This window comes from Erigeron canadensis, chromosome 3 (genome assembly GCF_010389155.1).
Source record: "Erigeron canadensis isolate Cc75 chromosome 3, C_canadensis_v1, whole genome shotgun sequence".
Taxonomy (NCBI): domain Eukaryota; kingdom Viridiplantae; phylum Streptophyta; class Magnoliopsida; order Asterales; family Asteraceae; genus Erigeron; species Erigeron canadensis.
Genome location: NC_057763.1, coordinates 20168826 through 20275577, shown reverse-complemented (window position 1 = coordinate 20275577; position 106752 = coordinate 20168826). Strand labels below are relative to the sequence as shown.

At 35.4% G+C, this 106752-nt stretch overlaps 4 protein-coding genes and 1 pseudogene across 5 annotated transcripts; 1 reads left to right on the top strand and 4 right to left on the bottom strand.

The window, feature by feature from the left end:
• The first annotated feature begins 1813 nt into the window (after positions 1–1813).
• Positions 1814–10420, top strand: LOC122593020. The gene is made up of 11 exons (XM_043765357.1): positions 1814–2190; positions 3023–3182; positions 4040–4107; positions 4650–4720; positions 6250–6489; positions 7275–7438; positions 7525–7580; positions 8007–8059; positions 9773–9941; positions 10026–10123; positions 10222–10420. The coding sequence occupies exons 1-11, from the start codon at positions 1995–1997 to the stop codon at positions 10336–10338; spliced, it is 1392 nt and encodes a 463-aa protein (XP_043621292.1). The 5' UTR covers positions 1814–1994; the 3' UTR covers positions 10339–10420.
• A 12767-nt stretch (positions 10421–23187) lies between these two features.
• LOC122591645 lies at positions 23188–28283 on the bottom strand (annotated as a pseudogene).
• A 13053-nt stretch (positions 28284–41336) lies between these two features.
• On the bottom strand, positions 41337–44660 carry LOC122591644 (glutamate receptor 1.2-like). Its single transcript, XM_043763903.1, has 5 exons — positions 44372–44660; positions 43039–44270; positions 42648–42948; positions 42185–42561; positions 41337–41784 (listed from the first exon to the last, which is right to left on the bottom strand). Exons 1-5 carry the CDS (start codon positions 44658–44660, stop codon positions 41446–41448), a joined length of 2538 nt encoding a protein of 845 aa, XP_043619838.1. The 3' UTR covers positions 41337–41445.
• A 1154-nt stretch (positions 44661–45814) lies between these two features.
• On the bottom strand, positions 45815–61647 carry LOC122591643 (glutamate receptor 1.3-like). The gene is made up of 9 exons (XM_043763902.1): positions 61608–61647; positions 61285–61507; positions 60415–60515; positions 49048–49245; positions 47708–48939; positions 47352–47608; positions 46909–46949; positions 46433–46809; positions 45815–46270 (listed from the first exon to the last, which is right to left on the bottom strand). Exons 1-9 carry the CDS (start codon positions 61645–61647, stop codon positions 46001–46003), a joined length of 2739 nt encoding a protein of 912 aa, XP_043619837.1. The 3' UTR covers positions 45815–46000.
• A 21977-nt stretch (positions 61648–83624) lies between these two features.
• Positions 83625–88985, bottom strand: LOC122592600 (glycine oxidase). 2 transcript variants are annotated; one of them, XM_043764872.1, is made up of 10 exons: positions 88536–88985; positions 87874–88023; positions 87320–87534; positions 87085–87155; positions 86741–86900; positions 85426–85597; positions 85150–85308; positions 84642–84730; positions 84296–84388; positions 83625–84083 (listed from the first exon to the last, which is right to left on the bottom strand). In XM_043764872.1, exons 1-10 carry the CDS (start codon positions 88849–88851, stop codon positions 84075–84077), a joined length of 1434 nt encoding a protein of 477 aa, XP_043620807.1. In that variant the 5' UTR covers positions 88852–88985; the 3' UTR covers positions 83625–84074. The 2 variants fall into 2 exon arrangements, with proteins under 2 accessions (XP_043620807.1, XP_043620808.1); XM_043764873.1 differs by having other exon boundaries at positions 87874–88018; positions 88536–88695.
• Positions 88986–106752: the final 17767 nt, after the last annotated feature.

Genomic DNA, 106752 nt, shown 5'->3' with positions numbered 1-106752 from the left:
CTAGGGTTGATAGTGGGCGGCTAAGGCTGCTGAATCGGCTCTCTCTTAGGGTTTTGAGGGTTAGTTCAGCTTAAATAGTGATTTAAGTCGGTTTCAGACCTGGGCCGCCCAGCGGCGCTGGTTCTGGGCTTCATAGGGCCAACGGCGTTGGGTCTTCAGGAGCGGCGCTGGTTGCTGCTATTTGTTCTCGTACCTCTTCGTTCGGCTCCAGAATCACCTCCTTGTGTCTTGTAACTTCATAAGCTTCCTTCTTGAGTTACTTGATGTCATTTACCCTTTCTCGCATCTTCCGTGAACCTGCATAAACATACGATTCCATTAAGTACCAATAGTTCCGGAATATTAACTCATTTAGACATAGAAATGAAGCCTTTCAATAGGGGTTTTTATCACAAAATGGACATTCATCATTCTCCCGGGTATAAATGCTTGTTGTATATATGTTTTAATTAAGCTACCATTACAATTGATATACAACTATATAATCCATCATAATATCTCAGGCATTTTTCGAGAGTCCTGAGTTCATCTCAGACATGCGTGTAATTTAAAAGTAGAAATAGATTAGAATGTTGTTTCAAAAAAAAAAAAAAAACAAACTATATAATCCATCATAATATATTTTATTAATTTTTATTTTGTTGATAACAATTTTAAGAATTGTCAGAATAAATTACTTTGATGCATTAAAATTTATAAATTTTAATGATGATTTTTTTTATGTATAAAGTATTAGTTCTTAGTATGCAATAAGCTACTATAACAACTTTTACGCCTTTCATTTGTTTTTTACTAGAATGTATTTTTTTTATAAATAAATCATAAAGATTGAATAAGTAGTTAACACCATTGTCTATTGAGATAGAGGTCAATGGTTCTATCCTTATGTCTTAGAAGGCTGGAGATATTTTTCTATAACCTGAAAGCAACCTCTCTACTACACCAACTTCTCCCATATACGTCATTGAGCTTTAGCTCAATGGTTAAAACAGGAGAAGGCGATCGAAGCCCGGTGAACGACGGTCGTAACTATAACGGTCCTAAGGTTGGAAATTCCTTGTCGGGTAAGTTCCGACCCGCACGAAAGGCGTAACATTCTGGGCACTGTCTCGGAGAGAGGCTCGGTGAAATACACATGTCTGTGAAGATGCGGACTACCTGCACCTATGAAGCTTTACTGTTCCCTGGGATTGGCTTTTGGGTCTTTCCTGTGCAGCTTAGGTGGAAAGAGAAGAAGGCCTCCTTCTGGGGGGGGGGGGGGGGGGGGGGGTTTCTGGGCTATCAGTGAGATACCACTCTGGAAGAGCTAGAATTCTAACCTTGTGTCAGGACGTACGGGCCAAGTAGAAGTGCTACCTGTCGACTGACCTTAGGAGGGAGACTACGGTTGACAGACTTTAGAAGGGAGACCCTTGCATGAGGTCTTATGTTCAAGTCTTTGGGAGGACATAGGAATTAAGTCCTTTTATGAGGGTTTGGTTTGCGTATACCCAAGTTCAAGTCTAAGGGGGCATGGTTTACTCCTATTAATCGTCGTGCTTTCGAACGGATTAGTAGAGAGTTTTTCCTCCATCCGGTATTTGAAAAAGACAATTCTATTTTGACGGAGCTCTCTAGCACGAATCTGGTTAAAACAATGTATGCTATACCTCCCATTGTCAAATCCCTACACAAAGTTTCCAACTAAATTCATTTTTTAAAAAAAAAACCCTACCCCAATACACAAGAATCACTTTCGATATAATAAAATATTATTTGAAAAAAAAAACAAAGAAATATATATTTTCCTTTTGTAACAAAATGAAAGAAATGGGCAAGACAGGGGGACATGGGGTTCCATGTTTGTTATGGATAAGTAACAAAGAAAGACGATTGAGTTGAAGAAATCGATGAAGATGACAACAAACAAACAATTAAAGAAGAAGAACAACCCCAAGTTTAATTTATACTTGTGATAACTTCTATATATAGATACACCATACATACATATACAAATGGCATCATCCTTGTTTCATTACACTACAACAACAACAACTACATCTACACCTACACAACCTATACATACAACACCCCCATTTATTAATCTTCGAATAAACGCAAATTTAGGGTCCAATTCCACGCCTAATTCGCCGTCCTCCTCTTCTTCAACTTGTTGCCACGGATTTTCTTGGACTTTCTCTTCCTGTTTTGGTACATACAAATACATATATATATACATATATATTCATATAAAGTTTCTTCCTTTTTCTTTTTGTAGTGGTAATTTTCAAAAGGGAATAAATGGTTTTAGTCATTTTTATTTTTATTTTCCTAATTTTCTTGTTACTCAAGAGGAAAGATGTTGCTAACCTTTTCTTCCCTTTTATTAATGGTATTCTTTTTTGTTCTGTTCAATTAAATCTTGGATTTTTATAATTTCCATTTTCCTCATCAATATATATATATATATATAATATATATATATATATGGATTATTCAATTATCAGATTACATTGGATTAGATTGGACTGATACTATTTTTGGGGTAGTTGTTACTTTATGCTCACTTTTGTGTAGAAAGAAATAGGACTAAGGGTTTAGGTGTATATTATAACTTAAAATGTAACGACTTTAAAAAATTAAGGTTGTATGTATGTGGTGGTATTTGTGTTGATTTGAAAACTTTTATGGATGTCTCGTGACAACTTATCCGGGCTGCCATGTCAATAGGAGTATCATTGAATACATACAAAGCAATATATGAAACACAATATAAGTTTTTATATTGGACGCGGAAAGTAGAGTTTGCACGGAAATTGAATGTATTTCCAAATATTTACTAAATGTAACATCTCAATACCTCGACGGTGTATTGGAAGGTTGAGATGTAGACAGCCTTATCTCTACATCTCAAATACTTACTCTAAAAGTAAAATGCAGAGATGAAACTGATGAGTGAAGAAACAACTTGTCTAAGACTTAGTTTACAATTTTCCTTGTTTTCATTTTTTTAGAGGTTTTTTTATTTTGTAAAATTGTGCAGGACTGAACGGCATCTGGAAACATCAAAGTCTTAGAGCTCAAGCAATGAGTACAAGTCAGCATAAAATTCAGGGGAATTTTACATCACCTAGCAGTGGCAATGGGGTCAAAGATGATGAACCAGATCATCTTCTTGTTCTTGTTCACGGAATCTATGCAAGGTTTTAACCCTTTTCATTCTGTTTGTTTTTCAACCATTTATGTTCCAATAGTCTCAGCACATTCTAAAAGCCAAATTTCCCAGTTTTTTTCTTGATGTAACTTTACAGTGTCATTTGCAATCAATGTTTAGCTAAAGTAGCTTATGTTAAAGAGGGTATTTGGGCGAGGGCATTTTATGGCTTAAAAGTTGCATTCAAAATAAACAGCACTCACCTGTCATAATAGTTAGTGCCTTTTTCCTTTAAAAAAAGCTAAAACACATTTTATAACCAAACACTTAAAAACTGCGTTTTGGCTTTCTAAATATGGAATAACCTACTTGCACTTGAAAAGTGCACTCCCAAACACCTTCTAAGATTGATAATGGCTTAAACAAACAATGCTATATAGTAGCTACTATTATTGTATAATGGCTTTACTTTATCGGATCTTGCTATATAGAAATTTTAGCTTAGTGTGGTTGGTAAAACTAGATTTTGATATCATATATTCACTTACTTTAGGAGTTTGAGTACATGGATTTATAAGTTTTATAGCAATAGTGGTCTTTACTTATCACTTCTGTTTGAAAATTTGTCAATGAACCGTCCTTTTCTGATTTCCTTTATTATTAGTTAGACTTTATAGTTATTTAGTTGGTTACGAGACCTGATAATGTGTATATATTGTAAAGTGTAACTACATAAAAATATGAATTGCCTTTTAACAATCTGAAATGAGCTTTGAGCCCTTGTTCGCTCTTCCCCCTTTCATAATACTATGTGGATCTATTATATAAAGCCGGCATACCGTGTCCTGAACTTCAGGTGTGAAGTTGATTTCTCATTTTGTATAGTTATTACTTTAATTAATGCAGCCCTAGTGACTGGAGATATGTAGAGGCGGAGCTCAAAAGACGATTGGGGAGACACTTTTTGATATACGGTATCACTTCCATATATTCTCATTTATTGTTATGTCGATCATCACTTGTTTTTGGATCCAACTTTTGAGTTACTGTCGTCTGGTTCTTAGAAGAGGTACTAAAAATAATAATATTAAGCACTACATTATTGGTAGAGCTATTAGTTTAATGTTAAATACCACATTTTTTTTCACTTATATCTAAAATTTAAGGTAGTAATGTTGTTTGGTTGTCCACATTAAAACTGCTATAGAATGAATTGTTGGTTACTAATTGCACTAAATGGAAATCTATTTTCTCCTTTTTCCAAATTTGGTTGCTAAGATCGTTAAGTATTTGGATTTTCATTATTTTTGGGCAATATTGACATTTAACTGGTCACATATTGAGGTGGCTAATGGTTTATTTAATGTTTTCAGGGAGTTGTATGGTTTTATTATCCTTTATAAATTACTATTGACTAAATTAGAAATGTGATGGAAGTGCAATTTGCCATTACTTATACGAGCTTTAGCCTTTTCCATTGTTGGTTTGATGTTAACATATGATCACATGCCTGCAGCAAGCTCATGTAACACTTACTCTAAGACCTTTACTGGAATTGATGGGGCTGGAAAGCGGTTAGCAGATGAAGTAAGTATACAAATGTTTGATGGAACTTCTTGTGAGTTTATTGCAACATGTAACATGCTCATAAATAATAGAGGTCTCACGAAAGGTCTCAAAAATATCGTTAGTCCATGTGTGTGCTTTGTAGTATACACCAAATTCAATGTAACTAGAAAAGTACCATCTTTTTTTAATGTAGCATTATCAACTGAATGCTTGGGGGGTTTTGTAGTTACCACATTTTAGCACATAAGTGAGTTTGTGGTCATCGTATTTCCAGTCGAGTGACTAAATGTTAGCTTCTGTATAAAAACATAACATCTCTCTTAACTGATCCAAAAATTGTGGAGGAGGATTCTAAAAATATAGCACTGGTCATTGACTTGCTCACAGCTTTCGTTCTAACTCCTAGATAATATATTTCTATAAAAGAAGAGGCTCCATGTTTAGTGACTTTTCAGTCTTGAACCTAAAGATATTTTTTTTTTAGTTCAAGACAAAAGTTCCACAGGTAGATAAAATTTTGAGATTTGAAATAATTTGACATCTTTACAGCCAGGGGAAGCCCTATTTCTTGTTCTGGCTTTGTGCATTTTGCAGTTTTAATTAACCAATATCTATATGTATATTTGGACACATAGTTGCACACTGTGAAATACACATATACGTATATATACTTACAAATTTACATCTGATACATATATCTATGTATATATACTTACAAATTTACACACACATGTATACGTAGACATGCAAATGTACCCATGTGCCCTGACACTTACACATATGACATATACATGCCTCTATATTCTATTATTCCTAGATAATATATTCCTTCAAAGGATAGGCTTTATGTTTAGTGATTTTTGGGTCTTAATCATAGTTGTCAAAGGCGAAAGCGGCGCTACGACCCCAAATGGGGACTAGGTGAGAGGCACAAAAAAGCGTGGGCCCGGAAAATAAGCCGCACAAGGGCGCACGCCTTTGACAACTATGGTCTTGATGAACCTAAACATATAATTTCTTTTAATGAAGACAAAAGTTCCCCATGTAGATAAAGTTTAGAGATTTGAGATAATTTGACATCTTTTCCTCCCGGGGAAGCCCTAGTTTCTATCCTGGTCTTGTGTATTGTGTAGTACTGTAGTTTTACTTGTGTACGTAAACCAATATACATATGTATATATGGACACACAAGTATAAACATTGAATTACAGATATACACTCGCACTTATACTTGCATCCGATTTCTATATTTATGTCTATATACTTACAAATTTACACACACATGTATATTGCACATCTACCCATGTTCCAGACACATATACAGATACATGCTTCTATAGCCACTTTCTTGCGCCCCCACTCTTTGTCAAGGATCAAGATGAATGAACCTCAAGGTTCTAAAACAATACATGCCATTGTCCAGAAAAGTATAAATTCAAAATTAAGCATCCAAAGGAGCTATCTGTTCATTTGCTTATGATTGTCAAGTATATGTGTTATGTGAGATTATTTAATGCATTTTGGAGCTTATTTTGGAGTTTGGACAGGTAAAGCAAGTTGTGAAGAGTAGAGACAGCCTTAAGCGGATATCATTTTTAGCCCATTCGCTTGGGGGTTTGATTGCAAGATATGCCATTGGTGTTCTTTATACTCGTAATGCCCATTCGAATACGGAAAGAGCAGATTCTACATTGAATTGTTCAGGTCATGGAACGATCGCTGGGTTAGAGGCGATCAATTTTATAACCCTAGCGACACCACATCTAGGAGTTAGAGGGAACAAACAGGTTTGGTTTCTTTATGTATGTCTCGCTTCAGTTCAATTCATGATCATGACTTATAATAATACTATCACTAGTCTCTAACCAATGGGGTGAAACCCCAGTGGTACCGCCATCATGTGACCACATGGGCCCACAGATGAAGGCTAGAGGTCACAGGTTCAAAACTTGCCAAAGGCAAGTGGTGAAACTATATCTTGTTATCCCATGTGTGAGGATGGTGACTTACCGGGCATGAGTTCTACGCGGTGTGCGCTTTGGGTACCAAAAATGGTACATGGGACCATAAGGTTCCCACCCATTAACCCTCTATCACTAGTCTGTGTCATCTTTATTGTTTTGTTTCCGAACTTACTGATTCAATGTGTACATTGAATTGGTAGACACAGTTAACGGTTTCTGTTTGTATTTTCTGATCAGCTTTAACAAGTGCAAAAAGCCTTACTTTTGGTTAAGTTAGAGGTTTACCCTCATTAATTATCCGCTAATGTAAAATTCATGTCTGAACCATCTAAAAAACAACAAATGAAAGAGAAATTAAAAGCCGAGCTCCATGTTTAAGCAAGTGACGGCAGTCACACAGTAATGTTTCGGTATTTCAGTTCGAACTAACACCATGAAGAGTTGCGGTTTTTTTAATGTTCCTTATTAGGGATATTGCCTTTAGTCCCAGTTAATTTTACTTTGTAATTAGATATGTCCTGATGTTATGATTATGACCTATGTTGGGTGTCATGACAACATGTAACGTAACTAACCTCCAGACAGTTAACTACAACTTTATGATTCAGCTTCCATTTCTTCTGGGTGTTCCCATCTTAGAGAAAATTGCTGCTCCAATGGCTCCTATCTTTGTTGGGCGAACAGGTAGTCAGCTCTTTCTTACTGATGGAAAACCCGACAAACCGCCTTTGCTTTTGAGGATGACTACAGATTCTCAAGAGTGGGATTTTATGTGAGTAATTAAATCTTTAAATTGAAATGCCTCCTTTTATATACACACCATATAAAACCTTGTTATATCATACTTTTTGGTTGCAGATCTGCGCTTGGTGCATTTAGATACCGTATTCTGTATGCCAATGCTTCCTATGATCGTATCCTGCCTGTGTGTTTGAATTAGTTAAAGGGTGAGATCTGCTAAAAAGGTATCTCCATGAGAAGGCATAAATAATTTCTGTTTGTACATCACAGATGATTTCATTTTGATACTTGAACGGGTAATATGATGCACAAATGACATTTTTGTTATGCACGTTATGAATTCTGGGAAAAAATTACATCACATCAAGAACCTGTTTTTTAAATATATTTTCAGAATGGCCTCTTATGCAATCTAGAGCTTGTAGTAATCACAGACGAAAGAAAATAATATATTCAAGCGGGATCATAAAATTTCGTGTCATTTCATCCTTCTCACATATTGATACCTTTTTATTTGATCTTCCTATATATACCTCTAAAGGCTTCATTTATTTCTGTCTCGAGTAAACCAATTCTTGTGGCTACTTAAAATTTTCTAGATATGGTTGGTCGGCGCACTTCCTCAATCAGAAGGGAGTCAGAGCTGGTTAAGGTAGTAGAAGAAATCTCAACTGCTTTGTAAAAGAATCATTGCTCATATATGCATGTATTTAAGTTACACCCAGACAAGTACGTTTCAGTGCTAACTTGTAGATTTGACAATTCCATCTGATTATTTTTGAACGGGCCAATTCTATATCGCATCTAATATCTAATGGGAAAACAAGAAGGAAAATAGCTTAAAACGCAACTGGTTGAAAGTCCCCCAACTTGATGGGCTTTTTTAAGCTGTTTGCTATTCTTGTGCCAGCGGAGTGTTTATTTTTAGTGCCTGAAACCTTCTTATCATCTTATTGATAAAATATATATCTATTGAAATATGATATTTATGTAATCATATTTGACTTGCTAATTACTTATAATTTTGGAAAGTGTTTCGGGTCAACCTGGATCCTAGGCAAAGTGCAAAGGTTAGTCTTGTTAATCTGTTAAGCAACCCATCCGACCCTACCATTTTGTCCCATATCTTAACATATGTATTCTTGTTGTAACCTCACTTACTACTTGACAGTCTCAAAATCTAAAAAATCCAAGATTAATATAGTTTAACTTCATCTATGCATAATTAGAATGATGATAATAGCCCAATAGGTAACTTTAACAGTATAGTTTTGTGGAAAGTTAGCGTCTACTTATTACTAACTGGCTGGGTTTAGAGACTGTACTGAGCATAAGTGGTATTTACATGAGCATTCTTTTATAATTATATAGTTAGAGGTGGCAGGTCGGGCGGTTGGTTCATATAAAGGGGTGAGATGAAACAAGTCTGGTCATGTTGGATGATGGGTATATACATCTTGTAACATTTCTCTAATCTCAACCTGGAGAAATATTAGTCTGGAAAGTATACCCTGGTTTGGTTTAGCGGTATTCATGAGCCGTCTAAGGTGCTCTATCAATCAAAGTAGTTTGCCCTAATATGGTGTACTAATCAAGACTTATTCAAGTGCCTGCCGGGACATGGGTATATGGTGCGTTTGCTGCTAAGAAAAATCTAATGTGTATAAAATAAAAAGCTATTTAATAAGGTGTTTTTTTGTTGTTGCATAATTTTAGAGGTTTTTACCCATCTAATACACTTCTGATGACTTTCAACCTGACTGACTCATGTAGCGCGTTTCCTGTTTAGTGATCTAAACAGTTAAAAATTAATTAAGTTTAATAATAAAGAATATGATTCACCTTTAATTAAGTTCCCTGGGATATACTGAAACAAGTAACTTAAACTACTAAAGAAAAGAATAGGCCCTTCATTGCATCCCCTTTCTAATCAAAATCTGAATTGATGTGCCCAGTTTGCATGGTGCATTGTCCTTTTTGTAGCTACATGACCTGTTACAAGTGCTTTTCCTTTTTCTGGTTTGTTACCTAGATTTGGGTTAGTGATTCATACTTTCAGATTTATATTTATATTTTTGATTTATGCTAAATGATAGGCTTGTATTGTCTATTTTTTTGTTTGTTATCATTGCAAATAGTTCTGGCAAATGATTCTTAGTAGTATTGTGGTCTTCAGATTGTCAAATGCCTGGAATGGCTTGTCTCACCAAGCCTTTTGATGGGCCTATTAGTCTTGTTCACACCCTTAACAAATACAATATTATGCGATGCTTAGTTATTTTTTGACAGTTCAGGCGTATGGTGTTGTGTTTGTAGTAATTTATTTCTATTGCCTTACGGAAAAAAAATTCTTTTTTTTTGGCAGCCCCCTTTCCAGTCTTTGGATGGCTATAAACATGTTGTGGATGTTGAGTATTGCCCGCCGGTACTATCCTCGCGCTCCAGTTTTCCTCCCGAAGCAGCAAGAGCAAAAGAAGCTGCCCAAAATGTACCTAATACCCAAAACACCATCCAATATCATGAAATCATGGAAGGTAATTATTGCTACATGAATTGTTTTTTTTATCTTTGATATTTTAGAGTTACTTAATGACACTTCAAAACTCCTCCTGTTATAGAGGAAATGATTCGTGGGTTACAACAGCTGGGATGGAAAAAAGTCGATGTCAGTTTCCACGCATCGCTTTGGCCATTTTTCGCTCATAACAACATCCATGTACGGATTATGTATTAGTTTTTTCTGCTCATTTTATTTTTATATCTATAATTTGGCAAAAGACGTGAGCTTTGTACATTTTTTGACTGAACTTGCAGGTGAAAGATGAATGGTTTCATAAAGCTGGAGCAGGAGTAGTTGCTCATGTTGCAGACAGCATCAATCAGCAAGAAAAGCAGCACCAAACTTCTTCACTCATCTCTGCCAATTTATAGTTATGGCAAGTTTTACAATCATATCATGTTGTAAAATTCAAATATAAATATAGAAAATGACGGAGATGGACCATTTTACTAACAGATTTCATGCAATTTGCAGATACGTGCAAACACATATGTATACATGTATATAAGCACACATGTATACATATGAATATATACATCAGATGAATATAAACATACAACATCATTTCAAATTGTTTTGCTGTCCTAGGTTGCATCATAGGTATTCTAGTTAGTTTAGAAGTGGAGTAAGATAGTTTGTTCAGAAAAAAAAACAAAAAGAAAAAAACTATTTTAGGATCAAATTATATGATTATGTACCCTGGCTCCAGAATTCCCATCTTAATCTAATTCAAAAAAAGCTCTTAAAGTCATGGTTTTTTTTTTCTCTCTTGATATTTAGATTCTTGTAAAGTCGCAGCTTTTATTTTTCTGTTTTGATTTTTTTTTTTTGTCTTTTAATAAATAACGCTATGTGTGCTTCTCGAATTCCATTATTCAAAGTAGTGGAGGTGTTAAAAGAGATGTACTGGTTTTGTAATATTAATGAAGAAAGAAATGAATGTATAAAAGGAGAAAGGGTATTTTTATACTTCAATTGTGTTGCACATGATTTTATTTAACGAATACTTTCAAGGGCCATCCAAATGAGGGATTGTGAGGCCACCAATTAGCATATATATAATTGTTTCTTAAATTTTTGAGCATTAATTTAACAATGATTTAAGGGTTAAGATCTTGTTTTATTTATTTATTTTAATATTTGTTTACAATACTCAATCCCGATATATATAGGGAAATGATAATTATAGTACAAGTATTTAAAAAAGTATAAGGTTTTTCCTCTTTCTTCTTTCTTCCATCTCCGACCATCGCCACCACCCCTATGATCATCTTTGACCACCACCATGATCCTCCGGCGACGACGACCATCTTAGGCGAGACTTACACATGTGTAAGTACAACTTTTTTTTTTAGCATTTTAGGGTTTAAAATTTCTAAGTTTTTTCCTTCGCGAGACAACCACCCTTATCCACCATCATCTCCGACCGCCCCAACCATGGCGCCGGTGCCGACAGCAAGGGCTTCGCCTGTACCGTAGCAAACCGTCACCATCTCTTGGATCGCTGCCCATCAAATCCATATGATTCCCATATGTGTCCCTTGACGGCCAGCTTAGAACGGGAGAGGGCCTCTGGCGTACCGTATCCACCCAAAAACGAACCTGATTCTCGCCGGAGAGTTAACTTACACATGTGTAAGTCTCGCCGGAGATGGTCGTCGTCGCCGGAGGATCATGGTGGTGGTCGGAGATGATCATAGTGTTGGTGGTGGTGGTGGTCGGAGATGGAAGGAAGAAGGAAGAATAAGGAGGAAAAACCTTGTACTTTTTTAAATACTTGTACTATAAATAACCCATATATATATATATATATATATATATATTATAACGCCCCAAACTCTTTTAAACATCATTTAATAAAATATTGCACAAGTTGGAAAAATTTTGGTACTTAGAAAAATAATGCAAATTTTCATCAAAAATCGAAATATTATAAATTAAGAAATGACAAATAGAATATTCTTATAATGGTATAATAAGACTAATTTACAAGTTTCATGACTCGGAGAGTTCAAACGAAGGCTCGGTAAAAATGATGTCGAGGACAGCGGATGGAGGATGGTATGGCGGATGATCCGCCTTCTCCTACGGATGTTCTGAAGGATGATAAGCAGCATCCGCAGTTTCCGGCAGTCCCACCACAATTTGACAACCTTTCTTGACAACAATTTTTATGACCAAAAAGACATATCTCATACTTAAACACCCAAAGAAGTTATAAATACACAATCCAACATTTCAACAATGATCATTTCTCAAAAACACAAATTCTTCATCATGACGGGTTGTCTTACCCATTTTACCAACGTAAAGTTTAACACTTGATCATTTAAACAATTTCAACAAAGGTTTGACCTACAACTCCAAATGTACCAAGAGCCAAAGGGGGAGGGATGTCTAAGCCTCTAAACCACAAGATTGTCATTCATCCATGAATGACCTAAATACCTTCAAGTCTTGCAAAATCTTTACTTCTAATACTTCAAGCTTTAATCAACAACTAGTTCCTTCTTCCGGAACTACCTATAAAAATGGTAAACAATTAAAAAGTAAGCGAATGCTTAGTGAATAAACTTTCATACAAATATATACATGAAGGAGGGCAAAAACACAAAAGACTATCGCATGTAGCCAATGATACCGTCATATCATCACTTGCATACTCACTTTTGCGCTAACAAAACATACATGGATCCATATACGCCAAACAATAATCTCAAGAGGTTCTTAGGCCTCAAAGGTTCTTAAGCCTTTATCTCATATCAACTATGGGGTTCTTAGGCCCCGGCCTCAATTAGGCCCTAACGCCAAATCGATTACCACACACGGAATCCACCATCATATGGTAATCGACCCAACGCACATATAAGAGTATGCAAGAGTACTCACCTCCTCCGCGACTAACAACAATCAACAATGCAACAACGAGTGCAAAGCTTTCAACCTATCAATTCAATACAATATGCACATAAGACTTTATTCACAATCTTGGCTAACTCACTTAGCCAAACTAACGATTCACTAGCATTCCTATTCACCCAAACTCAATTTCCTTGAGTTGGCTTAAAATCAAGTTTCACTTAACAAAGCTCAATCTTTCTAACTCATCAATCTCAATTATCTATCATTTTGCTAAAAATCTCATTTTACCACCATCATGTGGCCATTTCATCTAGTTGCTCAAAATTACCAAATTCTCATTCACTAGCCTTTTCCAAACCCAAAACCCAACCTATTTGTCATTGAGTTACTTTCACCTTTAACAACTATATTAAGTAGTTCATCTTACCTTTTCAACCACATTATAATAACTAGCAAAATTTTATCTTTTCTTACAAACTCAAATTATTACTTTGAACTTATCAATTTCATAATCAAACACATCATATAACTCAATGACAACTAGGTTAACTAAGGAATTGGGAAAAATTAACCATAATTCATTTTCTAGCAAAAACCCCCAATTTGGTTCATCCATGAACCCTAAATTCAAAAAGAAAGATAAAAACTAAATTAGGGGAATTCAATACCTCAACAACCAATAGACTAATGCTTAGACTTAAGTTGGAAAATTCTTCTTCCTTTCTTTTCTCTAGCAATTTCGGCCACCACCACAAAACCCACAAGCCCTAGCTTTTCAATTATTGAATATTTGATGGTGATGATTATTATTATTATTATGATTTTTATTCTTGGATTGAAAGAATTTGTCTTTGATTTTGAAAGAATTGAGATGAAGTTGCATGGAGGAATGATGGTGAACAAGAGTGAAATTGTGAGAAGTGGAAAAAAAAGGAAATGGCTGGCACTTCCTATGAGTGCCACGCCCTTTACTAACTTTTGTGGATATTTTTACCCGCTATCCGTTAAAGTTCCAACTAAATTAACCCCATAACCAAAAATAAAATACTAGGAAATTAATTTAAAGTCAAAACTATAAAAAGGGGTTAATTTATTTATCTTAAAATTATTGGGGTGTTACATATATTGATTTTCCTTTTTTATATTTATCTAACCCAACTAAAATTAATTTTTGCGTTCTTATTAATAACACAATTAAAATCAATTTTATATTAGATTAATTCAATTTTATAAAGCTATTGAAATGTTGTACGCTAATTGAAATACAAAAATAATACAAAAGTAATGTCCAACCAAAGATTGGTGGAACAAACAAGTCGACAGAATATACAAATTCTAACCGACCGACTTTCAAGTTTATTGTATCGAATCGATGGGACTCTCGGGCGAACCAGACCCGACCCGTGAAAACTCGGCCCGACCCATGACCCACGAGAGCATGAAGATTCGGGTTTGGGCGGGTCACGGCTTCCCTTCAGACTTTTTTGGTTTTTGCCTTCACCCGGCTCGACCCGTCCAATCTGTGACCCGTGAAAACACCAAAAGCTTGACCCGTGACCCGGCCCGTTAGGGCTTCGGGCCGGTCGGTTCGGGTTGGTTCCGGTTTGGGTGCGGGTCAACGGTTTTTTTGCTCATCCCTAGATGGGAGTAGTCTGAGTGCGCAAAGTTTCAAAATTAGAAGCCCCTTGAAATGTTAAAAAACTAGGGAAGTAGGGACGATCTGGTAAATTAAAAGTAATTATATATTAATATATATCTCTCTAAATTGTAAATATATATAAAAGAGAAACCTTAATTCGTAATTGGAGAAGTATGAACCCTTACATGAAGTTCAACTTTTAATTAGAGCCATTAGATCAAATGATGATCTCATATACCTTATTTAACTTTTTTAGATTTAAATTTATTTTAATAAATTCAATTTATTATTATTTCCTTATTTAAGTTTGTAGACATTATTAATTAATGTTTTTAATAATATAATTATGAAAACTAATATTTTTGTATTTTATATCATTTTTTATCTTTAAAATTAAATTTTATTCTTTTTACAATAAAATTTTATTTTTTTAATGTAACACGTTTTTATCAAATTATATTTTTGTATAGTTATTTTATCATATAACAAATAAAATTTGTTATAAGGATTTTTTTTATATAAGATTTTTATCATATAACGTTTTTATTAAATAAATATTTTAAAAACCGGACCGGATGTCAAACTATCCTTTTTGATAAAGAACTAAAAACAAATATGGAGTAGTAAGTTATCACAACTATATATCAGAAAAGTAATTGTATGAAAATTGCAATGATATTATGCATAACTTTAAGTTAGATTAACACAACATGCAATATATAGATTGATAATTAAATTGCTTAGTAATTTTAGTGGAAAACTAAATTATTCGAGTAAAACATTAAAGCACAAGTACAATGACAATGCAGACATATCTGGATGAATGAAAGATATCCATAGAAACGAAAACCTTACTTAGTGAGACTTCTAATAGATGATGTATTCATTTTTCAACTGTCTAGTCACTGTTATCCGGAATCTAAACAATCACTAATGTAACTTCATGTTTTTTTAGTGGTTTAATTCTTACCTTGTTAAATATTTGTCAACTTATTATATTATAAAAAAATTAACATGTCATTAATTATATATGTTTCCCGCATATGATAAGGGTAATAATCTAGTATTAAAACCAAAGGGGATTCGTGCAAAATACAGTAACAGGCCGATTGAATTCTTCACTTGATTTGGGCCTTGCCATTCTCATTTAATTTGGGTCCACTTCTATCATTGTAACCTTTTAGTTTATTTCTATTTCAAATTCTGCTTATGAAAAATTTAGGCAGCCGTTATTTTTATCAATTAATTGAACTATTGTGGTTTTTTTTTTTTTCTTTTTACATATTTTTTATCGTTAAATTTTTTTTTTTTTTGTTTTTTGGTTTTTAACTTTTTTTTTACGTTTCTTTGTTTTGGTTAATTTTTTTTTCTTGTTTTTTTTTAAAGTTAGTTTCGATTCAGACGTGCTGGAGGCAATTTTAACCAACCCCCTCCTCATAGAAAATACCTTGAGATGAGAAACCTAAGACTCGAACCCGAGACCTTGGAAAAAACTCACATCCGGGGCCCACATAGTGGATTTAAAAGATACCCCTACATTATTTCTTTTGGCTTTTCATATTTATGTTATATTGTTTAGTCATTTGTTTATTACAACTAAATTAATTGCATCCCTTCACCGTTTTTTTTATCTATAACATTTTGGTAACCTATAACCGGTTTGTATTTTACCGATTCCTAACCAGTTTCAGTTATAGGTTAATTTTTCGGTCGGTTAGGTTAATTAATATAACTATTTTTACATATCTTTCGTAAATTTCACTAATACATATGTTTAATAAACTTTAAAAAAAAACTTCAATAAATTATTCCCAAACGTATTGTCTGGTTTTTTACAAGTTTCTATACACAAAGTACAAGGTACAAATACATATGCATAAATTACAACGTCTTTCTTTTTCCCCCTGCTCATGTACAAAATACATAGAAGTCTACACATCCAGCAACCCACACACATACAAATACAGATATAGATACATCAATCGATATGAATTGATGCATGTATAAGTGATGAACTGATGATCATTACATCAAGAATTCGAATCACTAAATCGATGATAAGGTTTCACTCCTGAAACCAAAAACCAACTGTTGTCACTGTGGTGACGATGATGGAAGTAGATCACGATTTGAAATCGTCAGGCGGCTGAGTGGCGGTTAGTGACAAACAGTGACAATGGCACCAATAATTGTTGTGGCGGCGGCGGTGGAAATAGCGCTTGGCTGGTTGATGTGGTGGTGGTAAGCTTCATAATGTTGGTTTGATCATCGTTCAAATTAGAGAACAAAAATTGTAAAAAGGAGCTTTATGATGTATCTTGAATTGTTGATAAAAATGAAAATGCTTTCCCACAGAGAAAAAGAGTAAAAAATTAAAAAAAAAAAGAAAAAGAGAAAACAACTTTTATGACTCATTTTTTACACCTGCCTTTTTGATATTCACAATTCAAATGTCAGATAGTTATACATCGAAATTATATATTTTAATTACTTTTAAAATTGTGATACCTCTTATTCTTAACAAATTAAGTATGTAATGTAACACCTTTACATACCATGCATTTTTAGAGAATAAAAATTATACTTTTCACTCCGCGTAATGAGTCATTAATTCTACTTAAAAAGATTATCGCATATACCACGTTATAAATTTTTATGTGTCTCCCTGTGGGTAGTATACATCTAAAATGTAACGTCGGCGTCTCTCACAAATTTCAGTGTAGCTAAAAGTATAATGCAATATACATAAGGTACAAGTAACAACAGCATAAATCATATATACAATTTTTTTAACTTTCTAACCATGGACTTGTTACAACCCTGCAAGCATTAGCTATAATTCAATAACTGCTTTCATCAACAACAACAAAATTAAAAAAAATACAATATTCTGAAACTTATGTCATCATCATCTTCAAGGTAGCTGTAGAATAGAAGAAAGAAAACTAAACAAAGAATCGGGTAAAACTTTGGTACTTAGAACAAACATACATATCATGGATTTACACACACAAACATGAAAGAAAAACGATGTTGGAAGCTTGCAGCAACCTCATGTCGGAGTACGCGTTGCAATGACAGAGTCCTGGTTGCAGCGGTCAAATGGGGATACGGGCCAACAGTTGGTGACCATGGCGCGGTTGGGGGATGGTGGTCATGGTGATTGAAGATTTTGTGGTGGATGGTGGTCATGCTTTCATTAATCCTTACCTCGTGCTAAAGTCGGAGGTTTTTTCTATTATTTAGATAGAACATGAAACTAATCTCTCTACTAGAACAGAGACCCCGTCATACACCGTCGAGATAATAGGAAAAGAAAACTTATAGAAGACAACAATGGTATTACATTTATTATTATAAACAATAGTAATGAAGCGGTATAAAACACGTTAAAACTAACATGTTTTTTAGTCTCGTCGCAAAGCGCAGGTAATATTATAGCTAAAAGTTCAGTTTTCTTATAAGTAGTAAATATATTATTAGTATTTCTAATGAGCTTGACATGTCGGAATATAATAAAAAATAATCAACACTTATAATTTGGTATGTAAACGCGAAATCAACATATAAAATCTCATTTTTCGCTAACATATGTCAAAACCTGCTACGAAGCGTGGAAAGAAAAACTAGTTTTTATCTAATAGTTAACTTTTAGAAAGTTACAACTAGAAAGTAATTGTTATCGATTAAGTTATGGAGTATTTAAAATTTAAACTAATGCATATGAAACATCAAAATATATGATAAGGCTGAAATAATGAAGGAGAAAAAAAATACATGTGTCAATATTTAAGTTGATTATATTATGTTTACACTCTTTCATGTTATTTGCGTACTTGCTAGAGTTTATGTACTGTGCTAAGGTATTGTTAGGCCGTACGTTTGCTACCATTCCCTACTCTTAAGGTAGCCATACCCAGCGGACCCAGCTGACAGGTATATCGTCTTATCTTGTTCTCGACAGACATGTATAATTTTTACCCTTTTACGGCTTTTACATCTTCTTGGCCGGAGGTCCTTATGGAAGCAGACTCTCTACATTTGGGTAGAGGTAAGACTGTTTACAGCTCACCTTCCCCTTACCCCGCTCAGGGATTGGATACAGTTGTTGTTGTTGTTACTCTTTCATGTTTGGAACAACCAAATAATATTAACGCAAAATTGAAAAAGATAAAGCAAAATAGGAAAAAATAAAGTGGAGTGGAATTGAATTGAATAAATGGAAACTCAAAAGAACGTTAATATCGTTGGTTGCAATAATCATCGTTAATTCATTTTCTAAAGAATAGTATAAACTTAGCAAGATAATTTTTGAAGAATGTAAGGAGTTACTTTCACTATCTCCAACTTAATAACTTCTGAGAATGTTTTTCCACTACAACATAATTATACCTCTCATAAGTCAATTTACCATTCTCATTAATAGTTTAAAGCTACTGAAAATATATACAAAAAGTTAAAAATGATTTATAAGCCAAATTAGACATTATATCGTGTAGAAAATGCTTATGAATCTTGTGTATGGATACAGGTCATAAATAGACTGAACAACAATATAGTAAAATCAATATAGATTGATTTTGTTTGAACAAAAAATATGACATAAAGGCCAAATATTAACGGTTTAAAGTGTTGGTTGTTAAGCCCAAGTTTTATTTAAAGAAGATGTATTATATTACCAGAAGCCTTATGGAGAAGTATAGGGAAAGACAAAAAGTGCTACACTGTGCCTTCCTAGATTTGGAAAAGGCATACGATAGTGTACCACGACAGCTGATTTGGAGGACGCTACAAGCGAAAGGGGTTACCGGGAGATACATTAGGGTTATTAGGGATATGTACGATAGGGCGAGGACAGGTGTTCGAACCCCTGTGGGGAACACGGAACTTTTCTTGGTAGATATGGGCCTACACCAGGGTTCGGCGCTTAGCCCATACCTTTTTATGTTGATCTTAGATGAACTGTCCAGAGGCCTACAGGAGGAACTACCGTGTTGTATGATTTTTACCGATGACATTGCGCTGATAGCGAGATCGACGGAGGAACTAAACCAGAGGCTAGAGAAATGGAGAGAAGCCCTTGAAGACCATGGTTTGTGCGTGAGCCGAGAGAAGACAAAATACCTTAGATGTGACTTCGATAAGCAGGAGATAAGACAAAATGGGGATGAGGTTATTAGCATTGGGGGCCGGATATTGCGTCCGAAGGAGTCTTTTAGATACCTGGGATCGGTGATACACAAATCGGGGGGGATAGATGAAGACGTGACACATCGAATCCAAGCCGGATGGATGAAGTGGAGAGCAGCTACTGGAGTCATGTGCGACAAGAGGATCCCGCTAAAGCTGAAAGGGAAGTTTTATAGAGTGGCTATTAGACCGGCTATGCTATACGGGTCAGAATTTTGGGCGATGACGAAATCCCAAGCGACTCGAGTAGAGGTGGCTAAGATGAGGATGTTAAGGTGGACTTGCGGGAAGACCTTAGCAAACAGGATCCCGACGGGAGCTTTTAGAGCAGAACTTGAAGTAAGGACCATCATAAACAAGCTAAGGGAAGAGCGTTTGAGATGGTTTAGCCATGTTAAGAGAAGGGATGAAAGCTGAAAGGGAAGTTTTATAGAGTGGCTATTAGACCGGCTATGCTATACGGGTCAGAATGTTAGGCGATGACGAAAGCCCAAGCGGCTCGAGTAGAGGTGGCTGAGATGAGGATGTTAAGGTAGACTTGCGGGAAGACCTTAGCAGACAGGATCCCGACGAGAGCTTTTAGAGCAGAACTTGAAGTAGGGACCATCATTAACAAGTTAAGGGAAGAGCACTTGAGATGGTTTAGCCATGTTAGGAGAAGGGATAAAACTGCACCACTAAGGAGAGCGGAGTCTATTCACGTAGACGACATACGAAGAAGGGGACGACCTAAGATGAGGTGGGAGGATCGATTAGCGAAGGACCTAATAGAACTTGGCCTGTCGGAGGACATGACGTCAGATAGGACGACATGGAGAACTAGGATTATAGTAGAATATTAGGTTAGGGTAGGATTTTTGGGCGACCTAGATAGTCATCTTTTCCCATATTGCCTTGCCAAAGGTGGTTTGTGAGGGTTTGGCCTAGAGAAGTGGCTCAGCTACGCTACAGAGGACTTTGACGTGACAGGAAGAGTAGTAGGTAGATGGAGGTGGAAGTACGGATTTCCGAATGCGTTAGAGGAGCTTCCAGGTAGAGGTAGTGGAATGCGAGGGTAAGACATATGGGTTTTAGATTAAGTAGACTTTTTATTTAGACTTTGGTTCTCTGCGACCTTTCGTAGGGGTTTTTGGCATTGAGTCTCGAGAGGCCTAAACCGAGGGGGGAGGTTACTCTTGGTGTTTGTTCCCCCAAAATGTCTGTCGGAGGACATGACCAATGAGAGTTTATCTAGAGGACTAGGGGTTTAGGACTAGTTTAATGGTTTGGAGAGCCGGTGGGAGGACTAGGATTAGTATAGCTAGGCGGCCTAAGTTCTTTTTTTTCCATAGGTTGTTTAGAAGTCGTTACTGCATTGGCCTAATCGAGCTCCTTTCAGGTTTTGTCATTTCTTATTTATATGTATGTGTGTCTTGGTTGTTTCTCACTACTTGTTCGAGTTACTTATTAGTTTGCTACTTTTATGTTGTTTAATATGCCCAATATGGTTGCTTTCGTATTTGTATTTGTATTGTCAAACATGTTTCTAAGATATCGGTAGGGCGCATGGTTGATACTCGTTCGACCCGCATAGTAGCCGGACCCAGCAGACATGTATTTCTTCTCTTCAGATTCTCGACAGACAGGTATGATTTTCTAAACATTTCTCATTTTCCGTCTTGCAATCCTTTGTGGCCGGAGGTCCCTATGGAAGCAGTCTCTCTACCTTTGTGTAGAGGTAAGACTGTCTATAGCTTACCTCCCCCATACCCCGCGCATGGATTGGGTCCTGTTGTTGTTGTTGTGTATTATATATTGTGTACCTTGGAAGTTGGAACAATATGATAAAAAAAAGAAAGTATTAATTATATCTAGAGACCAAAAATCAAAACCATTCAATGTTTAAGAAGTGAAATGAAACTTTTAATCAAGAAAGTTCATACTAATACGACCATGAGGGACATTTTCCCTTTTTGACCAGTAACTTCAATCCTCTTTTGAAAATATACAAGATGATTTAAATGATGGTTTCAATTCAACTCGACTAGACTACATCTCCACATGTGATCAACCATTCTCCCGAATGATGCTAATTTTCAGCAGTACAGGAATTGGCCAACCAAATAGAAGTATGTATTATATCAGCATTAGAATTACAAAAAAAGTAACCAGCTGCCTTAAAAGCAGTTAAAGCTATACATTAACCGGCTATAAACTATATAATATAACTTTTTGCAAGTGATCTGCTTCAAAGATATTTCAAAGAGCCTAGTGAACTCGACTCAGGATTGCATATAGTTGTTCCAACCAAAAAATGAATCAATAAAAGTTAACCATTACTTAAGAAAACTATGCCTTAGATGGTACAATAGCTTGCTTAACTTTTAGCCTTGGTACCCGGAAGATTTACTAAATTCATTGAGGGCCCTTCTTAACACCAATATGGATTCCCTGTCTCCATTGCAAAACACGAGTAAAACGTCTGCAAAGCATAGACGAGTTAACTGCATCTCTTCACGCCTCCAGTAGCATTCAAAATGCTCACCGTCCCTTATCTGTCTTTTGATCATTAAATTGAGTACTTCCATAACCAAAGTAAACAAATAGGGAGAAATTGGATCTCCTTGTCTTAATCCCCTCTTCCCTTTGAAGTAGCCTTTATATTCTCCATTAACCGCAATAGTGAAGGAAGGAGAAGACACGCAATTCATTATCCATTCAATCATACAAGCATGAAAACCAAAATAAATTAAGCACTCTTTCAAGAATCCCCATTCCACGGAGTTGTAAGCTTTTTGGACATCTATTTTAAAAGCACAATTTGAAGGACCCCTTTTCTTAAGCTCTTGAGTTGACACGATATCATCACTAATCGGCCTTGTTGGGATGAAGGCACTCTGGTTCTCATCAACAATTTCACCAAGAACTCCTTTGATTCTATTTGAGATGACTTTACTAATACACTTATAAATTACGTTGCAACAAGCAATAGGCTTAAAATCTGATACCTTTTGAGGAGTATCCAGTTTAGGCACTAGTGCTATTGAAGTGGCATTTACCTCCTTTAACAATTTTCCATTATAAAAAAAAAATCCTCTATAGCATTGCATACATAATTTCCAATCACATGCCAAGCAGCCTTAAAGAATTTTGAAGAGAATCCATCAGGGCCTGGAGCCTTATCATCATCAATATCAAACAAAGCACCCTCAATCTCCTCATCTGTAACTGGTCTGACCATTAATTCAACATCCTCCACACTAAGATTCTTTAAGAACAGCTGTTCAGGCTCATTTATAGGTTGTACAACATTACTACAGCCTAAAACATTCTGAAAATGTTTGACAAACTGCTCTCCAACTTGCTGACCAGAGTATCTGTCACCATTCAAATCTAAAACATTCTCTATCATGTCCTTATTTACCCTCCCATTCTTAGATTTTTGCTTAAGAAATGACTCCTCATCAACAGCAGCCTCGTTATAAGATTTTACAAAAACAACCTCTTCAAGTCTCAATTCAACATTCGAAGGATCAGCAGCCACAGCTGATTATATTTTAGCAAGCTCTTCCCTTGACTTCTTGACCTTATCAAATAAGTTCCCTTGACTAAAATGGAGTTTCCTCAATGGGGGCTTTAAAAGCTTCATCTTAGAAACCAGAGAATACATTGGAAAACTAGGAACCTCTTGTCTCCAAACATCTCTTACAATTGGCAAAAACTCTTGCTTCGAAGCTAGATAATTATGAAACTTGAAAGGCCTTGGCTTTGGTTTTTGCTTTTCTGGAAATTTTAATGTATGGCTGTCTACATGGCAATACTGCTCATACATGAGCAACAACAGCTGGTTCTGTTATTTAGTAACTAGTTAGACATTTTTGAGAGGTTTGTACTTGTGTCAAAGGTTTTTGAAGTTGAGTGGTCAAAATAAGGATACCATGGCAATTTAAACTTTAGAACCCATAAGCCCAAACAAATTAATACTAAAAGAAAAATTATGGGTGAGTAATTTTAGTTTTCCCTAAAACAGCATGGGTGTGTACCCAATTTGACCCATAATTTATGAAATAACTAAAACAACTTTATCCAAACACTGAACACTGATTATTGCAACTTCAAGTTGCAAATATCAGATTAGTTTCATAGTGCATATCAATAATAAGAAGGTAAATGAGTCCGTTAAAAAGACATAGTCAATACCTCGAGTATCTCTGTTGGTGGAAGAATGCTGAAAACTTGATAAAGCACGATTCGGGCAACGTGGCAGAGATTTGGCTTCGTGATCCATTCTCTGATGTAATCCAACAATTGTCTGTATTCTTCTGTGCTGAGAACACCAAGAGCTTTCTTGACCTGATCCAAAGCATCTTCCCTCCTGCAGAAAATTACACTTTTAGTAAAATGTATTGATATGATATTTGTTATGATACAAATTACTAGAGGCAAAGTGGGGAGATTTCAGAACAAGTCAAAAAGAGAACTTTTTGTACAGATCAGAAAAGCTCGGATTTAATTCGACATGAAGCACTTTCTGTATATAGTGAAACTTTTTAGAAATAATCTGCATAAGATATGATTATAAACACTACCTTATATAACTATTTCATTTAATATTGCATAACTTAATGACTCTATGTATTACAGATGCCTTTTTAGCAACATTAAGCCAGTTTGAACATTTCCTTTAAGCTATTAATTATTTTACTTAGTTGATCCGTTTGAGATATCCAAAAACATAACATAGACAGTTGGATGTAAACGGGTCAAAAGCTGAATCTGTACGAAATACATAATTTAAACGACTTTAAAGCTTTACTTGCAAAGTTCACCAAATAACTCAACCAGCTTGTCTGGTCTATAAAGCTCAAATGCCAAATGAATAGCCTTCCAATACACCTTCCTCCTGTGTAAGCAACACATTATCTAACTCCGTCAAGACCAAATATAGGTGTGGGAATACAAAAACTATATACATGAAAAAACAAACAAACAACAAAATGACTTGTTGATGTACCTCTTTCCGAAAAGTGTCCTCGTGTTCTGCAGCAGTAGAATCATGCCACAAATTAATCACCGCATCACTGCCACCGGTTGCCAACATTTCTGTTTTCTTTCCAATAGTCAAGGCCCATACCTAGTGGATACATACCATTCAGAAAAGAGAATAAACAAAGGGTGAGCTTTTAGGGTGCGTCAAAATGGGTTAGGTTAACCCGCGGATACTTTTCTATTACATGAATTCAATAATAACATCTTTCGCAAGAAACAACTTAGAAAGCCCTAAAACACTTTATGCTTTGGACAACTTGTGAACTATTTGAAATGTTACCTTGTAGCTAAATATCTTAGGTTTCACACATTTAACCCATCCACAATATAGTATAAACCCACCAAACTCATTATCAGGTAACTGAGTTGAAAATGCCCCCTCTAATCAAATGAGAGAATAAAAAAGAACAGTCTACAACCTTGTCCTTATGTTGATCACAAGTAGCAACACATTCGTTTGTCTTAACAGTCCAGAGCTTAACCAAACCATCGGCACCTACATAGCATAAAAACATTATGTGATGGGATTTACATAAGAAAAGATAGTAGAACATTTCCTTACCACAAGAGACAAACTGAGCACCACGAGTAAGAAACTGAACTTTGAATACACTCGATGTATGCCCTTCAAATGTTTTTAAACAAGAACCATCTGATATAGCCCAAATCTTTATAGTCTTGTCTCCAGAGCCTGTTATAACACACTGATCAACTGGGGAAAACTCTACAGACCAGATTCCTCTTTTGTGCCCTTTAAGTATGACACCAGGAGTTAATTCTGGAAGCTTCCAGATACGAGCAGTTCGATCCTGAATATGTAGTAAAGTGAGAATTAACAATGTTAAGCAGGACAAAACTAAACATCATGTGAATCTAATTCTACTTATTAATAGACAAGTTTACTATTGTAAAACTTGAGGCACAGGAAGGTTTCACTTCCAACAAATACCATTTGCACATCAATGGGTCAATCAAGATTATGTTACATAAAATGAGCTAATGTTTTCTCCCAAACAGATTCAAAATACAATATGAACTACAACCAAAACACTTCCAAAGCTGTTCCAAAGTATATGTTAATACTTATCCGATTAATTTTAATAATCCAACTTTATGTTTAATAACTTTAAAAACATCACAACATATAATTGTGGGTCAACTCTCATAAGTTTCAACCCATATTACAAGATACAACACACTTCAACTCATTATAACCCATTCTAGACCACCTAATCTTTTCGCCTCTTTTCACAGATAAAATCTTAATGTTTACAACATGTAATCAACATACCTGGGACCCACTGCAAACAAGACTGTCATTGGGTGCAATGGCCAGTGCATTAATATCCTTATCGTGGGCTGCAGTGACTGCTTTAGTTCTCAAACTAAAAGCATCATTCACATCATCCAACAGGTCATCCAAACGCCACACCTTCAGAGTGAGATCACTATAAACAAAAAAAGAACATTATGAATAAAACAAAAATTACCAAATCAAATATGTCAATAGCAAAAGTCAAAGGCAATAGGGAATATCTGAATTAGCTTTGTGTACTACATAGATGCTGAACCCTCACCTACTACCACTAATGAAGAAATTATGTGATTTTTTGCAAAAGCAACAGCTCCAACGCCTCCCATGTGACCTCTTCCAACTCCAATGCAACTATGACTGGAAGGATCCCATAACCTTACCTGGAATGACAACAAAAGTGGACTGAAATTTAGCAAAAATCGCAAAGATATAAATCAACAATAATATAGACAAAAAAGGGCTCACAGTGTAATCTTTGCTCCCAGTTACGATTAGTGTTCTTCCAGAGCTTGTTGTAGACGTATCAAGACATAGCACAATGTCGGTGTGACCCACCAATACATAAGAGCATGTCATCGAGCTAAGATCATAGACTCGTAGCTGCATGTAGACAACATTAGAATACAAATCAGGAATCAGATCTCACATTATATATGTCATATTAGCATCCAACATTATTAAATTGGTATGACTGCCATTCAAACTTGCCTGTTCAACACTTGCAGCAACAACAAGAAATTGTTCTTCAATACCTAAGAACTTCATGTCCACTATGTCTTCATTGTATCCTACAAGCCTTTTGTTCAGATTCAAATGAAAAGTTCCTTCAGGGGATTTGAAAGGGGAATAAAAGAGAAATTCCTGATCAGCAGTGACACATAACAATTCTTGACTAGAGGGCAACATCACAGCAGACATGAAACCTCTTTTAGCCTCCTCTTCATCATTTCTGCTGACTGTAACATCCGAAAATGCTTGTTGAAATAGGCATATTGCACTGTTGAAAATAAGAAATTACAGATATATTATATAAATATGTGTCTATATGTATTACTTTATGAGAAGTAAATTAATAATCTCCTTACCCATGAGAATTCCATATACGTACAATTCCATGTTCACCGACTGTGAAAAACTGGAATGCTGGCATATCACTACCTTTTTTGCCCCAAGTACATAAAGCAAAAGGAAACGTTTTACCAATAAGACATAGAGCTTCAATTGACTCATTCACTCGTAATGCAGCTATAGTCATGAAGATTCCACAAGTTTACAACCTAATGTCATCAGTACATAAGTTTGAGAATGATACATATATACAACATGATAAAAAGCAAGATTAACTTAGAACAACTATTACTCGTACAACTAACTTGTCAAAACTCGGTATCAAGAACACTTGTAGCAATGTGGTGCATAAATTGAAAATCATAGTTCAACAAGAGCTCCACCACATGAATTAAAAAAGAGTCAGAAATACCTGATCTCTGCCACCACTCAATAGAGTCCATCCATCTGCAGTTATAGCAATGGAAGTCACCGTTGAACAATGTCTTTCTAAAGTTGCAAGACACTTCATGCTTATAAGATCCCAAACACATACAGTTGTATCGTCGCAACAGGAAAATAGCTATGCATACAAACAGTCAATGTATTAGTTTGTTAAGCAATTAAAAGAGAGTCAAAGATGATATCACATTAAGAAATTGAAACTTACATGCAGACAAGCAGGGTCAGGATGAAAAATGACACTATTCACAACCCCTGTATGACCCTTAAAATGATGTGTACAAAACACACCATCAACATCCTATACAAGTACTTCACCATCAGCTCCGGCAGTTGCTAGGAATTTACTGAAAGCATGACAAGCCATGCTCATTATCGGTCCCTGGTGACCCTAAATAACTCCAAAGATAAAAAACAGTTAACTATCAAGTTTATCCCGCTAAAACACCACCAAAACACAAAACATTAAGAACTTACCTTCCAAGAACGCAACTTTTTAAGAGACGATAATTCCCAAACTATAATTTGATGGCTATGACTAGCAGAAAGAGGAATTTGTCATCAGGACTAAGAGCAAGAGCGGTAACAGTCTCTGAATCCCCTTCAATGGTGGACTTAATAGATGCATTCGATGAATTCACAATAGTGATCATGTCATTGCATGCACAAGCAATGAACGACCCGTCAGATGAAACTGCATAAGGTCCACCCAAATAAAACTGTTGCAACGATTGAACGCAATGGTAGTTCTGTTTCAACGGCACTGAAGCCATTCTTTTATCTTAAATGATGTTTGCAGCTCGATTTCTGCTACAGTGGTTGAAAATATAATTATAAACAAAAGGCATAGAATTAGTATTGGCATTTACATAATCCAAAAAAGCTTTCAACTTTATCGATTATCCAAACCGAAAGTTATGAAAACTTTAGAGGATGAACTATAATGGATTAGACCCATAAAGATAAACAAATGATAATATGTTCTTTACAGCATACCAAAACATTAATTAATTCAAGAAACACATTATAGTAAACAACCTTTTTAAACATTAATTATCTTTATATCATTCCTTTTTGTTAAACCCTGCTGGCAAAACAGTAAATATGTGGTTAAAAGAAATCTTCATCTTCCATAAACACCGATACAAAAGATAAAAATCCAACCCAGATTATCCGCAACACAGTTATAGGAACAACACATCAAACACACATATGTGTATCCATTTAAAGTATGTTGGGAACAGTTTGTGGGCATCACTTATAATGTCACATAATTGAACGAAAAATTCAACTTTACGTTGTCCGACTTGCATAGAAAAGTTCATCAAATGATAATTCAGCTTCTTAAATTTTAATTTAGATACATACAAATATCAAACACAACCAACTGGGTTGGATCAAGTGGTTGGAGTCCTTTCCTCTGGAAACAGAGGTCAAGGGTTCAATCAACAAGGCCGGATATCATTTTCTACCTTTGGTAGAACCTTGAAGCAGTCTCTGTTATTAAATTAGTGAATTATGGGATATTGTTATGACACTGGGATATGGGTTTGGAGGTACGGAGTGTACACCCATTAAGTGAATGACATCCCGGACCCAAAAGATTGTTGTTAATTATATGAGCATATAAAAACTTATTTTGATGGCAATTTATTTACACATTGAAAACATGAAATGATTTTTTCAAATATGAATGTAGACATATTTGAAAGTAGAAAAGCAATAGTTGCAAGCAGTAACTTTGACAATCAAATGGAAGTAATTTGTGGACTTGTTTTGAACATGGAAATGGGCACATACTATTTACTTGTTCAAATTCACACACAATCTCAGGCTGTCAATTTCAATCTTCATTTCATATACAAAAGCCATGTTTTATGAGTATGCCATCAACTTGATATGCTTATATATATGTGTATATATATATATATCCATGCATAGATAGTCACGTACAACAAGATACATTGTGAGCTTTCTTTAACAATCTTTTGGGTGTCTCATAACAAGAAGGATATGTGAGAATTTATATGCAAAACGCGAAATACTTTTTAGCGAACAGGTTCTAGATTTCTGCCAAAATCTTGAACATTACTCTTTGTATTATTCCAAAACAAAATTCGTGTAACCTAGGCAGATAGGGTCGAATTCTTGTTTTCGGAAAGTGATAACAATTCTACTGAACTCAATGGCGTCTACGATGAAGCATATGACTACTAATTTCTCCAAGCTCGATAAGTTTGAAGGAATGGATTTTCGTAGATGGCAAAGGAAGATGCACTTTCTCCTCACCACCATGAATGAGGTTTATGTGCTGAGTACTCCTTGTCCAGAAGATGGTGATGATGCTACTGTAGATCAAATTCGGAAAAGGAGCAAATGGGAGAATGATGACTACATTGCTCGAGGATTAATCCTCAATGGTATGTCTGATGCTCTTTTTGATATTTACCAAAACCATGCTTTTGCTAAAGGACTATGGGACTCTTTAGAGACCAAGTATATGACTGAGGATGCCTCTAGTAAAACGTTCCTTGTGAGTAATTTTAATAATTACAAGATGGTCGATTCTAGACCGGTCATGGAACAATACAATAAGCTCATTTGCATACTTGGTCAATTCACACAACATAAAATGAACATGGATGAGACTATTCAAGTCTCTAGTATCATTGATAAACTCCCTCCGTCGTGGAAAGAATTTAAGCATTCTTTGAAACATAAGAAGGAGGAGTTAACTCTTGTTGAGTTGGGTAGTCATTTGCGTATTGAGGAATCTCTCAGGGCGCATGATATTGACAAATCAAAAGGCAACAATGTTGCTGGCACGTCTTCAGTCAATATGATGGAACATAAAAAATCCACCGGATATAATGACAAGAAGGGGAAACGTAAACATCAAGAAGCTAACAAAGCTGGTCCCAACAAGAAGTCTAGCTTGGCTTGTTGGAAGTGTGGCAAATCGGGACACTTGAAACGGGATTGCAGAGTTATTATTGGTAATAAAAATACCAATGGATCTGGCACAAGCGGCTCGGGAAATGGTTTTAACAACCAAAACTCGAAAGGTCAGAATATATATAATGATTCATTTGAGAATTATTATGTTTCATATATAACTGAGGCTTATTTTGTGCAGGATGATGATGTTGCGTGGTGGGTTGACTCGGGTGTTAATACCCATGTGTGCAAGGATAGATGTTGGTTCAAGACTTACGAGTCAGTGATTGACGGACCAGTTCTTCATATGGGAAATGAGTCAACAGCCCCAATACTTGGACGTGGAAGTGTGGATTTGAGTTTTAGTTCTGGAAAAGTTGTTTCTTTATTTAATGTTTTGCATGTACCACAAATTCGTAAAAACTTGGTTTCAAGTAGTGTTTTAAATAATTGTGGTTATAAACAAGTTATTGAATCTGATAAATTTGTTTTGTCAAAACATGGCATGTTTGTTGGTTTTGGTTATTTGTGCAATGGAATGTTTAGACTTAACATTAATCACATGAATGTCAACTTTTCTTTTATGTCAACTTCTAGCATAAATGATTCTACTCTTTGGCATGCTAGACTAGGACATGTACACTTTAAAAGAATGCAAGAAATGTCTAAAGATGGATTAATATCGGTCTTTGATATAAATGATGAAAAGTGTAAAACATGTATGTTGACAAAGATCACTAAGAAACCATTTTAAAATGTGAAACGTGATTCTGAAATTTTAGAATTAATACATAGTGATTTATGTGATTTGCATACAACTCCTACTTTAGGGAATAATAAATATTTTGTGACATTTATTGATGATACTTCTAGATATTGTTATGTTTATTTATTACACACTAAGGATGAAGCATTAGATAAATTTAAAATATTTAAAACTAAAGTAGAATTGCAACAAAAGACTTTGATAAAAAGGCTTAGAACGGATAAGGGAGGTGAATATACTGATCAAACATATTTCCAATCTGTTGGGATAATCCATGAGACTACAGCTCCGTATACACCACAACAAAATGGAATATCAGAAAGAAAGAATAGGGTCCTTAAAGAAATGGTTAATTCCATGTTATCCTATTCAAGTTTAAGTAATGTATTTTGAGGGGAAGCTGTGGTTACAGCTTGTTATTTGCTTAATAGAGTTCCTAACAAAAGGAACAAGATTACACCTTATGAACTTTGGAATAAAAAGAAACCAAACTTGAATTATCTTCGGGTGTGGAGTTGTAGGGCTATTGTAAAATTGCCTGATCCCAAGAAGAAAATTTTAGGTGAAAAAGGTATAGATTGCATATTTATTGGATATGTTGAACATTCCAAGGCTTATAGGTTCTATGTTATTGAACCTAATGATTCATATGCGGTTCATCCCGTGATTGATTCAAGGGATGCAATCTTTGATGAGAATCGTTTCTCATCTATACCTAGACCAAAGGATATGGTTTCTAGCTCCAATAGAACCGATAAGGATTGTAATGTTGAAGTCTCTAAAAAGGCTGTTGATCAGTCACTTGAGCTTTGGAAAAGCAAAAGAGAAAGGAAACCTAAATCATTTGGACCAGATTTTCAGTTATACTTAATTGAAGGTTCCAGAGATGATGCTTTTACCCAATATTCATATTGCTTCAATGTTGAGGATGATCCAAAAACATTTGATGAAACAATGAATTCTCAGGATGTTGCCTTCTGGAAAAAAGCAATTGATGATGAGATGGAATCCATCATGGGCAACAACACCTGGGTGTTGGCTGATCTACCTCCTGGTTGCAAACCATTGGGTTGCAAATGGATTTTCAAAAAGAAGATGAAGGTAGATGGAACTATTGAAAAGTTCAAGGCAAGGTTGGTCATTCAAGGCTTTAGACAAAAGTTTGGAATTGACTATTTTGATACTTATGCTCCAGTGGCTCGTATCTCTACCATTAGACTGCTGATTGCTTCGTCAGCAATTCACAATATGGTCATTCACCAGATGGATGTGAAGACAACATTCTTGAATGGTAACCTGGATGAGGAGGTTTATATGAACCAACCTCAAGGCTTCGTAATGCCAGGAAATGAAAACAAGGTTTGAAAACTTGTTAAATCCTTATATGGATTAAAACAAGCACCTAAACAATGGCATCAAAAGTTTGACGAAGTGGTTTTGTCAAATGGTTATCATTTAAACCAAGCTGAAAAATGTGTATATAGCAAATTTGATGATTCTGGTAAAGGAGTCATCATTTGTCTATATGTTGATGACATGTTGATATTTAGAACTCACCAGAATCAGGTTGACTTAACAAAAGAATTTTTGTCATCAAAGTTCTCCATGAAAGATATGGGGAGGCTGACATTATCCTTGGTATAAGGATCAAACGTGAAAACAAAGGAATTTCAATTTCTCAATCTCACTACATTGAGAAGGTGCTAAAGAAATTCAATTGTTTTGACTGTACTCCGGTGAGTACACCTATGGATCCAAGTATGAAGCTGATGCCTAACAAAGGTGAAGCTGTATCACAACTTGAGTATTCTAAGGTGATTGGCTGCTTGATGTATGCCATGACTTGTACAAGGCCTAACATTGCATTTTCTGTGGGAAAATTGAGTAGGTATACTAGTAATCATGGTACTCATCATCGGCAAGCAATTAGACGGGTACTAAAGTATTTGAAGAAAACTATGGATTATAGTTTATCTTATACTGGGTTTCCTTCGGTGTTAGAAGGGTATACTGATGCGAGTTGGATAACCAATGTTGAAGATCATTCTTCTACACCTAGTTGGGTATTTTTGCTTGGGGGAGGTGCTATCTCATGGGCTTCCAAGAAGCAAACTTGTATTACCAACTCAACAATGGAATCTGAGTTTGTTGCATTAGTTGCTGCTGGTAAAGAAGCAAAATGGCTAAGTAACTTGATTTATGAGATTCCATTGTGGCCTAAACCTATAGCAACCATTTCTATCTATTGTGATAGTGCCGCTACATTGGCAAAGGCTTATAGCCAAATGTATAATGGAAAGTCTAGACACTTAGGTGTTAGACATAGCATGATTTGTGAACTTATCACGAATGGGGTGATTTTTATAGAGTTTGTAAGATCTCAACAAAATTTAGCTGATCACTTGACGAAGGGATTAGCTAGAGACTTGGTTAATAAGCCTGTTGAAGGGATGGGTTTAAAGTCCACCTAAATTTCTAATTGCGAGATACCTAATTCCCTTTTGATATTAATCAGAAGCTGAATTCAATGTGGAAAACTTACACTTAGAAATTAGAGCACATGTTTTTACATATCATCCCAAGGTATGTGCTCAGACTTGCAGATGGTTAGGTTGAAGTATAACTTCTTAATAGTTCCTTTGAAAAAGTGCAATAGCAGGTGGATGAATAAAGTAGAACTACCTATATGAATGTGAAGTTTTGCCGCTTTAAGAAAGTTTTGGACTTTTAGCTTTGAATACATTCTGAATGGATATGGACGCATGGCTTGTATGGCGTCAGGATAGCTTTAGTGTGTTTGAAAGCTTGTGTGTATATTATCTTCAGGTATTCAAATGGGTTGAAGGGTTCAATTCTTAGAACACCCCGATTCTCGAATATTTGGAATGTGTAATATAGTAAGATGGAAATTCAATATTCAAGACATTTTCATTTATGCATAAGTTTTGTTTTGACTATTTTCTCATGTATCGGAATTGCACAAAATTGGGGAGGATTGTTATTAATTTAGTGAATTATGGGATATTGTTATGACACTTGGATATGGGTTTGGAGGTACGGAGTGTACACCCATTAAGTGAATGACATCCCGGACCCAAAAGATTGTTGTTAATTATATGAGCATATAAAAACTTATTTTGATGGCATTTTATTTACACATTGAAAACATGAAATGATTTTTTCAATTATGAATGTAGACATATTTGAAAGTAGAAAAGCAATAGTTGCAAGCAGTAACTTTGACAATCAAATGGAAGTAATTTGCGAACTTGTTTTGAACATGGAAATCGGCACATACTATTTACTTGTTCAAATTCACACACAATGTCAGGCTGTCAATTTCAATCTTTATTTCACATACTGTAATACCCCAAGACTTTAAGGTAAAAGAAATTAACCCCTTTTCATAGTTTTGACATTAAATTAATTTCCTAGTATTTTATTTTTAGATATAGGGTTAATTTGGTTGGAACTTTAGCGGATAGCGGGTAAAATACCCACAAAAAGTGGGGTGGGTTGTGGCAGCTCCAAAGAGTGCCAGCCCTCCACCTTGTTGATGAATCACTCTTCCACTACTATTTTCTTTCTTCTTCACCTTCCTTTCATGCATCCCATCTCATTCTTTCAAAATCAAAGATAAATCCTCTCAAGTTCAAGGAAGAATTTATAGTATTAATCATCGCCAACATATAATCTTCATTCAAGAATTCAAAAGTTAGGGTTTGTGGGTCTTGGTGGTGGTGACCGAAAATTGAGAGGAAAAAGGGGAAGGAATTGTGAATTGAAAACCCTAATCTATTGTCTTCCATTATTGAGGTATTGATTTCCCCTACTTTAGTTCTATCCTTCTTGTGAAATTTAGGGTTCATGGAGTGAACCAATTTGGGGGGTTTTTGATAGAAATTGAGTTATGGTTAATTTCCCCCAATTCCTTAGTTAACCTAGTTGTCATTGAGTTATATGATGTGTTTGATTATGAAATTGATAAGTTTATGTGATAAATTGAGTTTGTAAGAAAAGATGAACTTTGCTAATTATTGAAATGTGGATGAAATGGTAGGATGAACTACCTAATGATGTTGATAAAGATGAAAGTAACTCAATGACAAATGTGGGCTAGTCAAGTTGTGAATGTAAGCTTATGCATTTTATGATATGATCATAGGTTGAGCTTGTTGAGCATTATCGTTTTAGCATTATTGTCTTTGTTGCGGAGGAGGTGAGTATATTTGCATACCTTTATGTTTATGTTGGATCAATTGACCTTATCATGTTGAAGCCTTTTGTCCATGGTGGTTTTGACCATTTCATGTTGAAGTTTGTAAATCCATGTGTGGTAATTGATGTGGCATAAGCCCATGTGGGGCATTGAGATTATGAGGCCTAAGAACCTCCGGGGCCTAAGAATCCCGATAGTTGATATGATATGAGGCCTAAGAACCTCCGGGGCCTAAGAATCCTGATAGATACGATTGTTTAGCTTATATGGATCCATATATGTGTTGTTAGTGTAGAAGGTGAATATGTAAATGTGACATGACGATGCCATAGGTTACATGTAAAAGTCCTTGTACTTTGCCCTCCTTTGTATCCGTATATGTATGCAAGTATATTCACTAAGCCTTTACTTATATTTTAGTTGTTTATCCTTTTTATAGGTAGTTCCGGAAGAAAGAACTAGTTTGATTTAGAGCTTGAAGTGTTAGACGTGAAGTTTGCAACATTTGAGGTATTTAGGTCATTCGTGGAAGAATGATGATCTTTTGGTTAGAGGCTTAGGAATCCCTCTCCCCATGGCTCGTGGTACAATTTGTTTTGTTGGTCATGCTTGCTTATATTTTAGTTGTTTATCCTTTTATAGGTAGTTCCGGAAGAAAGAACTAGTGTTGATTTAGAGCTTGAAGTGTTAGACGTGAAGTTTGCAACATTTGACGTATTTAGGTCATTCGTGGAAGAATGATGATCTTTTGGTTAGAGGCTTAGGAATCCCTCTCCCCATGGCTCATGGTACAATTTGTTTTGTTGGTCATGCTTGTGTTAAAAATTGTATAGTAAATCAAGTGTCAAATTTTGGGTAAACTGTGAAGTTGTATTTTGGGCAAAATAGCGTCAAATGGGTAAATGACCCGTTTGATGGTGTTCATGGGTTTTAAAACAAGTTAATGTTGTATGTATGTTATAATGTGTTCATGAAGTTGTTTCAAATCTCTGGAAAGTGTTTTAAGATGTTCGTATTGAAATTTGAAGGTTTTATATTGGATCAAATGTTAAATTGGTGTTAGGGTTGCAGGTCAGGTGGCCCACTGCGGCGCAGTGGGGTGACTTTGCCCAATGCGGCGCAGTGGATTCCTGCGGAAAAAATATTGGTTCCTCCCGCAGTGGGAGATGTGTCAAACCCACTGCGGCGCAGTGGGGCATGTTCAATTTCTGGCCGAAGATTTTCACTGCGGCGCAGTGGGGTGTAAAAAAAAAAAATTCTTGTATTTTCGGTTTATCGAGTCGGGTCCTTTCATATACAAAAGCCATGTTTTATGAGCATGCCATCAACTTGATATGCTTATATTGTAACACCCCGAGCTAGGCTTGAAATACTACCGAAAAGATATAGCGTATACATGGGATTATCGAAGAACATGAACTATATGAAAATAAAGGGATTTGGTGAATCCATCATCAACAAACAAGTACATAAAGCATAATGCAAATAGGGCAAATGAATCCTTAATCCATGTAAGACTAAGCTCAAACTCTAGCGCAAGCATCCATCAACCATCACGTCTTGGATTCACAAGGTTACCTGAAAAGTATACTAAACAAGGTCAACACTAGGTTGGTGAGTTCGTAGGGGCGAATGACGAGGATCTAATGCCAAAGCCATTCACAATATGAACAAAGCTAATGAACAGGGAACACACTTACAGTAAGCCCTTAAAAGGCACAAGTACTCAATATAGGTTGGCTCGTAGCACAACCTGGACCCACATGTATCCATTGCACAATTATACCATAGCTAGAACACACATAATGCACAAGAACACAAAATGTCGACATCAACAAATATCCATCAAGTTCTAAAATGTCACACATGTCCATCAATGTCCCTCGATTGTTCTCTTGCATCCAATTGTCATCAAGTACGTATAGCACCTGTTTATTGCACATGCACACATTGTCCCTCTATTGTCATCGATATTGTCATCAAGTACATAAGTACCCGTTTAATGTCATCAAGTACATAAGTACCCGTTTAATGTCATCAAGTATGTAAGTACCCGTTTAATGTCATCAAATCCATCATGTCCATCAACTCAACCATGCACAATGCACATACATTTCATACGACTTTACATTTAAGGAATCTTAGATGTTTGTATACAGGGTCACCTGCAGCCTTCCCACCACATCTGCAACTCATTAAATGTATCATCGTCTTCCATGTATGTACAACTATCCTAATCATAGATAAATCAATCATACTCAAACAATCCATAATCAATCAATGTCCATCAATGACCCTCACATATGTATTCACATAATGAACTACACAAGGTATTTAGAATACGCCTAGTAAACAAGAACAAGTAATAATGATATCGATAAGTATCTAACAAGTTCTATAATGCCAAACATGACTATCAATGTCCCTCAATTTCACTCAATTGCACGTAATATACCTTATTGTACTCAATTGCACGTAATGTATTTCATTGTACTCAATTGTACATAATGTACTTCATTGTACTCAATTGTACATGACCATCAATGTTCACCCAGAAACAAAAACCATGTGTATATACTTCGTACGATACTACTTTTGAAAGGCCTTTAATGTTTATATATAGGGTCACCCGCAGCCTTCCCACCACATCTCCAACCTTTCGAAGGTATTATCGTCTTCCATATATACACAACTAACCTAAAAGTCAACCAAACATGTACATACAAAAATCATATAACAACCACGTATTTACACGTTAACAATTCCATCAATCAAACAATGTCATCACTCAAGACACTCAACATATGCATAATCAAGTCATGTCATCATCAAGGGAATCAAACGTATGCTCAATTGAACTATGTCATCAATCAAGGCAACACATATAATTGCACACTCAAACAAGTCAACTCACAACAGTTGTACACTTTTCAGCCCGAATCTCAATTGAGTAGGGAGCTACGAAACTCACCTTGATCGGAAAAGAGAAGTTAAGGTTGAGTTATAAACGTCCAATCGTCCCACGTCCATAACCTATTAATGTACATAACATGTTTAAAAATCAAGACTTTACATATGGTTTTTAACTAGTTCATCTTGGTTCTGATTTTGTTCATCTTGGTTCTGATTTGTTCATCTTGGTTCTAATTTTTTCATCTTGGTTGTCACTAGTTCATTTTGGTTATGATTAGTTCATCTTGGTTGTGACTAGTTCATCTTGTTTAGTATTAATTCATCTTGGTTCTGGACTGTAAATAACGGTCGTTAAAAACTAACGGATCTTGGTTCTAATTTGTTCATCTTGGTTCTAAACTGTTGTCAGAATTAGTCCTCAAACTAACAACCGTTAAAACCTGCACCCATTTCGACCCAATATGCACCCAAGCTTCATTTTGACCTCAAAATCAATTAGTAGACACTTCCAAACTCTTTTCCAAGCATAAATGAACATAACCCACAACACAAACTCGACCTATAACATCTAATCTTGTCCAAATCCGTTCTTGACCCAAATAAAAACCCTAGGAAACCCTAATTCAACTCAAAAATCATTGACCATTTTGGAAGCGAATAATCATGTTACCAACACATTTTGGACAAAAACCCATCATGAAAAACTCTTTCATTTCACAATCTAAGACCAATTTATACCCAATTTCATTCAAAACCCTAATTTTGACTCCAAGAACCCATTTTGATCCAAAAGTACTTAGGGTTGACCATAAACAAGATTAATAACATTAAATGATGATTTTGAGTTAGAAATTACTTACCAAATCTTCCACCCAAGATTCAAATCCGAAAATTTGCTAGATGAGTAGTTCTTGTACTTGAAATTGCCCAAATTTTTGATATGATATGAAGATGATGATATAAATGATAACTCTAACACAAATCTTGCTTGAAACAATTATTTTGATGTAAGAATTTTAGAGAGAGTGTGAATGTAAGTGTGTGTGTGTGTGTTCTTACAAGAGACTAGAGAGAGAAAGAGATAAGGAAAATGAAATGGATGGGTGGTGGGGAAAGGATAAGGTGGGGTTTTGTTGGGTGGGTCATAAGTTGGGTATAACCCATGGAGGATCCATATCATGTTTCCTAGCTAATTTAGATATCATCTAAAATATAATAGTCAATTAGTACTAAGAATGATCTCGACTAACACATTAGTTTCAAATAAATGATAAATGACCTTTTTGAACACATTGAACCCAATTAAACCACAAATTGCACTTGAATATATATTGATTAACTAAAATAATTAGTCAAATTGTACACGAAGTCAAAGAGTCAAGAATCATGATTGTTACATATACATATATATATATATATATGTATGTATATATATATCCATGCATAGATAGTCACGTACAACAAGATACATTGTGAGCTTTCTTTAACAATCTTTTGGGTGTCTCATAACGAGGATACGTGGGAATTTATATACAAAACGCGAAATACTTTTTAGCGAATGGGTTCTAGATTTCTGCCAAAATCTTGAACATTACTCTTTGTATTATCCCAAAACAAAATTCGTGTAACCCAGGCAGATAGGGTCGAATTATTGTTTTCGGAAAGTGATATCACGATACAAAGAGATATCCGGTTATTGATTTCTTACCCTTGTAACTTGAAATTCCCCAACAGCCCCTATACCTTAAGTAGGGGCAAAGTTGTCTACATCTCAACCTCTCCATACACCGTCGAAATATTGGACCCAAAAACCAGTGGAAGATGTTATTGGGTGTTACTTTTTTTTTATACCTACAATGATAAAGGCCTGGTTCACACAAAAATGTTGTTTAATTAAAAAGTTTATTTTTTTTAAAGTTTTATTATATATTCCAATTTCCATTAACATTTTTAAGCATTTTACATGATAACACAAGGAAAAGAGGCAACCAGATGCGACGCTAATCCTTTTTGTATAGCAAAACCAACACGTTTAAAGAAACAGAAACTGGTAACAATGACTAAAAATCAGAATTTGCGACAATGATATAAAAGGTAAAATGGGGAACCTTTAGCAATGTGTTTAAAAACCAACAAAATGTAATGTGTAGCACTTATACTGAAGCATAAATAATACATGTAAATTGCGTTCAAAGTGAGAAAACAGACCTGTATTCTAAGAATGGGAAAGAGGATGGGAGAGGCGGGAATAGATGTGACTATGTGAGGTGGGTAGGTTACTTCGTGAAAAGGTAATTAGTAAAAATAAAAACTTCACATAAAATTGAACTATTTACTGAGTTACTACATCTTAGAACATTAGTAAAGCCGTAAAGGTAAGTGAAACTCATAGGTAAAATGACTAAGCAAGTAGGTGAATGGTTGTCGAGGATAGATGAAAACTTAAGGTGAAAGGGGTAGGATAAACTTTTCACATAGGGTGAAAAGGAGAGTGGATGTCCATGTCTTTTGTTTGTATATTAGATATTTTATTTTGATTGGATATTTTGTATGGTATTATGGGGTATTAAATTTAAAAGTGAATCATTAAAGGTTAAAAAAGAAAAGGAAGGTGATGAGAAGTTGATACTGATATGCGAAAAAAAGTGTAGAGAAAACGGTAAATGGTTAAGGTTGGTCTTAGGATGGTTTCATAAAAGAAAAAAAAATTACACTACATTTTCTGAGTTATCATCCCATTTGCAAAAGTAGTTCAAACTTATTTAAAGTGACAATTTTGGTATACTAATCAAGGTTTAGTGGCAATCTCAATCCAAAAAGTAACAATTGTTAAATTTAGCCCGTTAAGTGCATCATGTGAGAGTCACGTGACGGGCAAAAAACAGCTAACTATACATTAACTCGCTTCATTTCACGAATTACCAATATACACTAAATGAGTTGACTTTCGCAACTGATCTACTTCAAAGAAATTTCAAAGAGTCCGGTGAATTTGATTCAGGATTGTATGTGTTTGTTCCAGCCGCAATATTACATTAATACAAGTTACAACTTATCGAACTATTAACTGTTAACGTCAATCAAACAATGGTCAGTCATGTCAGGATCGACCGATGGGTTTTCTAGTTACCAGATACCTTATAGCAGCCATGAAATCGCGCCCAAGTACAAAAGAAATTATATTTAGGATCTTCATTTTTGTATAAAGTAGGCAAATTGCGGAGACTGTTAGAGCTACAGCCAAATTGATTCCATTACTAATAAACAGACCACCAAATCTGTCAAGCTTTAAGACTTTTGGCATTGTAGAATTCCGGGATAGAATCGAAAACCTCTTTTCAAACCATTTTTTCTCTAAACTCTCTAGAGTTCCATCTTGCCTCAATTTGGCGATTTCTCTTGACATGTCTTGTACCAATGGTGAGCCTTTTCGAAAGATCTAAACAGAAAGTACATCAAAAATGTAAATATATGCAAAAAATAAAAACTTTCCTAATGACTTGGTATGTAGTGTAAACAAGATGTTATACTATTCTATATCTAACACATTCTTTTGTAGTAGCAAGAACAAAGAAATGCTAATGGTCAATACCAACAATTATATTGTCATAAAAAACACATGAAAACAGATGAAGAAAATTGAGTATATGCAGAAACAAATCTTGGTATCTTTTTATGATTCGTTGACCCTATACCAAGGCTTGTAGTGTTGAGCCAGTAACATTCTATTTTAGGGGTCTTTTATTTTGTGAAACATGCTGACATTCAAAGGTTTTCTCACATCATGTAAAACGGAAGACTAGAAGTGGTTAAATAACGGGTCAAGCAGAGGTACTTACAAAGCCAAAGCCAGAAGTGATTTGATGAGAGGAGACCAAAGCATAGTCCCCTGCATATATGCCAAGAAACATCTTGATGTATGGAATTTCATCAACAATGGCATCCGCCTCACCATCTTCCGATAAAGCATGTGCATAATCCTCATACGAATAATATGCCCGATGCTTATGATCTTCGAAGTGCAAGTTGCTGACTGTTACTCCTCTCATAAAAGAGTTTCCATGAAACCCCACAATTCCCCTATTTGATGCCAATTCAAATTGCTCGACGGTCAATAGTGAAGCCAATGTTGCCGTGTAGCCAGTGATCAAGATAAGCACCACGAGTAACCAAACATACATTACAAATTTTGACATATTGCTTGACAACTTCTCTCCTATAACAAATGCAAAAACACAATGAAATCTTGATTAAAGTTAAGTTTTGATAGTAAAAGCATATTTAGAGAGAAAGTGGCACAACTTTGAGCATAGAATATGGTCAATAGGATAAGCCAGAAGATTGTTCCAATTTGCTGAGAAGGCGAACATTCAGATCCTGGATGCATACATTCAATAGCCCATATAACAAAACCAGTTATAAAAAGAGAAGCAATAGCAGTTAGCCATAAACCGACATCCAGTGGCTTCAAGAAGAACCACATGTCTTTTTTCTTAATTCTTGCTAGTGTTCCTACACCCATGTCTGAGTAAGTCGCGGTAAAGTCAACAAACTCAGATCTGTTGGGCAATATTGTTGAATCACCCACAACTGCGTCGATTTCCTGATAAGAAATAAAGCCACAGACTACAAAGTTAGATATACATTAATTTCTATGTCTCATCTAAAGTTTCCATTCAGAAAGATTGTATACCTTATTATAGACTTTCCTTACAAGATCGTCATAAGTAGCATTCTCGTATGAAATAAACGTGTAAGGTACTTCATACGGTAACGCACGAATGCAAGTATTGAAAACATCAATAGAGAACCCGGTGGGAATTATACTATTTGTTTCAGCATCATGTTTTAAATCCATGAAGTACTTGAAGTTTTTTATCTTTAGAACACCAATTTTTAACTTTTTACTGGAAGTTGTTAGTAATACCCGACCTGTTGTAGACCCTTCCCTCCAGGTTGCAGCCTCTGTATCTACACCTGAATACAGATGGACACTGTTAATTTTGCGATCGACTCTTCTGATTCCTTCTGAAAGTGTATAATATCCTATTCTTGTCTCAGAATAGTCGATGGAAGTCATAATCTCATACCCATTGAAGAGCACTTTTCCTTCACTAAGTTGGAATTCACCACTTACACCCTTAAATTTCATTTTTAAAACTTCGTTCAAAAGTGAAGCGCCGTTATGTGGGACCTCAACTTTCTCCACACACTCGGCGAGTGCCCAAATTGTATCGTATGCACGTATGGCAGGCACAGGCACCTCTTTCGTGACCATTGTTGGGTACTTTCTGTAGAAAAACTTCTGCCATCTTGCTGTTAACTTATAAAGTCTGCTTGATGCTGGAACGTACGACCTGAAACCTATTGCCCCTTGTAATGACTCCATAACTTCAAATTTTTCTGATCGTAGGACATCAGCTGTCGTTTCTGTTAAAATATATGCATATTCTTCCTTTACCATTCCTAACCTTTTTGCATTTAAGAAAAAGCTAGATGCCAGTGAAGGTGACATATGTACAATGTGTATATTTGTGTGAAAAGTCATAAGTTTTTGCAACTCTTTGGTAATTTCAACAGGCGTGGCAGAGGAAGAGATCGCACTTTTGTAAGTGATATGGATGTTTTTCTCATGTAATGACTCAATCAGATAAGGTAAGATCTCCCGCTCATCATCCGTGTCCTCATAAACGAATGTAGCATTCTTCCATTTATATGATTTCATAAGAGAAGATATCCCTTTAGCCATACTGGATTCGTCTTCTTTAATTTGGAAAAAGTAGGGGTATTGGGTTGAGGATGAACCAGCAAACGAAAAAATAGGCACTTTCACTTTATCAGCAAACAAGGCCAATAACTTGGATTGAAGATGCGTTTCTGGCCCTATGATCGCTTTCACCTTTACGTTGTTCAGAAGATCATCAACTGCTCAGACAAGTATTTTCAAAACAAACCAACATAGCGGATATTAGATTATATGAAAATGAGAGTTGAAGAAAGTTAAACAAACAAGAGAGCATACATACCAGCTGATAAAGCCTCTATTGGATCTCCCTTGGAGTTCCTTGTGTGAAGGACTATCTTTGTTCTATAATTGTGATTAAGAGCATAAAAATCAGATATGGCCATGCTAATGCAGATATGAATGGACTTCCCAATCCATGACTCTAGATCAAGAATGACTCCCACTCCTACTAAAATCTCGTTATCTATCTTCGTATCGTTGTTTGATGGAACGCAGTGTGTACTACATACTTGGTGGTTTGGAATGCTCAATAGTATTAGTAAAAGGAGAAGACTGATTTTGTTGTGCATGTTGAGCACCAGCGCCTTGCATATGGGAGTGGGTGGTTCTTGTTTTAGCAAAAGTAATTACAAAGTTATATTACTCATAAGCTTATAACTTGAAGGCCAAACTATAGCTAGTACTCATAAACTAACTCGAATGCGTAAGATTAAACTTAGAAGTTCCAAAATAAACCCGAATTAATACCTCGATCCTCCAACCCACCCCACAAATATCAGTAAGTCACCAGTTTAACTGGTTGATCCCAAAATACTAAGACCTTACCAATGGGTCGGGTACCAACCCCAGTGGTATTATAAACTTACAACTAATCAAGTACTTATGATTATATATAATTGACTTTTGAAGAAATGTTGCATGTTGAGCTTGCGTTAGTTTTAATTAACATGTAACTAATATTATATATAATGAGTTGACAATCATATTAGTTGGATAATAAGAAGATGCCTGGATGGTGATAATATAGAATCAAATAAGTTAATTAACAACCTTGGAATCCAACCATTTGACTTGGTGCCATTTTTGACTTGGTCAAGTTTTTCTTGCTACCCCAAATTAAGCCAATAGGAGTACTATTTAATTTATCACATCAAATTTAAACACTCCGTAAATCATTTATTTATTGTAAAATTTTAACATAACAACCAAAACTTACTGTATATGATTATTTGGTGTAAAATTTTGATGCATTATTATATACATTGGAGATGAACTTTTTTTGTGACAAAAATATGTTCTTTTTAAACTAAAGTAGTGCAAAATTTTACACCTACAAATGCTCAAAGCATTTGTTTGATTGTTAATTCAGAAAAATTGTCCCAAACTTAACCAATTTATCTTACACCTACACCTGTTTTTGATGAGCTAGTAGTTAGAATCATTTTTCTCCACATCTTATTATAAGATCGAACTATTTCCTAATATAGGTACTAAAGTTTCCCAATGGGGTTAGTCCACTTGGTAGAAGTTTCATTTCTTCTGGTAAAGATCACGGTTAAATCCTTTGCATGGGTTAATTTAATTGTATATGGGGTAGTTTTGTCGTTCAAAATAAAAATAAAAAAAATTTCAGGTACTGAAAGCGTTTCTGAAATGAAATCGGTATGTAATTTCATTATCCATGAACTAATCTTCAGTTGCAACCAGCATCAAATTAACCACAAAAAGGCTTGAAACTGACTAAGAAACATTATCCGGATACAAAAGGTACACTGTGAACATTAATTGTCTAAAATGATAAAGTCATGATCAGAGAATATATGGGATAGTAATATATCTCCAAAGAATGTATTGCAGCTTGACATGAAAATGATAAATTGGACATACATAGGGGATTTTTCCATCATCACTATATTTGAAATGCGTTCAAATACCGGGCTGGCAGAAAGTAGCAAAGTGCAGCTAAGATAATGGCGATACCCCAAGCAGCAGCAACAGAAATAAATACACCACCAAATTTATCAAACGTCATGGCCGATTCCTTTGTAGAATTTCGGGATGGAATAGGAAACCGATTCTCAAACCACTTCTTTTCCAAATTCCCCAGTGTTCCGTCTAATCTTATTTTGGCAATCTCTCTTGACAAATCATGTACCATTGGTGAACCTTTTGGGAAGATCTGTACGGAATGCAAGTCAATTGTATACGTATATGTCAAAAAGAAAGGTAAAAGATATTCTCGTAGCATAATATACTCCTAAGATAAACTTTGATTTCCCTAATGCACTTGTTTATGTATGGGTAATAGAGCAAGTGAAGAAGAAGATGAAGAAATACTTACGAAAGCAAAACCAGAAGTGATCGGTTGAACGGAGATCAGGTCATAGTCACCTGGGTACTTGTTTAGAAACATCTTTATGTAAGGAATTTCATCAACGATGGCATCAGCATCACCATCTTTCGATAGAGCACGAGCATAACCCTCATACGAGTAGAATGGTCTATGTTTATTACTTTCAAAGTGCAAGTTGTTGACTGTCACTCCTCTCATGAAAGATCCGCCATGAAATCCCACAATTCCCCCTTTTGAAGCAAATTGAAATTGCTCTATTGTTAACAGTGAAGACAATGTTGCATTGTAGCCCGAGACCAAGATAAGCACCGCAAGTAACCAAATGAACAATACAAACTTTGACAGCATTCTCTTCAGCTCCTCTTCTACAATAATACAAATGCAACATACTCTGAGATCCTGATATATATATATATATATATTTCATACAGTTAAGAAACATCTTAGAGAGAAAGAGGGAGAACTTTGAGAAAAAAAGAGGGTCAATAGCATGAGCCAGATGATTCTTCCAAATTCCTTAATTTGTTGATTTGGAATTTGATTTGGAGGTAGCTGCTCATCCTGAATGGTAGGTTGTGGGTGTGGAGGTTGCTGGTTATTTTGATTGGGAGGTTGTAGATTCAAAGGTTGCGGGGCAGGTTGAATGGGTGGTGGTGGTTGTGGTGGATTCGGAGGTAGCGGCTCATCCTGAATGGTAGGTTGTGGATGCGGAGGTTGCTGGTGGTCATTTTGGTTGGGAGGTTGTAGATTCAAAGGTTGCGGGGCAGGTTGAATGGGTGGTTGTGGTGGATTCTGAGGTAGCTGCTCATCTTGAATGGGAGGTTGCTGGCCATTTTGATTGGGAGATTGTAGATTCAAAGGTAGCAGGGCAGGTTGAATGAGTGGTTGTGGTGGAGTTGGAGGGGGCTGGTTCTGTTGATTGGGAGGTGTCTGTTCTTGTTTATTAACAAATTCAATAGCCCAAATAACGATGCCAGTTAGGATAAGAGAACCAAGAGCGACTAGAGCTAGATCCCCGTCCAATGGCTTCAAAAAGAACCATATGTCATGTTTCTTGATTCTTGCTAGGGTTCCAACACCCAAGTCAGTGTAAGTTGCTGTAAAGTCAACATACTTGGATCTGTTAGCCAAGATTGTTGAGTCCCCCACAACTGCGTCTATTTCCTGTCCATAAACGAGACTAGAGGATTAGTTATTTTTATTAGTATATTATAGGTTATGTGTTCTGATTGCAGTAAAAAAACCGATATTATATATATATACCTTATTATAGACCTTCTGTACAAGATCGTCGTAAGTGGCGTTCTCATATAAAATTAGTACGTAACTCACTTTATATGATAACGCACGAATGCATGTATTGAATACATCTATTGAAAATCCAGTGGCAGTCGTAACATTTTTCTTCACATCATGTTCTACATCCATGAAGTACTTAAAGTTCCTTACCTTAAGAACACCAATTTTTAACTTTTTACTCGGAGATGTAAGTAACACGCGACCTCTTGGAACAGTGGTCGGCCAGCTAACAGCTTCAGTACTTGGACCATAATACTGATGGAGGCTTTTAATCGGGAGGTGCGCACTCCTAATTCCTTCCGAAGGCGTCCAATATCCTACTATCTTCTCATCGTAGTTGATGGCAGATATGATCTCGTATCCATTAGAGATCAGTTTTCCTTCACTAAGTTGAAACTCTCCACTTAAACCCTTAAACCTGATTTTCAAAACCTCATTTAAAAGCGAAGGACCATTATGTGGTACTCCAGCCTTCTCAACAGACTCGGCAAGTGCCCACATTGTGTCATACGCCCATATAGCTGGCGTGGGCACCTCTTTCGTTAGTTTGGTTAAGTAATCTCTGTAAACGAAAACGTGCCATCTTGCAGTTACGTTATACAGCCTGCTTGATACTGGAACATATGATCTAAAACCTAATACGCCTTGTAATGACTCGATAACTTCAAAGTTTGCTAATTGCAAGACATCAATTGTTTTTTCGGTTAAAATCCATACATATTCTTCACTCATCATTCCTAACTTCTTTGCATTCAAGAAAAAGCTAGATGCTAGTGAAGGTGACATATGTACAACAATTATAGTCGAGTGAATAGACATGACCTTACGCAACTCTTCAGTGATGTCATTAAACGTGGCTGAAGTAGAAATGGCACATCTGCCAGTGATTTGGATGTTTTTATCTTGGAAAGACTCTACCAGATAAGGTAAGATTTCTCTCCCATCATCCGTGTCCTCATAAATGAATGTAACATTCCTCCGGTTATGCGATTCCACAAGGGAAGCAATGCTTTTAGCCATATTGGATTCGTCTTCTTTGATTTGGAGCAAGTAAGGATATTCCAAGGAGGACACACCAGCAAAAGAAAAAATAGGAACTCTCGCTTCATCTGCAAACAAGGCCAATAACTTTGATTGAAGACTTGTTTCTGGACCCATGATGGCTTGCACTTTCACGCTTTGCAGAAGATCATTTACTGCTCAGACAAGTAAAAAAGAAACAAAGTTCAAAAAATAAAATATAAAAAATACAGTAACTATCAAATGTGATCGATCAATTGAAGAAAGTACACAAGAGAATTTACCAGCAGACAGAGCTTTAATCGGATCTCCCTTAGTGTCCCTTGCGTAAAGAACTATTCTGGTTTTGTAACCGGGATGTAGAGCATAAAAATCATCTATCGCCATAGTAATGCACCTGTAAATGGAATTCCCTAACCATGACTCCATATCAAGAATGATCCCCAGTCCTACACGGATTTCGTTTTCTGCTGGAGTGGAACCTACACATAGTTCATGGTTTAATATGCAAAAGAGTAGTAAAAAGGAAATTAGGCGGGTTTTGTTGAACTCGTTTAACACCATCCTCACAACTCGATGCCTGTTCTGAACTACTGCCATGTACGGTTATATACACGCTTGATGCTTATAACATGCAGGGCATGAAAAAATATACAAATAAAGTATGTGATTGACTTTACATATATCAATGTAGCAATTTGAGCTCTCTGTACTAACATATAATAATGAGTTGACATGCAAAGTATGAAGAAGCCTGAGATGAAGAAGCAACTGAAGATTCTCTCTATTTAAGGAAAAAATTATGCTTTTTTATGGTTTAACTCACTCCACTAATCTACTTGAGATTATCTTAAAGCACCTAAATAGGAAAGAGTCTCTGAGCACTAATCTAGTTGAGAATATCTTAAAGCACCTAAACAAGAAAAAGTATACAGGGGAATCCAACAGAACGAATGATCATGAAACATAACATAAAAAAACATCCGATTTTTATTAGAAGTAAACGCCAAATGTTGACGTTGGTACCATCATCTAAGGAACTAACAATTAGGATTCGCACGATACTTGTCAATTTATTTCTATATGCATCATTATATTATACTCCATAAAAGTTTTGTTCAAATCAGAGACTCAGATCAACCATATGAATTTAAGAAATAATCCTCTCATGTGTATGTATAGATTAATCTCCACAATAAAGAACTACGTACGAAGAATATGATAGGATTTTTAAACTAATAACAACTTGGATAGAATAGAATGCCAGCTCGATCAGTTATGTTCATCAGTTGACTTGGAATCTAATTTCGTTTCTTGGTCTTATAAACAGAATTGGCCCAAAACCTCAACCTGATTCCCGAAATAGCCTCTCTTCTTCTGTAAGTATAAACTTCACAGCATAAAATTAATTACTAACTTGCCTCCAAGACCATCTTAAGCTAGAAACTTCAAATATGAGTTCTGACCATGAAGACGGGATTTCAGTTACATATGTATTCTAAATTTCTAATCATATGTATCGACTCCACCTTTGGTGTGTCATTAATCCATATAAAGGGTGTATACAACGCATAAACGAGGCGGGTCTCCTTCTATAAAGGCGCGTCAAAATGAAAAACATACTATTGAGTCCGATAATGTCTTCAAAGGAAAAAACTCATTGGATTAAGTTTTATCATTTTCTTATGATCCGTTATGAATTATGTGAATTCTTTGTTCAGTTGTTTGTTGCTTTAGAATAGTAATTATAGTGACTGAATAATGAAATTAAATGATATAGAAAAAAAAAAAAAAAAGGCTGATGAAATGCAACAGACTAAGAAAAGAAAATGAGGAATTCTTTTGGTTGTTTTGATTTTTGTTAATTTAGACTCTCTCTCAAAGTACAAATTCTTTGATGTTTTCTACTTCGAGGCCCTGCCTGCTCCTATTCTCTTTCAACTCACATCTTTTTATACTAACAAAATGAATATGAAAGGCAAAAGCACTATGCACTATCCCACGTTCGTTTTCAATACATGGGTATATCTCATACTCTCATGCATATTTTTAGGAATGCATGGCAACATGGGTTTATCCCATGTATTATGTTTTCTTGTAGACCAATTCTACATCTTTGACTTGTTATTTGGTTATCTTTTGATATCTTTCAGCCGAGTTTTTCTGTATCGAATCATGTTAAAAGGTGAATTTCGCTAGAAACTTCGTGTGTGATCAGAGGTCTAGCATAAGTTGTCTTAATCGAGTCCGCGCTCAAAGCTTCCTCGAAATAGAAATGTCTATTTCAAATACCCGATGGGAAAAACTCCATACTAATCCGCCTAAAGACACGACAATTAATAGGGGTAAACCCTGCTCCTTAAGACTTGAACCTGACTATACCCAAGTAAAGGCCTCATAAAAGGACTTATTATGTCTTTCCCAAAGCTTGAGCACAAGATCTTTTAAGTAAAGGCATGACCTTTTAACCATTAAGTTAATGCTCATGTTTTGAGCTTAAATGATTTTGTACACGATTGGAGATGGCTTATGTATATAGATATTCAATTCACCCCTTAATTATTGTAAATTAAAATTATTTATGTATAATTTGTAATGAATTTAAATTTAGATAATGAATTGTAATTTTATATAGTACTAGCTTATCATCTTGTTGTTGGAATAACCATGGTTTGATTCAAGGGAAAATACTTACCAGGTGATCCTGTGAAACCTGTAAAGACATTAAATATGTTTGTCATTGATTTCAGGTTCTCAAAACAATGTGATTGATTAATAATGGGATGGTTGAATTCGGCTGTAAGTGATGCACGAATTTGAGATGAGGGAACACACGAATTTAGGGTTTTATTATGTGTAGGGCTTAACCTAAACTTAGGGTTAATTACCCTCTATTTATAATGAGAATAATTAGACATTCAACTCTTTAGTATTTACACATTCAACCCTTCTAGTGTTTAATGTGTGTATCATTAGTCCTCTTAGTTACAATCACCTAATGGGAAACCCTATACTACGTCTCTAAGAGTAAATACGCCTATCATATATTTACTTAGACATAGGGATTTCATTATCGTCAATTATCATATCAGGAATGATAAACGATCAGTGACGGTCACACTAACGTGGTTCCAACACTTGGGTAATACTCGGGCATATCATTGGTATTAAGGTGATGAGCATACAACATATGTATACAACATTACTTACATTTTTATAAAAGTTGACAATAAAAATAAAAAACCATAGAATTGTTATCATGCTACAACTGGAAATTATAAAATAGGTGAATAACACTCACGCTAAAATGTTTTTACGTAGGACAAAAACGTAAAAGTGTTGATCAAATAGATAGTAGTTATACATCTTACCCGTACTTCCTTTACTATATGATAATACGAATGTCTAACTATCATTATTGAACTTATATTAATAATAAGAATTCAAAAATATGTTATTTTATATTAAGTTTGATTATTTTTGAAACACTTCTAAATGATGGATTAAAAATCAAAATTTAATATGATGTCATTAATACAGTTATAAAAAAAAGTTAATTGATAAGAAAAAACCTACCAAGTAAGGTTTTTCTTCAAAATATCGATGTAATTAAAATCTTGTTTTAATTATATAATAGATAATTTTATTTTTAACTTTAAATGTTATAGTTTAAATTTAATAAAAAAGGGAAATTAAATCATTTATTGACACATGTCACAAGTTGTCCCACTCACCTAGATAGCCACACTCACACTTTTTTAAGAGGGTACCCAATATATGACTAGGCGTTACATGTCGCAAGTCCCTCCATGTTGAGATAGCCCCACTCCTTTTAGCCTTACAAGGCTCATTGACTAAGTTTGTAGCACTCAACAAGGCAGAATTATGAGGGTTACGCAATAAGCATAGCACGACATGGGAATTAAGTAGAGACGAAACTATATGCATCAAAGGATTGGACAATCCATGTATATCAATTCAAATACACGTATCAATTCATACAAAAATGAATAAGGAGCACGACCATCTAACGTTTACAAAAGATGACAAATGATCCTAAGCATAACCCATGCACGGGAACTATGAATCACGGATCTATGAAGTAGTCCAAGTCCAATCCTAGCACATGCAATCTACAAATCATCCAATACGTCTTTGATTAACCTGTTCACCTAAAAAGCGTACTAAAACGTGTCAACATAAAGATGGTGAGTTCGTAGGTTTAAGTAATAAAAATCAAGTATCGGGATATCAACTGTTCTCGATAATCGAGGATTAGAATACCTAATCACGTTAAAGAAACCCAAAAAGGTTTCACGTCAACACAAGACATTACAATAAACGTCAACGTCTCTATAATCGTCAATATATATGTATAATAATGTCATAATATGGGTTCAACAACCCGTATCCCGAGTATGATCATGCCGAGTGTGGATTCGTCAATCCACCGTCACGTCTTACATAATATATAATATACGTCATAATGTGGCCATGATCATACCAGGTGTGGATTCGTCAATCCACCAGTCACGTTTTACAATAAATATAATATATGTCTTTCCTCTCATAAACATATAAATAATAACGATTTAACAATCCATAACGTCTTCGTCATACAAACCTATAAAATAATATGAACATAATGGTCTATAACGTCTTTCGTCTCATATACACGTATTTAAACACGTAAAACAAGTACAACAAGTAATAAGATATCTAACTTCTCGTCTCGAATCATAACAAGTTAAATCAATCGACAATCGTTTTAACGACTTGTACACTTTCCACCCCAAAATAAGATAAACGTGGGGGCTACGAGACTCACCTTGATCGGCAATGAAGAAGTTAACATCAAAGTATTATCGTCCAATGATCGTCACACGTGCACACCTATCATTATACATATAAGTTTTATGTTATGTCTCGACTTGAGTGTTAGAAGTGTGACACGACTTTGACGACCCTCGACTCGTACAAGGCACTAATTAAAAGTAATAAGGAAAGACTCGATGGAAAGTTCAATTCGATCCAAGAGGAAGAAGGCAAGGCTAGGAAACAAAACTGGAAATCTGGTCAAGGGAACCACCATCCCACACGCCCTCACTCAACGTCCCACAGGCTAAGCCAAAATGAACCACTGTCTGGGATGGTGGTCCCTGGCGTCCAAGACGTTAGGCCAGAACTAGAAAATGGCGTCCAAGAAGCTAGCTAGGGACGTCTCAAACGATGGCCAACAAAGAGTGGTTCGATATATGACACGTGGCAAGTTAAGGTCAAGGTATATTGGCCAAGTAAAATTGAAGCGGTAAAAAATTAGAGACGACCCAAGACGTAAACCAAAATTCGTCAATTTCACCATGATCCCTTAATAAAATTTGGAGTCGTCCTAACTTGAAATACAGGCCAACCGAGATTCGCCAATTTCACTATGTCTCAAACAGTGGCCTGCAAAGATTCGTTAATTTCACCATGATCACTTAATAAATTCCTAGCAACTTGAAATGCACATGCACCTACTAAAATTTAGAAAAAATTACGTTTTTTCCAGCAAGTCGGCAAAACTTTCAGTTATTATCCTTAAGCGAATTAATTACAGAAAAACTCTGAAGTTTGTCAATTTATTCACTTTTCACTATATGACTAACACGCGTCTATTAGATCAATTAAGTGGGGGGCAGATTCATCATTTCACCATAATCTCTTCTTCTTCTTAACCTAGATATTGAAAATCACGACGGCCGAAAAACGAAATGTCAACCGAAGAACACACACCAAGCGCGTGCGCACAGACACACACACTCGAAGACACACAAACACACACTCGAAGACACACACAAACACACACTCGAAACACACACATCTAAGATTCAGAATGCTTGGATACGGATCGGTTTTAGATAGATTTAGTTGAATTCGAAGTGCAATTGCTTTGTTTTGTCTTCTTTTTCAATTCAAACAAGTTTTTACAACGGGTCATGTTTTTCTGTCAAAGTTTATATCGAATTTATTTTGGCTAGGGTTCGTGCGCGTTGATTGCAACATGTTCTGTGCTCTGATCCGTGTAAACAAGAGATAACTATAGATTTTAATTTTTCCGACGTGATTTTCAAACTTCCGGCCGCCGTGATTTCAGTTGACATATCGTTTTCTACAAAACTTGACAAATCAGGGTTGAAAGAAGAAAAGATCATTGTGAAACGACGAATCTGCCTTTCACTTAACGGACTAAATAGACAGCTATTAATCACGAAGTGAAAAGTAATTAAATTGACCAACTTAGGTTGTTTCTGTAACTAATTCGCTTAAATTGTCTTAAGCAACCAAAAATGTAATTTTCACTAAATATCCCTATTAAAAATTATCAACCCTTGTTGAAAATTTACAAGATTTGGGACAAGCAATTCTACCATTTTACCCTCTTTATTCTCCACATTTATTCTTCACATTTATTCTCCCTTGCCACAAAAAATACACACACACCTCTACCGTTGTCCTCAAAACCCAACCATCACCTCCACCGTCTATCGCCTCCACCTTCGTTCAACACCACGGCAGCCAGAAGGTCTGCAACATCTTCCGTTGATCTAAATGCCATGTCAATTATATTCGCGACAACACGGGTACCACGCTTGTTTTATTAAGTGAATATATTTCAACATATATATATATATAATATTATTTTAATAATGTCTTTAAACATTCGTAATTATGTTTAAAGTTTGATGGAATTTACATATGAATAAAATAAGTCCCATTCCCGACTTTCTTCGTGCCGATCAGAATTCAAGCCCACATCCTTGTCAATGTACTCGTAAGGAAGTTAAATCAATTAAAAAAAGATCAAAATTGTGTTACATCCCTAGAATAAAAACGTGGCATTGATGATAAATGTGAAATGGCTAATGTTCATATCTATCCAATGAATGTTCATTCTACTAATTAAACTTATGTATCACTTTCGTTATTCTTTAAAATGGATGTGGATTCTACTAACTAATTATAACACTTTCGGTTATTGGCCTAAATGGACGTTAAGTTCAAGTCAGAAAACACAACCAATTACCGTCAAACAACCTCAAACTCGATAATATGCTCAGTCTTGTTTTTTACCCAGACTTGCCCTAAAAGATATTTGATTGGTTAAAGACAGAATCTAAAAGAATGTAAAAATAAAAATCAATATCACAACGACCCATGGTGATGGGTGATGTAATGTTAAAAGGTGATGACATAAATAGTGTTTGTAGGGAGACTATTGATGTAAGTGATGACATGAAGGATGTCCATCCATAGTTGTTAATAGAGAAGGATGGAGAAAGATGAGAAGAGATAAAAGTAGAAGATAAAAGTTACTTTGGAGTTTATTTGATTGTTTGTAAAACAGATGGATATATTATTGTTGTGGGTAAAAAGTGTTTGCGAAAAGAGTAGATGAAAAACTAACATAGCATATTGATTAAGATGTTTATTAGAAGGATATTCTGAACTGATGGGATAGTCTAATTATCAGACCAATATAAATTGACAATTAACTAATATGGAGTTTACTAAAGATCTTAACACTATTCACTTTTCAATGAAACAATATATTTGAAGATTCATCATGCTTAATACACTTTATCATAGTTTTCATATAAAGATATAAATATTTTATGCACTGTCTAATATGACCAGAAGGATTCATTTAAAATCATTAAAAAACAAATAATATAGGATTTCGTGAAGTACAAAATTCCGTTTGGTTATGTAAGAGGATGAGAAAAAAAACACATTAAATAAAAAAGTACATAACATAATCGCTTTAGTATTAATATAATTTGTAAACACACCAATTTTTGTACTAAAACACTATTGAAGAAATTAAATATTTAATAAAAAAAATTTATGTGTTATCCAGCTGTTTCTAGTATGACGGTACAATAAAAATCATACAGACAAGAAAAGAATTGCTGAATAAAAAGCATAAATATTGCAAACGAAGAAATTGCCTCAAAACATTTCCTCAAGGAGTTTAGGGACAGAGTGCGTTTGCTTTTATTATTTTTAAAATATAACATAAACATAATTATATTATATGAAAGAAATATATCAGTAATAAAAGGGCCTGAAGAATGAATGAGAATATAATCAAAGACAGGCGAGTGATACTGATTGGTATTCGATGTTGCAAGTTTTGAGTAAATTAATCGATTGAATTGTTAAGATGGAACTCGAAATCCAATCAAGAAGCTGAACTTGCTTTATCTATAAAAAAAAAGGAAATTGAAAAATATCAAACAAGGGTGGTATTATTAATTTTGTGGAAAAAATTAATCAAAATAGTAGTTGGAGTTTAGAATGTGGAGGTGGGTAGATTGCAGACGCAGATGTTGTATATGTGAAAACCTAGGGCTATTTGAAGGGATGGATTTTAGGGTTTCACTTTGATGGATTAATGGGCTGGGCATTACTACATTACATAACCCTTCACAAAGCCCGTTAAGCCGGCCTATTTGAGTGACTAAACTCACCAATATTTAGATAATTACATTAATTTTTGTGCGTAACACTTTTTATCTACATGGGTATATAAATTTATCTATCTATAATATAACTAAAATAAGAGGTTGGGAATACACTTGGCACCTATAATCCACATCCTTGAGTTTAATCTTCCCTCCTTATTAATCATCTAATTTTTTAATATTAATCTAAATTAATTTACACTTTTTGGTATCCCATAACCAATTTAGTTGGGATAAAACTCTGCTGCTCTGCAGGACTCAAACCTGTTTCACTGAAGAACCTTATTGTGAAATTTCTTCAAATGTCATTCTCATATCTCGAACTCGAGACCTTCAGCATGAAAAGCTAGTACTCAACCACTGAGCTATAATGGGAGGTACAAATAATAACTTTGTCTAGTCTCGACTTTAGAGTAAGTATTATAAATTAACTAGATTATTACCCGCGTAATACGCGGGAAACATAATATAATTAATGATATGTTAAATTTTTATACCCGTAATATCATAAGTTGACAAATATTTAACCAGGTAAGAATTAAACCATTAAAAAACATGAAGTTACGTTAGTGGTCGTTTAGATTCCAGTTAACAGAAACCAGACAGTTGAAAAATAGATAAATCATCTATTAAAGTTCTCTCTAAGTCGTTCCTTGGATGTCTTTCATTCATCCGGATAAGACTGCATCGTCATTGTACTTGTGTTTTAACGTTTTGCTTGAATAATTTAGTTATATACTAAAATTACTAAACAATTTAATTATCAATCTATATATCTCATGTTGTGTTAATCTAAGTTAAAATTATGCTAATATCATTGCAATTTTTCATACAATTATATTTTTCTGACATATAACTTTGATACCTTACTATAGACTCCATATTTATTTTTTAGGTCTTTATTAAAAAGGCATGTTTGACATCCGGTCCGGTTTTCAAAACATTGATTTAATAAAACATTATATGATAAAAATCTTATGGAAAAAATCTTATAACTAAATTTTATTCGTTGTATGATAAAAATCGTATACAATAATATAATTTAATAAAAACGTCTAACATTAAAAAAGAAAATTGTATTGTAAAAAAAATAAAAATTGATTTTAAAGATAAAAAATGATGTAAAATATAAAAATATTAGTTCCATAATTATATAATTAAAAACATTAATTATTAATGTCTACAAACTTAAATAAGGCAATAATAAGAATTTAAATTTTATTAAAATTAAATTAAATTCAAAAAAGTTAATAAGGTATATGACATCATCAATTGATCTAATGGTTTTAATTAAAAGTTAAACTTTATCTAAAAGTCCATACTTCTTTAATTATGAATTAAAGTTTCTTTTTTATATATATTTAGAGATACCTTATAAATTTACAACCTCATTAAATTTTAGATATACCGGTCCTAACAATTTTCTATAAGTTTTTCTATTTACATGTTACGCATGGACAAGCTCGATTGTGAAAACTTTTCGCATTGTAATAGAAAGTCATAGTATGAGCTGATAACTTGCTATAAGTAACAATTCATTCTATGTATAAATACATGCAATTTAATTCAAAGTTTAATGTGTATTTCCAATTATAAGTTTCTATTATAATATAAAGATAGAATAGAAGAAGAATTAGGAGAGGAGAAAAGGTAATTGTATTAATGAGAGATTACATTTAGGATTACAATATATAGCCTTGTATTTATAGGTTAAGAAATAAAACATTCTAGAGATTATGATAACTCTAATACGAAAGTGAATATCCATACTATATTTAATATTACAATACTCCCCTTTGGATATTCACATTTTATTATACGCATATATAGTGTTTGTTGCCTCATTAAAAACCTTACTAAGAAAAACCCCGGTGGGATAAAACTCGATGAAGGGAAAAAGAGTGTAGCGCTTTGATGTGTGAAATCTAGTAATAAAATTTATAAACACGAATTACCAAAAAACTGACTACTACACACTCACAGGCAGAGTACCTAATCGCATGCAGTATAGTAAAAACTGGTAAGCCGAGATCGTTCACAAGGACTTTTGTAAGCAATTGTAAAAATTAAGTGATTCAAGAAAATGGGGGTTTTGTGGCCGAGTTGCCACGTTGTAAGTAGTTAGTGAAATGAGTCAGTAATCCCTCAGGATTAATCGAAAGAAGAGTTTATTGTATTAAACAATAATTTAAAGGTCACCTATCTTGATTTCGCTCGGCAACATGTTAAAATTGCACGTTTGCTGAAGTTCAAATTCAACTTAGTTGATTAAATAACCGAGACTCAAATTAATCGCCAACCCCGTACCCGTCAAGTTAACAACTTTATTTGACTCTCTTGTTTAAACTAGTTCCATTATTAAGACCGGTATCCCAAGACGCCTTTTTATAACTTTACTAATTCAACAATGGTTTTGGTTATTTTAGATAACAATTGTGTCTATTAATTGCACCCAACCATTAACCCGTTAATTCTTATTAATTATTAATTATTTTCTACGGTACCCATCATAGAAATAATCGCTTCTAACCAAGCAATCAAAATAACTTCTACCCAACCTAAGTTACCACTAAGATCGTGCAAAAATTATCCGTAATTAATAATTAAATAACAAAGAATTAATAAGCTAAGATCACGACACAACGTTAAATCAAATCAACTTGAATTATAAAAATAGTGCAATCCTTACATATTGTCTTACTCCATCAAGATGGATGAAAAGGCGATTAGCCACTCATATATAATACGAATAACAAATCAAATAAAGAGAATTCATCGTTACCGAATACAAGAGAATGAAAACGAATAACGGAAATAATCCAATCATACTTGAAATCCTTAAAGATGGCTGAATACAAGAAAAACCCTCAAAAGGTGCTTCCAAAAACGGCTAAGATATGACTTAGGATTTCTAAGCTATGAAAAAGATGTTTTAAAATTCGTCTAAAAAAGTTTTTATATAAAGTCCACGCGTAATTGCCGTTATAAACTTGTAACTCCCGTTAAGACCCAACTTGTAACTCCCGTTAGGACAAATGTAACTGCAGTTACAGTAGCCATGTTATTTCCTTGATCTTCTTAATGGCCGTTAGATGTATTGTAACGGGGGTTAAGCTTCTTTCATCAAGATTTCTTCATTTTAACATCCTTTTTCACTATATCTTCGACCCAATTCATCCCCGAACTTCACGATGTACTTTCTTAAGTTGTTTTTGGCCATTTTCTTCCATGAACCTGCTATGGACCTGAAACCACTCATACATACCATAAAGCATCGAAATATCGGTACGAATGACTATAAACGTAACATAAATGACCTAAAACAATGTGGGAAATATGTATAAAATGAGTCACATCAAATCCCCCCACACTTAAGCTTTTCTTGTTCTCAAGCAAATATGTATAAAATGAGTCACATGGTAAAGCTTCAACCTGTGACCATTTACAATAAAAGTAGTTCCATAAGATTTAAACAATTCATCATAGCCAGACGGATAAACATGTTTGATCACAAAAGGGCCGGTCCATCTAGATGTCAACTTTTGTTGCTTCAACTTGAACTTGGAAAGGAACAACAACACTTTATCACCGGCTTTAAAATCTTTCTTTCTAAGCCTACGGTCATGCCAAACTTTGGTTCGTTCCTTATAAAGTAGAGAATTATCATAAGCATGCAACCTAAGTTCATCTAGTTCATTCAATTGCATCGATCTCAACTCACCGGCCTCAACTAGGTCCATTTTACAATTCTTGAGCGCCCAATAGGCCTTATGCTCAATTTCAATAGGTAGATGACAAGTCTTGCCATAAAGCAACCGGAATGGGGTAGTCCCAATCGGTGTCTTGTAGGCGGTCATAAATGCCCATAGAGCATCATCAAGCTTGGTGGACCAAGACTTTGGGTTATCTCCTACGGTTTTCTCAACAATTCTTTTCAATGCCCGATTGGTATTCTCAACTTGGCCACTCGTTTGCGGGTGATAAGAGGTTGAAAAACGGTGAGTGACATCGTACCTCTTTAGCACCTTAGCGAGTTGGTGATTCGCGAAATGGCTTCCGCGGTCACTGATTAAGGCCTTGGGCACTCTAAACCTACAGAAAAGCTGTTTCAAAAAATGAATGACAACACGTGCATCATTCGTTGGCAAGGCTTTAGCCTCGGCCCACTTAGAAACATAGTCAAAAGCAACAAGGATATACAAGTTCCTATTCGATGGGAGAAAAGGTCCCATAAAGTCTATGCCCCAAACATCAAAAACTTCACATATCTGAATAAAGTTTTGAGGCATTTCATCTCGTTTGGAAATGTTACCTTGTCTTTGACACATATCACAAACCTCTACGAAAGTTTGCGCTTCCTTGAAAATAGTTGGCCATTATAATCCAGCATCAAACTCTTTCTTACCGGTGACAGACGACCCATAATGTCCACCGGATGGTCCGTGGTGACAAGCATCAAGAATCTTTCGGGTTTCATCTTCCGACACACACCTCCTTATCATGCCATCTGCACAAACTTTAAACAAAAATGGATTTTCCCAAAAATAATGCTTAACCTCGGTAAAGAACTTCCTCTTTTCTTGCTTTGACATATCTTCTGGATTCATACCTACACTAAGATAGTTAGCAATATCGGCAAACCAAGGTCCTGCTTCAAGCTTTATCAAAAACTCATCAGGAAAATCATCATTAATCTCATGCTCTTGCAACTCCTCACGGTGAGTGTTTTCGAGCCCACTTAAATGGTCGGCTGCCACATTTTCGGCCCCCTTTTTGTCCTTTATCTCGATGTCGAATTCTTGCAAAAGCAAGACCCAACAGATAAGACGGGGCTTGGCATCTTGTTTCGAGAACAAGTACCTTAGGGCAGAGTGATCAGTATAAACAATGGTCTTGTTAAGGACCAAGTAGGGACAGAATTTGTCAAAAGCATATACAACAGCCAACAATTATTTTTTAGTTACAGTATAATTTTGTTGGGCTGGATTCAATGTCTTGCTAGCATAGAAAATTGGGCGGAAATGTTTATCCTCCCTTTGGCCCAAAACGACCCCTAAAGCAAAGTCGCTAGCGTCACACATCAACTCAAATGGCAATGACCAATTAGGTGGAGTCATAATAGGAGCATTGGTCAAATTTTCTTTAAGTAAGTTGAATGAGTCAAGACACTCTTTATCAAACACAAATGGGACATCCTTCTCTAACAACTTAGTCATAAGCCGGGTGATTTTGGAAAAATCTTTAATGAACCTTCGGTAAAAACCGGCATGACCTAGAAAGCTTCTAATCGATTAAACATTTGTGGGTGGAGGCAATTTACTTATCACATCAATTTTAGCTTTACCAACCTCTAACCCTTCCTTAGAAACTTTGTGTCCCAAAACAATACCTTCTTTAACCATGAAGTGACATTTTTCCCAATTTAAGACCAAGTGTGCCCGCTAACACCTTTCCAACATCCTATCAAGACTCTTTAAACAATTCTCAAATGAACTTCCAAAAACCGAAAAACCATCCATGAAGACTTCCATGGAGGTTTCAATCATGTCTTGAAAAATGGCATTCATACACCGTTGGAAAGTACCGGATGCATTACAAAGACTTAATGGCATCCTTCTATAGGCATAAGTGCCATAGGGACAAGTAAAAGTGGTCTTCTCTTAGTCTTTAGGGTCAATGGGTATTTGAAAGTACCCGGAAAACCCGTCCAAAAAGCAAAAATACTCGTTTTCGGTGAGCCGTTCGAGCATTTGATTGATAAAGGGCAATGGGAAATGGTCCTTGCGGGTTGCATCATTTAACTTCCGATAGTCAATACATACCCTCCACCTCGTGACAGTTCTTGTGGGAATTAATTCATTTTTATCATTTAAGACAACAGTCATCCCACCCTTTTTCGGTACACAGTGTACCGGACTCACCCATGAACTATTCGAGATGGGGAATATGATTCCCGCATCTAACAACTTAATCACCTCCTTTTTGACAACATCTTTCATGTTTGGATTCAATCTCCGTTGCCTTTGCACAACAGGTTTAACATTATCAACAAAGTTTATTGTGTGCTTACATATTCTGGACTTATACCCGGAATATCGGAAATTTTTCATGCAAATGCCTTTTTATGGGCCTTTAAGACGGTAATAAGCCTAGATTTTTCATCCTCCATCAAAGAAGATGAAATGACAACGGGGAGGAAAGATATACCTTCTAAGTATGCATACCCCAAATGATCCGGAAGCGATTTGAGTTCCATGTCGGTTGGAGGGCTCTCAACCGATGTAGGTACTCGTTTGCTTTTATCAACCTTGATCTCTTCAAATGTTTCGTCATCCGGTGGAGTTTCATCAACAATTAGAGCCATGATCTCTTGCATCATCTCATCAACCAACTCTTGTTCTTCATCACTACAAGCTAACAAAGCTTGCCCATCCTCCATATCCACATCCATGAGCTCCTTTTCCAAAGCATCTTCCTCTTCAATAACATTGATCCTGAAACAAGATTCATCACACGAGTAAGGATGCTTAAGAGCTTTATCAACATTAAAAACAACCCGGTCATCACCGACACCCAAAGAAATTTCCTTAGCCTTGACCCGGATGATAGCATCCGTGATCATAAGGAAAGGTCGGCCTAGAATTAGAGGCACATTAATATCCGCCTCCATCTCTAATATAACAAAGTCAACCGGGAAAATCATATGACCCACCTTAATCTGTAAATTCTCCACTATCCCCATGGGATATTGGAATGATCTATCTGCAAGCTAATGCTAATGCGGATTAGGGTCAATGCACCTAAGGACAATTTCTTGTAAACCAATTAAGGCATCAAATTAATGCTGGCCCTAAGATCGGCCAATGCCTTATACAATTCAACACCAAAAGAACAAGAAATAAGAAAACTCCCTGGATCATCTAGCTTAGGGGGAATCTCTTTCTTTATTATTACGGAACATTCGACACTCATGACTGCCATTTTCCCTTCTTCTAGCTTCTTTCTATCCGAGATGAGATCTTTGAGAAACTTCGCATAGTTGGGCATACGTGCAAGAAGATCACCTAGCGGAATAGTAATGTTAACATTTTGTATTAAATCAACAAACTTCTTAAAGTTCTCCTTCATCTTCACCCCCTTCAACTGTTGAGGAAACGAAACCTTCGGTTGGTAAGGCTTCACCGGAGGTGTCTCAACAGTAGGTTTCTCAACATTAGTAGATGGAACAGCCAGAATCTTCACGGCTGGGTTCGGCTCCATATCGATCTCTTCATCAACAGTCCCATCAGCTTCAACCTGTGCAAGAGGAGTAACTACATTAGGAAAAGGATTTGCAGAGTTATAAGTGTTACCTGCTCTTGTTGTGGTCGCATTAACATGCTCATTTCGAGCATTCAGGTGATTGTACTTCGCTCCGGATCCTTGGCTATTCTGCTGAGGCTTAGGATTCTGCTGAGTATTGCTCGGTGTTGTACCGGGCTGCCTGTTTGAAGTTCTTAGCCTTTCAAGCTTAGCCTCTATATCCTGAAATGTTGCTTGAGTACTCTTTGTACTCTGCTCAAGCTTATTAGCCAACCCGTCCAATCTAGTAGTCATAGCATCCCATTGAGAAACCATCTTCTTGTTCTGTTCTTCTACCTTCTCATTGGTTGCTTTCTGAGCTCCTACCAAATCCTTCATGATCTCTCTTAATTCAGCATTCGCATTCTGGTGACTGTTGAATCTGCTGAACCTGTTTCCACTAAAACCAGAATTATTAGTATTAAAAGTAGATGAAGGGAAAGAAGTACCTGATGATCGGTATTCTGATTGAAGTTCCCTTGCTGATTTTGAACATAGTTGACTTCCTGGGCCGGTTTATCCGGGCAATCTTCTTAATAGTGCATGTCTCCATAGTAGTCACATCCATCAGCAATCACCTTCACATCTCTTTCAATGCTTTTAAACCTCATGTCTTGGTTGTCAAACCTCTTGTTCATCTGTTTCGAGAGTGCTTTGACTTCAGCAACCAAACTAGACTCTTCACCACTTTCCAGCTTTGCAGCAATCTTACCAATATGCCTCCTATCTCGAGCTTCTTCACGAACAGGGAACCCCTTTGCCATGTCATCGAGGATTTTATAGGCTTCACTTGGGGTCACATTATTCAAACTACCCCCGAATGCACCTGCAAGTTCTCTCTTTGTTTTCCTTAGCAACCCATCATAGAATATGTCTACCATTGCTTCAGTATTCAGGTTATGCCCTGGACAATTCCTGAGCATTTCTTTATAACGCTTCCAAACATCGACCACATCTACTCCTGCATCTTGAAGGAAAGCTCTGATTTTGTTCTCAAGTTGCCTTTGAGTTCTCACAGAATAGAACTCATCAATGAATCCTTCACGAAGTTGAGCCCACGTAGTGTAAAGATCATCCGGCTGTACTTTCAACCACACTTTAGCCTCCCCACAAAGAGTGAGTGGGAAAAGCTCCAGCTTCACAACATCATCTTGTCCTTCGCCATAATGATAAAACCTGCAAATTTTCTCAAACCTTTCTAAATGGGCGTAAGGATCACTGTTTGATACACCATCGAATTTCTCCTCTTCAACACTTTTCAAATGATTACCCTTAGAGAAAAGTTTATCCCGGTAGTTGACGGACGAATGGGAGTACCCCGGTTGGTTGGTACATTTCTTCTCCGGTCACCGTAAAGACGGTTATTGGGGTCGACCGATTGCTCTTGATCACCCATTCTTCTTGCTCTAACTGGTTGATTTACTCGAGGAAGTACTATTGAATTTGGTTTATGAGTGTTATCCCGATTATCCTCTTCTTCTGAACTATCACCAGTTTTGAACAACGAACTACCTTCAGAGAATTTGGTGCTAAATGGAACTTCGGACGTAGAATCCTTCTTTGAATAGTGTTGATCCAAGTCTATGTCCGGTTGGTCACGGTTTTCAGTTTCTGAATCTATTTTGTCGGCTTTTGAGGGCTCCGTGTTGTTTGGTATTACTAAGCGTCTTCTGGCTTTCTCGGGATTAGATAAAGGACTCACTAAAGGTCTATCGGAGGCTCTTGTGTTCATCCACTAACAGATCAGCTACACATGCACCACAAGAAAAACAGTTAACCGCACCAGGAACTAACAAAAACAAAAATAAAAATCTATCTATTAAAACAAATAACTTCCCCACAAATGAATGCAAGGGAGGGTCGAATCACAAAACACACAACTACTTATTTCAAATCCCCGGAAACGGCGCCAAAAACTTGATGTGTGAAATCTAGTAATAAAATTTATAAACACGAATTACTAAAAGACTGACTACTACACACTCACAGGCAGTGTACCTGATCGCATGCAGTATAGTAAAAACTGGTAAGCCGAAATCGTTCACAAGGACTTTTGTAAGCAATTGTAAAAATTAAGTGATTCAGGAAAATGGGGGTTTTGTGGCCGAGTTGCCACGTTGCAAGTAGTTAGTGAAATGAGTCAGTAATCCCTCAGGATTAATCGAAAGAAGAGTTTGTTGTATTAAACAATAATTTAAAGGTCACCCATCTTGATTTCGCTCGACAACATGTTAAAATTGCACGTTTGCTGAAGTTCAAATTCAATTTAGTTGATTAAATAACCGAGACTCAAATTATTTGCCAACCCCATACCCGTCAAGTTAACAACTTCATTTGACTCTCTTGTTTAAACTAGTTCCATTATTAAGACTGGTACCCCAAGACGCCTTTTTATAACTTTACTAATTCAACAATGGTTCTGGTTATGTTAGATAATAATTGTGTCTATCGATTGTACCCAACCATTAACCCGTTAATTCTTATTAATTATTAATTACTTTCTAGCGTACCCATCATAGAAATAATCGCTTTTAACCAAGCAATCCAAATAACTTCTACCCAACCCAAGTTACCACTAAGATCGTACAAAAATTATCCGTAATCAATAATTAAATAACAAAGAATTAATAAGCTAAGATCACGACACAATGTTAAATCAAATCAAATTGAATTATAAAAATAGTGCAATCCTTACATATTGTCTTACTCCATCAAGATGGATGAAAAGGCGATTAGCCACTCATATATAACACGAATAACAAATCAAATAAAGAGAATCCATCGTTACCGAATACAAGGGAATGAAAACGAATAACGGAAATAATCCAATCGTACTTGAAATCCTTAAAGATGGCTGAATACAAGAAAAACCCTCAAAAGGTGCTTCCAAAAACGGCTAAGATATGACTTAGGGTTTCTAAGCTATGAAAAAGATGTTTTAAAATTCGTCCAAAAGAGTTTTTATTTAAAGTATACGCGTAATTGCCGTTATAGACTTGTAACTCCCGTTAAGACCCAGCTTGTAAGTCCCGTTAGGACAAATGTAACTGCAGTTACAGTAGCCATGTTATTTCCTTGATCTTCTTAACGGCCGTTAGATGTATTATAACGGGGGTTAAGCTTCTTTCATCAAGATTTCTTCATTTTGACATCCTTTTTCACTATATCTTCGACCCAATTCATCCATGAACTTCACGATGTACTTTCTTAAGTTGTTTTTGGCCATTTTCTTCCATGAACCTGCTATGGACCTGAAACCACTCATACATACCATAAAGCATCGAAATATAGGTATGAATGACTATAACATAGCATAAATGACCTAAAACAATGTGGGAAATATGTATAAAATGAGTCACATCACGCGTATAATACTCCCCCTCATTTGAATATCCGTCTTCAAAATATCAAATGTCGATCTTGTATACAAATGACTCATTAATCTGCCAAGTTATTGCTTGATCAGGTCTGATGAAGATTGATTGTGTCACCGTCTTGTTGATCATATGTTGAGATTGAATTTATCATCTTTTGAACTTGATCTATATACACATCTTCAAATGATACCGTTGAATTTTGACTTGCTATTCTTGAGGCTAGATTCTTCTTGGGTGTCTTCATTATTGATCTTTGACTATGACCATTTTCATAGTTAGATGATATAGATGTTAATGAGTGTTTGATCTCCATGAAATCGTGTAGTATCATCACTTGTGAAAAGCTAAATTATTCGTGACTGTGCTTCTAGCATCTACATATCCAATCATCTTTGCAAGTGAACTCTTTTGATCAAATAATCTCATATCTCATGTATCGAAGTAGGTCTTCAGTTTCATCCAACGATAGCTTGTTGATTCGGAGCCATTTATTGCTATCACATTTATAGAATGATGTAATATCGGGGATATGTAGTTGTAACACCCGTCATTTAAAAACCTGGATTTTTAAAAACTTTCACCTAACCGCGTTTAATAATAGCGGAAAAGGATCTCATATAAATCTGCCCATCCGTAACCGGATGAAACATTTGAAAACATTTGGTGTTACTAAATGCATCATCGAAATAATAAAAAAATCCAAGTCTTGGCACCAACATAAATGCCAAGCATTATTACATAGTCTTAAATCATAATATCGCAACTGAAGTAGCCAAACAAAAGGCTAAGGGTAGTTTAAGCATCAAGAACATATATGCTATCGTCATTAATGTCTCTACCCATCCTCACCAAGCTATCCTTTCTCTAGCTCCAAACTCACCTAATTTGATGGCACAACATTTTCAAAGAGCAAGTGTTAGCTAATAAATTAGCTAAGTAAGAATAACATATTTGAAAACGTTTGCCGATTAGATATTTTAATAAAATCATATCATCGTTATATGTTAATATCACATGAGCATCATAAACATTATAAGCATCATATAGCATAACACATTAGGAACATCATAATCCTAGGTGTGCCTAACTTTCTTACGCAACTTTCTTTACTTCGTATCTTTTCTTTGCTTCTTTGCCTAGACGTAGGCTAAGTGACTTATGTCACTTACATAGAGATGTGGGGTTGTGTGTAGGCGATCATAGACCATACAGGGAGTCCTCACACCCGACATGATGGGTAACCAATAAAGGGTCCATCGACGTCGTTAAGGAAAGACAAAGTCATGTCCAACTGAATAAACCGTTTATGCCTTTACGCATTGGTGGTTAGTTACTCCACCCGGAATAAACAAACGTAACTATGCCACAAGGAGCAACTCAAGTGACCATGTACGCACTAGCTTTGCAACTAGCACGGGTTAAGCTTAACACAACTTTAAATATGCTCGAGACTTCTTTATTACATTAATTTAGGCTACACTTTCACCTAAACTAATCACTTTTATCTTTACTTTATATTAACGTAGGCTATACTTTCACCTATAATCACATATCATCTTTACTTTAGGGCCCTTAAAGTGCATGTGAACATGACAATCCTAATCAAAGGACTAGTGACTAGGTGATCAAACCACATATGAAATCTTATCATAAACATATCATCACTTCATGATCATATAACATAATCATAACATCATTCCATAATCACCTATCATAATCATGTCATCATTACATATTCACTTTACATAAGCATATCATCATTTTGTAACATGGGAACTTACCTTATGCCTTTGCAACCTGCATATACATTTCATATATCATAAAAGGTAAGCATCATACCCCATCGTAACCTCCCATAATCACCCATAAACATAAAACATACATACATATTCAATTGGAAGGTTTAACTTATGAAAACGTGTTTTGTTGTACCAACAGGTGACAAAAGATATTATCTTACCTCGGTACAGCTTACCAACCAGTTATGAGTATCTTATAGTGCTTGCTAAGTGCTTCTGACTACCTAGAATCAACATAGGACTAATTAACGAGTGTAACAAGACCAAACTGACCTACAGTCTCTATATACGAGTTGCATACCCTTTAATTACCATCATTCCAAATAATAGTCTCTTTTTGACTATTACCCCGGGTAGGTTATTTCTTTTTGTCTACTTTGAGACTATTATCCCAGGTAGTTAGCCTCTTTTTGACTATTCTCAACTTTTGTCTATTTCTAGACTATTATCCCAGGTAGTTAGTCTCTTTTGGTCTATTTTTCCAAAAACGGGTTTTACACTTAAAAAGGACTCTTTTAAGACCTAACTGGTGATTTGGCACCATCAATTGCTCCATGAACGAGTTGTTAACAAAATGGATCATTAGGTTACATTAAACAACCATTCCTAACATCAAAACTCGATTAATTAACCACAAATGATTACCAACAACCCAATCCATTCTCCAAACCCTAAGACCTGAATTAAATCTATACAATTGGTTCATATGATCACAAACTAAAGAGAAATCACCTATATTACATGTAGATGATCAAGAGGATGAGAGATCTTATTGAAACTTGGTCGAAACACCAATAAACGAAGGGATTTGATGAAGAATTGCTATGGAAGAGGGAAGGGGCGGCTGGGGTTTTTCTCACACATGTAATGCAGAACTTTTGGGAATTAGGGAAGCCTAATTAACCCTTAAACCCCTGGCCATTAACTCCTAATGTTACACTTTGATCCCTTGACTTCTAAACGTCGCATCTTAGCTTAACTTTCTTACCGGGAGTCTTAACGAACTATCAAGCACTTAACTCTCATACTTTACTTTAACTTAGGTTCATTTAACATATCATGATCATTTAATTTTCAACACATAAGCTATTAATCACATAATCCCATATAGGGCACATAAACTTAACGAAACTTAACGTTGACTAACGGAAGGTCAAATAGTCAAACTTAAAAAGTTTGGGATGTTACAGCAGTACTATCATTAGTACTAATAAAATACATCAACATCCCATTTGCGGTTCAAAAACCGACAATAACTTAATGAGTAAGCCTTGCCAATATTCAAGTTTTTTGACCTTTCGTCAATATACTTTCATAAATGAACAAAAGTCTCATTCAATTTATGCTCGATTTTTCGAGATAATACAACACTAAGTTGTAGTATATCCATCTCTTCATGAGATTCAGTTATATGAATTTTGACATCCATTTATTAATTATTTATAAATCTCCCCCTTGGATGTCCAATTTGCAATTGATGATATTGCATGTAGACAATTGTGCCATACACATATTTTGTTTAGCCATATAATGACAAAATAATCTCAAAACCAATATTGTCCATAAGAACCATTCATACATATGTTGATCATCAGAAATATGATTCATGCTCAAAGCATTTTATATCTATGTGAAGCTTTAAGCCATTTACCGGATCTAATGATAGCAAGGAGATACAAATAACTATTTGTATATCACGGTATTCAAATCTACTAATAATATGATCAACCATGGGAGATATATATTTTTGTCTTTGCGAAAATCTATTATAACATCAATTGCACCATATACGTCAATATATCAATTTCTCACTTCGCTTTAGCACAAGACCGATTTATATAAAGTATGCTACACATTCTTATGTATGGATTTCATGTCCAAAAATTTCGTGCACGATAAGAGGCTTTAAATATTTGGTAGCATTACTGATCTTGTTATTTTCAACCAACGTATCTCAATTTCTGCACCTCATAGCATATATGCTCTTAAAAGTTCGCACGCATAGTATTTAGCTTCATATAGCACATATAATCGTTGTCGACATCAATCTTATTTCAATTCCATGCTTTCGATTCAATGCAATAGTTGACATGATATATGTTTGTAAGAGATCTCTTCATTATTCAAATATCATCGGTTCTTCATGAACCATCATGTCTATTGTCTCTTTAAGACAGATTTCTGGGTCTCTTCACCTCGATATGACCATCACATTTATTTCTCCTTTCTATTTTCGAGGCTTTTTATTTGGAACCGATATCCTTTTGTGCGCGTGCCATAGACTCATATAAGTCATCATTTTGAGATACGGTCAATTTGGAGCATTGAAATAAATGGATATGGCTTTATTTAATTTTGTGAGCGTGTAAGTCAATTGTCAAACTCAATTGATTCAATCACCATATGAACCTTATGTTCATATTCCTTAGTAAGCTCACACAATAATCATTCTAAATTGTTTCTTCTCTCCCCTTGAATATATTCCTCTTTTGAAATACATCGTTTTGCATTGTCATAGGATATGTACCATATCCAAGATAACGAGGAGGAACTATTTTATTTTGTTGGCATGATACGAGATCATATTGTATAATGACTTTGCCTAAACATATAATTCAGGGTTTTGCTCTCATAATAATTTAATTTGCAATAGACGCTTAATAAGCGCTTTAAGATTCACCACCATTTACGAATACTCGCAATCTTATTAGCTAAGCCATTTTTTACGCAAACTTCATGTTGCGTTATTCATGATATATGACCATTTAGACGATGCATCGCTTTTGAATAACTAAATGGTATATTAGATGTATAGGCCACATACATCCTCTTGTATCATCTTTAGATAGATAAGGGAATTCGTCCCCACTTGGCAAGCAATTGGTGAATAATTGATATTTCTGAGAGCTTATGAACTCATTACTTTGAAGAATCTACAAATTCTCTTTTGCATCATAATGACTCGGGATGGTCAACCGGTCATGTCAAAACAATAATCATGAAATCATGGTTCATAAACTTCTAGTTATGACCATATGTGATTCAAGTGCATTTTGCATTGTATAGTTTATATACAATGATGATACCAAAGTGTATCATTTACTCTTAAATGTTGTTCCTTTTGATCAAATTATATTAACTATCGAAGTAGCTCTTTAGGAACCAACAATATGTCAATAATATGACAATCTTGAATACATAGATAAATGTCTTTGAAGTGAAATAACGACATAATGTATATAGTCGTTTTTCTTTAGTTACTAGTAATTTGGTTACTCATTGTGACAACTCGTGTTCATAATAGAAACACTATGATAAGTAAACTCTCATGATCATTTGATCATATAGAAGTCGATCATTGCTAATGTCATCTCGTGTTCTTAAGAAACACATTGATTTTTAGATTTCTATGACCATGACACATATTAATCATTCGGATCGCATGTAATTGCATTCACTTTAGTGAATGGATACCACACCGTTAAACGGCTTTAGAAATATTTTATCATATTGCTACTTCATGAGCATCCATGTGAAGTTGTACTCGCTTATATTTGACAAATTTTCAACTTCATGTGCAACAAACTATAGCGAGTCTTTAGAAGAATCACATGTTTATGATTATCATATAATTCTTATGACCATTGTCATGAATTTTGATGTGCTCTCATATTGAGCTCTTATAATTGATCTTCGTGATTATCACACCAATTTGGTGATCCTTTTCTTCAAGAACTTGAAGTTTTGATATGCCAATTCATCATAGTATTTTATGTCAATTTTTCGACATAATCACATAGATATTTATAATCAAACCAAACTTTGATCCAACAAAATCAAAATTTGTATATTGTTGCACAATAATTTATTGTAATGATTCCGAATGAAGAATCATTAAGAACTTTTGAACTACATGACGTAGTTTATTGAAATGACAAATAATGTCAAAAAATCGATAATCTATAGTTATTTATGCTTTGAATGTGTTCAAAGAATCACACAAGAACCTTTTGTTCTTTATTGTATATGAACTACAAGTAGTAGTGATCAATGGCATATCCATATCATTCTCTATGGATAATTTTGAAACAACTTCATGTCAAATAAATATAACTCTAGTTATGATAATTCTTTCAAGTATTCGACATAATTGCATGGTATTCGATAACCATGTTGCATAATAAACTGATGTTATTAGCAAATCATACAATTTTTGATCCAACAAAATCAAAAATAATTTTAGTCCATTTGACATAACATGTAGTTATGATTCTCTATAAAGAATCATTAAGAGCTTTTGATTTGTAATAATTGTCAACTAATCATTGAGATTTCTCATAATTGCAACGGACATTTCACTATTAAATATTTAAGCGTTGACATGATTCCAACGAGTCTTTCATCGTTATGTATTTTCTTTTAAATCCCCAGGAAGGTGATGTTGGAGAAAAATCATTAATTTTTCATGCTCTTGCAAAGTGGTCTTATCCAACTTTAATTGTGTCTCTAAGATTATTTGGAGATTGATGAAATCGATATATCAACAATAATTATTTCCACCTTTGCAATATTTTTCATTGTAACTATAAAATAGGAGAATATGTAGTTACTTGTAGCTCTTTCATAATAAACCTTAGTTTATTAGCCTCATCTTGAATTCAATTGTCATTGTAAATAACCGTTGTTATTTACTTTTATGAGCTACAATTATTTATGCTTTCAAAGAGTAGAAAAGAACTACATGATCTTTTAACATAACTTTGATCATGTTATTTTTGATTACATCCAATAAGATGAAACTTTTAAGTTTCTTATGCATAACCGTAGTTATAATTCACTTTAGTGAATAACGAAAAATAATTCATGAAGAAACATTGAAGTTTATTATGCAAAACCGTAGTTATGATTCACCTAAGTGAATAACAAAAGTACAATTAATGAGAAAACATTGAAGTTTCTAATGCATAACCGTAGTTATGATTCATTTAAGTGAATATCGAAAGAACAATTATTGGGGAAACCTTTAAGTTTCTAATGCATAACCATAGTTATGATTCACCTTAGTGAATATCAAGAACACATATGGTTCTTTTATGCATAACTCATGTTATGAAACCATGAATTACTTCGAGCAACCTTAAAATTTAAGAAAAAAGAAACCTTAAATTTCTTCTGCATAACGGTAATACGTTATGATTCACTTTGGTGAATACCGAAAGAACATTAGTTCTTTAATGCATACCCAAAGTTATAAAATCGTGATACTTTAGAGATCACAATGATAAATAAGATAAACAAATACAAAAATTTTATGAAACAAATCAAAGTAAGCATAAATATATATAACCGGTTATGTCTTGAATTTTACCTTCACGTAGATCATAATTCAAATTCATCACACCAATGTACGCCAATACATGTTCCACCAATAAATTGGTTTATACTACTATTATTTAATAGCAGTTGGATAGTAATTGATTTCGCATACGAATTCCGTTGCCAAAGTCGAAATAATTATTTTTATTTTATTTTAGGGTTTTGAGCCTTTCTGATAACATGAAGATAGAATAGAAGAAGAATTAAGAGAGGAGAATAGGTGATTGTATATTTGTATTAATAAGGATTACACTTAGGGTTACAATATATAGCCTTGTATTTATAGGCTAAGAAATAGAACATTCTAGAAATTATGATAACTCTAATATGGAAGTAAATATCCATACTATATTTAATATTACAATAGTTCTCAAATAATAAGGTTTATTCAATATTAAAAACACTTATTAAAAAATTAAAAAAATTAAAGATGATGTGATTTAAAAAGCAAGATAAATAAAATTTTGTTGTAAGAAAGCTTTTAAAAAAAAATTAACTGTTGCTTCAACTTGAAGAAAGTTCTACCAGAGGCCGAAAAGAGACTAAAACCAAAGATCACAAAACAAATAAAGTACCAGCAGATTAAACCTTGATGAACAACCTGATAATCCTGAAATATTCATCAGCAACAAACTAACAATCAGCAACAAAACAATGTTCTCAATGTTTAAACTGTTGGAGTGTGATCATTTTATTATAAATCGCATGTCCGGGAATAATTTAAGCCTACAGGGTCACACGAAATGACACGGTAACTTGATAATATTAATTGATATATTAAAGTAATATATTAATTAGTTTGATCACGAAATAATTAATTAAACATAATTAAAGGGTTAATTATATTTAATTAGTTAAAAAGGAGGATTAAAATGTGAAAATTGGAAAATGGATTTGGGCCCTAAAACTAAAGGGGCCGGCCATGACAAAGGCCTTGTAAGCCTTTGTCTAACTTGTTTTCCAAGATTGTTTAACCTAATTAACCCCTATATATAGAGGGCTTAATTCTAGGTTTTGGTTGTTAGACATACTTTTTCACATAAGCAAATTCTCTCCTTTTTCTTCCTTGCTTTGAAGTGGCCGAAATTCCTTCTTCAAAGAGGGGTTTCGACTTTGAAGTTGAAGGTTTAAGCAAAAGGTTTGTTTGGTTTGTGATCGAGTACTAGCATACGTTGTTCGGGGTGTCTAGTGTGCGATCGTAAAGGGGTTTTGCTTTAAACCCTAAGCACTAATAATAATCTTGTTATTATTATTTTTATTGGAGCTTGCATAAGGTACACGATTCAATTCTAGTCTTTGCTAATTAATTTGATTGCATATATGTTTCGATTTCTTTCATTGCGCTTACTCGTGATTATATGGTTATGTATGTGTTCATATTCTAACAGTGGTATCACGAGCCACATATGTGATCTATTAATTACAAAGATCAAAACTTGAAGGGGGGTTTAAGGGTTGGTTGATTTCAATTAATTGTTAAATAATTAAAAGGTTGTTTTTCTTATTTTAATTAATTAAATAGGATCTTGATTAAACAAAAATTAGGGTTTTTGTTTAATTAAATTTTCAACCTCATTCAATGGAAATTGAAACCCTCAAGCAAGTTTTGAATTGTGAATTGACATGATTTATGTGATGAATTGCATAATTATGTGTATCTTGATTATTTAAAGTTGTTAAATAATGGTAAAATCACAAGAAATTCATGCAAAATTTATTGTGATTTTACTGGATATATAGAGATATATTTGCAAAGCATGATGATCCAATAATTAGGGTTGATTATTAGATAATTATGTGACAATGTGAATTTTCCGTGTAAATTTTCTGGTTTGCGACAGTTTACTAAAAATTTCATATCTTTTAATCGGTAATGAGTTAGAAGCCCAAATTCGGACTGTATATTTTCGACTCATAGGGCTACAACTTTGTAGTTCTGGTCGAAATCTGAATCTGACCAGAAACAGGCTCAAACTGGTCGTGAAGCTACTGGAAATTTCCAGTCAGCATGTTTTATGTGTTTATGTGCTAATTGTTTTATTGTTTAAAGGCTTACGCAATCAAGGTAACTTGATGCATGTGGTCCTCTTTTCCGGAAGGGGGAGCCGGGTTTAAACATATGCATGAACCATAGTGACCATGTTTAGGTGGCCTACCTTAACTTGTTACTTGATTAAGTAGTTCGAAAATTAGTAAGTTTATTAATTTTTGTATTGTTTATAAGTTGTATAAAGGTGATGCAAAAATTGGTTTTTGAAATAAACTTGACTAAGAATTATCGAAATAGAGATTTCATTAATAAAATTGGAGTCTTGCAACCTTGAGATACACCGGCTCACCCATTTGAACAAACTCTAAGAGAGGTATAAGTCGGAGTGCGCTAGCCTTCTAAAAGGGCGGGTTTTTAATTGCGTTCATCGCAAACCTTTGCCCTTGCGCTTCTTTGTGCTTTCAAATGGAGCTACCGAGCTCTCTTGTGTTGTAAGACTATACAAATGATTTTATTAAATATTATGTTTCGAAGATTATGCATGAGTCTTCAAACATAAACTTTTGATTCACATCAAATGCATTACCCATTTAAAGTTAAGTCAATGTCACCCACTTTGCTAAGAACACTTGCCAGTGCTTTTTGCTCTACGTGAGACGTAGGTGAATTGTATCTCTTCAAGGTAGATTACCACTCGTTGTGAGACAGCGGTGGACTATCTACATGTTCTTAATTGGGCGACTTAAAACGAGTTAAGAGGTGAGACCTTAACCCGTGGCATAAGATGGGACAAAACATGTTTACAAAACACTTAATACCCCTTTACAGTGTTATTGTAAGTCCCATAATTCTAGGAGTTGCATGAATGCAATTATCGATTCTCGATTACCTTTTGAATACCGTCATTTCTAGCAGATCAACTGATGAAATGATTGTATGTCAAGTTGGATCCTAGCCTTAGTGAAAGTAATTTGTTAGATGAATTTAACAAGGGTAAATTACATTTCTTAAGGATAAATTATCAAAATACCGATAATTGAACTTTTGTCTGTTTTGAAGATGGCAACAACAAATTCTTCTCAAAACATATACCAATCGGCTTTCAGGTCGATGCTAGAAAGGAAAAGACTTTCTGGAGCCAAACTTCAATGACTGGGTTCAAGTCATTGATGAGCAGACACCGTTGTTCCGGGAGCGAATGCTTCAACTTGAAAGTTGGCTGCATACAACGCTCGGTATGATAGACACAATGAGGTTGCTTGTTTAATGTTGGAAAGCATGAATGCCGACCTTCAAAAGCAATTTGAGCATTCATTTCCATGTGATATGCTCACTGAACTCAAGTCTTTATACTAAAAGCAAGCCGGAGTGGAGTTGTTTGACCTAGTTGATCAACTTCATGACTTGCGACACGAGCATGGAACATCGGTTAGTCCTCAAGTACTCTAGTTGAAGAGGTACTCATGGGCAATTGGAAAGGTTAAACTATGCTTATCATATGGCATGAACCTAAAAAAGGGGGGTTTTAGGAGTTCGTGCGTAATTATAATATGCATAGCATGAGTAAAACCACAGCTAAACTTCATGTCATGTTAATTGAATATGAGAAAGAGCTTCCAAGGAAATCTGCTACATCCCAAGTTCTTAGGATCAAGGGGGAAAGGTCCAGAAAGCAAAACAACCGTAAGCTAAGGGCAAGATTTTTGGTAAGAGAAAACAAATTGTGTTTGTCTCAAAACCTTAAAAGACCCTTTTGGCAAAAGGAGCATACGGCTAAAGTATCTAGCTGAGTTGAATGTGAAGAAGAAGCAAGCTGGTTCGGCAAGTGCTTCAAGTACCTTCAAAATTGAATTATATGCGTTGTTATACAAATAATAATTTAATAGCAAAGAGTCAAGTTTAACTTGGACTCTGATTATCTTTGACATAGTCATCTTGTTTAATTTTGTCAAGAAAGGCATTTAAAGACTTCAAAGGGACGGTGTCTTATAATCAAATGATGAATCATTTGATAAATGCATGGATTTGACGTTATCATTAGCAAGAAACGCATTGGAAATCTTCATTATGAAGAGATCTTGCAATCAAATGATGAATCATTTGATAAATTGCGTGTTTTTTGGGATTGTCGTTAGCAAGAAACACATCGGAAATCTTCATAATGAAGGGATCTTGAAATCAAATGATGAATCATTTGATAAATGTGTTGTCGTTAGCAAGAAATGCATACTTCAAATTGAAGGGATCTTAAAATCAAATGATGAATCATTTGACAAAAGATCGTTAAATCAAATGATATCATTTGACAAATGCATGCCTTGTGGTTTCGGCAAAATGACAAGAATACCTTTTCCGCATAAAACCGAAGAGGGCTAAGGAATTACTTGGACTACTACATTCAGATGTATGTAGCCCATTTAGGCATGTGTCAAGGAAAGGCTAGCTACTTCATCATTTTTATGAATGATTTCAGTCATTATGGTTATGTTTAATTGCTTAAACATAAACATGAAGTCTTTGAAACATTCAAAGTATTTAAAAATGAAGTAGAGAATCAACTCAAAAGAACCATCAAGATTCTTCGTTCGGATCGAGATGAAGAGTACTTAAGCCAAAAGTTTAAGGATCATCTAAAAGCTTGTGGATTTATCCAAGAACTTACTCCTATATAAGGGTATATGTGAAAGGGGAAATCGAACCTTGTTGAACATGGTAAGATAAACGATGAACCTTAAGACTCTCCCATTTCATTTTGGGATTATGCTCTAGAGATTGCTGCATGCATTCTCAATATGGTTCCAACCAAGACGGTTGAAAAGACACCGCATGAATTGTGGCATGGAAAGTGTTTCTAAGTTGTCTTACTTAAAGGTCTGGGGATGTGAGGCACTCGTGAAACGAGACACGCCTGACAAACTTGAATCCAGATCTGTCAAGTGCATCTTTGTAGGACACCCAAAGGAAACGATGGGTTAATACTTCTACTTTCCTACCGGAAACATTGTCAAAGTTTTTTGATTTGGTGAGTTCCTTGAAAGGAGACTCTTATCTCAAGAGGACAGTGGGAGGATTGTTGAACTTGATGAAACTCAAGAAGATGAGTCAACTTCTGTAAGTACTGGCAAATCTTCAACTTGGGGGGGGGGGGATGTTCAAAGAGATGAATCTCAAGATGAACTTCAAGTTGAAGATGAAGCGATTCCACTTCGTAGGTCCTCAAGGACAATACGTGCTCGTGATAGATTAAATCTTATGATTGAGTCTGAAGAACACGTAGTAGGAGATTTGAATGAACCTCCTAATTTCAATGCTGCATTATCAGATCCGAAATCTGACAAATGGCTTGAAGCTGCGAATGTGGAAATGAAATCCATGAAAGACAATCAAGTCTGGAGCTTGGTTGACCTTCCACCAAATGGTAGAACCATTGGGTGCAAGTGGATCTTCAAGAAGAAGACCGACATGGATGGAAATATACACACCTATAAAGCTCGTCTTGTGGCAAAAGGTTATACTCAACTCTTTGGAGTTGATTATGAGGAAAACTTTTCTCCGGTTGCGGACATTAGAGCTATTAGGATTATCTTAGCCATAGCTGCGTACTATGACTTTGAAATATGGTAAATGGATGTCAAAACCGCTTTCTTAAATGGTTTTCCAGACGAGGAAGTCTATATGGTACAACCAGAAGGTTTTGTCGATCCTAAATATCCCAAAAAAGTATGCAAACTTCAAAGGTACATTTATGGACTAAAGCAAGCATCAAGGAGTTGGAATAAAAGGTTTGATGAAGAGATCAAAAAGTTTGATTTTGTTCAGAATCCTGATGAGCCATGTGTATATCGCAAAGCTAGTGGGAGTAATGTTACTTTCCTTGTCTTATATGTCGATGACATATTGATAATAGGAAATCACATTCCAATGTTGAAAGACGTTAAATCTTATCTTGGAAAGTGTTTCTCTATGAAAGACTTGGGTGAAGCAGCATTCATACTTGGAATCAAAATCTATAGAGATAGAAGTAAACAGTTGATCGGATCAAGTCAAAGTGCGTATATAGATAAGATCTTGAAGAGATTCAAGATGGAAAATTCTAAGCGCGTGAATTTGCCTATGCAAGAAGGACTTAATTTATCTAGCAAGAATGGTGCTTCTACACCTGAAAAGGTGGAGCGTGTGCAAAGAGTTCCTTCTGCTTCGGCGGTGGGATCTATCATGTACGCGGAAAGATGCACTAGACCTGAAGTTGTGTTTCTCTCAAAATATTGTTAGCCGATATCAGCAAAATCCCGTAGTGGATCAGTGAACTACTGTGAAAAGTATTCTTAGGTACATTTTTGGTGTATGGTTGAAATCCTGATCAAAATTCAAATTGTAATAGAATTTGTGATGTTGGATTTCATGACTGATGAAGATGAATCAAGAATATCAGTCGGGATACGTCTTCATTTTAAATGAAGACACGATGGAATGCTTTAAGCTAAAAGCAAACCACAGTTGCTATGGATGTGACAGAGACTGAGTATATTGTCGTCTCAGAGAAGATGACATGAAGGTTGTCTGGATTAGAAAGTTTATTTTTGGATTTATATGATAATCCTCAAATAACACACCTATGGAACTGTACTGTGATAATTCAGGAGAAATTATCATTGCCAATGAACCTAAGGTTCAGAAAGGTGTCAGACATTACCTGAGAAGATATCACTACGTTCGTGAGCAAAGCGAATTGCGTGAAATCAAATTACTCAAAGTTCACACAGATTATAACTTAGCGGATCCTTTTACAAAGACATTGTTAAAAGGAAAGGTCAATAAGTATGTCGTGAGCATAGGTTATTGCTAAGTTATATCATGTAAATCTGTGATTGGTATTTGGATAATGGGATGTTAAACAATTGTTATTTTCAATAAATGAATTTTTATACGTGGTATAAGTGGTTTCATTTTTATAATAATTGTGTCCTATATTTTGCATGTTTAAATCCATGAATATTAGTTAAACATTCTAAAATGTCTATTGTCGATTAATTATATGGGAATATAATTAAAGTAAGACAATTGTGAGAGATTGGTGAAAATATTTAAGGGAATATTTTGAAGATGGTGGATCGTACCAAACTCACATGATATTCAAAAGGTGAATATTGGACTTACCCCACAGAACGAATTATCATTTTATGGATCGGCGTCATTAAATGAAATTCGTGAAATGGTTACTTTATTTATCCTTTGACTTGAGATACAAGTGAGTTATGCATGTGTGGATTGCATTTCTTGATATAGTTCCTAACTGTCCTGAACAAGGCACTAATAAAGGGCTATTTTCAGAAATGTTAAGAAACGACATGGCCAGACACCTGTAGTCAATACAGGATTTGTTCCTTCAATTTACAACTGAAGTATGATACCATTTGGCACCCTCGTTAATTAATTGAAGATGTTTGTGTGGCCACACCCAAATGAACTCAAGAAGTTGTCTTGACTAATTTGGTAATCTTAATTAATTATACAAATGAGAAAACATAATCGTTAAATTATGAAATGACATTGATCCATATTCATAATTAACAAGGGCATCTGAACAAAGGGATATTAAAGACTAAATCATTTCAACTTGGCAAATTTAAGAATCTATTCTTAAATATTTCCGGGAGCATTGGAGTGTTGCTAGACGCCAACCAATGTTTTTGCCTTTATAATAACATGCTCAAGTGGGAGCTGTCCAGTGTGATCATTTTATTATAAATCGCATGTCCGAGAATAATTTAAGCCTATGGGGTCACACGAAATGACACGGTTACTCGATAATATTAATTGATATATTAAAGTAATATATTAATTAGTTTGATCACGAAATAATTAATTAAACATAACTAAAGGGTTAATTATATTTAATTAGTTAAAAAGAAGGATTAAAATATGAAAATTGAAAAATGGATTTGGGCCCTAAAACTAAAGGGGCCGGCCATGACAAAGGCCTTGTAAGCCTTTGTCTAACTTGTTTTCCAAGATTGTTTAACCTAATTAACCCCTATATATAGAGGGCTTAATTCTAGGTTTTGGTTGTTAGACATACTTTTTCACATAAGCAAATTCTCTCCTTTTTCTTCCTTGCTTTGAAGTGGCCGAAATTCCTTCTTCTAAGAGGGGTTTCGACTTTGAAGTTGAAGGTTTAAGCAAAAGGTTTGTTTGGTTTGTGATCGAGTACTAGCATACGTTGTTCGGGGTGTCTGTACGATCGTAGTGGGGTTTTGCTTTAAACCCTAAGCACTAATAATAATCTTGTTATTATTATTTTTATTGGAGCTTGCATAAAGTACACGACTCAATTCTAGTCTTTGTTAATTAATTTGATTGCATATATGTTTCGTTTTCTTTCGTTGCGCTTACTCGTGATTATATGGTTATGTATGTGTTCATATTCTAACATAAACATAGTTTCAATCATCAAAATTCCACACCCAAGAGTTTTGCTATATTTGGCTCCAAAACAACCTTTAATATTCAGAAGAAAGTGTGCATGTAGCTGAACCTATACACAAAATCTTCAAGAACTTGAAAACAACAAATTATGATGTAGCTGCTTGATCATTTGTTGGCTTTCAGAATTATTTAACCAGATATAGTTTTCAATCCTCAAAATAACCCAACACAACTCCCCCAGGATAAGAGCTGAAACTTCATGAAAAGCAGTACGCTTTTAACTAACCGTTTCACACAAGCGTAGAGACATGTAGGCCCCATGACTTAGAGTATCATTAAACGCAACGAGATGCTAAAAGCTCACGCCTTTGTGGAGATGGTACTAAGAACCATCCATCCATTACAATAGTAGCTTCTTTTATATTATTTAGTGAACCAGATGGTTTCTCATAAAAAAGATTGTCTCCTTGACAGCATATTTCAAAATACAGGAGCTCATGCCGGCTGTCAGAAAACCAAAAGAAGATGATGTGAATTCTTTTCTTTAATAAACTATACTTTCAAAACTAAAATAAATAATACCATCAGTGCATGTACGTCTATCATTAGCTTGACAAGAAACATGATGTATTGTTCAAAACTAAAATTGAGAGAGCTTATAGAGTGGAAGATGGCTTCAAGTTTAATAAAGTCAGTCAAGATATCTCCAACTTCACCTGTTTCAAGTGCGATGGCGCATAGGGTGTGTTATCAACTTTGCTAAGATTGCCCAGAACCATATCGGCAACCATTTCAGCAGTTCCAAGGGCCTGTTGATAACCCAAAATATATTACATATTACACTCCATTATTTGACTTGTATGTAAATCTACACTCCATTATTTGACTTGTATGTAAATCTATTGAGATTTCAAATGAGATGATCGCTAAAATAGTCACTTGAAACTGGCTTCAAGTCTAATGTATTTACTAAATTTAAAGTTGAAGAGAGGTTTAAACGTTGCGTTGCATGATCGATAGTGTTAATTCAAAAGTGGGTTTAAAGAAGTATGAATGACATACCAAAGCCAATCCTTCTCCCTCATGGCCTGCAGCTACAAAAACATTTGACAATCCAGGAACATGACCAATCATAGGCTTTCCACCAGGCACTGAAAAATTCATGAATTTAACAAATTACTAAAGTGACACTATTAGAGCCTTGAGATTATCATGAAACCTAGAGGTGGCAATTATAACCCATTTACATATGAGTGAGTTGATTTGTTTTCTGTATCATCTCTCATGGGTCAAACTAGTCAAATAAAGAAAACTAACTAGAACGGATATCCGTCAAATGGATCATGAGTGTAATGTTAATGCATAAAACCTTCCAAAACATTAAAAGACTTGCATTACAATTTTTTAAGATGGATATTAACAGATTTGTAACCATATTTGACAAATTAACTGTTTTACCAAAAATTCAAGAATTATGGACACCGTCTTTCGGGTAGCCTAATCTAGTTAGTCCCCCGCCTCTAGTGCCAGCCTAATGACTTCAATCGGCCAAATTACAATGCATACTTACTGAAGGGTCTTAGCCCAACCCTGACTTCTCTACTTTTCTCCAAATCTGTGAGTGACAATTTTTTTAGAGAAGGAAAGAACTCCTTGGCACGTTCCAATATCTGATTGATGATGTGCTCGTTTATTTCCGTGCTGAATCCAACAAATTGTCGGCTGCTTCCTGAAAACAATGTAGTTAAAATCATAAGGTTGACATTTACTAAATTCATGCAACAAGAAAGTATGTGAATTAGAATATTGGAAGGTAAAGAGGAAACTTTAAATACAAAAGACGTACCAAGAACAAGATTTCCCGAGGTATCCATGGTAGCGGTCATTGATACAGATAAAGTGTCGGCATCAACATCACTTGGTTTAAAAGTGAAATGTTGATGACCAACGTAGCCAACCTCCATTAGACCATGATTCAGTTTTAAGGAATTGAAGTTCTCTATTACCAACAAGTGACCCTGATAGCAAAGAGTAATCATCTAGGTCAAAAAAGAATATATATATATATATATATATGTATATATATAGCAAGTCTAAGGAAAAGATAAAATGAGTCCAGCTTATTTTGAGTCCAATTTGAGTCCATTGATTTTCTTCCATCTCCTCAAATTCCAACCACCTCCTACCACCACCACCATCATCTCCGACCACCACCATGATTTTCCGGCGACGGCGACCATCGCCATCACAACTTACACATGTGTAAGTTACATGGACCATTTTTGGACTCAAATTAAGCTGGACTCAATTTATCCCACCCCAGCAAGTATATAGCAAGTCTATACATACATATATATATATACTGGGGAAGTGAAGGTGGTGTTGTTAGGCACCTAAGTTGGGTGAAATCCCTCTCACATGCTAACTTTTTAATATGGGAAAAATCATGGGGGCCCATTATTTATGCATTATATATTATAAATTAAAAAATTAGAATGTGAGAGGGATTTCACCCAAGTTGGGTGGTGTTGTCTCACACCTTCACTTTTCCCATATATATATATATATATAGGGGGAAGTGAAGGTGGTGCTGTTAGGCACCTAACTTGGGTGAAATCCCTCTCACATGCTAATTTTTTTATCCATAAAAATCATGGGGTCCATTATTTATGCATTATATATTTATAGATTAAAAGACTATCATGTGAGTAGGATTTCACCCAAGTTGGGTGGTGTTGTCTCACACCTTCACTCTTCCCATATATATATATATATATATATATAGGGAAAAGTGAGTGTGGGGTTGTCACACACCTAAGTTGGGTAAAAAATCTCTCACATATTATACTTTAATATTAATGAATAAATGATGGCCCCCTGGTTTTTATGGAATAAAAAATCAAAATGTGAGGGGTTTTTCACCCAAGTTGGGTGGTGTTGTCTCACACATTCACTTCCCCCATATATATATATATAGCAAGTCTATAAAATAAAGAAATTCTATATATATAGCAGAATTTGTTTCTATAAGATATCAGTATCCATGATATGCACAAAGAAACCTCCATTAGACATTCAGACCCATATAATATTTTTTTAAAACTCAGTAGAAAATTAAAATGAAGCTTAAAAGTTTATCAGACCTATCCGAGGACTCTAACCTTTCGAGGTTTTACTGGCATATCAAATTCGATGTCCAAATCCCGAATCAGGTCTTGCATCAAAGAGCCTGTCCAGCATCCAGTGGATATTATTATGGCCTTCTTGCTATACAATAAATTCTTCGAAGTCTGAACCACTTCAACCTTCCCATTACCAGACCTAAAAAAGATTCATCATATATAACGACAATATGTCCACCTCTTTAATAGAAGTTCACAACTTCTTCAACTTAACTTCAGTAAAACATCTCCCATTGGGTTCAAGTCAAATCATGGACCGACTATAAATAGGTGTATAAATTTGCCTTTAAAAAAAAACTCAAACAAAATATTTAGCATATTACCTTAACAACCCAGTCACGGGCTGATTATAATATTCTCCATACCTTCCTTTAGTTGCAAACATCCTGTTCTCCTGCAGGACATGCTGACCATTACATCTAGAAATGGAACTATACCATACATTGTGTCCATCATTTTTTATAAAGGTAGATATTCACACACTACATGATTATGTACAAGTTTGTCCACTTTGGGACTCGAACCCTCCACCTCTCTATAATTTTTTTTCCTGGGTACCTTTTCTATAAATGCAACTGAACGCCGTGCATCAAGTTGGTAATCATCAGGTAGAAAGGCTGCCGCACCTTCTTCCCCGATCACAAGTGCAGGTTCAACTTCCTGTAAGTCGGTGGTAGACAAAAGCTCTGCCTTAAGACCGGCTTTTGATAGCTGATCTACCTTTTCCTTCAAGGATGCCATTTCTTGCAACGTTCTACCAACCAACAGGCTTCCTGATCATGTAGAATACGAATCTGTTAATATAATTTATCTAACCTGAATTTTTAGAAACTAAAAAAAAAGGTGAATCAGGATGGATCTCTGTTCAGGCTACCCGGGGAAAGTAGAGCCTTTGGCTCTAATGTACGGCATTCCGTGGCCATTTGCCATCCCAGGATATTTACCCAGTATGTCTCTTCTGAGACTTTCAGGATATCTTATACTTGGAGATGGTTGATGATAATCTGAATTTCTTTACCAAAATGGCCAAGCGGCATATATAAAGAACAATAACCATATATTTTTTAACAAAATATAAAAATTATCAAAAGCAGCATAAGTATAAGAAGCACCTGTCTTTTTCCAGCCAAGAACCTGTTCAGGATCCAATCCACGAGACTTGACATCGTCAGCAAACTTCTCCCATAGCTTACGGCTTCTCATTGCTAAATCCCATTTCTCACTTCCTGGAACCTTATGTACCATCCATATATACCCCTGTCCTAAGACCAATTCATAAACCCAATACGAGTAATTAGACTAATAGATTCTAAAACAAATCACAATAATTATGACACTATTCATCAAAAAATAAGCATTGCCAAAAAATTGTCGGGAAGTGATTAATCCTCCTACCTAAATAGTCTAAAAATTCTCCTAACTATTTGACGATGATATGTGGAAAAATCAGGCGACAAGATTAAGAAAGAGAATTAGTGAATACCACATGTCACTTTCTACTTTAGGAGGATTTTTAAGCTATTTAGTTAGGAGGATTTATCATTTTCCATTTCAAAATGAATCTAAAACTCAAACACCACTTGTGCAATTAATTGACTTAATAACTAAATGCCTTAATACAGTAAGTCATAATAGTATGTTTGTTTTGAACTTAAATCTGTATCTATATCTATATGTCACATATATAATGATTTATCAATTAAGTTGTTGACTTTTTATCCTTTCCTTTTACACATTGTTTACAATATTTAAGGAATAAAAATAGCAAATGCACCTGCACCGGTAGCACCGGAACAAGGGACGGCGGCGTCAACGACGGCAACAGACAAATCCGATTCATTCAAAAGCTGCCTAGCAATGCTCAATCCTATTATTCCAGCTCCAACTACTATGACGTCATACGAGTGAGAGTCTGACGTCATCCGCACGGCAGCTCTCCGGTATATCTTCCCCGGCGACGTTAATTTCAAACTCCTGGTTAATAGATAACGGCCAGAGAAACTTAAAGTGGTGGAAACGTGACGGCTGGAAAATTGTGTTAAGTGATTAGGGTTTGCTGAATTTGACAGTGAAAATGAAAGAGATGCCATTTTTAATATAAAAAAATGGTTTTGTTAATTGTTTATTCCGGTGGAATTGTTTTTTGCTGTTATTTGTTGGTGGTGAAGGTATCTTCTCCGGTGGTGTAACAAAACTATATTTTAATTGTAGTGAATTGCATAAATCATCCTTCTGGTTTACATTTTTTAGTTTGAAAATCTCTTATATAAATAGCACGGTCCCCGCACGATGCAGCGGTAGTCGTGGCGGCGATGGTTTGATGGTTGGGCGACGGTTGTTGATGAAGCGACGTTGAGTTGTGTATATAATTGATGTAAAGAGTTAATAGACATATTTTAAAACATAAAGGATTGATAGTGTAATTTAATCATTAATGTTAAGGAGATAGTTTATGTAAAAATATTTTAAGGGGTACCAAGTGAAAATATTACATATTTTCAACATTACCAAAAATAGAAAAGGCTATTCATTTTATAATATAGTATAGATAAAACAAAATTGTTTCTAGAACTTTTTTTCTTATGGGACATGCTCAAATTTTTTCTTAAGCTATTTTTTACAAATTTATGATGTCATAATTATTTTTCTTTATTTTTAAAAATATAGTTTTTTATATTATGCCCTATGTTATTTATTTTTTTACATATTATTTTGTAACCTTAAAAACTTTTTTTTTATATTAGGCCCTATGTTATTTATTTTTCTACATTTTTTTTTGTAACCTTATAAAATTAATATAAAAAATGATTGATTGTATTCTACCTCTTTTGATTTTTAATTCTATATCTACCACTGATTTATGGTAGTTAGTTTTACTTTTTTTATCACCTAATCGACTTTATATACTAATGTTTATCTTTATGAATATGTTGTTATCTCCATATCAAAAACTATAACGTGTCGACAACAAATTACATACTAACAACAACGGTACCTAATCCGGCAAAAGTCGTGTTTGGGGGAGTTAGAATGTAGACATCCTTAACCCTACCCGAAGATAGACTACTTTCAAAAACATCTCCGACCAAAAAGAGGAAAAAGATAGAGAGTATAAAAAGTTTAGTAACCATACATGTTGGTCGAGTATTGTCTGACTACATTACAATTAGAGAAGAATAACAGACACCACATAACACACTTTAGCGTAAAATGGACAATATATAGTAAAAGAGGCCTTTAAACCTATTAAACATCAACCTACAAATGTAAACATGTCTATGTACATACAACCAAGCATGGTTCCAACAATTACGAGCGATATGTGTAAGAATTCCCCTAAATCCCCTCCCAGCAAGCCAAAAAAGCAAATACGGTTGAAGACATACACAACTCTCCTAAATTATATACATAAGTGTATATTTTTTGGTTTTAACTTTTTAATTATGTAGCCCGGGTTTAATCCGAGCTAATTAGCTAATAATATTAATAAAAGAATGTTATGTATATCTACTAGTAATACACGTTGAATAAATAAAGAATATAATACTAATAATTGATATGGATTATAAATAGTTATTATTTAGTTATATTTAATACTAGATTAAACTTGCACGTTGTGCGGACTAATCGAGAAAATAAATAAATAAAAATATTATAATTGATAGTTACATCCGCAAATTTTGATCCTTTGACTTTTATGTAAAATGCTTAGTAAATTCAAGTAAAGAATGATTTAGCTCCTTTGAGATTAAATGATGGGCAAAACGCTAATGGGTCACTTGACCACTCGTTGGATGGTATGATCTTAGATGACAAAAGGCAACAATTTAATTGAGCTAGTAATGTGTGAGTCGGGTCAACCCATGACCCAAGACCCATTCCCCTTCTACCACCTTATCCTCCCTCTCATCCATTCATTCTCCATTTTCTCCCTCTCTCTTGAATTGTTACAAAAACACACACAGAATCTCACTTTCTCACTAGATTTCTATCACCTTTAATGAAGCTTAAGCAAAATTAAAAACAAGAATAATAATCCTCATCATCTCCTTATCATCATATCAAAAAGTTGGGTTTCGAAGTGTAGGAAATCGCTCACTTTCGGGTCAAATTCGGGTTTGAGCACTTGGTGAAGGTTTTGGTAAGTTAAATTCATTCCATAATTATCATTTCATGTTTATTTACATGTTTCTAGTTGATTGCAAATGAATTCGGGTCACAAATCGTGCAAACTCGAACTAGGGTTCAATTAGGTTTTGAAATGGGTCAAAATGGATTTGAGCAAGGATTTGATGTTATGAATCGAAACTAAGATGTGGGTTATGTTTATTTATGTCAAATGATGTTGGCTTGTGCTTCAAAACATGTCTTGAACCTCCTTAGATCGATCATTGGGTCAAAAATGGAGTTTTGGGGTGTTTTAGCTTTTGGCTGCAGATAGGGCTCACTGCGGCGCAGTGGGAGGTGCCAGACCCCACTGCGGCGCAGTGAAAAGCTGTTGAACCGAAAACTCTTTGTCAACTTCAAACGCTTATAACTTTTGATCCGTAAGTCCAATCGAGTCATATGACATATCGTTGGAATCGTATAAGAGTCTAATTTATTGTAGCAACATTAATTTTTCATGAATCTTTCTCCAATTTTAAAAATGTCGAGTCGAATGTGTCTTGTTCTTACGCGGGAAAGCGGTTAGACGTCTAAGAGTTGTGACTCGACTTTAATTTTACCAAACCAACTTGTTTAGGATTATAGAAGTTGACTTTGATGATAATATGATATTTATTGCTAGGTTGCGGACTCGTAGCTGTTGTTGCGTTTATAACTCTTTGTTAACTCTTTATCGTAGCTTGGAAGCCAAGGTGAGTTCCGTAGTTCCCTACTCGCTTGAGATTCGGGCTGGAAAGTGCACCCTTACATGTTTAATTGTTTGATTGATTTATTGATGGTTGATGGTATTTGTTGGTGTATTTCCGGGTGACAACATCATTATAGAACTTTGTCTTGAGTCTATTGAATATGTACATGTAATAAACGTTAAGTTTTCGCGTATAATAAAGTCAACCTCGAATTGGTCAACACGTTGACTTGGTCGAGCTCGACCTGGTTAAGCTCGAATTGGTCAACTTGTTGACTTGGTCGAGCTCGACCTAGTCAAGCTCGAGTTGGGCTCGGTCCATGAAATTCGAGGTCCGTCAAGTCCATTAAGTTTTAGTATAAATAGAGATTAAACCTTATGTTTAAGGTGAATCTTCTAGCTATTGTGTTTTTCATATTCCCATGTTTAGGGACTTGGTATTTACTTGTAATTGCATTTACTGAAGTAATATACGATTCCAGTTTATTCATATTCGTGTTCGTGTTCATATATTGTGTTGATTGCTAGTGTATAAGATTTTCCGCATTTATATATTAGATACTTAATCTCGTGTGATCCGGTGGCTAAGGGACTTACAATTGGTATCAGAGCCAACGGAGATATTCTTTTGGTTCGGGATTAAGGTTTCGACAACGATAAAGGTGGTTACATTTGGGTTTTGGTCCAATCAAGCTTCATACGCTCCATTCATGCTCGAACAAGTCAAGCCAAGCTTGACCAGGTCGAGCTCGACCCCTCCTAGCTCGACCTAGACCTTACTCCAAGCTCTAAGCTAGACCTCGACCAATCCAAGCTCGACCACTCGAGCTCGACTGCTGAAAATCGTGTTGACTTTGTTTTGGCCATAACTTTCAAACCGTAACTCCGTTTTTGACGATTCAAGCGGCCACGAATTCGTAAATGAGTCTACTTTCCAATGGTTATGGAAACATCACTTGACCTCGACCACAGTTGGAGCTCGACCTCAACCAAGCTCGAGCTTGACCTCCCTAAGATCTGGAGCTCGACCTCGACCACAATTGGAGCTCGACCTCGACCAGATTTGGAGCTCGACCTCGACCACAACTGGAGCTCGACCTCGACCTTTCTAGAGCTCGATCTCGACCTTTTCTGAAGCTCGTCCTTTGTCTCCTGTTCGACTATATAATCAGATTTTGTGCTCCAAGTGATTGGGCTTTTTAGAATTTGCAATCTTCATTATGTTTAGGTTCTGAACTTGTCTAAATATTGAACTTGTAAACTCTTTTGAGTTTAGGTTTGATATCTATTAATCAAGTTTTGGACTTGTAAACTTGATCAACTTTGGATTCTAATTTATCACTTTTCGAATTGTCAAGAACTTGTAAATTTGATTTAGTTTTGGTCAAAGCTTGTTGGAATATTGATTGTATATGTGAATAATTATGTCACCATGTTGTTATGGCAATGAGCTATTGTGTTATCTCTGGATTGCATATGTGAACAACTATAGGATTAAGATGAGAATGGGATAATTGTTGTAACAAAAAAAAAAACAAACATATAGGTTGTTTTAAGAATTTTGTAGAGAAAAGGGGGGAAAAATTTAAAGCTTCCATGTTTTCTATGCAAAATTCTTGGATGTTCGTAGCAATGAAGATCATGGTGTTTTGACAGGGTTTAGTCATGGTATCTTTTTGGTTTTGAATCTGTGTGACATGTGTCCGACCTAATTTTTGGATCAAATGCGCCTGATTTAAGATTAGGTGATTCAAATGAATCAGATGAAGATTGAAGACCGTGATTGAAAATCCGAGTAAACTGTTCATGATATATGCTTAACATGTGTTTGGGATTTTGTCGAAAAGCTTTTGTGATAAAGTTAATCATTTGTAGCCGATTAATTGAAAACCAAACCTTTATTTAATGTCAATGATGTAGAGATGATTAATCCGGTGACTAGTGAAGAGGTTGCAGATTAAGTGGTTCTCTATGTATTTTGGAGATGCTTACCTTGAGGGGGAGACTTGATATGAAAGACTTCAGGTGATTGGTGGATTCATGAAGATACAAGACAAAGTCAAACACTATTGGTTGAAGACATAGATCTTGTAAGTGCTGCATATCTGAAATTCCACTTACAGAATTTCTTATCGTTGTGAGAGCTGATTAAATTCGATGCTGATTGTTGGAGATTCAACTTCTTTATCATATGTCGGTTAAGCTTGAAGATCAAAATAGATTGAGCAATGTTATTTTGCATAATGTTTGGAGTGATGATATCCGAATTGCATGAGGAGGCAATGATGTCTGTATTACTTTAAAGTGATGATGTTTGGCATGATAATATTGCTTGGAGCTTAATTTGGATGTTATTGTTCAGGGGAGACTTACAATATGAGTATTGGATTTGTTAATTGTCATAAGGATACAGAGATTTTGCAGTTTGAAGATCAGTGTGCAGCGCATAAAGATCAAGTCTTACCAAAAGAAGACATAATATTATTGGTTAACGAAAATTTGTTGATTGCAGATTTTTTAACTAATGATTGTCATAAGTGATAGCAATAGTCAAGGAGTGCTTGATTGGGCATTTCTGTTACTATTTCCATGCATTACAAGTGAAAACTTTAGAAGATCGATGAAAACTTCTAAATGCTGATGTCAAGGGGGAGTCTGTTGGTGCATTTCCGGGTGACAACATCATTATAGAAGTTTGTCTTGAGTCTATTGAATATGTACTTGTAATATGTTAAGTTTTCACGTATAATAAAGTCAACCTCAAATTGGTCAACACGTTGACTTGGTCGAGCTTTACCTGGTCAAGCTCGAAATGGTCAACACGTTGACTTGGTCGAGCTCAACCTAGTCAAGCTCGAGTTGGGCTCGGTCCATGAAATTCGAGGTCCGTCAAGTCCATTAAGTTTTAGTATAAATAGAGATTAAACCTTATGTTTAAGGTGAATCTTCTAGCTATTGTGTTTTTCATATTCTCATGTTTAGGGACTTGGTATTTACTTGTAATTGCATTTACTGAAGTAATATACGGTTCCAGTTTATTCATATTCATGTTCGTGTTCATATATTGTGTTGATTGCTAGTATATAAGATTTTCCGCATTTATACATTAGATACTTAATCTCGTGTGATCTGGTGGCTAAGGGACTTACAGTATTATTTGATTAATTTACACTCGTTATGATTAAATATTGTGTGATCGAATGTTGGTTGAATTCACTACAAAAAAACAGGCCTTCAAAGACTGAAAAATAGAGACCGATTTTCTTATTTTCTATAGGCTGGTACTTTCTACGACTAAGCTTCAGTAACTGAATAATCAACAATGACTGATTTTTCAGTCTCTAAAGGCCTCTTTTTTTGTAGTGATTGTGGATTGATTGATGGATTGTTTGATGAGTTGTTTGATGAATTATGCATGTGTTTGGAATATTGTGGTTATTTAGGATAGATGTACATACATGGAAGTCGACTTCGCTTTCAAAAGGTTTGAGATGTGGTGGGAAGGCTGCGGGTGACCCTGTATACAAGCATCAAGGACTCTTTGAAAGCAAGCCCTCTTAAGTGTATGTATGTATAGTTCGGTTAGATGGTTGGATTGATGGATGATTATTGATGGAATTGTGATAGAGGCAACACACTTAAGCTTTGAAATGGATATTGCCTAGTTTATTGGTCTTTGTGGTAAACCAAGGCTTGGGGTTGTTCGGAGAAATGCATTTGGGATTTTATTGGTTGGTTATTGATGAGATGATTGTCTCATGAGACAAATGGTTATCTAGGGGTATAGACGTATGCACTGGTGTTGAGTCATCTGGGTATATAGACGTATATACGCCGACGTTTTTGAGATGCCACATTGGTCATTGTGATGACATGTGAGTATCGTTGCATAGATGGCATGATGGCCATACATATCATAAGCATCACGACATTGGCATGCATATCATACGCATTATGACATTGACATGCATACGATTCCTATTTGGCATTGGTATTATATGTGTTTACCATTACACGCTTGTTTATATTGTGAAATCTTGATGTGTTGTTAGTGTGGCACGTGAAGGCTACTGGTATGCTTGATCTTCCTTATATGTATTGTGATTATTGGCAATGGCTTCATGTGATCCATCACTACGAACTCAACAACCTAGTGTTGACCTTGTTTAGTGCACTTTTCAGGTACTCGTGTGAAGTTGGAGTATTGATGGCTACTTGTTGATTTCTCCTAGAGCTTGGATTGGGACTACTATGGATCCGTGATCCGTTGTCCATTTAGGGGTCATGTTTAGTACTTATGAGATTAGTTATAATGACCCGTTTTATTTCTCATTCATGACTTCTTGTTTACTTAGTACCTTGCACCTTAAATGTTGGTTTGGATTCTTCGAATCCTTTATTTTCATGTAGTATATATTCTACGATAATTCCACTGTGTGCTATATAATTTCAGTAATATTTCGGGTTCTAGCCCGGGGTGTTACAGAGAGAATGCGGGATTTCAGAGAGCATGCGGGTGATCTTAGGCGTAGTGTTCGTCCTTTCGTTCGAGTTCGTTTAATTTTAGATCATCGCACATAAGGTATCTAGTCCGTTTCAAGTACTATTCGAGTCCGTTTTGATTTCATTACAAAGTCGGATTCATTCGCGGAGGTATAATCAACATCTTTGTATATTAATCTCATCATTTGTTTATATATATTAAGTATATATATATATGGTTTGTGGTAACGGAATAAAATTCCGTTGAATCTGATGATGTCGAAACCGATTTTCATTCCGAGTCTTAAAGTAAGTCATGCACGTTAATAATCAATGAGTGTTTGAATCATGGCCGGGTGGATGTGTGGTTCTTAAATTATTTTCATGACGTGTTAATTTGAAAGAAACATAATTAAATTCCTATAGTTAATTAAATTATAGGGAGTTAACCAATTTTAGTTATACACACTTAAGTTAGTAATGTAAAAAGATTCTATGTAGTAAATGATCATAAAAATTCACGTTGGGTAGATAACTAATGTTTACAGAACATTATTAATAGGTAGGACCTTAATTGTGATTCTATGTAGTAAATGATCATAAAAATTCACGTTGGGTCGATAACTAATGTGTACAGAACATTATTAATAGGTAAGACCTCAATCCACCAAACTCTGGTCCAAATATTACACACCTGCTTTACGCGGATGATGCAATGATAATGGGAAAATGCTCACTGATGGGGTTAAGGAATATTACAAGGATCTTGAGATGTTTTTATCTTATTTCCAGGCTGAGAATAAACCACCGCAAGTCTATCTTTTATGGGATAAACCTCACAGCCGATGAATGCAACACAGCAAGTCAAACCCTTGTGTGCAATAATGGCCAGTTCCCGATTACCTACCTTGGACTCATAGTTGGAGCCAACATGAATTTATCTAAAAATTGGATGCCGGTCATAGAAACCTTTGAAAACCGTTTAGCCTCATGGAAAGCCTCCACCCTCTCACTCGAGGGTAGAATTACTCTCATCAGGTCGGTGCTTGATGGCGTCCCGTCTTACTACTTCTCACTGTATAAGGCCCCGGTTAGTATTCTCTCTAAGCTTGAAGCTATTCGAAGGTCCTTTTTTTGGGGGGGTACGGCGGATAAAAGAAAAATTAATTGGGTTTGTTGGGATAGGGTAATTGCACCGGTGGAATCGGGCGGGCTTGGGTTGGATAGTTTGTACAATAAAAATATTTCTTTACTTTCTAAATGGTGGTGGAGGTTCCGTATGGAGCCGAAATCTTTGTGGTGTCAAGTCGTTATGGCTATTCACTCCTCTTCTAGGAATTGTTGTCCCATTCCAGTTAAGAACAGCATTGTGGGAGTTTGGAAGTCCATTACGGGCTTAAACTCCCACTTTGCCCTACTTGACATTTCGTTGGAGCGTGTCATTATAGGTTCAGTTGGCAATGGAGCTTCCCTTCGCTTTTGGATTGATCCCTGGATTGGAGAGTCCCCATTATTTTTAGCATATCCTGAGTTATTTAGATTAGAAAGACAAAAGAACTGCCGAGTCAGAGATAGATGCACAGGAACTGGAAGATTTTCTCAATGGGAGTGGGAGTGGACTAATGCTCCCTCAACCCCTCTTAAATTGTTTCAGTTACAAGATTTACTGTCACGAATAAGCCAAGTCTCACTTACAGATAAGAAAGATAGCTGGAGAAGCACGATTGATCCTGATGGAATTTTCTTGGTCAAATCAATTAGGAGATGCATCAAAGCTGCTGTACACGGCCCCAACTGTTGGATTTTTCCGTGGAACAAACTCGCGCCTCTGAAAGTAAACATTTTCTGCTGGAGATTAGAGATGAACCGGATCACCACTTCTGACCTGCTGCAAATCAGAAACATTGTTGTCCCTTCTTCTCTTTGCGTCTTATGTAAGGCCATGAATGAAACTGCCAATCACCTTTTCCTACACTGCGATTTCGCTGAGCAATTATTGGGATTCATTCAATCATGGGTGAAGCTACCTGTATCCAATCCGGAAAGCATACAAGAACTCCTTGAGTATCACAAAGTCCCCGTGATACCTCATGGAAAAAGAGAGTTGTTAAATGTTATCATTTTATCCTACTGCTGGACCTTATGGAAGACCCGAAACGACTGCATATTCTCTGGAAAGTCTCCCTCAACAAGACAAGCGGCCAAAGATATAAAGAGCAATAGCTTTCTGTGGATTACTAACCGATCAAAGGCTCATGATAATAATTGGTCTCAATGGAGCAGCTTCTCATTCTAAGTGAACTTCTGATACCCTGGCCATCTTGCTGGTCTCAGTGAATTCTTTGTTTACTTTGTGTTTGTGCCCTTCCTTTTTCATCTCTATTATCAGTATCAATATGTCAAATCTGTAACGTAACCTTGTACCCCGTTCAACTGTACTTTTCACTAGTGCTTGCGCTAGTTATTTTAATAAATGGGTTATTTTAATGTTCAAAAAAAAAAATTAATAGGTAAGACCTTAATTGTTGTAGATAATTCAAAGAAGAAATAGATAGCGGTTCCATTATACATCGTGATAGTTTAAGGTAAGGATTATGGTTTTAAACTTTGTTTATTTTATACTAGCTTTGTACCCGCGCAATGCGGCGGAGCATAGGAAAAAACGCTGGTTAAGTAGCAGTATCTGCGCGATTACTGGATCACCGTACCTATGGCTGTGGGTGTTTGAGATGTTGGAGTGTGATCATCTTATTATAAATCGCATGTCCGGGAATAGTTTAAGCCTACAGGGTCACACGAAATGACGCGATAACTCGATAATATTAATTGATATATTAAAGTAAGATATTGATTAGTTTGATCACGGAATGATTAATTAAACATAATTAAAGGTTTAAATTATATTTAATTGATTAAAGAAGAGGATTAAAATGTGAAATTGAAAAATGGATTTGGACCCTAAATGCTAAAGGGAGGGGGGGGGGGGATGACAAAGGCCTTGTATGCCTTTGTCTAACTTATTTTCAAAGTAAACTTTAACCTAGTTATGTCCTATAAATAGAGGGTTAAGTTTAAGATTTTTCACACATTATTTTCACATAAGTTTTTTCTCCTCTTCTCCTTTTTTCTTTGAAGTGGCCGAACTCTCTTTTCCTTAAGGGGATTTCGACTTCAAGTTAAGGGTTTGTAACAAAAAGTTGTTCTGTTAGTGATCGAAGTACTAGCATACATTGTTCGGGGTGTCTAGTGTGCAATCGTAGAGGGGTTTTGCTTTAAGCCCTAAGCATTAATAATAATCTTATTATTATTATCTTTATTGGAGCTTTGCATAAGGTACACAACTGATGTGTAAAATCTAGTCTTAAATTTATAAACAAGAAATACCCTAGAACTGACTACTACACACTCTCGGGCAGTGGACCCGTTCGTATGCAATATAGTTTAAAGGTAAGTCCGAGATCGAACACAGGGACTGATTAAGAGTAAGCGAGTTTTAAGTAGCTAAAAAGAGTTTGGTTTTTAAAGACACCACGTCGTCTTAATTTTTGAAAAGTTAGTTTAAAGTTAAAAAGAGTTAGTAATTCCGTAGAATTAATTGAAAAGAGAAATTTTGTAACATCCTTTATTTTTTGACCAATGTAAATTAACCTTATTAATAGTTTTGACATTAAAATGATTTCCTAGTATTTTATTTTAGGATAAAGGGTTAATTTAGTTGAAACTTGAGTGGATAGCGGGTATTTTACCCACCAAAAATATTATGGGACGTGGCATATGAGGGAAATGCCAGGCAATTCATTCTTGATGATTCACAACTCAACTTCTAACTATATTATCACCTTGTTTTCTTCTCCAAACTTGCTACCTAAATTCATCCTTCTAAATCTCTTATTTGGTGTTGATTCTTCCATTATCAAAGTTAAGAAATCTCCCTAATAATTATAATCTTCTTGTAATTCCAATCCAAACAAATATCTAACCTTTCAATTTAATTAAAGAATCATTCAAGAGATAATAATAACAATCAAGGGTTAATCATCTAATTTTGGAAGAAAGTGTGAGTGTGGTTGTGTGTGGGTCGAAACAAGGAAGAAAGAAGAAGAGGAAGATTTGTAATTCTTACATTCTAGTTGTTATTGCTCAAAGGTATAATTTTTATTCTATTGTAATTAAATTAGGTTTCATGCAAGTAATTAATTTGGGGTTTTGATGAGATGGATAATTTAAATTAATTTCAATTTAGGGTTCTTGAATTGATGAATTGGGGGTTTTTCTTAAAATGAGTTATTTACTTAAAATCAAACTAGGGTTCATAAAAATTGATAAATTGAGGATTTTTTTTAAGTGAGATGGATATGTTGTAATGTTTTTCTAAATTCTTGTTTTTAATGTAGCATATTGATATGTGGGTGCATGAATATTTTGATAAAAGTGTTTTTAGTGATTTTTATGGCCAAAGTAAGAAAATGAAGATTTTGAGTAATAACAATATGACTATATGGAAGTGATTATGAGAAAATGGAAATAATGATTTTTGAGTAAAATGTGTATGGTCATATTGATGAGATAACGAAATGGTGATTTTCGTATTAAAATGAGTTATGGTCATGATGTTGTGAAATAAATTGAGATTTTAAAAGAGGCCAATTCAAGAACAAGATGAGAATGAAAATGGGTTAAGAATTGCTAGTGAATTATTTGTTTTTGGCTATGGTTAGATAGCCTTGGATATGATGGATGACCTTATATGTGTAAATTGTGAATTATTGCTAGGTGAAAAGCAATATGATTTTTAAATGGTCATCATGGATTTGGTGGTCGCGAAGGAGGTGAGTACTCTTGCATACTCTTATATATGTGTTGGGTCGATTACCATACGATGGTGGATTCCATGTGTGGTAATCGATTCGACGTTAGGGCCTAATTTGAGGCCGGGGCCTAAGAACCCTATAGTTGAGATGAGATAAAGGCCTAAGAACCTTTGAGGCCTAAGAACCTCTTAAGATTATTGTTTAGCGTATATGGATCCATGTATGTGTTGTTAGTGCAAAGGTGAGTATGCAAGTGATGGTATGACGATGTCATTGGCTACATGTGATAGTCCTTTGTGTGTTTTGCCCTCCTTCGTGTGTATAAGCGTATGCAATAGTATTCACTAAGCTTTGCTTATTTTTTTAGTTGTTTACCCTTTTTATAGGTTGTCTCGGATGTGGAAATAAGATTTAGTGCCTAAAGATTTATGATGATATGAATTGTGGAAATGTTGACTTTTACGGTAAAAATTGGTTTATGGCTAGAACCCATAGTGACTCCTTTGGACTCTTGGCTCATGGTACATGTACTTTGTCATTGTCAATGTTGTTCTTGATGGTTATCAAAATTGAGAGTCTTGAGTTTTAATGGCAAATGAAAATAGATGTCAATTAGTATATTGGTTGTTATGGCAATTTGGGTAAATGTGGAAAAATCGACCCGTTTGGTCGTTGGTTTGTAAAATTGAAATGTTTGAATGAAATAAAAGTTCTCCTATAATAAGTTTCGTGTTTTCATCAATTTTGGTGTTTTGGTTCAAGTGTTGAGGTCAAATCATTGTGAAATGGTGATTTAAAAGTTTGCAGTAACAGTACAGACGCAAGCACGACTTACTGTACTCAACGTATGCAGTATTTTCATCTTGGTGTTCAACCTTACAGTTATTACATAAAAGTTCATAAAGTTAAATACAACTAAGCACTATTTTTGTATCTCTAACATTCTCCCCCTTAGTGCTTGGTTGTGAGCTTGGTAATCCATCATTTCTTCCTTTGATATCTTCTCCTCATGCTTGTTCTCCTTTGCTTGTTCTTTCTTTTCTTATAACTTTGAGCAGCAGTTGATGTTGATGGTTTGTCAATCTTAGCACTCTAGAAGGCTCTTTTCTTGTAACTATTCCAAGTGTCTTTCCAAAACTTCTTGGGAATGAAATGCCAGTTATCACCTTCAGGGCGTTCATCTGGCAGTCGGATATTGTCTTGGAAATTCACTGGAGGAATGTTGTGAGGACCATGCTTGTGACTAGGATTCCAAAGAACCCATGAGCCTGTCTCAGTATGTCTCACTCCTTTTTGAGCCTTGGGAGTCCTTTCAACAATAAGATCTCTTACTCTTTGACGTATCTCAAGAACAACTTTGATACGTCTAATATGATTTCTCCTCTGAGACTTGATGTTGTCATCTTCTTCATCACCAGCATCTTCATCTATTGCATTCAGAATGGACAAGCAGCAGTTCAAAGTACCATCAGAGTACTTTGGAAAATCTAAAGCACTAATGAAGATCTTTCTCTTTAAACGATGAATGAAGAGGAACCCATCCAAGTCTTCAATCGCATCTCCAATTTGAAATGAATCTAGCTCATAACCTCCAGCTCTTTGATTTGGTTTTGTGAGGTTAATCCTGCTAGTTCTTCTCTCTAAGCCGATCTGAAAGTCATTGAATTCATAAAATCTGATTATAGCTTGAATGTGGCTTTTCAATGCTTCATAGGCTTGAAGTTGATCTGGAGTCTTAATAATCAGATAAGCATATTGATTGTAGAGGAACAGAACGTCCTGAGATCTTCAAGTGTTGAAATGATTCTTCTTGAACCATATACATACAACCATCTGCTCTGCGAACTTTGAATCTAACAAGTCTCATGTTGTGAGACATCAAGGGAACAAATAACTCTAGCACTTGTGTGATTGGTCTCTCAAACTGTCTATACCACCATTCTTCTCTTACCGAACTAACAACATTCATCAACTCCATGTACTTATCTCTTTGATCTTTATGTCTGAAAAGAAAGAATGCTCTCAACCGATTCAATGTCATGTTCAATTTTTCAACGGGTGTGTAGTAAATCTGGAAAGCTCTTTCTTCAAGATATCTAGCTTTGCACACAATCTCATCAGTTTTTGTGCTTAGATCCAGAATTTGCTCATAACTCTCAACAAAATACCCTTCATTGATCTGCCATATTCTGCTTCTTGAGATTCTTGGATGTCTGACTCCTTGTGCAAGCTCACTCGGAGTCTCAAGATTCTCTGGGTTTCTCAAATGATATATAATCTCTTCAAATATATCTTTCCCATATGTTCCTTGTTGAGATTGTTCACTTGTTGGAGCATTATCAGGATCATCACTTGAATCGGATGAATCAGACTCATCATCTTCAGGTTGAAATAGATCAGGATCACTTGACTCGTCAGAAGTTGTGGAGTAATAATAAGAAATATTTTTGACAAGTGGAGGTAGATCATTTGAATCCGATTCATAAACATGAGTTGTAGAAGCTTGAGCTTGTGTTTGATCTTGATTGGTTTGTTCTTGATCTTGAATCACATCTTGTACATTTTGTTCTTGACCAGCTTGTTCTTGAGTTTCATGACCCTCTCCGATATCTCTTATATTTTCCCCCTCGGGTTGATCATCAGGATCTTGATCATCCCGACTCCTGGAGATATCGGCCAGTTTACATTGTTGATCAAGTTCATGAACTCTTTTCTGAAGAGCTTCAACTTCAGCCTATTTAGCTTGTTGAGTTTCCTGATTTGACATGTAAGCAAGAAGTGAGTGAAAGATTGATCATTTGTGAGAGGTGAGATGTGATTCTTCGGATCTCAACCGATGCATGAGTGATACAACAAGACTATCGGTTGATAAACCACTGGTGGCAATTCGGTTTGGAGAACAATCACTTAAGTATTCAGAATCAGAAGATTCGGAAGAAGAACTAGAAGAATGATGCGGTGAACTAGGTTCAGGAAATGATTGAGTAATTGGTGTTGGTGTTGTTGTTTGTGGAATTGTTGAAATTATCGGTGTTGATTGAATTGGTGTTGATGGAATTGTTGTTGTTGTTTGCATTGTTGTTGTTGTTGGTGTTACACAGGAAGGTAATGAAGATGCTACTGGAGTACCAATGCGTAAAGCACCTCCAATACGCAATCTTGGCAATGGTGAACTTGTTTCGGTGGCTGGTAGTTTTCCGGTGATAACATTTCTTGCCACAAGGAGTTCACTTCTCTGACCTTCTACAACTCCTTCAACAAACTAAGATACCAACCTTTGAGCTTCAATCGGTAAAGGAAGAACAAAATCTGGCACTTCAGTAGTCTCAAGTGATTCTACTGAGTGACCTAAAGACATCATTACTGTCTCAGGATTTCCTGTTGGTTCAAAAGTATGAACAACAGTTGATGATTCGGCTTTACAACCTGAATCTTGTGGGAAATGAAAGTGAATAACTCCGGAGTCACTTAGACTTGCCGTTATGCCTAAGGCACGAAGAGCTAATACAACAGATTGAGCTCGAAGGAACTCAGACTGTCACACAACCAATCTAGCCACTAAGGCACCTTCGTTTAAAGCTGACATGACGTTAGCAATGGAAGGACTTCCAAACAATCTTCGAGAGGGCACAATAGCCAATCTCTCTATGTTTGGTCCGGCAACATCACCTAGATATGCTAATGGTATTACAATCGGTGCCATTGGTGTCCTAAGTGAGGTTCTAGACAAATGTGCAGAAATGAAGTTCAAGAGAGGAGCAGATGTCTCTTGTGTTTCAACATTCACAGACTCAGAAGGAGAATGGAATGGAGTACGTGGATTTTGCTCGTGCATGAATGAGACGTCAGTCTGTAGAGAGACTTCCGAATGGCTTACAGAGGTTTGACCTTGCGAGAGTTGGGAGCTCTCGACTTCTATCCTAGGGCGAACCCAGCGTTTATAGATGTTTGTATCTAAGCGGAGGCCAACGTTTTCTTTTTGCCTTTCTCCTAGCCCGGACCTCTCATCCTCTCTGGTATTTTCAACCCCTCCCTCATTTCCACCTTGTTCCTCCGGGATGTCCATGACATTATCTGCAAACTTATTTGCATTCTCAGAATCAGACTCAGCATCACTGGAGTCATGTGCATCTTCTTGTGTTGTTGATTGAAATCGATCATATTCAAAGCGAGATCTTTTGAATTTTTTTCGAATATTGACAAGGATCAATTTCTTTCGGCCTTGAAAATATGTAGGTGGAGGAGATCGAGGAAATGATGATGATGAATGAATTTGTGAAGCAACGATTTGAGGTTGGTTTTGTTCCATTGTTGGTGGTATTGGTGAGATGATTTCGGGAAGTGGTGATGATTGATGAATAGGTGTTTATGGTGTTTGAGGTGATTTAGGTGAAAATGTAGATGATGATGAAGTTAATGATCTTTGAGGTGACGGTGTTTTGGGTGAAGATGATCTCAAAGTAGTTGTTTTTGGTGGTGGAGATCTAAATGGCTTTGGAGACTCAGTAACAGAAACTGTCTCCTCAGAAGATGCAGGTGAAGAAGGTCCAGCTGGAGTTTTTCTCTTCAATTTCTTTGACGAACTCCCCTTCTTCTTTTTCTGAAAAATTGCTTACTTAATTTCAACTCAAACTTTTGACCTTTCACAATCCTTTTTCTTTTAGGCTCACTGGAACTGGATACACCCTCACACTCTTTTCTTTATTTCTTTGACCCCTCACTTGGTGTCCTATGCACAACTTGGGAAGGGACCGGGAGGTTTTTCGGTCCCAGAGTTGTTCTAATCCAGTCCAGGTAAGCTTGATAATCCACATTGTTCTCAGAAACCAAATCCAGCAAATGAGATGGAATCAAGTATGTCTAACTTGCAATTCCAGAGTCTCTTACATACTTATACTAATGGAGTATCACTTTTGTATCATCATGAAGTCTCAGAAGACTTTTCTCATGTCTGATTGCTGCATAGACAATTACTGTCAGAAATCTGATGAATGGAATATACTTCTTGGGATCCGAGATCTTGCCATTAACCAATACTATGAACTGGTCCCACAGAAGTTGAGCGATATCATAGTGTCTATTAAAGACAACACCATAGAATATATGCAGCATGGGTTGAGTTAGATTGTCCATCCCTCTGGTGTATGATGTCAATGAATTGCTGAGGATGGAATATACAAAATACCATATTATGAGTAGATTCTTTAGCTTCAAGTCTCTAGTCTTTATCAATGGACCTTCATACCCAAGAGAATTTTCTCACCCTGCACAACTTTCTTTAGCATTGAAGTAGACATATCATGAATCTCTTAAGGAGAGATTTTCTCACCCTGCACAACTTTGTTAGAAATCTCACACTCTTTAGACTGAGTGGAGCAATCAGGAGAATTAAACACATGCAACATTTTGGTAGGGGTGGTCTCACTTACCTTTGGAGTATGATCTTGAGTTTTCAGATGTTCAATGACCTTTTGTTGAGACACAATCTTTTGTTTTAAACCTTCAATTTCTTTTTCCAATATGGTAGTTGGAATATAAGTTCTTTGTGAAATTGGTTTTAAACAATCTTTTTGAGAATCATTTTCAAGAATTGAAATGCTGTCTATTTTTTCTAACTCATAGGTGGATCTTTTATGAGTTTTCTTGTATGTATCATTTAGAGCAACATAGTCAATACCAATCTGATTTGTTATTGGTCTTTCAACATCATCTGACTCAAAATCATCCTCAGATGGTCTGATGAATTCTTGAATCATGCCAAGTCTAAGACATTTTTCATCATAAAGTGGACCAAGGTCTTCTTTTTGGATTTTTTTCCAAGTGTGTTGGGTTCTCATAACCCA

What these genes read in the sequence shown, in the direction of transcription:
- LOC122593020 (XM_043765357.1), top strand. Translation starts at nt 1,995, where the DNA reads ATGGCATCATCCTTGTTTCATTACACTACAACAACAACAACTACATCT. An exon ending in GACTTTCTCTTCCTGTTTTG is followed by an intron (nt 2,191 to 3,022) that starts GTACATACAAAT and finishes AAAATTGTGCAG; the next exon opens with GACTGAACGGCATCTGGAAA. An exon ending in GAGACACTTTTTGATATACG is followed by an intron (nt 4,108 to 4,649) that starts GTATCACTTCCA and finishes ACATGCCTGCAG; the next exon opens with CAAGCTCATGTAACACTTAC.
- LOC122591644 (XM_043763903.1), bottom strand. Translation starts at nt 44,660, where the DNA reads ATGCACAACAAAATCAGTCTTCTCCTTTTACTAATACTATTGAGCATT. An exon ending in TAAGGAAAGTCTATAATAAG is followed by an intron (nt 42,949 to 43,038) that starts GTATACAATCTT and finishes ATTTCTTATCAG; the next exon opens with GAAATCGACGCAGTTGTGGG. An exon ending in TCACTTCTGGCTTTGGCTTT is followed by an intron (nt 41,785 to 42,184) that starts GTAAGTACCTCT and finishes CTTTCTGTTTAG; the next exon opens with ATCTTTCGAAAAGGCTCACC.
- LOC122591643 (XM_043763902.1), bottom strand. Translation starts at nt 61,647, where the DNA reads ATGGCCAACTATTTTCAAGGAAGCGCAAACTTTCGTAGAG. An exon ending in GATTAAAGCTCTGTCTGCTG is followed by an intron (nt 48,940 to 49,047) that starts GTAAATTCTCTT and finishes TTGTCTGAGCAG; the next exon opens with TAAATGATCTTCTGCAAAGC. An exon ending in TCACTTCTGGTTTTGCTTTC is followed by an intron (nt 46,271 to 46,432) that starts GTAAGTATTTCT and finishes CATTCCGTACAG; the next exon opens with ATCTTCCCAAAAGGTTCACC.
- LOC122592600 (XM_043764872.1), bottom strand. Translation starts at nt 88,851, where the DNA reads ATGGCATCTCTTTCATTTTCACTGTCAAATTCAGCAAACCCTAATCAC. An exon ending in TTCCGGTGCTACCGGTGCAG is followed by an intron (nt 88,024 to 88,535) that starts GTGCATTTGCTA and finishes AATTGGTCTTAG; the next exon opens with GACAGGGGTATATATGGATG. An exon ending in TGCCAGTAAAACCTCGAAAG is followed by an intron (nt 85,598 to 86,740) that starts GTTAGAGTCCTC and finishes CTTTGCTATCAG; the next exon opens with GGTCACTTGTTGGTAATAGA.